The sequence below is a fragment of the Pollicipes pollicipes genome, unplaced genomic scaffold, assembly GCF_011947565.3.
Source record: "Pollicipes pollicipes isolate AB1234 unplaced genomic scaffold, Ppol_2.1 Scaffold_3087;HRSCAF=3621_pilon_pilon_pilon, whole genome shotgun sequence".
Lineage (NCBI taxonomy): Eukaryota > Metazoa > Arthropoda > Thecostraca > Pollicipedomorpha > Pollicipedidae > Pollicipes > Pollicipes pollicipes.
The window spans coordinates 29938592-30079791 of NW_023596225.1; the positions used below are offsets into that span (position 1 = coordinate 29938592).

Below are 141200 nucleotides of genomic sequence, written 5' to 3' on the forward strand. Positions count from 1 at the left end.
GATGGGGGTGCGTATGTGTATGTATGCGGGCGTGCGTGCGTGTATGTGTGCGTACGTACGTGTGTGCGTGCGTGCGTGCGTACGCGCCTACGTATGTACGTGCGCACGTAGTTCTATGTTTGTGTGTGCGCGTTTGCGTGTATGTGTGTGAAGTCGCGCTCGCGCCGGGCCGCGTCGCGCCTGAGCGCGCGGCCGGCCGCGCCGTGCCGCGTTCCAGTGCCACGCTGTGAGCGAGGAGCGATCGCACGCCGGTCACGGCCCGCGCCACATCGGCCGCGCCGCGCCGCGTCGGCCGCGCCGCGCCGCCCTAGCTGCGGTCCGGCGTCAGCCCGGCGTCGTTACCGATGCGGGTGGAGCGGCAGTGACCACCGAGGGCGCGACGCCGCCTGCATCTGCCGCCCACCGGTCTCTGCCTGACCGGAGCGCAACTGAACTCTTGCGTAAACGCAACGCGCTAAATGCCGGTAGAATGTGGTGGCATTTTCTTAAAGATCCGGCGTAAATTGGCTGCCTTTCAAATGATTTCTGTTCGCCAGGGTGTTTAGAAATGATTTATGTGTTGGTTTCGCTACTTATACATGCAGCACCGTCACACACGCAATAGTCCACTTCATAACGTACATGTACGACGCTTTTGAACCGAATTGATTCCAACTCTGACGCACACGAGTGCACCGGGCTGATGCCGATTCTTGCCCCGAACAACGCAGGCGAGTTTAGATTCGCCTGCGATTTCGACTCAAACGGTGCTTTGCACGGAAATCGATTATCCTGGAGGCCATCCCGGGGACCATAGTTCGCGAAACAAGCCGCTCCACGGGCTACAACAAGCCGTCGTTTATCGTATGTCTGCTTTAGCAATAAGGCAGCGAAGCGCCCGGTGTTCCATCTGTGCCTTTCGTGACAGCCGCTGTAATGATATTTGTTGTTACTGATATGTATACTTAAATCAAACCATGAATAACTCCAGCCAATATGGCAACGTATATCCCCGATCCCGACTCACGTACATTTTCAACGAAATATATTTCTCCTGGCCTCATTGCGAATCTCGCTGATGACTGATTCGACCCCGACTCCACACCAACTCAGACAGGATGCCGGGAAACAAGGCGTCGGCTCCCTGACATTGGAGGCATGAGTATCTGGAGCCATGTATTCTCCGTCGGAACTTTACGATCGTACTTTATCATGTTTAAGCACGCGGTCGATATAAAGCTCTTTGGAAAAGAACTAATATCAATGAAGAAGATATATCGATCTATGTTGGGCATATGTAGTCCGTTGAATTGATCCGCTGCCCCATCCGTCGTTAAGCGGCTCGGCTCGGCCCCAGTCCCCGTTGGCGGGTGTGAGCGCGTGCGTCGCGTCTCTCCCTCTGCTCCCGCTCCTGCTCACAATAGGCGGCAGGTGAGGCCGCCGCCGGGCGCCGGTCCAGCACACCCATCACCGGCTCGCCGACAAAGAGCCGTTGGGCCCTGCCGCCCGTACAACACCGGCGGCGGTGGCGGCGGCCGCGGCCACTCACCGCACCCACCACCTGGGGCCGGGGTAATGGGGTAATGCGGGCCGGCCTTCCGGCGACATCGGTCCGCGTCGACGGCGGGGACGGCAGGCCGCCGACGCACGTCAACACCCGAGAGCCGCTCAAGGCGTGGTGTGTGTGTGGGACGGAATAAGGCGGAGAGGGACATGCCGCCCTTTTTTGTCGTGCCCATTTTACGTCAACTTGTGGTGATGCGTGGGAGTGATGGGCTTAAGAAAAAGTTTGCCTCTCCAGGTGTGACGTTAGTCCTTTATTGGACGAGTAACTACGCTACAGCGTAGCCGAACGGTGCTGAAAAGGGCGTCGAAACTGGCGCCACACGTTCTGCAGCGGGATACATGCTTCGCATATCCGAAGGCCGATGTACGCCAGAGCCTGCAATTAGCTCCAGGCCGCCGGCAGCTGATAGCCTGCATCAACATGCTGCTGCACAAACAGAACACTTGCCGGTCAGAGCCCGACTCCACCCGGCGCCGGCGCGCCGCCAGCCGTCCCCGCCCCGCCGGCGCCGGATACCGGTGTCAGCCGGGACACGCGGACTATCGCCGCCGGGGCGAGGGGCGGCGCCGGGCGCTCCCGTCTCCTGTCACGGTAGCGGCCCGGCGGCGGTCCGGTCAGGTGCCCGAGGCGCCGGCGTGCCGGGTCCGGTGGCGTCGCCGACGTGGTGAGCCCCCGCCGCCGCTTCGTTGGCGATCCAGATTGGCGGCAATGTTATGTGCCCACAGGGACGTATGGAGAGTGATGCATGGGGCGCTAGCCCCAGCCTTTTGAATGCTGCACGAGCAGTACACATGGCCTCGGAGAAACATTGCTTGTCTCCTTATATTTTGGAAGGGAGATATGGATTTTGCTGATTCCTGACGTGAAGGAATTATACCACTCCGTTAGAGAAGCCTGTGCTGGCCCCAGTTTATAAAGCGGGGCTGCGCGCCTCCTCCGTTGTGAAACGACTGTCATTGAGCACCTCTGCACGCTCACAGAATGATGCGATCCGGGCGTGCTTCCTCAGCCTCGAGCAGAGCGCCCCGCTTGTAACAGGCTCGCTCGGGGGCTGGACAGCCGGACCTCCTGTGACCAGACTCATCAGCCCTTGTGACGGGCCGCTGGGAGTGGCGTGACACTGCGGCCAGATGTCCGTGCGCCAGGACGTCGACTGCGACTTCGGTTACGGGAACCAGGGATCGATGCTGCCACCAAGTTTCTCGACGGCTTGTCTGACCACTAGCAACAGAGCCGCAGGTGGCATGCCGGCTTACTGTTCCGACGCATCCGCTTCCGTGCCTAATGCGGGGCTTCGACGACGCAGCCAACATTTTGTCGCAGAGAGACAACGATCGGGCACTGTCGTCATTCATTGCCGTCGGGCTTTCGTGCGGCTTCGGGAAGCTGTCGCTCCGCCTTCCGCCGGGCTGCTCAGCGCTGTTTTTCTAGCTACAGCGGCGCGCTCGGGCCGAAGCTAGGATTAGCATGCCGATCGCAGGCTCGCCTCCCTGACTGCCACGTGGCGCGCTGATTACAGCTGACGTCCCGCCCGCGCCGCCGAGGACGCTTCACAGCCTCCGCTAATGGGACGCGATCGGCGGGCGCTCGCGGTGGAACGGCCTATTCGTAGGTCCGGAGAGGAAATAGACGCGTCAGGTGTGGTGCAACTGGTGGTCCAACACCAAGTAGGAGGCGGTCGGGCTCTTTAAGGCACATTCAAGATAAGACGGTAAAGTTTGGCGCTGCGGTGCACAAATGCGTAGGTTGGATGGCGTTCAGGATCGCTGCCGCTTGGGTTTTCTTCAACTGGTGTTTAATCCGCCAAATCTACATGGCTTTGGTTGCGCAAGTCCTGCTGTGAACTGATTTCTCATTTATGTGCATGCTGACCATCGCACGAACGGTGGTCCGCGCCAACTTAGCCCTGATCGGTGGTGGGGGTTGCGGGGTTGGGGGTGGGAGGTGGAGGTGGAGGTGGAGGAGGGGATATCAACATGTCCCGCCCCTGGTTCCTTCGGATTGGAATGGACTAGAGAGACGAGCTAAACAAAGCTAAACGAGACGAGACGAGATGAGACGAGAGACATTCGATATCTCTTCCTAAGCTTAACAAGATTTACTCAGGTCATTTTTATGTCTAATGTCGGAGTCGAGCTCTTATCTGGTGTAATACTAGTTTCCCTGCTTTACCGAGTATTGTTAAAACAGTACCTCTAGCTTATCTGTTTGTGGAGCTGTTTAACTGCTTTGTTACAAGGACTGCATATACGGAACTTGCACCAACCAGGAGTGTTTGTCGCACAATCACATTGCCCATCGGCATCATCGGTTATTTGCTTGGAACGAAGCGTCTGCCCACCCGTTCGGTTCGCTCTTGACGGGCAGCAGCGGCAGATGTTGCCAGAAAATATAGGCGCCCAGTGACCACCGCAGTCGGCGCGCCCGCAAACACCAATAAACAGCAAAGTGTCAAAAGGTACTTGAACACAACCTAAATTTCAACCGCCGCTTAGATCCGTGACCCCTGTTGACTTTTCGGAGGCTACGGCACCACGTCTCCGTAAGTATGTGGCGCTGACCGAATGAGTGCATTGGGCTTGAAGTCAACAGAAAAGAAACAAGTAACCATTAGGCAGATCAGAGTGGTGTAAAGTCAGCGAGGTCACCATCCTGTTATGATCTGTTTAATTTACTGTTACCGCTTAAATCGCTTAAATGTGTGAAATGCCACTGTGGAATGAAAAGGTGAATGGGACCGACAGCTCCCGGCAGTGGTGCACAATGTGTTGATATATTAACTTTCAGGTCAATCTAGTTAGTGATCGACAATAATCTTTGCGATCCAAATTTCACTCGGAGACTTAGAAGCAGCAGTGTGTGATGATAGCCGTTTTCACGGTGGATTAATGCAGGAAAAGCTTTTAAAGGTCTAAATATGTTTGTTTTTCTGGAGTTGTATGTGCTAAACGCTCCGCCAAGGAAGCCATTGCTTTTATGCAGTTCGATTAACATGCAGTACGCAAACACATGTGTGCAAATACGAGTAAGTTTGTTAAGCTAAACGAGAACCTTTACAGCCATTTTCTCCACCCCAGGCCTTAAGTGCAGCCAAACTGTAGGGGAACACTAGGCCTGGCAATCAGCAGTATGCATCGGTGGAGGTTGATGGAAGCCGGCTGCTCCATTGTTTACATCGCTGCTGTGTGGAGCGAGGCGAGATTTGAGGATCATTTCACTCAAGGACGACTCATCTGCGATCATATTAAGGGATGCAATCCCTGCAAGCTCTGTAAGTATTGTAAGCAAACTGTAAATACCGTAAGTGGACTCCGTAAGTGCTGCATATTTAGTAAACGGAAGCTACAAGAATCAAGGATTTTGTTTTGTCGCCTCTGCGCCAGAGGTGCAGCCGAATATTTTTAATAAGCTTCGAAAAGTGTCGGTGGAAAGAGATCTGTCATCAAAGCTGTCCTTTAAGGCATAGTCTTGCTTATAGCCAGCTTGCTGTGGTTCTGTGAAATTGTGCATCTTTCCAGACATGTTCTTAAAAATCTGCGGGACTTTTTTGGCGGTAAATCGTCAAAAAAGGAGTGTGGCTAAAAAATCCGAAGTGTATTTATTTAAAGTCATAAAAGCTTGAGACGTAATCCTTCTTGAAAACGGCTAATAATTCGATAAGCAGACAAATCACGCTACTAAATGAGATGCTCGTGGAGGGAATGTCTCTTTTCTCCCTCCCTCTCCGTCTGTCTGTCTGTCTGTCTGTCTGTCTGTCTGTCTGTCTGTCTGTCTGTCTGCTTCTCTCTCTCCCTCCCTACTCTCTCCTCTCTCTCTCTCCGTCTCTGTCTCTGTCTCTGTCTCTGTCTCTGTCTCTGTCTCTGTCCCTCGCTCTCGCTCTGATTTGTAGACATTTATTTGACGACGCTGAAACATGGGCAAATCACCTGACTAAACCAGTTTGTTCTGTTGACTTGCCCTGAGAAGAATGCCAGACTGCCAGGTTCGCCCGCACGGCGCTGCATTGTCTTCGTTGCGCTCGACTGCGTAACGCCACATCAAAAGTTCGCAATGGAGCCCCGACACATGCGGCGCGTGGCCGACCTGTTTACCAGTCGTCGTTGCGTGGTGAAGCTGTTTACCAGTCGTCGTGTCCAAACCTCCGTTCCGGGGATAAGTCGAGATTTGTCCGATAGGAAGTTAAGCTACCGGCCGGTGGTTCCTCCCGGCAGCCGTCTACCACCCGCGGTGTCCAATTTGGAGGCGTCGAAGCGCAAACGACCTAAACTCGTGGAAGGCGTCACTGGCTTAAAAGCAAGTGCAGGTCTATTCGAAAGAAATTGGACGGAAACTTTAACAGCGTCGCCTCTGGACGCTTTCAAGCTTTTTGTGCACGCCCATCCATATTCGTTCCTTTCGTTCTCAATACTGTTGGACGCCGCGACTGATGCCATTGCTGCCATGACAAAAAGCCCGGCGATGGTTTTGCACGGCCTTTTAAATTTTGTAAAAAGGAAACCGTTAATGGAGGCTATGTGGGCGGCTGACGAGCTGGAAGCCAGAAGTTTAACCAGATGGATTCAATTATATCATATTGTGAGCGCGCTTTTATCGACTCATGGCGGCCCGAGGCTGGCGGTCGAGCGAGCTGGCAGCGTGTCGTCATGACCATGAACAGACCGGGACGTATGCGGGATGGCATGCTGGATCTGGTGACGTCAGTGGTGTGATGTTATCGGGCCAAATATGTGGTGAGCTGACGATAGCGCGGTCCGTGTCCAGTGACCGCACTGTACGGGCATTGTGACTCACGTCGATCATGCGGAGGCTACGACACATGACCATCTGGTTGTTTACTGCAGAGCAGCAAACCAAACAAGATACCATGGTCGTAAAGTTGTTTGAAAATCGAGCTTGGAGCTGCTGTGCTAGCCGAAAAGGTTGCGACGCGCCTCTGGTGGATCCGTGCGAACGTGCGGTTTATGTCATAATCTTCCCTGATTCTAAGCATTCAGAGTTGCCACCACAATGTAACGCCGTAAATGTGTGCCGGTTCGTCGCTTCAGTCGAGAATTAAGTTGCCGTGAGTTTATTTGTGATGTTATGTTTTGAGTACGGTCGTGTTTCCATATCAACTTTCAACCGCCCGTGTGTAACGACTGTCGCCTCGCTTCAGAATCCGATCTCTCAATTTTGTGCGACAACCTGCTTGTGCCGCGTGGGCTTTCGTCACCGAATGCTCACACGTCCCAGACATGTGCACACGATTGACACCAGCTCTGGTGTGAGCCGTGGCATGCCGGTGCGGTGGTGGCGGCGGCGGCGGCGTACGCGGGTTCGGCGCCGGCCGCCGGCCGCGCCCCCTGCCCGGCCGGCCGGCCGGCCGCGCGGCTCCGTCGCCTGGCCGCTCAGTCGGCGTGCGAACGCCGTGTCGGAAGGACTGTCGAGGGGCACGGCTGGTACCGCACGCTCACGCTCCGCCCTCGTGTGCCGCAGGCAGTGCAGAGTGACCGCCGGCTGTCGGCGACATGGCGCCCTCGTCTGGCGCCCGGCGGCGGCGCCTCCGGCTGGCGCCCCTGCTGCTGCCGGCCGCCCTGTGTCTGCTGACGTCCGGTCTGGCCGCCGCCGCCAGCGGCAGGCCGGAGCCACGGTTCAGCTTTACCAGCGCCCTCTACAACGCCTCCATCTACGAGAACAACGTGGGCAAGGAGTACGTGGTGAGCGCCGGCCCGATGGGTGTCCGGCTGCGGCCCGAGCTGGCCGGCGCCGACATCCGCTACAAGATCGTCGGCGGCGACCCGGACGGCTTCTTCAAGGCGCAGCAGCAGACGGTCGGTGACTTCTGCTTCCTGCGCGTGCGCACACGCACCGGGCACGCGGACGTGCTGAACCGCGAGCGGCAGGCCGAGTTTCGCCTGAAGGTGCGCGCGGTGGAGCGCGGCCGACGCCGCTACGGCCGGTCGCCGGCCTTCGCCGAGGTGCGCGTGCGCGTGCTGGACAGGAACGACCTGAACCCGTGGTTCGACGCGGCCGAGTACGACGTGGAGGTGGCCGAGGACCTGCCGGTGCACGGCCTGGTGACGCAGCTGCATGCCGACGACGCCGACGAGGGCATCAACGGCCAGGTGTACTACAGCCTGCTGGAGTCGGAGCCGCACTTCGCCATCGAGCCCAGCTCTGGCCGCGTGACGCTGGCGCGCCGGCTCAGCCACCGGCAACGGCCCGAGTTCCAGCTGACGGCCGTGGCTCGTGACCGCGGCCTCAACGACATGGACGTGCCGGGCCTGGCGCGGCTGCGCGTGCGCGTGCGGCCCGTCAACCTGTTTGACCCGGTGATGCACGTGACGCACCTGGCCGAGGTGGTTGAACACTCCAGCATGGACGTATACGCCATCGTGCACGTCATCGACCGCGACGAGGGCGTGCACGGCCAGGTGGCGGGCGTGCGCATCGTGGACGGCGACCCGGAGCGGCGGTTCCGCGTGCTGTCCGGCACGACCGCCGGCGAGTTCCTGGTGGGCGTGGCCGACCCGCTGGACCGCGAGAGCGCGCCCTACGGCTTCAACCTGACGCTGAACGCCACCGACCGCGGTACGCCACCGCGCTCTTCATTCCTGTCGGTGCGCGTGCGCGTGATGGACTTCAACGACCACGCGCCGGCGTTCACGCGCGAGGTGTACGACGTGACGGTGCGCGAGACGGCGCTGGCGCACACGGCCCTGGTGCGGCTGCGCGCCAGCGACTCTGACCACGGCGTCAACGCCCAGGTGCGCTACGCCATAGCGGCCGGCAACGAGGGCGGCGAGTTCGCCATCAACGCCGCCACCGGCCTGCTGTGGCTGGCGCGGCCGCTGGACGCCGAGACGAAGGCGTTCTACGCGCTGACGGTGTCGGCGCTGGACCAAGGCCACGGCGGCCGGCAGCGCCAGGGCTCAGCCCGTGTCACCGTCACCGTGCTCGATGAGAACGACAACGCGCCGCGCTTCGGCACGCCCAACACGCAGGCAGCCGTGGACGAGAACGAGCCGGCCGAGCACTACGTGACGCGCGTGACGGCCGAGGACGCCGACCAGAGCGAGAACGCCTTCCTCTCGTACTCGATCGCCAACACGGAGCCGGTGCCGTTCGTCATCAACCACTTTGACGGCACCATCACCACTTCGGAGATGCTCGACTACGAGACGCAGCGGCGCCAGTACGTGCTGCGCGTGCGCGTCTCCGATTGGGGCAAGCCGTACCGCTGGCAGACGGAGACGACGGTGACGGTGCGCCTGCGCAACGTCAACGACAACCGGCCGCAGTTCGAAAAGGTCGACTGCCACGGCCGGCTGTCGCGGCGCGCCGCCGTCGGCACCGAGATCATGGTGCTGTCAGCCATCGACTTCGACGAGGGCGCCGTGGTCAGCTACCGGCTGGTGTCGGGCAACGAGGACGGCTGCTTCCGGCTGGACGAGCGGCTGGGCTCGCTGCGGGTCAACTGCGACCTGGCTGACCTGGCCAGCGACGAGCGGCGGCTAGGCGTGATGGCCAACGACGGCCAGCACTTCTCGGACGAGACGCGGTTGCGGCTGCAGCTGGTGGGCAGCGGCGAGCGGCCGCTCGGCGGCGCCAGCGTGCGGCTTGAGTGCAAGGACACGGGCGTGGCCGGCCGCTACCGCCGGCTGCTGGCCACGGCCGAGCAGAACAACCGGCCGCGCGACCCGTTCACGGTGGTGTCGTCCAGCCGGTACGGCACCAACTACCACCGACCGCAGCTGTCTGCCGAGCCGGCCGGCGAGCTGGAGGTGAGCGAGGCGGCGCCGCTCGGCGCCCACCTCACCACCGTCATCGGCCACGACAAGGACCTCGGCTTCAACGGCCTGCTGGTGTTCGCCATCGCCGACGGCGACGACGACTCGGCGTTCAGCATCGACATGGACGGCGGTAACGTAAGCGTGGCCTGCCGGCTGGACCGCGAGCGCACCGCCCTCTACCGGCTGAACGTGACGGCGTGCGACCGCGGCCGGCCGCAGCTCTGCGCCAGCCTCATGCTCGTCGTGCACGTGCTGGATGTGAACGACAACGCGCCGCGCCTTGAGCGCTCGTCGTTCACGTTCTTCTACCCGGAGACGCGGCCGGCCGGCCAGCCGGTGGTGCGCCTGAACGCCTCGGACCCGGACGAGGGAGCCAACGGGCGCGTCTCGTTCAAGCTGTTGACGGACACGGCCGACTTCGCCGTGGACCAGCACACCGGCCTGGTGAGCCAGGTGCGTGCGCTGGACCGCGAGCGCCAGAGCAGCTACCGGCTGCGCGTGGCCGCCCGCGACGGCTCGGCCTCGCGGCCACTCGTCTCGCACGCCGTCGTGCACGTGGACGTGCTGGACGTGAACGACAACGCGCCGCGCTTCTCGCGGCCGCTGTACCAGGTGCGCGCCAGCGAGGACCTGCCGGTGGGCGCCGTGCTGGTGACGCTGGACGCCGTGGACCCGGACCGGCCGGGCGCTGCCGAGCCCGTCTCGTACCAGGTGACGGCCGGCGGCCACGGCCGGTTCGGTGTGGACCGCAGGTCTGGTGCCGTCCGCCTGCTGGAGCCGCTCGACTTCGAGCAGCGCCAGATCTACAACGTGACGGTGGAGGCGCGCGACGACGGCTCGCCGCCGCTATCGGCTGTCGCCTACCTGGTCGTCCAGGTGGTGGATGTCAACGAGAACTACTTTGCGCCGTCGTTCGGCGGCGCCGTGGCGGTGCGCGGCTCTGTGCTGGAGGGCCGGCCGTCGGGCACGTTCGTGCTGGCCGTGCGCGCCACCGACGCCGACCCGGCCGGCCCCAACTCCGACCTGACCTACTCGATCCGCGGCGGCAGCGGCGTCGGACACTTCTCCATCAACGAAACAGGTGAGCGGCGGGCAGCAATGGACACCGCTCTGTGGGCGAAGCATGCCCTGTGTTGGTAAGCAGATCATAGCGGTTCATGGATTATCACTGGCTTCCACTAAGATATGCCAGCGATTGAACGGAGACAAACACCGCAACGGGAAGTGAATTGAAAAGGGAGGCAGTTGAATGGGTTTTCATCAATACCATGACAGATGAATCTGACCAGATTCTTGCTTGGCTCCGGTGTAGTCCATAAATGATGCCGGCTATGTTCTCAGTCATACAGCTCACATGTGTACCGAACGACGTAGTGCTATGCCGCTCTTATCGAAATAAAGGTCCCAATAGGCGTCAGTGAAACCCATAAAACGTGCTATCTTCCAAACTGTCTTAACGGGAGTTGACTCCATCGGGTCTATTCCTAACTCGGCCCGTATTTTGGTGATTTAGATTCGGTGTGGGCTGGAACTTATTGTTCGCAGCCAGAGTCAGAGCTGGAAGGAACGCGCGAGTTGGCGCCCGAATCCACGCTGCTTCTCCTCAATCCTCACGACTTGACGGTCATTGGATACAAGAGATAACTAGATACCCTTTAAACATCCACCATGGAGCGACGCGGAGAGGGGGGGATTGAGTCCGCACTGGCCGACCTCTGAACCTGGTCAGAGGTCGGCCCGGTCAGCGCCGGCGGCTCTGATGGACGGCTGAAATGCGGCCTCAGGCGGCGTGCCGCCGTGAAACGCTACACCTCGTTGTGTTTTTGCCACCTAACTAATCCCCTGTGTCAGCGAATGCGCGGCCCTGCGCAAAAACCCAGCGGGCCTTCGAGCCCGTGTTGCGGCGAATGGCCGCGGGCGGTTTTTCGCTTTCGCAGTGCGTTCTTGCTTCTGTTCTGAACAGCGTTGCCATTTCTTGGTGCAAGCATGACAGGTCTGAATTCCTGCTAAGAATTTGTGTTTGACCGACGCTTCGTATTTTTCAAGGCCGGCTTTTCCAGCTTAGGAACATATCATGTGTCTCTTTTTCTGTTAACTTCGCTTGCGTCGGTGCAGACCTGTGCTTATGTTGCCATCTGTGCAGCACCGCCTTTGAAACGAGTGGCCTGCCTCTGCACCATTCCCTTGGTCTTTTTTTCTGATCGTGATTGTGTCGCAGGTCGTGGCAGGGGGCGTGTCGATCGTCCACACTAGCTGTTCATAACCCCGTTTGGCAGTGCGCTCACCATGTGGGGGGTTCCGCGCCTATGCCTCTATCGCGTCCTGCCGTGAAGCGGCGCCCACTGGCGACCGGTGTGCGGCGCGGCTGCCGCCGGCCGCCGCCGGACCCGAGTGTCAACTGCTACGGCCGGATATGGCCGCTCGTCCCGGGTTCGTCCACACAATATCGCGCCGTCGGCGGCCGCAGCTCACGGCCGGCTGCGGCACGCGGGAGGGCCGTTAGGCAGTCACGCCCAGAAGTGAGCGTGAGGCTGTACAGTTCAAAGCCGTTGGAAAGTTGTCGCCTATAAAATTCAGCATTTCTAACGAAGCATCGGAGCCAGTGATGTTAGATATGTTGATTGCCTTTCACAGAAGGGGGTTCACAGAAGAGTGACACGTAAAGACTTCTGACTTCTGTCACCTTTCGGATTCAGCGATGTCATAATTGCGCCGAAGTTAAAGCAAACATGGAAAAAGGGAATGCTGAATACGTAACGGAAAACATTTACCCGGCTTTTTATTTTGCGTCTCACAAGATCGGTGCTACGGCTTCTGTATTACCTCGTGCCTTCTCCGTGCCTCCCTCCATTTCTATCCCACGGACAAACGACTCCTCTCTTCTGTCTCTGTTCCACCGACAGCGGGCTCCTCTCTCCCATCTTTGTCCCACCGACAACCGGCTCCTATTTCACCGACAACCGACTCTTCTCTCCCGTCTCTGTTCCTTGGACAACCGAGTGCCGCCGCTCACAAAAAAGTCACCAGGCGGCAGAGCCGTTCTGGAGTTGCCAACGAATGGTCGTCAGACATCCGCGCTCCAGAGAAGTGACATCCGGTGCCGTGACCGGTCATTTCTCTGGCAGATGACCTGCCGTGACCTGGCCGAACGGCGTCGATGCCGCTCCGGTCCTCTGACCCGGCGGACGCAGGGTGCCGGGCCGAGACCGACGCCGAGGCCACGCCGCTTGCGCGTCATCTCCCGGTCCCGTGGTCACATAGATCGGTCAATTGTCGGCACGTTTGGAGGCTGTACTGGGCGCCAGGAGATGTCAGCAGGCCTAATGTTTGCGGTCATGGATGTCACTAGCTGATATTAGCAGTTGCCCTCTTGCCTTTCTGGTGACCGTAAGCTGCGTCTCTCCGATGCATTCCCATTCGACAGTCCTTGGCCGTGTTGTGGAGTGGGCCCTGTTTTAGGCGTAAATTTACCCACACAGTTGAATCTTCATCACGTCAGGGATCGTTTTCAGTCGAAGATATTGTCGAATGGCGCCACCTCTTGCTGACCTGACCTGTCGTCACGTCGCCATTAATTACCGGGTGGGACACATCCGGGCCCCTCAAAGATGTGCGTATTGTCAGAGCGACTCGCGTATCTGCATAGGCTTGTGCTCATTGTGGATGAGGGCTGTGCGATCTCTGAGGAGGAGAGCTTTGTGGCAATTGCGCAGGCGTGTTTTGTCTCGTTTAGCGGGCGTTATCCACACGGCTTATGCACCTGAGGGTCATCAACGAAACCATTTTAAGTGGCCTCTGGGTGCGCCCCACGCACCGTACCTGTTCTGACTCCCTTTGCGACATTTGAGTAAATATTGCCGGATCTATCGGCCGTTTCTCTGACGTCTTCGGCCGCGACTCGCGTCGCGTCCGTGCGCCATCGCCCTTCTACCCGATCGGACCGCGGTAACAGCGTCCGGTCCGCCCGGGCCGGTAACAAGACGTCTGCCGTGGCCGCCGGTGCCGGCGCGCCCTGCGTGGTGCCGGCGCCGGCGGGGAGGGCCGCCGCGCGGAGCCGGGCCCGGCGGTGACTCAGCAGCTGAGTGGCTGACTGGCCTGACGGCACCGGACCGGCACCGCCGCTGCCGGCTGGCGCCTCGCGCCTCTGTCCAAGCTAATGGACGGCCACTTTGCGCGCGACGGGGGCATTCATTGCAAGCGTCCTGTTCACTTGGCGCGCTTTTTCCCGTGCCGTGACACGTGCTGGCGGACGCCTCTTCGATCCCCGCTCGCTACCGCTGGCGCGCTTTTTGGCCCGCGAGGCGCGGGCGCCCATCTAGCGGCATAAGTTATTCAGAGCTGTTGTGCGCTGGGGGGCTCGGCGCGCGCGGATGCACCGGGCGAGTTCACGTGTGAGCTGCATCTCGTGCTAATGATGGAGCAAGCGTGGGGCTCGGACTCTAAGCCGTACAGCTCATTTCCCAGAAGAAGTGTCCCGAGGGCGGGCAGCGCTGTTTCTAAGTGTCATCGACACGGCCGCTTCAAAGCTGCACCGGCGAAGCGGAGAGAGCCGGCTGAGACATGCTAGCCGGTGGCCAGGCCGCACGCGTCTGCCGCTTGTCTCCGCTCCAGCGAAGGGCCGGGCGCGGGGGTTGGAGCTGCCGTCTCGGTGGGTGGGGCACGGCCGTTCCTCTGAGCGGTGGTGGTGGCCTAGCCAGTGCGGTGAGGGAGCGTGTGCGGGCCGGCGTGGCCGGCGCGGCCGGCGCGCCGCGGTGACTGGGCGGATCCCGGCGTCTGCACGCGGCCGCTGATGGATCGGGCACGCGTGCGCCGCTGCTGCTGCAGGCGGCCTGGGAGGGCCGCCCGACCGGTGGCGGCCGCGGCAGGGCGGCCCAGCTGGTCCAGCCGTAACGCCGGCCATTGCCGCACATATCGCGTGTTGGAGATTGCGCCCCGTTTTGTGGTGTTGCATTGGAGCCGTTGCCGGTGTTGTGTTGTTGAGGCTAGACAATGTAGTAACGTGCGATGTTGCGTTGTAGGCCGAAGCTGGGCGCATGTGTTGCTGGTGTTAGAGTTGAACATGAAGATGGTGCCGCAGACTAGAGGCTACGACCCGCGTGCAACAGCACGCTGAGCGATCGCAGCGGCGTTTTAGAGGCCTGGGCCGATATCGTGATAAGCCATGGGAGGCCGGAAGTCTTGACAAATGATCGCATGATTGTGAGGCCCCTTTGCGCGCATTGGCCAGTGACTGGGCTCGTAAAATGCGGTTTGTTGACGTTTGGGTGCGGCATGTGTTGATAGTGGCTGAGTCCGGCGAAGGACGCTGCTCCGCTGCACCGGAAAACAGCAGCGTCACGTCTGTTTCTCTCCCGACAGGCATCTACACGAGGGACGTGCTGGACCGGGAGACCCAGTCCAGCTACTGGCTGACCGTGTACGCCAAGGACTCCGGCGCCGTCCCGCTGTCGGCGCGACTGGAGGTGCGTGGACCGTCTGACCTCACGTGCCGTCTGCTCTTACGGACGGCTGCCATTGGGCTTCTGAGGCGGGGGCTGCTCCGCCCGCAGTATCTGTACGGTACTGTAGTGTGTAATGACGTCAAAACCAGCCCATTACCCTGCGGGACTGACATTGTCCCCAGCACCCATCAGAGCCCACGCAATCTCCGACTGGAGATGCGTGGACCGTCCAACCTCATGTGCCGAGTGCTCTTGTGAACGGCTGCCATGGGGCTTCTGAAACAGGGATTGCTCCGCCCGCAGTATCTGTGCGGCACTGTAGTGTGTAATGACGGAAAAACCAGCCCATTACCCTGCGGAGCCCGCATTGTCCCCAGCACCCATCAGAGCCCACGCAATCTCCGTTGTTATCAGCTTGGTGGTTGGTTTAACCGTCTACCTTTGGCCTCTGCCGTCGGCGGTGGCCGGCCGGCGGGCTATTTAACGCGTGAACGCAGTTGGTGGAGATTATAATGGCCGGGTGCGGGTCCGCGTTATGAGAAAAGTTTGTAATGGCGGCCCAGCTCGGGTCGGCGGTCTCCGTGGCTGGGATCTTGTCAACTCCGGCTCCGTTTGACACGGCTGCTCATGACACGGCTGCTCGTACGGGACAGGTCTGCACAGAGGTCAAACGGTGGAAAAGCCCAGCTGGAGCTATAAGCGGCTGCTGTTTTGTGTGCGTGCTTGTCTATCATGGAGGCGCGGTAGAGTTTGGACTGCCTGCCCTGCCAGCGCAAGTCCCATGTCTGCATATGAGTGCACATAGTGGAATGGACTGACAGCTACCTGCCGGCACAAGTGTTCTGTGTTTGTGCAGGTCTACATAGAGGTTGGGGACGGGAACGACAGCTACCTGCTGGCACAAGTGTTTTGTGTTTGTGCATGTCTACATAGAGGTTGAGGGTGAGAACGACAGCTACCTGCTGACTCGAGTGTTTTGTGTTCGTGCAGTTCTATAAAGAGGTTGAGGACGAGAACGACAGCTACCTGCTGGCAGAAGTGTTTTGTATTTGTGCAGGTCTACACGGAGGTTGAGGACGAGAACGACAACTACCTGCTGGCACAAGTGTTCCGTGTTTGTGCAGGTGTGCATAGAGGCTGAGGACGAGAACGACAGCTACCATCTGACTCGAGTGTTCTGTGTTTGTTCAGGTCTACATAGAGGTGGAGGACGAGAACGACAACTACCCGCTGACGTCTGAGCCGGTGTACCGGGCCGAGGTGTTGGAGAACTCCGCCCCGGGCACGCGGGTCACCAGGGTCACGGCCTCAGACCGGGACGGGGCCGGACCACTGCGCTACCGCATAGCCGGCGGTAACCCGCAGAGTCTCTTCAGCATGGACCCGGACACAGGTGAGCACACTGTAGCCGGACCCGGGCACAGGTGAGCACACTGAAGCCCGACCCGGACACAGGTGAGCACACCGCGGCTGGGCCAGGACACAGCTGAGCATACTGAGCCGGACCCTGGCACAGGTGAGCATGCTGCAGCCGGACCCGGACACAGGTGAGCACACTTTAGCTGGGCCAGTACACAGGTGAGCACACCGCAGCTGGACTCTCGTGCAAGTTGAGACGGTGCCACTACAGTGGGCCTGAACGCAAGTGGGTGGTCTACACTGAACCCAGATTCAGCTGAGGGCGCTTCTTGAAGTCTGACGGGGTGGGAACACTACCAGGCTCCGAGAAACGGGAATATTCCAGACAGAAAGCACGTACAGGATTCGTCTGGTTGGGTGTGGGTTGGTTCAGCTCTGTTCTATTTTGGCCAGTAATGACCATTCAGGGCTATGAGATTAAGGAGAGCGGTAAGTGATGGTACAATACCGCGACTGCCGTGGGAGTCCTTCGCCAGCTGGCGTCCTCCGCGCAGGAACCCTGCTCTGGTCTTGTTGACGGTCGGACTCCCGACGGGTCGTCTGTGGGGCCGGTGCTCGATCATATGATTCATGAAGAGCAAGCAATGGGTATTTTTGCAAGCTTGTTTGTGAAAGTGGTGCTGGACGGAGAGTGCCCCGTATACTGGAAGGCACGCTAAAACGAATCATAGCACTGGGAACAAAGCCGAAAACAGCCCTGCCAGAATCGGCTTCAGTCTATTGAATTGGATAAAACGGATCATGAAGGGCCTATTGTGAAAGGCGGCAGTCGAATCGCGCTGGAAATTCCAGTTGAGCTCATACCATCGGCAGCTCGTTGACCGTTACTCGTGCGATGCTGGCGGGCATGCCTGGGCGTTTGAAAGGCGATTGTTGCGACTTTTTCTTGAGCGTTGTGCACAGCGCTATTGAAAGGCTGCTCGTCATGTTCGCTTATGCACGTTGAGCCGAGCAGACCGGGGGCAGATAACACGGCACGCGGTGGATGTGAGGGAGGCCGCCTCACGCGGCAGGCCTACCCACTGCGTGCACGTCGCATTCTGTGGAGGCTCATACGTGCTGGGCGGGGTTGACAGCTGGATTGCTGCATGCGTTGACAGATTGGGACGGACGAGGTTCGAGGCCGATCTGCACCTCAGAGCCCCGCCTGTCACAGCGTCGAAGTCCAGCGGCCGTATCTGCTGCAGCTGGCGCGAATCGTCCGTCTGTGCCGGCGGCTGGCGCGGCGCTGTTCTGTCTCCCCGAGCGCCGGTCGCCTGAGCGCGGACGGTCTGACCCGCGCCCCTCCTGCCCCCAGGTGTGATCACCACCACCGAGCGCGTGCTGGACCGTGAGACCCGCGACGCCTTCACGCTCGAGGTGGGTGCGGCCCGCCTGCTTCGCTGCAGTGACGGGGCGGGTGGTGGTCAGAGCGAGGCGTACGGTTTTCAGAGCGAGGCGTGCGGCGTCCAGAGCGAGATGTGCGGTGTCCAAAGCACGGCGTGTGGTGTTTAGAGCGAGGCATGTGGTGTCCAGAGCGAGTCGTGTTGTATCCAGAGCGAGATGTGCGGTGTCCAGAGCAAGGTGTGTAGTGTCCAGAGCGAGGCGTGTGGTATTCAGAGCGAAGTGTGTGGTGTCCAGAGCGAGGCGTGTAGTGTCCAGAGCGTGCTTACGGTGTCCAGGACGAGATGTGCGGTGTCCAGAGCAAGGCGTGTGGTGTCCAGAGCGAGGAATGTGGTGTTCAGAGCGAGGTGTGTCATGTTCAGAGCGAGGTATGTGGTGTCCAGAGCGAGGCGTGAGGTGCCCGGAGCGAAGCGTGTAGTGTCCAGAGCGAGGCTTGCGGTGTCCAAAGCGTACACCCCCCGGCGCGAGGCCGCTTTGGCCCGCCTGGCTGGTGGGCCAGCCACGTGTGGGCACTGGCCGCCCACCCACCCTCGGCTTGAACCTCGGCGCGCACAGGCCATGTGGTGAATTAAACCCCGGCGGCGACGCGGGTCTGCCGGGCCGATCGGTGGATCCGGTCCCGGCCGGACGCGCGCCGTTTCCCGGCCTCGGTCACGAATTGCTCGGCGCCTCATCGGCCGATCGTCGTTGGCCGGGAGCGGTCGGCGCGCGGCAGTAAGCCGCTGTTGACTCGGTGACGTCAACGGCTGGGGCGCCGGCGTCGGCCGGCGCGGCGCCGCTGACCGTGACCCCGGCCGGCGGCGTCCCCGGGCTGGGGGCGAGAGGCGCGGCCGGACTCTGCGCCCGGCCCCGGCCCCGGCCCTGTCCCCGGCTGCGGTCCGCTCCGCTCCCACGGAGCTATCGCGCTGGCGGGCTGCTGCGTCAGGCTCGGACAGGTCCGGCTATGCAGCCCTGACCTGGAGACGCCGGCTCGGGAGCGCCATTCAACAGTGGCCGTCAGCAGGGGGCTCAGCTGCGCGGAAGAGCTGGGCGGTCGGGTGACTGTAGCTCGCTGATGGTAGATGAGGGCAGGTCTAACCCACAGACAGGTACGCGGACATGGGCGGCACTTTGTCATGGTTTACAGGGATGCAAACCAACCCGTCAAATGGGATGACGGGGAAGGGCAGTGTCAACATGCAGCTGCAACGAAAATGTCTGTTGGCAGCTTATGCTTTGTTCTGGTGGACCAAACGGCTCGATACCGTTACGGATTTGCGTGCGATAGCCAGTTTTGGCAGGACTGGTCTGCCTGGGCTTCACGTATGGGCAGTGCGCGGCCGCGGAGGCCGGAGCTCGAGCCGAGTCGTGATCGTCCCGAGACTACTCCCGGGCGATGGAACCTGTGCGGCGGCGAGAGATTGCCAGGCCGGTGCGGCGGCTCGTGGCTGAGGCAGGCGCTGCCCCAGGTCGATGCGGCGGCTTGTGGCTGAGGCAGGTGCCGCCCCAGGCCGGTGCGGCGGCTCGTGGCTGAGGCAGGCGCTGCCCCAGGTCGATGCGGCGGCTCGTGGCTGAGGCAGGTGCCGCCGCAGGCCGGTGCGACGGCTTGTGGCTGAGGCAGGTGCCGCACCAGGTCGGTGCGGCGGCTCGTGGATGAGACAGGTGCCGCCCCAGGCCGGTGCGGCGGCTTGTGGCAGAGGTAGGTGCCGCCCCAGGCCGGTGCGGCGGCTCATGGCTGAGACAGGTGCCGCCCCAGGGCGGTGCGGCGGCCCGCACACCGGCGACGCGCCGCTGCCGGCGCCGCCCAATCAGGCTCCGTTGCATGGCCGCCGCCACCGTTTTCGGCTCAATGGGCCGCGAAATGGGGAAGGCCCGCCCCAATAGAGCCGCGGTCGACCGTCTGCCGGCGCCGGATGATCACCGGGTGGCGGCTGATGGTGGCGACGCGGTCAGGGGGGCCGGCGGGGCTCGACGGATCGGCGTCATTTATTTGTGATGATTGGATTCACTAGAAGGTAGTCTCTATTTTTTTGTGATTTTATTGATATAATCGCGTTTTTGTGGACTATTGAATCGTCTGATCTGGTGACTTTTTCGCTTAATTTTCAGCAATCGAATGCTCGATTATCGTGGCATGTTTATGAGGCCGACTCAGGTTTTTGTTACCTTCGGAATGCGAGCTGATCAAGAAGGCACTAGCCCACGGCAAAGCCAATACATATATTTTGTTTTTCTACAGTATTTTAGCTTCCGCAGAAAAAGTAACTGATGCCATTTTTATATCATACTAATGCATAAACTGCAGTAGGACAAGTGAACGATTCTATGAAAAAAGCTCATTGGCTCAGTTAATACTATAGAGCGATTTGGTTTTACTATGCCAGTGAAGGACTGCCAGCATGAGAGGCTCAGCTCAGGTCGTCGCCCAAACATTACTGGCGTGAGGGCTATGCCACCCGTCAACGGTGCAGCGGGCCGTCCGTGGTCGATACGACCGTCTCCAGCCGACCGACAGGCCCTGTAGGGCGCACCGTCTCAGGCCCCGCCCGATGGCCACTACTGGGAAGCGCAACAGCCAGTCAGCTGACGCCGCCGGCCGACCGCGGCGGGCACCGCACCTCGCCCCCGATCAAGGCCGTTCACGTGCTGCCGGACCGAACATGTCATCGAGCGCGGCCGGCGCGTTTTATGGTGCCGTCGGTCCGGCCGGCTCACCGTCCCACGTGTGGACGGCTGTCAGGTGCGCTCCATCTGTGTCAGCCCGCTGTCTGGGCGCCTGGTGCTACGGGACAGGTTTATTTCGGCGCAGGGATTTACGGTGCTCGAGAAAGCTATACACCACGCGGAATGTTTCTTTCGCTGTGACGATGGTTTTTTTCTCGACTGTTTGCGTCCGGCGTTGTGGTGGTTGCGTAATGCCCTCAGATTGGCCAGCTTGCTGGCTGTATTCCTACGGATAGAGGTCCTCTCCCAATTTGGCGATGCTGTTCGTACATGTTGTGGGTAACATGCCGGCTCGTTGTGTGGCATGTTTGGAAATTTAAACACACCTTTTCCCTTTCAACCCCGGGATCAAGCGTTTAAAAAAGCGGGTAGTTCGATGCTAATGGAATTGTGGGTACGATTTGCCCCTGTGAATCAGCCGGTGTGGTGGCTTCTGGCTGATCCCAAGCTTTGAAAGGAAACGTTTTACTTCTGCGTTTACAGCGCGGTGTAATGCTGCATCTGTTTCGCGCAGATAAGTCGGATATTAAGAGGGCTTGAGCCCGGATCTTCCACAGTCTTAGTCAACGGGCTTAGATCGTCTAGTGATGTTGTACTTCGGAAAGTATCGCCGGGTTTTAATCAAATGACACGAAACGGCTATTTCATCAGGCTCAATGCGACGCATAGTTGGAATGGATGTAAAATTGACATGTTAACATCAGTAAAGTAGTTTTGGATCTTGCGGCCCGTCCGATGGAAGCTGTTAGAGTGACAATGGGTCAACTCCCAGATAAATGTGAAAGTTGAATGGGACGCAGGGAACTGTGACGCATTTCTCGCTCGCATTTCACTACGTTCCTGGCATACTGGCTCTGAATGACCAAACCTTGGCATACGCGTGCCACCTAGCGATTTGCTCCAACATTCAGAAAAAAATGTGCCACATTATGGCTGCTGTTGATCTGATCAGGACTGGTTTTCCTATTTTGTACGGTTTGTTCCTCAAGCGAGCTGACATGCCTTGGTTTGCTGGCGGCCGCAGCCCGTCTGTGATTTGATCGTGCCTGAACAGTGGACGCAGGGCAGACCGGCGAGACGTCGAACAGTGATGTATTCGCGGCCGGCTGCGTTATCTGATGTGACGGCGGCGACGGCGGCAGCAGCGGCGGCGGCGGCGGCGGCGTCGGCAGCGGCGGCGGCGGCGCGGTCCGACACTATCGGGGCCGGGCGCGGGCCCAGACGTCCCCGGCTGTCAGCAGCCGGACCGCGATGGCCTGGCCGCTGCTGCCGGGTCAGAGGCGAGCCTCCGCTCATGGGCTCGGGCGCCACACGCGCCGGGCTGGCGGTGGCGAAGCAGCAGGTGTCTGAGAGGTTGGGGTGCGGTTCGGGGGGAGGGGGGCGTCATCATCGGACGCCCCGATGCCGTGGTCGGTACGCGCTGGAAAGCTGGACACGCTATCAGGCCATTTGTTCCGCGGTGCCGGTATTTAAATAAGATATCGGAAGACCGCTGCGAGATAAATGTTATGGGGGTGAGGCGGACCGTATCGCTCCACAGCTGGCCAGCTGCAGGGCGTGTGCAGGCAGGCCGGCAACGAGGGATGCTAGATCACGCCGATGCTATCCTGCGGTGTTGGGCGGGCGCTTGCATGGGCTGGCCGGCTGCAAACCCTCTCGCCACGGCGGCTCAAGTCATTAGCTGCGCTCATTCTGTGAGGCTTTGTTCGTCCTCTGTAGGCATTGCCACCGCCGCGGCGCCGGGTACATTCATTCCGCGGCGTCTCGCGGCCCATCCGACCGAAATGGTAAACGGATCCCAAACCAGTGGAGATGAATACGGACCATTCAGCGGAGCTCTCGGCCGGCCCCGGCCGAGGCGGCGCCCGCGCCGGCTAATGCACGACGGCTCGCCTTCATTTCGCCGGATCAGTTAGCGGTAGCCACGTATGTAAATCATGCGGGGTGAAAGTGTGGCGTGGAGGCTGCACCGGCTGCCGGCGCCGCACCGGCCACGGCTGCGGAGGTCCGGTCCCGTTCGCGCGGGGTCGTGTCGCGCGCACAGGGTCTGCATGTGGGCGGAGAGCCGCGTCGTCGGATGATGCATCACGTTGAACGCCGCGGCGCTACCCCGCCAGCCGCGGGTGTGATGTGCTGGCGTCTGTCCTTCGTCTTCGTCATGTTTTGAAGGTGGGAAGGACATGTTTCGAAGGACAGGATCTCGACGCAGGCTAACGCGCGCGATCACAGCCGTCGTGTGTGAGCAGAGCTCCGGACCGCAGCGACCAGCCGCCGCCTGGACACGGCGCTTCCGCACCGCGCCGCGCGTCGGTCGGCGGCCGGTGCGAGCGCCGCCGTCTGCCGGCCGCCGGTGACCCGGAACCCAGCGGCGCCAGCTCATGAGCGCTGATGAAGCCGGTCACGCCAGCTGGCCGCGACGTGCCCTGGCGGCGACATTGCACCCGGGGCCGGCGGTCACGTGCGAGCGGCACATTAGAGGCGGACGGTGTCGGATCCGGGCTGGGCGCTGCTCCTCGTGACGTGTCTCAGTGACACGCTGGTGTGGGGCTGGTCCGGGGATGACACGCCGGTGTGGGGGCTGGTCCGGGGGTGACACGCTGGTGCGGGGGCTGGTCCGGGGATGACACGCTGGTGCGGGGGGCTGGTCCGGGGGTGACACGCCGGTGCGGGGGCCGGCCCGCGGTGACATGCTGGTGCGGGGGCTGGTCCGGGGATGACACGCTGGTGCGGGGGCTGGTCCGGGGGTGACACGCCGGTGCGGGGGCCGGCCCGCGGTGACATGCTGGTGCGGGGGCTGGTCCGGGGGTGACACGCCGGTGCGGGGGCCGGCCCGCGGTGACATGCTGGTGCGGGGGCTGGTCCGGGGATGACACGCTGGTGCCGGGGCTGGTCCGGATGATACGCTGGTGCCGGGGCTGGCCCGGGGATGACACTAGTGCGGGGCTGGTTCGGCGATGACACGCTGGCGCGGGGGCTGGTCTGGGACCGGAAGGCGTTAGTTGGAGCTCGCGCCACATCGGCGCTCAGCAACCCGGCGAGGCATGAGGCACCAGCTGGTGAACCGTCGCTGGTGAATCTGCCTCCTCGCTCCGGCCGGAATCCGGTGTCTTGAGTGCTGGTGTTGGGAGAGCAAAGAATATTTACTCGATATAATTGCGTCTCGGACATTTAAGCGTATCGAGATGTTGGAAGGATTCAGAGGGCATTTCCTGTATCGCATTGTATTCAAGCTCCCTATTAAACCAGGATGAGTTTCAAAACTTACTGAAATGCGCCCTGTACATGTCTTTTATTTCGCGGCACAGTTCCTTGTTGTTCGCTTGTAGAACGCTCATTTTTTATAGATCAGGGATCTGTGAACCGTGAATAATATCCCGTGTCCATGGGCGGTTATGGTGTAATGTTCCCAATCATTTTTTTTTCAGACAGCTTTGAATACAGATAGTCCTTGTCGCGCTGCCATCCATTGTTCTCACCTTATCGTGTTTTATGAGTCAATTACAACACTCATTTTGCTTGTTATTCACCGATATCTAGAGTTGCTTGCGTCATTTGCTTGGATACTAGTCCTTGTCTGATCGCGCGATACTGCATGGTGTTGTCCTTTTTTTTCGCTGAATTATATATTTGCTGGTATTTGCAGTGGCACATACAAGTAGAATACTCAACTTGCCCCGTATTATGGAGAGTTCTTCAAAACATGGGCGCGGAGTTTGGAAACGTTCACCGCGATCCACTCTCTTCGCACATTCGTTTCGTTGCCCAGTCCGCCGGTCTCGGCGGCCGACGCCGCTGGCCGCTGTCGTGACCGAAACTACTGCGATGCTATCAGCTGATGAAGACGTGTCCTCTCCAGTTCTCGTGGAGGCGCGCGGTGAATAATGACGTTGTGATCCTTATAAGCTCTTTCTACGATGGGTGACCTAAGCCAACTGCCATGCTTTATGGTGGTAATTGCGACGGACGCTCCATTTTTCCTGTTGCGCACACTCATGAGGGATGAAGTCACCATTTCCCCACGGTTGGTGGTCGCCAGTCTGTGGTAATCACAACGATAACATGACGGGTGCTCGCTGTCTGGATCTTGTCCTACGTCATGACACATTGGATTTCGGTTGAAATGCGAGTATCCCCAAACACGTGACGCCTGTCTGATGCGGCTAATTATGATGTGGTGCTGGGTGCACGGTGTCTGACTCAGTGACCAGCTGTGTGCATGTGAACGGTGCGTTTGTCACTCTTTAGCAGCGTTCAGAACAGTCAGTCCGTTAGTTTATTTGAGCTTAACAGTGTTCGTCAGTTTAGACAGTATCGGACTGGCGAGTACCGGCCCTGACCTCCACGGCCCGGGTCACGTCCCCTCTGACACTGCCCTCTGGTCCGACAGGTGACGGTGTCGGACTGGGGAGTACCGGCCCTGACCTCCACGGCTCGGGTTATGACCCCTCTGACACTGTCCTCTGGTTCGACAGGTGACGGTGTCGGACTGGGGAGTACCGGCCCTGACCTCCACGGCTCGGGTCATGACCCCTCTGACACTGTCCTCTGGTTCGACAGGTGACGTTGTCGGACTGGGGAGTACCGGCCCTGACCTCCACGGCTCGAGTCATGACCCCTCTGACACTGTCCTCTGGTTCGACAGGTGACGGTGTCGGACTGGGGAGTACCGGCCCTGACCTCCACGGCCCAGGTCATGACCCTCTGACACTGTCCTCTGGTCCGACAGGTAATGGTGTTGACTGGGGAGTACCGACCCTGACCTCCACGGCCCAGGTCATGACCCCTCTGACACTGTCCTCTGGTCCGACAGGTGACGGTGTCGGACTGGGGAGCACCGGCCCTGACCTCCACGGCCCGGGTCATGGTCACCGTGCTAGACGAGAACGACTCACCGCCGGTGTTCTCTGAGCGGCTCTACCGGGTCCAGGTGCCGCTGGGACCGGCGCTCAGTCGACCCAACGCCTCCATCTTCCAGGTCAGGTCTCGCCCATTGATAGGTCAGGGGTGCCGCTGACGGGGGTGTGTGAGTGTGTAAGATGGGGGTGTGTGGTGTGTGAGTGTGAGACGCAGGCTTGGCACTCTACTGGCGGATCGCCGTTGCGATTTTACCGTATCAGTGAGCATTCAGTCATGGAGTGTATCCGGGGTACCGCTCATAACACTAGCGATTGCCGTAGGACCCGAATAACCCTGGACGTCACCTGACCCGGTGTTGCAATACCGCTGGGGTTTCGTGCGTGTTTCACTGTCGCTCTCTCCAGCGCAAGCCACTTGAGTAGGTTTGGTCTCTGAACCGTCGGAAAATGACTGCCAACGTGTCATGGTCAGGTTTTTGGGGCTGTGTCAGTCACCACATGGGAATGTTTTCTCGCTGTGTGATGAAGCCCGCGCACTTTTAGGGGTTTCCAGTCAGACGTTATCCTCTCCAGTGTATTGCCGCTGGAGCTCAATTAATGTATTTTGTCGTGGCTTTAATGCCTCCCTTATTGATCGGTACAAAGTTGGTGCGGAGAAACTTAATCTAGTGCTGCTGCCTCTGGAGACTTTCTAGGACATATTAGCCGTTGTCACGATGGATTAATGCACTGAAAAGTTTTAAAAAGTTTTAAAATGTTTCTGCGAAGTTTTGGTATATACTTAACTCTCTGACGAGGATTTTGATTGAGAAGGACAAGGACTGTTTCATGCAGTTCCAGTAACGTGCAATAAGTAAACCACGTGTCTCCAACTAAGAATAAGGTTGCATATTAAACGAGGCTCTTTATAGACATTTGTTTCAGTCCATGTCTTTAGTTCACCCAAATTCTAGGAAAACACAGGGGTTGGCAAGGAGCAACGTGAAATCGGTCGGGGATGTTGGCTGCTGGCTTCCCCATTAATGTTTGCATCGGTGTTGTGTGGAGCAAGGCGGGGTCTGAGGATCATTTCATTCAAGGATCGTTCATCTTGGATCATGTTAAGGTATGCAAGCCCTGTAAGTTCTGCAAGTACTATAAGCAAGCTATGTAAGCTCTGTAAGTAGCCTCTCATTACTGCATGTCTATGAACAGAGATGATGCGTTTTTTCTGGGCCAACACAAGGACTCCTTTTTTCCCCTCAACGGACCTAGCCACTTGCGAGGGGGAGTTACTTCCGGCTTAAGACCAGACAGGAATTACGTTAAACCTGCTTATGCTGTCGGGTGCAAAGCGAGGGAGAGGATATGTTGAAGTTACGTTTTGTTGATCTGGTTCATTGTTGTCCAGAAAGATCATAGCAAGCTGTAAGGGTTTGGTTTAACGCTTGGAAAAGTTTCAGTGGGAAGATATCTGACATTATAGTTGTCCATAAAAACATGATCTTACTCATAGCCAGCTAACGGCAGTTTTATCAAGTTATGTGTCTTTTCAGACAAGTTTGTACATTTCTGCGGAACATTTATTACCGAATATCGTATGTAAGAGGTGTGTAGTTAGCAAATAAACGCTGTCAAGATTTGGAAAAAGAAGTTTTTAAGGCTCTATATTGCAATGCTTCGTAAAGACGGCTATTGCAATACAATAGTCTTGGAACATGATGAATATGTAAGCTTCCGACTGGCTCTCTTTAAAGGCGAATTTAACCTGATGCGTTTTCTGCTTCCGCTGCATTTGGTTACAGTTTTAGGTACGATTTCGTGACTTCGGCATTTGCCGAGTTATTACGTAACGATTGTTATGGGCTATATCTCAAGTAGCTCCGTCACAGCTCATGCCATTGAATGTGAGCGTTTACAACTTTATTTCCAGTTATGAATGGAAAGTTTCAAAGGCTCGACGATGTCGCAGTACTCTTATTGCGGTGCTAAGTTGCTCCTTTTTGCCGCAGAGTCGCGCACAGTTTTCATTGGTACAAAAGCGTAGCGTCTGTAGCTGCTCTACATGCTCACTCTTCATTCTGGTGGTCTTAAGTTCGCTGATACAACGTAGACCTCCGTTGCGCTTCCTTGTAGCCGTAACATGCAGTTGATGGCAAGTCGCCCATGTCCCGATTTTTAAAGTGATAAACTTTTAAAGAAATGAATTTTGAACAGTATATCCAGCGTGAGTTTCTTTGCGTTGGAGTTGATTTTTGTATTTGGGTGCATCCGTTTTTCAATCGTGAAATTTCCTACAGCCTGCCCACTCAGGGGTATAATCGGTCAATTGTCTCCTTTTCGGCTAGAAACTCATTAGGCGTATGTATGGCAACCGAACGGGAGTCGCACATTTTTCCGGCTTTGTCAGTGTTATGCCATTCCGGACTGACTGGCGATATTTGTATCATTAGTACGTCCGATCGGTGAGACGATGCTGCTCGGTCCTCAGCCTTGTTTCTGCTATACTTGCTGCTTTACACAATCCAAGACGGCCAGGACTAGACACTGCAGATGACGCTAAAGGTGCGGTAAGACGTAAGACGGTAAATGTAAGGATCCAGTTTTTACTTTGTAAAATAGATTAGATTACTTTTCCCCATTCCCCGTTGATGAAGCATTTCCTGTTACCTGCTGCATTTTAGACTATTTGGGTGATATTGAATCATTTTACACCAAATGATTTTTTACTTTAATGTCGTTATTATCCTCAAAACACGCCGGAAATGAAGATAAGCATCACATGGCTTATTTTGCATAATGTGTGCGTTTCCGGCCCTTGACCAAACGAAGCCCTTCATATTCCGCGTAAAGTCAGTCCTTCCTTCCGCCGTTTTACGGCCCGAGTTTTAGTGCGGCCGTTGCGTCACCCACTGCAAACAGACCCCCCCCCCCCCCTCCTGGGGGCTCACTCGGCACGCGAAACGGTGCCAGCGTCAGCACGCAGCCGGAGGCCGGCGGCGTGGTGCAGAGAGCCGCTGTCGGTGACGAGCTGTCGCCGCGGTCCGCAGTCTTATCAGCGGGACACGCACAGCTTGCGGCACCCGGCCAGCACACACACACACCCACGCACAGGTGGTGCGCGTGTGGAGCGCGCTCGGCTGGATCTGGGTCAGCGCTGCCGGCCGCGCGGCTGGTGTTACCGACATGCCCTCGTTTGCCGCGATGAATACCTGTCAGCGCTGTGTCTGGCGCCGGTCATGTTTCAATGTCCGTGTCGCAGAAACCGCTGGCAGGAATGATCCGGGGATCTGTCATTGCAACTCGGGCAAGTCATCACAGCCGCATGTACCTGTGGTCAAAATTGGTATTATTTTGCGACTGTCCTGGTACCCGTCCCTGATCAGCTGCTGTACTGTTCCCGTCCCTGGTCAGCTGCTGTCTTGTTATCCGCTCCTGGTCGGCTGCTATGCTGTTATCAGTCCCTGGTCACCTGTTGTCCTTTTACCCTCCCCGGTCGGCTGCTGTCCTGCTGTCCGTGCCTGGTCGGTTGCTATGCTGTTATCAGTCCCTGGTCACCTGCTGTCCTGTTCCCGTCCCTGGTCAGCTGCTGTCTTGTTATCCGTTCCTGGTCAACTGGTATCCTGTTGCCCGTCGCTGGTCAGCTGCTGACTGTCCTGTTGCATGCTCCCCTCAACATGCCTTAGCAGCCTGCGGACGGCCAATATCCCGTCGCCCGTCATCCCGTCTCCATTGTCGCTGATTGGCTGCCGTGGCCGGCGTGATGTCACTGATCCGCAGCCGGCCGTCCGTCAACAAATGAGTACTGACGGCAATGGTTCTCGGCGGCGGCGGCCGCTGGCCGGCCGCCAGCACGTGCCTCCGCGGCCAGTGCGTGCGGAATATGACCTGCCGAGTTGGGGGGGGGGGGGGGGGGGGGGAGCTGCACCTGTGCGCGTTGGCACTGCCACGAGAGGAGTGACCTGAAATCCACCGACGGCAGTTATGAGAGGGGTGTCTGAAGGCGTGTGCTTAGCGAGTGGTGCCACAGAGCGGGGTGGTGAAGCATGTCGAAAAGATGAAATGTGCGAGGAATACTAGAAATGATGGTGCAGTGTGGAAATGGAACATCAACAATTGTGTGTATGTTGATGGTGAAATTCCTGTACCGCGAGGATGGAACAATTATCTTGGGTGTGTTGCGACTTTTTTAGGAAATGAGCAGCAAGCGCGTAAACGCGTAACGGGCTTTGTCAGTCTATTTTCTGGGTTGAAAGTTTTGCTCGCGCATGATTTGCCTTTCGATTGTCTTCGTTCATGCCACTTTCGTTAGAGATTTGGACTCAAATGGAATAAGACTTGAAGTCAAAGTACGTGAATCATGGCCCGTGGCCCGTGGTTCAGTCCGTCGTGGCTCGTGGTTCGTCGGAACGTGGGACATTCTGAAAATAAGGGTGAAACGTATCACGCAACCCTCCGATATTTGCATGCATGTCCGTAACTGTAGGGTGAAATTGCCTTCATTTAGGCACCCTTGCGTGGTTATTGTAACAAGCTTGTCTCACGACACCTGGGGACTTCGCTATCTGCTGGCTTCGCCCTACATTTAGGTACTAATAATATGGGCCTAAGCACCTTCCTAGGCCTACCGGGCTTTATTGGCTGTGGTATGAGGACCGTGGATGACAGTATTAACCCCTGAAAAGAAACGATGGTCGCGGTTTGACTCGTGACCGGAATTGCGTTACGTGTGACATAGCTAACTCCATGGGCCGCGCAGAGCTGAACTCAACTCTTTGGCGTTGCCGCGCCTCTCCACCAAAAACGACAGCTCCTGTACATTAGGGAAATTCCTGAATGACTGGTGGGAGACATATGCACCGTGTTCTATATATATATATATATATATATATATATATATATATATATATATATATATATATATATATATATATATATGGAAGGAATTCGTCCAATGCTGTCGTAATGCATTTTCATCAACGCTGGATCCGTTGACGAACGGCTTGGCGCAGCTGTTGGTCCCATCGCATCGCATCGCATCGCATACATTGGATCCTGTGGTAGCTCTAGCGTGGAGACAGCTGGGAAAACCAGCGCACCAACCGCGGTGGCCAATGCCCCTAGACTGCCAACGAGGACGAACCGCGAAGTCCGTTGAGCGCCAACCATGGCACGCCGTGGTCCATGAGGCGTCTGTTGCTTCAGTGTGCCGAGTCCTACTTTGACGGATGGCGGGCAGGTCTCGCCTTACCAATACCTGCGATCCCGTAGCGGTATCTTACGTGAAGTCTTTGCACAGGAGCCTGCCGAGGTGGTCCGTCAGTGCCGGTGCGTGCTGTATTGGCGAAGCAAAGCTCGCTTCTCCCCAAATCTGGCGGACTCTCGGCACACATGTCCTCGTTTTCATGCGACAGTGACTCGTCTTTACGTCGAGCCTCGGGCTGGCCAAGGGCTCGAAGTGGCTCGTCTCTGGACTCCGGTGTTGGCGGTGCCGAGGCCGGACTCCAGAGAGCGGGTCCGCGGCCGTTGGGGCAGGTTGCTAGCGGACTGCACTGGAGCTGTTGAGGTGTAGGGCACTGTTAGCGAAGTGAGGTCAAGTATTTATCAAGGTGACTTCAGCGATCTCCACCCATTGCAATCTTTACACCAACCTTCATCTGTGAAGCTCCTGAATGGTGTTCCCACCTATGTGACTCGCGCTTCCCATGCACGGTTGCTTGTATGGGATCACTGACTGACCACAGGTATCGACGTAATCTCCAGCGAAAGCGTCCACACAGCGTCCGCTTGCGCCATTTCTTACCCGCCGCTGCCCTGGCTGGCGTCCCATGCCGGTACCCCGACTATCGTCCGGTTCCCGCTGTCCTGTCGCTGATGTGTCACTCCTGCTGCCCTGGCTGGTTGTCACATGCGGTCACCCTGACTACCGTCCGGTCCCGCTGTCCTGTCGCTGATGCGTCACTCTTGGTGCCCTGGCTGGCGCCACATGTCGTTACCCTGACTACCGTCCGGTCCCGCTGTCCTGTCGCTGATGCGTCACTCTTGGTGCCCTGGCTGGCGTCATATGCCGTTACCCTGACTACCGTCCGGTCCCGCTGTCCTGTCGCTGATGTGTCACTCCTGGTGCCCCGGCTGGCGTCACGTGCGGGTACCCTGACTGTCGTCCGGTCCCGCTGTCCTGTCGCTGATGCGTCACTCTTGGTGCCCTGGCTGGCGTCACATGTCGTTACCCTGACTACCGTCCGGTCCCGCTGTCCTGTCGCTGATGTGTCACTCTTGGTGCCCTGGCTGGCGTCACGTGCGGGTACCCTGACTACCGTCCGGTCCCGGTGTCCTGTCGCTGATGTGTCACTCCTGGTGCCCCGGCTGGCGTCACGTGCGGGTACCCTGACTGTCGTCCGTCCCGCTGTCCTGTCACTGATGTGTCACTCTTGGTGCCCTGGCTGGCGTCATATGCCGTTACCCCTGACTACCGTCCGGTCCCGCTGTCCTGTCGCTGATGTGTCACTCCTGGTGCCCCGGCTGGCGTCACGTGCGGGTACCCTGACTCGTCCGGTCCCGCTGTCCTGTCGCTGATGTGTCACTCTTGGTGTCCTGGCTGGCGTCATATGCCGTTACCCTGACTACCGTCCGGTCCCGCTGTCCTGTCGCTGATGTGTCACTCCTGCTGCCCTGCCGGTGGTCTTATCACCAAGCTCCAGCCGCTGGACTGCTAATGACGTCACACACCTTGTTGCCCCGGTTGGCATCTAAACCTGGTTCTCTTTTACTAAGGTGGCAGTCATTTAGCCTACCGCTGACGTGACTGTTACCCTGCCGCTGACGTGACCGTTCCCCTGCCGCTGATGTGACTGTACCCTGCCGCTGACGTGACTGTTACCCTGCCGCTGACGTGACTGTTACCCTGCCGCTGACGTGACTGTCACCCTGCCGCAGACGTGACCGTTTCCCCTGCCGCTGATGTGACTGTTACCCTGCCGCTGACGTGACTGTTACCCTGCCGCTGACGTGACTGTTACCCTGCCGCTGACGTGACTGTTACCCTGCCGCTGACGTGACCGTTCCCCTGCCGCTGATTGTGACTTTTTACCCTGCCGCTGACGTGACTGTCACCCTGCCGCAGACGTGACCGTTCCCCTGCCGCTGATGTGACTGTTACCCTGCCGCTGACGTGACTGTTACCCTGCCGCTGACGTGACTGTTACCCTGCCGCTGACGTGACCGTTCCCCTGCCGCTGATGTGACTGTTACCCTGCCGCTGACGTGACTGTTACCCTGCCGCTGACGTGACTGCTACCCTGCCGCTGACGTGACTGTTATCCTGTCACTGACGTAGCTGTTACCCCTGCCGCTGACGTAGTTGGTACCCGGGCAGGTGATTGCGCACGACGAGGACGCCGGTGTGAACTCCGAGCTGCGCTACTCGATCGTGTCGACGGACGGCCTGCGTCTGACCATCGAGCCGCGGCTGGGCCAGCTGCGGCTGCCGACGGACGGGGCGCCCATCGCCGCCGGCAAACACCAGCTGACCGTGAGTTATGGACGGCTAGTGGCCGGCACCTGCAGGGGCGTTGCGCTGCGCAGTGTGCGGTTTGATCTACGAGCGGCACCGCGCGAGCATCGACCGCGCGGGCGGCGTCCGGTGAAGCCATATTCAAATATGCGGGCATGACATTTTCGTTGATTGGACAGGTGTTTGCGTCTTGCATGCATTGGTGTCCACAGTAGTTGCGCCATTGCGGGTCCACATAGTTACGGTGTTTGCGAACACCAATACAAAGCAGGATTGGCACTTCAGGCCGGTGAAGCTAGATTCTGCTTCTTTCCGTTTTACTGATTTTTGTTGATTATAACCGTCATCAGCTGGCAAAAACATAGAACCCCACGAGCTAGTTCAAACTACGTGTTTGGTCTGCGCTATTATAGTGTGTTAAGGTTTCATATTCTTACCAAAGGCCAGGTATATTGAGTTCCTTGTGAGAACACGCGCTCTGATGCATGGCTGACTTCCATGGCTGACCCCTGTTTCATGAGGCTGCAACGGATGGATTACATGTCAGTCGTAAGATGCTCAGAATTATGCTTTGTCAGCATATGGGCGTACGCACCCCACTGCAATTGTCAATATTAGATGGCTCAGGGTGTTTTTCAAATTGTTGTGGACAAGAACGAAAACTAAAAGGAAATATTGTGAGCGTTCTAGGGATGCAAATTTAGGAACTCTGTAAAAAAGACCATTTATAACAACTTAACTGATCCTTTCATGACCACATATTTCACGTCGGACGGGAAAAGTGCAACCTAGATGGACACCAGTGCCCCGTCATGGTAGTCATGCATCATGGACGATACAATTCGTTGGCACCGACTTTGAAGTTGTTGATTTTCTTGGAGCCCAGATTTAGCCAGTAGCATCAGTATCATAGTATCAGGAAGACACAACTGCTGGGTTTCTCGTCATCTGGCATGTCAGCTCACTGGATCTTTTTGTACTATTTTGAAAGGCGCAATTTTTCAGGCAATTCCTAATCTCGCTATCATCAATGTAGATTCCATGGTAATTCATGGTAATGACATTCCAACGGTAATGCTCAACATGTAATTTGTTATACTGCTGTGTTGTTCCACGCTTGGCACATGCTTTGCCATGCTTGATTTTTTTTGACAGTTTCTGCCATTTTTTGCCACCAGTAGTTCCTGCGAACTGCTCTGAACTGGCAAAAACCGGCCGGCAGTTTACGTTTCAGTCGGTTACTGCCAGCCCTGGTGCAGTGTGGCCCAACCTGCCTGATCAATAGCTGAGTTGGCTGGGACGCCCTGACTTCATCACTCGGCGCCAACGATCTGTCGTCACATGGCAGCCACGGCATGCCCCTGGCTCAGTTGTGAATTATTTATGCTAGTTAATATCTATACGCTCACAATGTTCCACCGAGCTAACCCGACGCACTTGAAGTGCTCCGAATCACGCTGCGGACTGGCGTTTATGGCCGTCCGGCTGATGGGTCGGGTCCGTGCGGTAGTCGGGTGAGCGACCTCCGTTTTGGACGAATGAATTGGCGGGTTGATAAGGGTGAGGACACCCACAAGACAGTTTGATTGTTTAAGACGGCTGTACTGTTTTTTCTTGTGGATGTGAAAATCATGTGCGATGAACAAACATTCTTGAACTGGAGCGATGACTGTTGTCTTGTGCCCGGTGTTCTTGAAAAGATGCCTGCCTTGTTGGTCGCTGAAATAGCGAATTATCTGCTTTCGGTATGCCCTGGTACATTAAAGGATGGCTCCTTAAAAAAGCTGGTAATGCCGAAACATCGGAAGCTAAAGACCTTCTTCCTTGATATCATGCACATGACGTGTTGAGTTTGCTTTGTCAGGCTTTTCAATGAAATGTTCACATTTGTGTGGTTTTCTGACTGAGTGGCCGGATTGTAGCACACAAATGTCGACGACCATAACGGTATCTAAGCGTAAAATTTTCCAGCTCCTTGGCTTGCATGCAGCTTATTTACCACATTGTTCCACACCGGATGACGTGAGGAGTGTCGCGTGATCACGTCGACGTAGTTCCGCGAAATTAGTAGTGGGCGGGGCTGGGGGGTCAAGCAGTGAAACCAATGGCGAAACGCACCGCCAAAATGAGCCGACGAACGGTTTTATCCCCTGATTTGCCTAACTTCCTTTTTAAAGTGTGGGAGGTGGGTGGCGAGGGGGGACGGGAGCCCCGCAGCTGAACAGAGCTGCGCCGCCGCGTGGTCAGGATTGACAGCGCTGTCGGCTGACGGCCCGGCGGACAACCAAGGCCTATGACCCCGCCAACCGCCGCCACCGGCCGCCGGTTAGCGGGGTGTGGCGCCATGACCTTTACGACGCAACAGTGCATCTTTTCTTTCGCAAAATTGTGATGCTTCCAAACTTCAGCAATTGTTGTCAGACACCGGTGGCGTAATTATGTCCAGCGTACGCAGTGCAATCATCTGCTGTCCTTTTTCTGATAACCGTAGGTGGTGAATGAAACATTCCCACCAAGTACGTTCCCGACTCCACGTGAAGAGTGATGAGCAGCGCTTGGATGGCAAATGAACCGGGACGGACATCGTTCATTGTCAAAATGTAAACGTCTCACTTATTTCCGTGAGAATCACGCGGTCTGCTATGCTTTAGATGTACGGCACCTGGGGTTGAGAAGAGCAAGTGATGCGACTGGTTTGTTGCATCCCTTTTATTTTGATGGACGACGTGTTCAGGTCTCGTCTGTCGCGTTGAACCGACTGTGGTGTTCGCATATGATCGCCATCTCGGCTGTAACGTCGGCAGCGACGTCGGGATTTGGATATGGCTCTGACAAAAGAATTTGGAGTTGAGCAATTGGCGGCACATTGTAGCCGGGCTTGAATCGAACCGGGACGCCAACCCGTCACCAACCCGCCGCAGTAACGAGTGCTTGCCGCCGCGTTGAGGGCGTAACTGTTTCATGCATCTGTCAATGATACACGCCGCCGCTCGTGGGCACGTGGCGATTGAGGCCTCGGCGTTTCAACCTTCGGAGATTGTCCGATATTGACGTGTGAGGCAGGAGGGCCTTGGTGCCGGGGCGCTGTGACGGAAGCAGCGGCAATGTGGTCACCGCACACATCGTAAGTAGGTGTTCCCGCACGACGACTGCCCGCAAGGAACAGGGTTAGAGCATGGCAGTGACAGCACAGGAAAAGTGAGAAGGCAATTGCTGCTGTACGTGTGTGCCTCGAGTGCCGGCATGGGTTGGCTCGCGACAGGTGACCTTTGCCGTAGCGTGCCGTGCCGACCAGACCCGACCTTTCGCCGACTTTTCGTGCACCGTCGCTGGGGAACAAGGAGACGCGCCCAGTGAAGGCCGGTACAGAAAGGCAACCAGCGTGAAGCTCGCCGAGTAGCCAAACTGCTCACGAGACTCTTTGGAGGATATTTATTGCTTGGTGATGGCTGATAAAACATCACGCTGACGAAATGCCCTATAGGGACGATCACTCTAAACATTGAGCAACTATCCGTCATTATCAGCAGAGCAGCACCCTGCACGAGTGCCAGCTCACCGCACTCGGTAATGGGCGCCAGGCGCTGAGGTCGGAGCGGCGCCTGACGCCTCCCTCGCGTAAGCGGGGCCCTGTCCGTGGGTGAAGCGTCCAGACCGTCCTGCGATGTCAGTGGGGCCCTATCCGTGGGTGAAGCGTCCAGACCGTCCTGCCATGTCAGTGGGACCCTATCCGTGGGTGTAGCGTCCAGATCGTCCTGCGATGTCAGCAGGGCTCCTGGCCGTGGGTGTAGCGTCCAGACTGTCCTGCGATGCCAGCGGGGCCCCTGTCCGTGGGTGTAGCGTCCAGACCGTCCTGCGATGTCAGCAGGGCTCCTGGCCGTGGGTGTAGCGTCCAGACTGTCCTGCGATGCCAGCGGGGCCCCTGTCCGTGGGTGTAGCGTTCAGACCGTCCTGCGATGTCAGTGGGGCCCCTGTCTGTGAGTGTAGCGCCCAGGCCGTGCCGTGATGGCGCCGGCTCCCGTCCGTGGGCGCCGCGTCCAGACCGTCTCGTGATGGCGTCGGCTCGGCGCCTCACGTGTCAGCGGGGCCCCCGCCCGTGGGTGTCGCGTCCAGACCGTGTCGTGATGGCGTCGGCTCGGCGCCTCACGTGTCAACGGGGCCCCCGCCCGTGGGTGCCGCGTCCAGACCGTGTCGTGATGGCGTCGGCTCGGCGCCTCACGTGTCAACGGGGCCCCCGCCCGTGGGTGCCGCGTCCAGACCGTCTCGTGATGGCGTCGGCTCGGCGCCTCACGTGTCAGCGGGGCCCCCGCCCGTGGGTGTCGCGTCCAGACCGTGTCGTGATGGCGTCGGCTCCGCGCTGCCGGCTCGATCGCAACCTTTCCAGCGGCTGCAGGCGCGTCGTTAAACCTGAAACGGCCCTGGAATGAGAATTGGTGCCTGAACGGCCGAATTCGTGCATGCCGCGACTGAACTGGCGGCTCCGGCTTCTGCCCGCTGGGCTGCTGCTCACCTTGGACGGCGAATTTGGCGCCAATTTCCATGCAAATGCGGCCCATTGTGGACAGATATGACCTATTTCCCGAGCTGTAATCGTTAGCCAAACGATATCTGCAGAATCTGGGGTACGTCACAGATAGCGAGTGTGACAGAGTGTCGAGTTGGTCACGCTCATTCAACTTGGACCGGAAGACCAACGCAATCTAATGCATAAATGAATGATTAACTCCCACCATCGACGAACGCCAGTGGTGGACCCCGCAAAGCTCAGCAATATGACGTGTGGTGAGAGGTGGCGGCAATGAGCTGCCAGCGAAAACGTTTGTGTGTTGCCAAATGAAGAGCGGCGTAGATAGCGACGGCTCGGTATCTGTATGTACTCCAAGTGCACGCTTCATTTCATATAGTGAATCGTGTGAGGAGCTGAACCCTGATGTGAGCTGTACCCGACGCTTTCTACGTTGACAGGAAGGAATTCGTATTCCAGCCAACGTGCTATTGTTAATTCCCCCACAGAGTATTGCATTGTTTTGGTTACTATGTCCACCGATCTTCCACCATATCCAATAATTTATTTGAATTTACTAAGCTCCAGCGTACTGGCAGTGTGCTTCGCTGGCCAGTTTGCTTACTGCTGGCCCATTCTGCCTTCATCACCGGTTGGATTATGGAGGCTGGCTGACCTGCGCCCGACTGTAATTTCAAGGCATCACGCGAGGAAGCCCCACATAATGCTGCCGGCGGCCTTGCGTGAGCGACGGCGGCGCCCCGCCGTCTCGGGTGTTGCTCGGTTGTCGCGGCCTCGTCCAGGTCCGTCCGTGTGTGTCAGTGGGACGGCACGTTATGGGCAGCTACTGATCTTTCGAATTTCGGTGGAGCGGCCCGGCCGCCGCGGCTGGACGCGGCTGCGCTGTTAAGGAAGGACGCGGTGGTCGAAAGGACGTGCTGGGCCTTGGCAACTCGCAACAGCAATTTACGGATGAAGGTGACTTTACGTTGACTGATGCGTCGTTGTCGAAATGGTCCTGAGTGGAGCAGTTTTTCATTTCGATGCAATGCACGAGACGTGTTTTGGCAACATAATCAAAAAGGAAAACTTTTTCGCATTATGCCTGGTAAACTCGCTTGTTTTCTGAATGCAAGTGAAAGCGAGCACTGAACGAAAACTCCATATATGAACTTCACTTGCTCGGTGAATTGTGGCTGGTCTGCGTTCTGTAGCGGCGAAGAATGTACCTGTCCAGGCCCGACCGACGCTGATGCTCAAAACAGTAATGCGGTCCGTTCATGCGTGATGCGGTGACTGCCATTTTTGGTCTCAACATCTTGTCGCAGGAATGTATAGGAGGCCAATATTATTTGTTTATCCAAACCGTCGTGACAGTGACATTTACTACGAAAGAGGTAAACTTCCCTAGCACGGAGGGTCTGCCTTTCAAGCTTTGTGGATGCGTTTCTTTCTAGAACTTTTCTGTTTTGTAAAAGTACTTTGGGCAGGGGCGAGGCTAGGGGCAGCTAGGGTGGGTCGTGGAAGCAGAGGCCCTGGAGGCTCGTGCGAGGCCAGGGACAGTTGGAACGGGTCGTGGAAGCAGAGCCACTGGAGGTTCGTACGAGGCCAGGGGACAGTTGGGGCGAGTCGTGGGAGCAGAGGCCTTGGAGGCTCGTAAGAAGCAGGGGACAGTTGGGGCAAGTCGTGGAGGCAAAGGCCTGGAGACTCGTGCGCCTCGCGATTGCCTCTCATGGCCTTGACCTTGGCCTGGCTGGGGTTCGGGGTACTCGTCTCGGTGAGCGCTGACCTCCCGACGCGGGGGTGTTGCCCTGGGATGCCGACTCAGCTGTGTTGTACCGGCCCACTGGAATCGGCTCAGTGTTAAAGCTCGTCTGTACTGTTGCTATGCATGGTCTGCTTGCTTAATGGCATGCTGTTTTTCGCTCAGTGTGTGGGCTTTTTCGACTGCAGTGAAGCCACTACGCTGGTTAAGGCGCCTCGTGAGAACGGCGCCGGGCTGCGCGGACGCCACTTCCTCCGCTGGTGTGCCTGGTTATGTTCAGTTTCGCCGACACCCCAACGACCGCCTGTCCCCTTCTGCCTTACTCGGCCTGTGTTAAGGTGCCGTGCCTGGCGGCCGCCATCGTGCCGGACCGTGGTTTTGGCCGCACAAGGGCAGATGCCGCGCAAACAGGGTATATAGGCAGCGCTACAGGTGCGCAGTGCCCCGGACGCGACAACCAGGCCAACGGGGTCCGATCGTGGGGTCCGATCGTGCGCTTGTAGCGGACGCCGCTGTCATGTGTTATGCAGCTGGCGAGCGGACTGATAGGGTAGCAGTGCAGGGCGGCGCTGACGCTGACCGGCGCCACCGACAGAGAGACCACTGACGCCGGTGGGGATGCTGGTCCCGAGCGGACCGGTCCCGTCTCGCGCAGACCGGCGCATGCCGCGGACCGGCGTAGACCGGCGAGGACCGCGCGGACCGAGGGGACCGTGCGAACTGTGTGGACCGGCGCGGACCGGCGCAGACCGGCGCAGACCGGTGTGGACCGGCGCGGACCGTACCCCGCGCTCGCTTGTCATCGGCGATGGCAGCGGCCGCGACCGGCACCCGCCACAGCAATGCCCGGGAAAGGCCGGCCGGCCGGTCGGAGACCCCCTCGTGCGGAGCCTCGCCAACGCGCCGATGTTCTCGGGAGGGCCAGACGGGTGGGGGTAATGGCTCTTCTGTATCGAGTAGCCACCGAGACCGCTGAGCACCCGAAACACTCTGCTAAGTGCTCCTAGTGGGAAGAGCCGCGCAGCTGAGATGCTATCCCGGTCATTTGTCCATATCTCCAGACAAGCACACAGAAAGCCTTTCTCGTGTGGCTCGCCACAGCTTACTATCGAACGAAGGACCCTCTGAGGAATTCGGAGGTTTACTCGCTGTCTGGCAGGTGTCTGGAGACGTCCGCTCCATGAATGCATGCATGAAGAGCGATAACGTCACTCATGTTGGCTTCGTCACGATAAAAATCACTGGCGTCCTGTGTTTTTTTCTTTAATTTGTTGTAGACCAAAGGCGTTCGTCTCAACTGCTGTTGATACGCGCCTGGGCGGCCGGTTAAATGCGCCTCGCTGGGATGGGGGTGGGGTCAACTTGCCCGCTCTAAGATCTCAAAAACCAGGAGCTGGATACGTCATATTCACGGGGCAAGTACGGCTCTATGTGAACTCACTTGTGCCAAACTTTGAAGTTTCTAGGTTGTGACATTCGTGTCAAGCAAGGTCAAACTCTTGATAGGCACCTGAAGTTCCTTTCTATGTCCTTACGTAACCAGCTTTAATCTAGATATCACGTATAAGCAAATGTCATTGATGCTTAAGTCATCGTTCTTGCTTGACCTTACGAAATTGAAATGACAAAACCCCTTCGGGATTGTTTAGATGTTTGAATTTACAATCGGCACCAAATACAACTATAGACGGGATGCTGCTAAAATTTAAAAAGGTTAAGTCCATTTCAGGTCATTGACTCCGTTGACTTTCATGAAGTCAAAATAAGAAATTATTTTGACGTTGTGGTCCAGGAATTCGAAAGGAGCGCCACAAGTACCTCTCAAAGCAAGTTTTCCAGTAACAATGCGGTTTGGTTTTGACCTTGATCTTTGGTTCGGCTGCGCCGCGGCGTTCGGATGTTATTGCAGAAAAAAACCCGGGGGGTGAAGTGTTGACCCCTACCCGAGTGCATGTTAGCAGTGAGGACCTGCTGTCCCAGTTGAAAGTGATAAACGTGTCGGCAGTGAGGTCTCTTGTTGTTTCAATGTGGAGACTACGTCCAGAAGCACTGTTAAACATGTATCTGTTGTCACCGCATGCAACGGTAATTGACAGTGATCGTTCACTCAGCGTCATCCCATTGTTCCCCTGTTTCGGCGACATACGGTGGCCTGGTTACCGCTGAAGCCCCCGCTGTCCGCAAGCAGGGACAGCAGACGGTTGTTGGCACAGTCATAGTGTTTGGCTGCGCTGTTTGCGCGTCAAGGCGACAGACCACAGTCTGGGCAGCACCGAAGCTCGGCCATTGCCCCACCCAGGTCAGGGCAGTGGACAGCTGTGCTGTTACCACCGAGCTCTCCCGTTGTCGCCAGATGACGGCGGCGCATTGTGGCCAGTTGCTCACGCTGAGCGCCACTTCTGTGTCCAGGTGCGGGCGACGGACGGCGGCAAGCCGGTGCGCTCGTCGGTGGCGCGGGTGCTGCTCACCGTGCTGGAGGAGGGGCCGCCGCCGCCCCACCCGCCCCGGGTGGACCTGCCTGAACGGGCCGTCCAGGTGTTCGAGACGGACCCGGTCGGTCACCTCGTCATCCTGGCCACTGCCAACGCCACGCTGCTCTTCAGTATTGCAGGTGAGGGTCAGAACTTTTGGGCCGTGGTCTCCTGCGTGTCTCTCAATACGTCATGCCAGCCACCGCCAACGCCGCGCTGCTCTCCAGTATTGCTCGCGAGGGGGAGGGACCGGACTCCGTGTATACATGCACTTACCTCTTTCCGTGCCGCAATCCGTGTACATGCACGAAGGTTGGACTAAGGCATTGGAGGGATGTGCGTGATGATTCACAATGATGCATGGTATGCAGACACATGCCCTGGAGTGTTGCACCTACGAGCCATTGGCGTGCTTATGGTACGCCGAAGCACGCCGGGCCGGCCTCACGTCCGATGCGAACGGAAAATGGCAGCAAACAAAACTGAGGCCGCATGCCGCCGGAGAATATGTCAGCCGGCGGCGAAGTTCCGAACACTGGACTGAAATATGCAGGACCCGTGGCCATGTCGCGCCCGGCCAGTACCCTGCCGAGGGGCGTATTTGTGCCGCCTGCAAAGGTCAGCCAAATCGTTCGAAGCACCCGGAGTTTATGAGCAGCTGCAAGTGTCTGACCCTCGCGGAATAATTCAAACGATGGCCCTCCAGTCCCCAACCACGCCAAGTTTTCGGTCGATCCGGTGAGTGCGTTCTGACATACGCGCTTCGCTTCGTGGCTTGCCGGACCGGTGTAGCGTTTAGCGTATGTAATTTTTTCTTTTGTGCGGCGAGGTTCCTTATTTCTGCCACCTGCCTTTGACTCGTCACGCACGGTTGCCCCACCCTCCCCCTCTTCCCACCGGTAATCTATCGAGAGTAAAGGCTGTCGCGCCGCGAGTGCCGGCCGTATTAGCCTGATGGCATCTGGACGCGGAGCAGCGCTCGCCCCAGTTGGAGTGAAGTCCGTGCCGGCGCCGGCGAGGGCCATTGCACCGCGCTCCCATCACGCGTTCGGCCGGAGTGCAGCTGTGCCGAAGGGCTGCGGCGGAGCCGATGCTGCCGAGTGGCGCGCTCCCGCTGCTGCGTAATGGATTGGTCTGCTGAGGCGCGGTCCCGTATTGAGATGTGCGCTTCTGGTACACGCGGTATGATCGAGCGGCCAGTGAGTCGTGCAATGGACAGGGTGAGTGGCGTTCAGTTCGAGCCGATTATGTTCATTGCTCACCGAGGCGTGCGCGGGGCAATGCTGACTAAAATACGGCCGCTGTGGATTCAGACTTGCAATCGTCCTGGCTATAGATGGAACTACGTGACTCGAATGCAGAATCGGTGCTCGAGTGCCGTTACAAAACGCAATGCCTGCGGCATTGTGTTTTAGGCACCGCGGTAACCGAGGTGTTCTTTACACGCGATAGCTAAATGTGCCATGGTAATAAGTCCGCCTTGAAATGCGTGTGCCTGTCGATCCATATTAACGGGCGGGTTCGTCTGTATTCCGCCGTGTGTCCGTTCCCGGTCCAAATCGGTCATGATTCCGACAGAAGCATAACAACAGATTTGCGCCCATTCTTAAATCCCCACAAAATGGGTAGAGATGCGATACGAGAAAGTTGTTTTCATATTCTTAAGCAGCCTTTTCTGCATCTCTCGGACGATTTTAAGGACCAGGACTGAAAATGGCCTGCGGTTATAGCTTGCATGACTGACATGCATGGACTATTATAGCATTACCAGTCAAATGGCTGCGGTGTGCACTTCGGCACGTTAGGTCAGTTTTAGAGCATTCGATGTGCATCACGAGCAGGTGGTGGCATTCCCTGTGATTCGGGAATAGGTCCACACATTTATTCTGCCCAGGGACTGGGCATTCTCCGACATGCTGGCAGGAGAGAATAACTGATGACCATTTGTTACGTCTGTATCGGGGAACTGCTCCCATGTTACGGGATTGATCCCAGGCCGGTGATGTACGCCCAATCGCGGTGCATGTGGTATTCCTTTCCCGGTGGGGTTAAAGACATTTCTGCCGCAGGCGCAACACCGGAGGCAGATTCAGCGTCAACAGCCAGGGCGGCATCGTGATCTGTCCCGCCCGCTGGACTGGGAGACAACGCCGAGTACACGATGAACGTCCTCCGCCACGGACGGACACCACGTGGTCTTCACGCCGGAGGGCCGCGGAGGACCACAAGCCCGAACACCTCCGTCGCAGTCTACACCTCTCCGCGCTGCTCCGGGCGCTCCCTCACCACCGCCGCCCCGCATTCACCTCCGTGCAGTCTTACCCGCTCCGCGCTTCTCCGGGCGCTCTCCCTCACCACCGCCGCCAGCTCAGTCCACCTCCGTCGCAGTCTACACCTCTCCGCGCTGCTCCGGGCTCCTCCCCACCACCGCCGCCCGCCAGCGCAGTCCAACCTCGTCCGTATACACCTCTCCCGCGCTGCTCGGGCTCTCCCTCACCACCGCCGCCAGCGCAGTCCACCTCCGTCGCAGTCTACACCTCTCCGCGCTGCTCCGGGCGCTCCCTCACCACCGCCGCCAGCGCAGTCCACCTCCGTCGCAGTCTACACCTCTCCGCGCTGCTCCGGGCTCTCCCTCACCACCGCCGCCAGCGCAGTCCACCTCCGTCGCGGTCTACACCTCTCCGCGCTGCTCCGGGCGCTCCCTCACCACCGCCGCCAGCGCAGTCCACCTCCGTCGCAGTCTACACGTCTCCGCGCTGCTCCGGGCGCTCCCTCACCACCGCCGCCAGAGTGCGGCCGGTACGCCGCGAATGGGTTTCCATCTGAGGGCGCGGGTTGTCCGGGTGCGGGCGGCCGCGAGCCGCCGGCTGTCTCCAGCAGTCGGCCCTCGGCCACCGCCTGCTCAGGTATCGACGCCCGTGCTGGGTCTGGCGACAGCGTGCGACGCGCGTTTTGTGGGCCCTCGGGGAAGGAATAACGCGCCGTTAGAGCCGGCACGGTCGGCGGTGGGCCGTAATGACCGACTGGCGTGGTCATTAATTGCCTTGTCGGAAGTTTGTGTTCGAAGGGTCATCTGCGCCAACATCCGGCGCCGACCAGAGCCTGTTGGCAATGCGGAGGTTGTGGGCGCGTGTGCCACTGTCCTGAAGCCTTCCTCGAAGCGAGCTGCTCCGCCGCGTCCCGTTTGGCGTGCGCTGTCGGCATGGCTGCGGCTGTGTTGGGCTCCTGCTGTTGCCGACGACTGGTGCGACGGTGTTGTTGGTCTGCCCGGTCTTCGTAAACGTTACGCGAGATACATGTTTCCATTGAAGTCACCAGGGCAGTAATCTTTCCCTCCGGTGATCGCAATGCCGTCTGTACAAGACGGCTGACAGGGCGTGTGCTCCTGACGTCACATATTTCCAACGAGCGTCGCGCACCGCCAGCTGTGTCAAGTACTTGTCCACAAAAGTGCACGGGGGGGGGGGGGGAGAGGTAGCTTGGGAGAACAAATTATGAGAACAACTGTCGTCAGTTGATTCAGCCTTGTTGGCGGTGCTCCGCGAGACGGCAGTGGTCTCCGCGCGGGTGCGAACCGCTGGCTGGTGTCCGCATCTGCTGACGGACGGGGGCTCATTTCGCCGCAACACCGGTCGTTCTCAAATGTCGACGCCACAAAGAGGTCTCTTGCCTGCTACAGGGCGTGATGAACGACTGTGTTCGCGTCCCGCGGGGCGGGCGCCGCGGACTCGGGTATTTCTGTCGGGGTGGATTGTTTGCCGGTGCGGCTGACTCCGCGAGATTCCGGAGCTCCCGCCCACTCCGCTCTTAGCAAATGACCCGGTCCCTTGCTGCAGGCCGTCCGGACCAAGGAAGGGCGTATTCGTCTTCTTATTGGTCTTTCTCTGTCGAGCGGCCGGCCGGCGACACGCTGCTTGATCTCTGCCCCCCCCCCCCCCCCATCGGCAAGGGATTATTGCGCACCGCTGCTCAGGCACTCCTATATTGCTCTGAGTTGGCCGGTGTCGAGCCTACCACTGCTGGCGTCACTGGCCCCCTCCCGTGGCATCATGTTAACGATGGACGTTTGGTGATCGCCCAGCCGTGCACTGTGTGCCGTCCCACACTGTGTTAAAATTGACTAAAACTGTAACACGGTTCCATTCAGTATTCTAGGGCCTGTGTTATGCGTCCCGATGTTGTGCACGTCTCACGATGTCTTTGTCATGCCTGCTCGTCCGCCGCCAGCTGCGGATCACAGTCTCAGTGCGTGTCTCACGGTGTGTTCACCATGTCCGCCGCCAGCTGCGGATCACAGTGCTGGACGTGAACGACCGGGATCCGGCGTTCGAGCGCGCCCTGTACGCCGTGAACGTGTCGGAGGCGGCCGAGCCGGGTGACCGGCTATTGACAGTGAGCGCCGCCGACCCGGACGGCGAGGCGCTGCTCTACTACGGACTGGAGGCGGCGCAGAGCGACCGCTCTCTCCGTCTGTTCAGCATCGACCCCATGACCGGCCAGGTCACCGTGGCCGGACGACTGGACAGGTGAGGTGATCGATTGGGTCAGTCAGGTCACCATCGCCTGGAGATTGGGCAGTTAGATTCATCTATTTGGTCAGTTAGGCTGTTAGTTCAGTTGGCTGTTAGGTTCATTTCGGAAGCAGATTGTTTAATGAACATGAGCCGTTAGAAATAGCAGCGCTTTCGTTGTTTGTTGCCTTTCGAGATGTTCTTTCGATCCCTCGGATTAAGTGGATCGAGAAGCCAGCAGGTGCCAGCTTCTCCAGATTGCGGATCGAACTGTTCTCCACAGACGCAGCCCAGAATGTCAGCGCTTGATCCGCGAGATCAAAAGAACATTTCGGAAGATTTATTGATCAGTCTAACGGTTTGCTGCCCGCCCGCGGCGCGCGCGTGTGCGTGCGTGCGTGCGTGCGTGCGTGCGTGCGTGCGTGCGTGCGTGCGTGCGTGCGTGCGTGCGTGCTGTCCACATACTCCGTCGCTCAGTCTCTGTTCCTCTATGATGTGTCGTGCTCAGGTGGTGAGTGCTGACCCCTGACCGATGCCGCCGTTGGCTGGGGTCCAGGGCGCGGGACGAGACCCTGGACGGGGCTTGATTTTGCCTGAGGCCGGCTCTGTCGCGTGCCCGGCCGGTGCCGCCGGTGGCCGAGATCCAGGGCCGCGGGACGAGGCCCTGGGCGGGGCTTGGTGTCGCCCGAGGCAGGCTCTGACGCGGGCTGCTCCATGTGTGTTCTGCAGGCCTCTCGGCCGCACGCGGCCTGATTTCCAAAGTCCCGCCTGGTCGCCGCTGTCACTGTCGCCATGCCAGTTCTCAGCCCACAAGGGAGGGCCTGGCCTTATGACCGGCTGACACTGACGTAGTTGGGCGGGGCTGTGCGCCGTCCGCACCGAATGGCATGTCCGCGCTGCGCATCGCTGCCGTTGTAGCGATGCAGTAACCAGCGGTCCGCGGTGGTGACATTAGCTGAAAACTGGAGTGTACGGTGCAGACTGAGCATTGGCGTTGCATAAACTCAGACGTCGATGTACCCAACCCCACAAAATTAAACCAGCATCGACGTAAAGCCGGCTTGGGGCAGGAGGTGCCGTCGCTCCGTGTACCAAAGCCACAGCGTGAGTGGTGACGGGACGCCTCGGTATCGACCTGGTGCCGGACGTCACCGGCAGAGGCCGTGGCCCCGGTCAATTTGAGTCGGCTATGACAGGGCGGCCCGAGTGGTCGATGCGACTGTGAACGCTAATTATCAGTCTGCTCATCGACACGCAAAAGGCCAGTCGAGGCCGGCGGGCTGGCGCGTGCGCGGCACGACGTGAGCGTCTGGAGCACATGAGAGTGGGCGGCGCGCCGTCTGACCCGCCGTCTGGCCCCCCGCGAGCATCGGCCGCGCCGGCCGGCGCTCGTACCCACACGGGGCTCGGCGAGAGACCGTGACATTAGGCGTGATTGCCCTGGAAGGACGGGTCCCGCCAGATAGGCGGCTATAACAGGCCCGGTCTGTCGATGTGTCGAGGTCGGGGCTTGGCTCGCTTTATCAGCTGACGCGGACTGGCGGCGCCACTCAGCTCACGTGGTCAGGTCGGACGAGGCGCTGTTTTCGTCTCGTTTCCGAGCGTCATTTGGCAATCTGGACAATGTCTCCGTTACTGGCTCGTCTCAGGCTGTGTCTTTGTCATCAGCAGATCTCGTACTGTATTGTTCGTTAATGTTTGACGGCTGTATCGTATATGTCTTCTCTAGTTGTCCGATCTTCCAACGGGACACCCAATTTTCGTATTTGCCCATGATGTGCCACTTTCCATCACCGTTTGCGAACAACTGAACTCCTGGTGGCACATCCGCCTCCTCCTCTGTCCTCTCGCTGCCGGTCGGACAGGACAGCCGGCAACACAGCCGCCTCCTCAGTTCGTCCTCTCGCCGCTCGTCTGCCTAGACAGCGACTAACACGTTCTCCCCCGTTCGGCCGCAGGGAGACGGAGCACGAGCACGTGCTGACGGTGTCGGTGCGGGACCAGGGCACGCCGGCGCGCCGCGACTACGCCCGCCTGCTGGTACACGTGCGGGACGAGAACGACCACCGTCCGCAGTTCCTCAGCGACCTGGTGGTGGGCCAGGTGCACGAGACGGCGCCGGTCGGCTGGCAAGTGGTCACCGTGCTGGCCACCGACCGCGACCATGGCCAGAACGCCCGCATCACCTACTCCATACTGTCAGGTAGGCCACCCCGATGTGACGTCACGTCTGTTGTGGTCATCTACACCATGCTGTCAGGCACGACACCTCCGCACTGTCAGGTATGCCATGGTCACCCACTTCAGACCGTCAAATATGTCCGTTCATGCATTCCATATTGTAAGGTGTACCACCTCTGTAATGTCAGACATATGCCCTGCCCCTGTTTCGTGTTCTGTACCGTCCGATGTAACCGGGCGCTGCGTTATCTGTACGGTGAGACGGGCCGTGTTTATCCTTTTCGCATTGGTTCATACAGTTTGCATGGGAGCTATAGGTGTGCTTTCGAGTTCTCAGGATTGCAAATCTTTTTGGCGAAATCTCTCGTGACTTCATTTCGCACAAAGCCGGGCGCTTGGTCCACGCCGACATTGTTCACGCCCGGTCGACATTGTCACGGCCGTAGTCCCCAGAAGTGCTCTGGCCACTACCGTCCAGGCCGGCTCGCGACGGACCTCGTCCCGGCCAGGTGTGCTCGAGCCGAGCCTCGTGGCGCCGGGTCGGTCCACATCCACTCCGCGTCTCGCTTTGATGGAGCACGTGGCGTGATGAAACGACTGCAACGGTGGCCGGGCGCCGAACACACAGCCCAACAGCACGAGCCCTAGATGAGCTCCAGTCAGGCCCCAGACGGGCCCAACAGCACGAGCCCTAGACGAGCTCCAGACGGGCCCCAGACGAGGTCGCGTCGAGCCGCAGACGAGGCCTGGTCGAGCCCAAGAGGAGCCCCAGATGAGTGCAGACGGTCCTAGACAAGGCCCAAACAAGCCCCAGACGAGCTGCAGATGTGCCACAAACGAGTTCCAGAGGGGCCCAGAGGAGCCCCTGACGGGCCGGGACGTCGACACCTGGCCAGGCAGCGCCGTGCGAGGCCGTTAAACGGCTATCCGATGGCACGAGCAAGGACGAGTCCCTGGCGAGCGAGGACGAGCCGGGAAGAGGGTGGGACGAGCTGCAGACTGACCCGGACGAGCGGCGGCGCCGCCTCGGTCGGGGCCGTTGCGGCGGCGTGACTGGCTCGTTGTGCGGCGGACAGCCGCCGCTCACGCCGCGCTCGCCGCTTTACGGCCGGCTTGGGCTCCGCCGCCGGCCCGGCCGGCCGGCGCCTGCTGCGCTGCTGACGGCCGTGAGCCGGCGGAGAGTGGATGGGGTCCGCCTGGCCGCTGTTCGTCCGGCGCGGCTGATTTGATGAGCGGAGTGGGCAGGTGCGGCGGCGGTGGCGGCCGCTCGTTACGGCCAGCTGTTCGCGGCGACAGGTCGGGCGTGCAGGACGCCGGGCTGACAAAGACCGCTGGTTAAAGCCGCACTCGAGTGGAGTGCGGGTAGGTCACCGGTACATTCGACCTCACCGCCGATGTATCGGGCGCGACTGACGGCGGTCAGTCACTAGTCGCGGGCTTGGGATGCGGGATGCTCATGGGATAGGTCCGCAGGCGGGGTTCATCGGCGCTGTCTCCGTGAGTTTGTGTGCTAGGCAAAGTTTCGACACGCCCGCTGACACTGCAGCGACGTCACATCCGCGACGTGCACTGGCGTTCTGGCTACACTGACCCGGGATAGCGGTGACGGCCAGCAGCGCCGCGTCTGGTCGTGACAGGGCCGCCGGCGGGTCGCCGCTCCGCCCGCTGAGGCCGGTCTGCCCAGCCTCAGCCCGCCGCCCGGCATCGCTGCGGGCTGGCGAAGAACCCGTTCGCCGTTGGCCGGGTGGCGTGCCTCCCCGACGCCGCCCGGAAGCCGTGCGGCCCCTGCGTGAGTCGGCCATCGATCCGCTGGTGTCCGTGGATGGCCCCCGGCGGCACCCGTGGCCTCGAAACAACCCCGAGCCAGCCCCCGGCGGCACTCGTGGCCTCGAGACACCCCTGAGCCAGCTCCCGGCGGCACCCGCGACCACGCAACGCCCCTGAGCCAGCCCCCGGCGGCACTCGTGACCTCGCAACACTCGCGAGCCAGCCCCCGGCGGCACCTGCAACCTCGCAACACCCCTGAGCCTGCCCCCGGCGGCACCCGTGGCCTCGAAACACCCCCGAGCCAGCCCCCGGCTGCACCCGTGGCCTAGAGACACCCCCGAGCCAGCTCCCGGCGGCACCCGTGGCCTCGAAACACCCCCGAGCCAGCCCCCGGCGGCACCCGTGGCCTCGAGACACCCCTGAGCCAGCTCCCGGCGGCACCCGTGGCCTCGAGACACCCCTGAGCCAGCCCCCGGCGGCACCCGTGGCCTCGAGACACCCCTGAGCCAGCTCCCGGCGGCACCCGCGACCACGCAACGCCCCTGAGCCAGCCCCCGGCGGCACTCGTGACCTCGCAACACTCGCGAGCCAGCCCCCGGCGGCACCTGCAACCTCGCAACACCCCTGAGCCAGCCCCCGGCGGCACCCGCGACCACGCAACGCCCCTGAGCCAGCCCCCGGCGGCACCCGTGGCCTCGAAACACCCCCGAGCCAGCCCCCGGCGGCACCCGTGGCCTCGAGACACCCCTGAGCCAGCTCCCAGCGGCACCCACGGCCACGCAACGCCCCTGAGCCAGCCCCCGGCGGCACTCGTGACCTCGCAACACTCGCGAGCCAGCCCCCGGCGGCACCTGCAACCTCGCAACACCCCTGAGCCTGCCCCCGGCGGCACCCGTAACCTTGAAACACCCCCGAGCCAGCCCGCGGCGGCACCCGTGGCCTAGAGACGCCCGCAATTCAGCCCCCGGCGGCACCCGTGGCCTAGAGACACCCCTGAACTAGCCCCCGGTGGCACCCGTGGCCTAGAGACACCCCTGAGCCAGCCCCCGGCGGCACCCGTGACCTCGAAATACCCCCAAGGCAGTTCCTGGACCAGAGGACGGCGGGGCCAGCTCGGGCATGACAACGACGGCCGGGTTTGCGTCGCTGAACGATCCTTTTTTACCCAGCAGCAGTTCGTTTGGCTAATTGTTTTGTTTTCGGCAGCCGGCTGGCTGCTTTACGTGCAGTAACTTCTGCACCAGGGGCCCGTGGGACTTCTGTTTGCGCCGAAAGGAAGGAGACGCAGTATATTGCGCCGCATCGTTGACTGGTCGCTGGCCCGCCCTGGGTTGTTTTTTATGGATGCCGGTCGTTCGACTTCGGTGATTGTTCCCGAGACTTCGTCCATCCTCAGTCGATTGGTATGGTAGGCCTCAAGTTTGAACACTCCCTTGACATGGCACTTTGGCCACCATTTGTTGGCGGGTGATGAGCGCGGATTTCTCTGTCAGGATGGGCGTGTGTGAGACACTAAGGTTGGCTGATGTGATGGATCGACCAGCCTCCAGAACAGTGACGGGTACGGGCTCAGTACTGCAGTGCCGCGTGCAGGGAACAGGGTGCCTTGCTGTCCATTGCTCGGACAGTTGGAGCTCGGTGTTAGCGGCTCACGCCTATTTGGACCCATGTTCTAGCATGTGATCTCTAAAAAACTCCCTGTGGTGATTTTATCGTAGATCGCATTCCATTTGATCGCGTTCCGAGAGCCTGGTGCTGTATCAAAAGAAGTGGGTCAGATAGCCTTGGTCAAGTAGGACCACCTTTGTGTCGATGGGTGGTTCGATTTAAATCATGATACGGAGGATGCCAGCTGACCTTTCCGTGTCATTTGGACCAAACCCTGGGTACGTTCTGTGACTCGCACCCACTGTCGCTCTGTTGGGTAGGTCCCGTTTGCTGGATCGAGCGTGCTTGGCAGGATTCATCGAAGAACATGGCTGTCCATTTGCTCGGATGATAAATCGTGTCATTTTGGTTTGCGCCGGCTCCATGCAATATGGGAATAAGACAATGCGCTGTGCCGCGAACCCCATTGCTATTTCAGCGTCAGCTGTGCCCGGATGACCTCGGGTTTTATGTCTGGCCGTACATCAGTCCTGTTTCGGATGAAGCTGACTGTTGAACTTCCTCTCTCCGCCCAGCACTAAACAAAGTTATGCCCCCTCCCCTAAGCTCAGCTTTGGAGGCCTTGTGGCGCCGGCGGCACCCTACTACACAAAGTCGGCACTGATCCATGGCCGCCGCGTGCGGCTGAGTCGCGCGGTGGCGTGGCGGTGAGCTGGCGGCGGCGGCGGCGGCGGCGGACCGGGCCTGGCCGGGCGGGCCGTCCCCGTCGGGCCGACCCGCGGGACCCACGGTCTGCGGCCTCATCAGGCGGCCGCGGCCGTAAGCCGCCGTGACGCGCCGCCGCCTCATCAAATCGCCGGCGGCACTTCGGCGCCCGGCCATCTGGCATTGACGCGGCGCCGAAACAGAATCCAATCTGGCGCGGCCGCGGCGAGGTCAGGCGGCGCAGCCCTTCAATTTGGAGGGCGGCGGCAAAACACGACCGACGACGCCGGCCCGGCCCGGCCTCGGCCGCACGGCCTCCCCGCCAGGGGCTGTCGCAGCGGACACGAATCAGCTGCTGGCTTGGCAAGAAATGTGGGAAATATTGCAAAGAAAATAAATGCATGGGATGCTTATAATGATAATGCATACGACTTTAACACACACCTACACGCATACACACTGTTAAGCACAAATGGTACTAGCTCTTTTGATCCATAGATGCCGTGGTTGGTACGGCATTTGTTAATGCAGTATGACGTTTGGGGCATGTTATATTTAGTGCATGGTACGGCGTACGGTTGATGACATTGCCATTGTCGCTGCGCGGCCTCAGCCAAGGCCGTTCCCACACGTCCCTGACGTTCCTCATGCCACTGTCGACCGAATCTTGTCTGATGGTAGTAAACCGAATTCCTGACTTAGTTATGACAACCCAAATGTCATCACTTGGTGGTGGGCGGCCTTTAAATGGAGCAGTTGCATAGTGGATGACGGTGCAGACCAGACGGCGACTTCCCGGTCGGGCGCGGCCCCTTGTAAAGCCACGGGGACATCGATTGCCGTGGCGTGTTGTTTGACCCGGATGCCGGCCTTCAGGCGTTTTGTGTCATGACTGGTGGCGTCCTCATGTGGAGTCTGTGCGCGTATGCTGCAGCGTACATGATGTGAAACCCTCCACACTTGCAAGCAGCAAGCTCCAGCAAGCGTCCGTGGCATCCTCAACTGTCTGAATCTCGCCGAGTTGTCCGCTGTGAAGCCCTGCTCCCCCCCCCCTGCTGCTGATTAACACAGCCACCTGACGTCCGCCTCCGCCGCCGCCAGGTAACGTGGACAACGCGTTCGCGGTGGACTCGGTGCTGGGCACCATCTCGGTGGCCATCGGGCTGGACCAGCGGCGCGCCAGCGAGTACATCCTAACGGTGCGCGCCAGCGACGCCGGCCGGCCGCCGCTGCACGGCGACGTCCACGTCAACGTACTCGTCACGCTGCCCGACAACGCGCCGCCCCGCTTCGAGAAGGTCAGTGCTCACCGCCCCGCTTCGGGCAGATCAGTGCGCACCGCCCCGCTTCGAGAAGGTCAGTGCGCGCCGACCCGCTTCGAGAAGGTCAGTGCGCGCCGACCCGCTTCGAGAAAGTCAGTGCGCACTGCCCCGATTCGAGAAGGTCAGTGCGCGCCGCCCCGCTTCGAGAAAGTCAGTGCGCACTGCCGCCGCTGCAACGGAAAGTGTGCTTCACAGGGCTGGGCTCAGCGTGGATCGTTCCGCGGTCCGGTCAGCCGGGGGGGGGGGGGGGGGGGAGGGGAGGGGCAAATGACTGTGCGAACTGAAGCAGCTTTTGACGGTCTTCGGCTTCGTAAAGGGAATGTACTGTCGACGCTTGGCACATGACTGGGAAGTACATCTGTTACATTTGATTGACTGCTTCACCTGCGAGCGGCATAGGTCTTCGGTCCAATTTTTTATCTATCGAATTGATAAGTGCGCTCCCATCACAGCAATGAAAGGTGGCCCGCAGTGGTCGTGACTGACAACGGCATTGATGTGCGCAAGTTATGGAGGAGGATTGGTGAGCCCTGCCTCGCCCATTACGTTCCCGGAAACCATAAAGAGAGTCAATATGCGGCAAACAACACGCACGGCGGGCAGAAAAATACCGAGCCCGTTCTCTTGCGCGCCTGCTTCCTTATAAGAGATGTTTTTCTGCAGCGTGGCTTGATTATTCCATTAGCTGAAGAGTTCGAAACCGTGTCTAAAAGCGTTGCGAAAAGAGTATTTCTAAGGCAAAATGTCACATTTCGCTTTGTTGTGGACTAACGACGAGCTCTTTGAAACATAATAGCCTGTCATAACAGCGGGCTGTACCTGAAAAATTGCCTGTGAGGGCTTCCGGACTTTTGCTCGCAAGAATAGAACGGAAAGCTCTGAGCGACGATATGTGCAGTGATGCATCTGCGCAAAGGGCCGGAGGTATTGTGTTAATGCCGTATTAGCAATGGAAATTGCCTTAACGAGTGGAGGCTAAATCGAAGCGAGAGAACCATTCAGGGATGCGCTTGCTGTGGATGTCTGTACTGTTACCGGCAAAGTGCGGATCTGAGGCGGACCAGGGGACCCCGGGCGCTGACGTGTTGTCCGTGTCCACTGCTGCAGGCAGAGTACGGCGCTGAGGTGGAGGAGGACAGGCCTCCGGGCTCCCACGTGCTGGACGTGGTGGCCCACTGCCGGACTTCAGTGACCTACCGTCTGGTGGGAGGCAATGAGGACGGCTCGTTCCTGCTGAACCCTGGCGCTGGGGTGCTCACCGTCAGCGAGAGACTCGACTACGAGCGCCGCACCTGGTACAACCTGTCCATACAAGCCGTCAGCATGGTGAGAGTTCGCGTGACTACGAGCGCTGCACCTGGTACAACCTGTCCGTACAGACCGTCAGCATGGCGAGAACTTCGTTGGCGGTTTCGGAATTCCAAGTCCCAACGCTCGTTGGCACTAAGCTCCCTGCAAGGATAAGCTGACGGAAGTTCCCAGACGTGCCAACGTTATTGTCAAGTGCGGGGGCTAGTTATGTCGACCGACATCATATATTGATATCCCGATGACTTTTAAATGGCATTTGCTGCCCCATGTGTAGGAACATCATTTCCACACTGACTCAAGTTGTGTTATCTCCACAAACGGGTGAAAAACCCTAATCATGTGCCGGTAAGCAGTGGCCTCCAACGCACATCTCACTTGTGACCATCTCCTCCGCCGGATGAGGTGGCCCACACGAGCGGCATTATAACCAGGTCTGATCCCGTCTGACCTGTGTGCCGTCCCTTCCAGATGGGTGAGGTGGCCCTCAAGAGTGTCATCATGCCCTGACCTCTAACTGACCCCGGCTGACCTGTGTACCGTCCCCTCCACACGAGCGTCATCATACCCTGACCTCTAACTGACCCCGGCTGACCCGTGTGCCGTCCCCTCCACACGAGCGTCATCATACCCTGACCTCCAACTGACCCCGGCTGACCTGTGTACCGTTCCCTCCACACGAGCGTCATCATACCCTGACCTCTAACTGACCCCGGCTGACCTGTGTACCGTCCCCTCCACACGAGCGTCATCATACCCTGACCTCTAACTGACCCCGGCTGACCCGTGTGCCGTCCCCTCCAGGTGGGCGAGGTGGCCCACACGAACGTCATCATACCCTGACCTCTAACTGACCCCGGCTGACCTGTGTGCCGTCCCCTCCAGGTGGGCGAGGTGGCCCACACGAGCGTCATCGTGCACGTGCTGGACGTGAACGACAACCGTCCGCGGCTGGCGCGGCCACGTTACGCCGGCCGGGTGCGCGAGTCGGCGCCGGTCGGCTCGGCCGTGCTGGCCGACGACGGCCGGCCGCTGGTGGTGGCCGCTGTGGACCTGGACGACAACAGCAACGGCCGGCTGCTGTTCAGCATCGTGGAGACGGCCGCCCGCCAGCACCTGCAGATCGACCCCGACTCCGGTGAGAGTGGCCGGAGTGTGCCGGCGGTGCGAGGCAACTGAACACTGTCGCGGCTCATGTGCTGGTTTGGAGTCTGTGTCCGGCCTCGGGCTGTACCGGCGCCGTCCGCTAACGCGTGTGCTGCACAGGTGCTCTGAGGACGGCCGGCGCGCTGGACCACGAGAGCCGGTCCCAGCTGGAGTTCACGGTGGACGTCTGGGACCGCGGTCAGCCTCGTCTGCAGGCGGCCAGGCCGGCCCGCGTCACCGTCGCCGTGCTCGACGTCAACGATGAGCCGCCCCGTTTCGCGCACGCGCAGTACAACTTCACCGTGCTGACGCCCAGCTACGACGGCGTGGAGGTCGGCACCGTGCAGGCCCCCGACCCGGACACGCAGAACATCAGGTAACAATGCAGGCCTCCGACCCGGACACGCAGAACATCAGGTAACAGTGCAGGCCTCCGACCCGGACACGCAGAACACCAGGTAACAGTGCAGGCCTCCGACTCGGACACGCAGAACATCAGGTAACAGTGCAGGCCTCCGACCCGGACACGCAGAACATCAGGTAGCAGTGCAGGCCTCCGACCCGGACACGCAGAACATCAGGTAACAGTGCAGGCCTCCGACCCGGACGCGCAGAGCATCAGGTAACAGCGCAGGCCTCTGGTCCGGACACGCAGAACATCAGGTAACAGTGCAGGCCTCCGACCCGGACACGCAGAACATCAGGTAACAGTGCAGGCCTCTAATCCGGACACGCAGAACATCAGGTAACAGCGTAGGCCTCTGATCCTGGTAATCGGTGCGATCGTGCTCGAGTCTGGGCGCTGAGAACGTTTGCATCGTACACAACCAGACACCGTATTCGTGTTTTCGTTGTTGAACGGGCGAGCACGATTTGGTTTCGTGGCTTCAGCGACTCGCTGATCCTTGGGCGCAAAATGACCACTGCAGTCGACGCGCCCGAAAACACCAATGAACAACAAAATAACGACTCGCTGATCCCGTACGGGACCTGCTGCTGGACAACAAATCGGTCTCCAAAAGCTGTTTTGCACAACGTAATGAATGCGTTGCTGTCACGCACTCTGTCATTGTCTGAGAATCGTTTCTTCAATTTGAGCGACAAGCGGTGGCGTGGTTTCGTAAAATTAGTTGTGGGACTGGTCAGTAAAAACGGACGGCGCCTACCCCAAAAACTACGCCAACGAACGACCGACTTAGCCCATTTTCTTCTCAAAGTTGGGGGTGGGATATCTGGACCCCCTCTCATACTACTGAATAAGAAAGGGCACCACCGGTGAGAAGTGTTCGTGCATCTCCCAGCTCAGGGTGCGGTTAACGCTCTGTCACTCCCTGGCCATTTTTTGGACGCCTCGTCGTGTCCCCAGCTTCCCTCTGCCTGTCAACAGCCAACAGTCCCAGGCACCCACTGGCTCCTCCCTGTTCCCAGCTACTCGCTGGCCCTCTTCCTCGTTCCCAGCTACTCGCTGACCCTCTGTCCCGTCCCCAACTACTCGCTAACTCCTTGCCCTGCCACCAGCTGCTCGCTGACCCTCTGCCCCGTCCCCAGCTACTCGCTGACTCCTTGCCCTGTCACCAGCTGCTCGCTGACCCTCTGCCCCGTCCCCAGCTACTCGCTGACGGGCGCCGACGCGGCGCTGTTCTCGCTGGCCGCCGACACGGGCTCGCTGCGCCTGCTGCGCGGTGAGACGGTGCCGCCGCTGGCCAACGTGACCGTGCACGCGTCGGACGGGCCGCACCGCGCCGCCGCCCTGGTGCTGGTGCGCAGCCGCCAGGTGGCCAGTCGTGGCCTGGTGTTCTCCAGCGACCAGTTCTACGGCACCGTGCGCGAGAACACGACTCGCGTCGACATCGTGGCCTCGCTGTCCGTGCGGGGCAACCAGCTGATGGAGCACCTCGCCTTCCGCATCCTCAACCCCTCCGAGTACTTCGTGAGTGATGGCGCGAGGTGGTGGTGGTCCGAGCATTTGGTATAGCCGACGGCTTTTAGTGGGTGTCGTGTCCAGTGTGTATGTCCAGGGTGGACGCTGCTGGTCCGTATATCTCGCTGGAGGCGATGTCTCCTGGCCTTGCGACACATTGGCAAAACGTGGCTACTAACATCGACCCTGTAGGCTTATGCGGTGCGACGTAGTAGCGCTTGTAAATGCTGTCGACGTTTGTGGGTTCTGGAAGGTGCTTATTGGAATCAAGTTTCTGCTCATCTGAGCATAAAGCCGACAAGCACTGATTAGTCGTTCGTTCCGGGGTAACGAAGTCCTTGTCTATAAGATGCTGGCTCTCTGGCGTTGCCTCTGAACATTATATGATGCCTATTGTCGGGGGCTTTTCGACGCCGGACAACTGGGGTAAATGATCCAAGGGGCGCCGTTTTAAACGTCGCTGATGCCGCAAAACAACTCTTGAAGCGCCCGGTGTGAGGTATGGGTGGTGTTTGGACAGAGCTAACTTGCACATCCGAGCAGATCATTCGCCAAGGTTTTACATTTATGTGAAGCATTACGACGCTGTTCTGCACCGCCACCACACCGGGCTCATAGACTCCTCACTGCACTCTTATGCCCGCACCGTTCAGTGGCCTGCCCTGAGCATGACTTGGTTGGGAACTGTGTGTCGACGTTTTATTATCGTTACGATCCCATTCATCCCATTAGCCTGTGCGGCCTCAGTTTTGCGCTTTGGTTGATAACGGCTTTACAGCCGGCTACTGCAGAATATTAACCAGCTGAATCCTCGAACGCTGAATATGTTTTCGTAGTCGTGACGCGGAATCTGACTGACTCGCCATAGTTACCACTGGCTTTGGCGGGAAAATCTCCCGCGAATTGTACTGGCGGGTTCCATGGCTTCAAGGTCAAATTGTCCGCCGTTCTGGGAGGAGCGTTTCTGATGGGTCGAAGCGCTCCGTGGTCAGTCCATTCTGTGCTATCTGCTTTTCCAATAACGGTGGCTTTCATCTAGTCTGATAGCATATTAACGAGTCAGCTCCGCCTATACAGTTGTATGGACAGCCTTTGAACCAGTCCATCCCACCGTGTAACAAGACGGCGGGCGCTGTTCGGAACCGTCTCTCTGTGAGTGATCCTCTTGTGACGGTGTCCCCCACAGAGCATCAGCGAGACGGCTGGCGTGGTGCGCACCACGGGTGTGGCGCTGGACCGGGAGCAGCAGGAGCAGCACGTGCTGGCCGTAGAGGTGCGCAGCGACAGGGACGGCCGGGTGGCGCACACGCTGCTGCACGTGACCGTCATGGACGACAACGACAACCGGCCCGTGTTCGTCAACCAGCCGTATCACGCCGTCGTGCCTGTCGAGGCCACCGTCGGAGCTCCAGTCACCAAGGTGAGAACACTGAGCAGGAGCTGTCTGGTTACTACTGGTCGGAGCCCCAGTCACCAAGGTGAGAACACGGAGCAGGGGCTGGCTGGTTACTACCGGTCGGAGCTCCGGTCACCAAGGTTAGAACACTGAGTGAGGCTGGCCTGTTATTACTGGTCGAAGCTCCGGTCACCAAGGTGAGAACACTGAGCAGGGGCTGGCTTGTTGCTACTGGTCGAAGATCCGGTCACCAAGAGGAGAACACTGAGCAGGGACTGCCTGGTTCCTACTGGTCGGGGCTCCGGTCATCAATGTGAGAACACTGAGCAGGGACTGGCTGGTTACTACTATTCGGAACTCCGGTCACCAAGGTGAGAACACTGAACAGGGGCTGGTTGGTTACTACTGGTTGGAGTTCCGGTCACCAAGGGGAGAGCAGTGAGCACGGGCTGGCCTGTTCCTACTGGTCAGAACTCCGGCCACCAGCGTGAGAACACTGATGAGGGGCGGGCTTAATGCAATGCAAATGTAATAATGTCACCCGTAAATAGCATGCCGTTACGCGCGATGCCGTGATATGACGCGACATTTGGCGCGTCACTCCCCGCCGTCGTGCGCCACTCTGTGACGCGCCGGGGTCGCAGGTGACGGCGATCGACGCTGACCTGGGCGACAACGGCCGGGTACACTATGACCTGCTGCGGGGCAACGGTGACCTGTTCGCGGTGGACCTGCTGAGCGGGGCTGTGACGCTGCGCCGCTCGCCGCGCGGCCTCGACACCGCCTTCAGGCTGGTCGTCACTGCTTACGATGGAGGTGGGTGGTGACGGGATGGCATCCTTGTTCGGCCGCTGCGCCCGTGGCGGGGTGTGCGGCACAATGGTATGTTGTGGTTGGCTGGCTTAGCTACACGTGCCGTGATATGGGCCATTGTTTTACAATTAGATTCAGTGGCGCCTTCGCCGTCTTACTAGGCTGGGCCAGCAGTCTAGTTCAGCGTTAGAGGCAATAGAGGTTGGTTTAGGTAGGAAGTGAGTCTCAGGTCGAAGCGCAAGCCTGCAAGCTTAGGGTGAATCCCATGTATTATGAGCCTATTTTGATATTTTTTAGTTGATGCTCTTGTTCTTCGTAACATTTGCAATCGTTGCTGAAATACGAATTTTGCGCTCAAAAGAGCGAATCACATGGACATGCTTCAGCACAAATGTGATGTCTTTAGCCGTGCCACTGTGTCGCAGACTGAAGTTGATGGTCGGACCTATTCAATATTCAGCTCGGTCGTCATCTGATTGTGTGCGCCGTTTGCGGCGCTGATTGATTCATGGGGAATCCCAGCTGCCTTGGCTGGAAAGCGCTGCCATTTGTCACTGGATGGGGACTGCATTAGCCGGCTTTGATTTATCGGAGTCGACAAACGCGCCACCCGTATCCCGGCTGCTGTTGAACCACTGACGTGCCCCAATATTTCAGTCTGACTGCTTATCGACCCCCGTGCGCCATTGTAGTCGCCTTGTGCCGACTCAACGTTTGTTTCGAGGGGCTTGTACTCTACGCTTGCGGCGTGTGGTCCGTTTACGCCGGCGGGTTTTACGAGCGGCTGACGCGTATCGAGCAAAGCGTCATATCAGGCGACGCTGTGAGAAATATGATGCAGAGGTGGACATATCATACAGTCCACAGGGTGCTCAATTGTGATCCAAGATGCTTTGCTCGTCGCCATGTCAGGCATGCGTCAAATCGAACTGTACGCTGACATTGTCTGAAATGATAAGACAGGCGAGAAAGCTTCAGTGGTTAGATCACGGCTAAAGAGAGCGTTCCACATTTCTATGAGGCTTTGAACTGAACTAGCTATCCTGAGAGGTCATTAGGTGCATTTCACAGCCCTGCCCTTTTGAAGACCTAAATCTAATCTAAAACCTAGTTTCTGAGCTACACGCCCGCGATTACGGGGGAGAATATTTCAAATGGAAGAAAAGAAAGTGGAGACCTTGAAATACCCTCCACTTTCGGGGAGAGTATTTCGAGGTTACAGGTATCCATGATGTCATAAGAACGTCATTCAAATTATGCCATTCCATATGTCATGTGGTGATCAATGCCAAGAAAGCTATAACGGTCCAGCCATTCATATGTAGCGTTCGGGAGCACGATTTTCAGATATAGCGGCCGTCAATTGGCTCTCAGTCAGTGTTGTGCGAGGTATGATAATGTCATCAAACAATGACGTATCGAGGAACATATTTACTAATCAGAACTTGTGCTGCGGTGAGTAGTCACATCTGTTTAAAAGTGTACCAATAGTTCTAAGTGACCGTGTTGTATCATATCTGATGTTCGTTTCAGTATCTTCAAACATGAAACATACCTTCAAACGTCTACAAATATGATGCAGAGGCTGCGTGCTAAGCATTCAAACATGCAGCCATAGTTCCTAGGGCTCCTCAGCTCAGAAAGAATGCCCAGCATGACCATACGGGGGCTGAACGAAGAAAACCTTTCTCGTGTGCAGCGGCGGTAGCTGTCGACAAGTATGACGCATTCAGCAGATAGGAGCCGTCGACCGATGCGCGGTTACAGCATGGGCCAGTGCGCGTGTCCGACGCCCGTAAAACACATTGAGAACACTGTCGATGTGGCGGATTGTCGTTCGGTGCGTTCTGCTGCGTGGTAGAAGCAGGGCAGATGCCAGGCTGAGCCGCCATGGCCATCCAGAACTCAGCGCTGGGAAGGTTATTCTCTGCTGATTTGATTCAGGTTAGATGGTGTAAATTGAGGCTAAATTGTGCAACCTTTAGCTCGGCTCCACGACTTCTTGATGCGGTATGACATACAGAGCTCCGGTTGTGACGGTGGTTGTTCTTTCGACAAGCTTTCCTCCCCTCTCCTCGGAGGCGGAGGTGCTGGTGACACTGTGTCCGTCTCTGTGACAGGCTCTCCTTCCCTCTCCTCGGAGGTGCCGCTGGTAACGCTGTCCGTCTCTGCGACATGCTCTCCCCCCATCTCCTTGGAGGTACCGCTGGTGACACTGTGTGTCCGTCTCTGTGACAGGCCCCCGTCCCCTCCCCTCTCCTCGGAGATATCGCTGGTGACACTGTGTGTCCGTCTCTGCGACATGCTCTTCTTCCCTCTCCTCGGAGGTACCGCTGATGACACTGTATGTCCATCTCTGTGACAGGTACCACGCCCCTCCCCTCTCCCCATAGGTGCCGCTGTTGACGATGTGTGTCTATCTCTGTGGCAGGCTCTCGTCCTCTCTCCTTGGAGGTACCGCTGGTAACACTGTCCGTCTCTGTGGCAGGCTCCCCTCCCCTCCCCTCGGAGATACCGCTGGTAACACTGTGTGTCCGTCTCTGTGGCAGGCTCCCCTCCCCTCTCCTCGGAGGCGGAGGTACTGGTGACAACCGTGGACGGCAGTCAGCCCCGCTTCTCCCAGCCGCACTACTGGGCCCACGTGGCCGAGTCGGCCGAGCGGCGCACGCCCGTGCTGACGCTGGAGGCGGCCGCCCCGTCGGCCTCCAGCCTGGTGTTCCAGCTCACAGAGCCGGCCGTCGACTCCATGTTCGCCGTAGACTTCACCACCGGTGTGTATCGGACAGGCACATACATGGCCGCCTGAAAAGGCCGGCACACACCGCTGGTGCCTTTTGAAGTACTTTGGGTTAGTTGAGGTGTTGTGACAGAGCGTTTGTCGTAGTTCCGAAACTGTCGAGCCCATCAGGAGGATACGCGTCACCAGTGTCTGGAAAGTCACCACCCGGGGAAGTTGGCCAGACCCGTCCTGGGCAAACTGCAAGAGTATCGACTCATGCGCGATGCCGCAGGCGTTCTGTACGTGGCTGGTGAGCTGGACTACGAGACCCGGCCGCGCTACAAGCTGACGGTGTCGGCCACGGACCGGGTCACGGGGTCAATGACCTCTGTGCCGGTCACGGTGAACGTCACGGACGTCAACGACAACGCGCCTCAGTTCGAGCGGTCGGTTTACAACGTGACGGCCAGCGAGGCGGCCCACCCCGGCCTGAAGCTGCTGCACGTGAAGGTCACGGACCGGGACCAGGGTGAGGACCACTGACCAGGGAAGGGATCACGGACTGCGATAGGGATGAGGACCACTGACCAAGGGAAGGGATCACGGATCGGGACCAGGGTGAGGACCACCGACATAGGGAATGGTCTTGGACCGGGACCAGGGTGAGGACCACCGATTAAGGGAAGGGATCTTGGACTGTGTTAGGGGTGGGGACCAGCAACCAATGGAAGGTTTGCTCACATTGTTTTCGTATCTTTGTCGCATAGATTATTTGCGGGACCGTAGGAAAGCGGACAGGAACTGCTGCGAGACCTGTCAACCCAAATGTTTCATTCAACAGCTCCATTCTTGTAAATGGCTGAGCCGTACAGGCCTGCCATACCAAATATTTGATAAGAATACTCCATTTAAATTAATGACTGAACCTTGCAGGTAGTTTCGAACTCATTACGCTCCCACGTGCTGTTCTTAATCTACATTGCTGAAGCTCAGTAGTCCAATAGGTCGGTCAGAATGTGCTGGTGAATAAGAAGCCTCCGTCGCTGGGCGGGCAATGTAATCAGGGGTTCGGTGTCTGGACACAATCGATCAGTCTCGGGTGGCTGGGCGGCGGCCCGGCCCTGAACGGCGGCTCCGTCCAACGGACAATGTGTCAAACAAGACCGGGCTCCTGCCAAAGGGTGTTTCTGATTGGATGTGAAGCGTTGGCCAAGATGAGTGGTGATGATAAAAGCGTGCCTTTCGTCGTAAGTGTACGTCATTAGCAGGAGCTGTGTTTTATGGTGTTACGTCCGCACCTCTTAACTGTGTCTGGCAACCCGTGTTTCTAAATGCTGAACTCCAGAAAGACACCTCGTGCTGTGTCTTGTGCTGCCCACGCGCGTATATATGTGCTTTGACGATGCCGCGTGTGCTCGCCTGATGGTAACCGCGCCTGTGTTTGTCGTCCAGAGGACGACCAGCCGCTAAGCTTCCGTGTCCAGGAGGCGGACGGCTCGGAGAGCTTCCTGTTCCACATGACGTCCGACGGCTCCCTGGCCGTCACCAGCTACCTGGACTTCGAGCAGCGGCCGCTGCACCAGCTGGTGATGACCGTCTCCGACGACGGCTCGCCGCCGCTCACTGGCACCGCGCTGCTCACCGTCAACGGTGAGAACACGCCGCTCTCCCGACACGGGGTGACGTCACTGGCCGGCGGCGTTCGGTGCTCACCGTCAACGGTGAGAACACGCCGCTCTCCCGACACGGGGTGACGTCACGGGCCGGCAGCGTTCGGTGCGAGCTGTCGTCTTCGCCGCCAGCAGCTGTTAGTGCGGCGCACGGTGGCAGTGCTCTCTGAGCATTGTCTCGCTGTTAACGTCGCGGAACTCCGTACAAGTCTTCATTCTTGGGATGCATCAACCACCTCATTGTTGCAAAACACTGCGTCCACCGTCGTCTTTTTGTAGTAACTGAAGCCAAGGTCGACAGTAACTGTCGAGGGCGCCGAACGCAGCTGCCACCGACCAACTGTTGGTCGGTGGCGCTGCGTTCGTCGTCGACAGTTGGTTTTAAGGCGGTGATCATCATTAGTAGGTTTCGTGGTACTGGTCATTAGAGGTTCATCTTCAACCGGCCGGCGGCGGGTCCCACAGTGCTCATGTCCGAGACATGATAGTTGTAAATTACTTCATCTGAGCGTGAAGCGCGTAAGTCAAGATCAGTTGGATCGAAGTCTTAGCGGTCTGTACACTGTTGTTCCGTGCTGTGCTGTTGGTCTTTAATTGATAGGTTACTGTCGGCTCGACAAAACGGTGGTTAGTCTTGCCCTGGCTACAGGCCGCGTTGAAGATGCCCGTGTAATACGCCGAACAGCGTGCGTCAGAACATTCGCGAGGGCGAGACACTGGATGTGACTGTTGGCCGAAGTGAGCCGGTTGTAGTGGACCTCGTGATCGCGCACGTCCGCGAGATCCGGATGGTTGATGGGCCGTCAGAGTGGACTTCTGCACGGAGGTCCGGCTCGGAGAATGAATCTCCGATGGCCATAGTGGGCTGCTGACTGGTCTGGGACCTAGTTTTGTTCCCGACGCCACTTCACGGAATCAGTCGATAGTCAGAGTAGCCAGAATGACGCGCTGCCGGACCTGTGTCTCGCGACGGCTGACTGACAAAGTTAGACGGCCGGGCTCGGCGAACTTCTCTCGTCGGAGGCAGCAGGCCGGGCTGGACCAGCGGCCGGACAAAAATCCTCCGGCTCAGGTCGGCCCCGGCGGAATAGTGGCACACCTGGTGCCCCTGACCATATTGAATATGTCACGGCGGATGCAATGACGTCCCGAGGCGCGGACCATGCGCAGGTCGTCACACGTGGTTTGTGAGCAGTGGCTTGGGGGTGTGTGCCGGCTAGCCCTTGATAGCTCCATAGCGGTCCCCGTGGCCACCCGCCACCCGCCACCCGCCACGCGCCACGCACCATGCACTATGCACTATGCACTACGCACCACGCGCCACTCGCCACGCACCACACGCCACCCGCCACGCGCCACGCGCCACGCGCCACACGCCACACGCCACATGCCACATGCCACACGCCACACGCCACACGCCACACGCCACATGCCACACGCCACATGCCACACGCCACACGTCACATGCCACCTGCGACAGAGCCGTCGCATTGGCGAAGTCTGCTTGACTTTACCTCTCATCGCGATAGGAGCTATATATTGGGCGCTAGGCGGCCACAATGGGGGCGCTATAATGTCCAAATGCCAGGCCGTTCTGCTTTTGTCTACCAGAGCACCGGTGATCCGCAGCCCATCGCCCGTGCGGGGGTGATAGCGATCTGAGATCGGTCTCATTTGTCCCATGCACACGTTACACAGCCCATTCACGCACTGACCGGCCCCGCTCCGGAACAGACTGTCCACGACCAACGGCGCTGCTAGAAACCGAGAGCACCTGGGGATACGCTGACGCGTGGGTGACCCGCGTGTTTCTTCGGCGTTGAGCATGTCCACCATGCGGCTGTTGCTGGAATCAAATCACACATTCATCGTCCCGCCCGTATTGTTGTTACATGAACTTCAGTGGCTTACCCGGGCGTCCTGGTGTCTGCCTGTTGACAGTGGAGGACGTGAACGACAACGTGCCGGTGTTCGACCGGGCCAGCTACGCGTGCGAGCTGACGGAGCTGCCGTCTCGGGGGCAGTTTGTCACCATGGTGAAGGCGCACGACCCGGACCCCACCGACCAGCTCGTCTACCGCATCGCTGACGGCAACGACCGCCAGCTGTTCTACATCAACAGGCGCACAGGTAAATGGCAGGGGCAGTGCAGTCACGGGCGCGCAGGTAAATGGCAGGGACAGCACAGTCACGGGCGCACAGGTTAGTGGCAGGGACAGTACAGTCACGAGCGCACAGGTGGATGACAGGGACAGTATAGCCACGGGCGCACAGGTAAATGGCAGGGACAGTATAGCCACGGGCGCACAGGTTAGTGGCAGGGACAGTGCAGTCACGAGCGCACTGGTAAATGACAGGGACAGTATAGCCACGGGCGCACAGGTAACTGGCAGGGACAGTACAGTCACGTTCGCACAGGTAAATGGCTGCGACAGTACAGTCACGGGTGCACAGGTAACTGGCAGGGACAGTACAGTGACAGGCGCACAGGTAAATGGCAGGGACAGTACAGTCACGGGCACACTGGTAAATGGCAGGGACAGTACAGTCACGGGCGCACAGGCAGAGGCAGGCTCACTATATGGGCTGCGCTCAGGTAGGCGGCAGACTCACTATATCGACCAGTGTTCAGGAAGGCGTTAGGTTCACAGCACCGGTGGCTGTCCGAGAAGGCGGCAGGTTCACATTACCGGCAGGTACGCAGATAGGCGACAGGTACTCCGTCTCCAAGTCTGGCCCTAGCAAACTCACGGGGTTTAGAGCAAATCCAATGAAGCGATGTCACTCAGGAGGGAATGGAACAGCGCCGGTCGCGGAGAAGCTGGACGTAGCATTCAAAGACGGTAGGCGAGGATCCAAGGCGCGGTCTGCACAGTGTCGGGCCGTGACCGGTCTCATCCCACAATGTGAACGCCCAATGCCGGCTTGTGGCGCAGTACCTTGTATTAGTATTAGGTGTGTCATTCGCTCATATTAGCTGGCGGTGACGGCGGCGATTAATTTAATTATCTTGTTACGAGTCAGCGGTACCTGCACCGCCTGAGATTTCCTCCTTGGCTGGTGCTCTGTCGCGTGCAAGTCCAGAGACTCTAGCTCTCTTCGCATGTCACTGAGTGTCGCTTTCCGTGCGGCCTAGTGAGGTAGACACAAACCCCTGTGGTGTTCAGAGCGGGAGGGGCAGCTCGGTTTCAGAGCTTCAAACGCAGCCGCGTCAATGACAGAATGGTAGAGCGGTTCGTCGTTTGATTAATTGCGCTGAATTCCCCGAGAGCACCTCCATCGAACTCGACACGATGCCGTCCGGTGGAGTAATGGCCGCAGCGGTGTTCTCAGTCCAGTGCGATGGCGCATTGGGTGGCTCCGTGGATGGGTTCACTCATCCGCGTAACTGCTGGAAGTTGATTGACGCATTATCCACGCGCCATGTGACCAGCGTAGTCGGGGCGCCCCAAAGCCCAAATCATCATCATCATCGACGCAGTATCCACGGAGTCAGATGCGAGTAAACGCTGCACCTGTACCTCCCTGGTGCACCCTGGCGCACCCTGCACCTCCGTTGGTGTATTTGCCTGATTGCACGTCGGCCGTCTTATCACAGCCACATGATATTATTCTGTACAAAGCCAGTTACGGTGAGCGGCGGTGATCCGTGCTGGACTCAATCTCTTGAGGCATGCCGATGCCGATACAGCAATACGACCGCTGGACACTGTCGGTCGAAGCTCAGAGCTGTGTGCTAACACGTTCTGAATACGGTACAACACTTTCGGTAAGACAGGTTAAAATACATGGGCGAGGATCCATAAACTTGGACGATGCTTTCTTACGACTTGAAGGAACCGTGTGGCAAAGGGATATTGGGCGAGTTATGAAGCGTGCTGGACCCAGTCTGTACCACCGTGGTGGGGCGGGGAGCAGCGGGCTGGGTTTGGCAATGACTCGAGAGTGCGCTGTTCACGGCTCTCTCAACACTGCCCTGCCTGCTGAGGGTGGCTCGCAGGTCGGGCCTCGGAGGATGTGGGTCGGTGCCGCCGCGGTGCCGACGGTGACTGACGCGTCACGTTTGTCTCGGCGCCGCGGCTGTGACGGCTCCTCCGTATAACGCCCGAGATGAATGCCCGCTTGCCGTAATGCGGACCACAGCTGGCTGATGGCTGCCATCAGCGAGCGGACCGTGACCCTCCTCCGTACCGGTGCCGTGTGAGGGGAACGTGACGCGTCACTCTGTGTCCTGCCATCAGCGTGTAAACCGTGACCCTCCTCCGTACCGGTGCCGTGTGAGGGGAACGTGACGCGTCACTCTGTGTCCTGCCATCAGCGTGCGGACCGTGACCCTCCTCCGTACCGGTGCCGTGTGAGGGGAATGTGACGCGTCACTCCGTGTCTTGCCATCAGCGTGCAGACCGTGACCCTCCTCCGTACCGGTGCCGTGTGAGGGGAACGTGACGCGTCACTCTGTGTCCTGCCATCAGCGTGCGGACCGTGACCCTCCTCCGTACCGGTGCCGTGTGAGGGGAATGTGACGCGTCACTCTGTGCCTCCCGCAGGCGTCATCACGGTGGCCAATATCCGGGCGTTCGATGAGTCGCCCCAGTACCAGCTGAACATAACCGCCGCCGACGGTATTCACCACACCTACGTGCCCCTGACGGTCCGACTGATGCCCGCTAACAAGGTGACTGCCGCTCAGAAGCGCCCCTGCAACAACATTGTATCACACGTGCAATATGATGACAGCGGTGCTGCTGGTTGGCCGAGATAATGTCGCGGGCCGTCAGTTTAGTGTGTGCCGTGGAAGGCCGTGCTTGAAGGGTCTTGCATCAAGTTGTCATCGATTGAACGCGCCGGCGTGTTGTCTCAACATAGACCCGCCACGCACTGGAATGTTCTTCCCTTCCAGCATGCGCCCGCATTCGAAAAGGTCGCCTACGAGGTGGACCTGAGTGAAGACGTGGCCAGCGGCACTCCGGTGACCCAGGTCAAGGCGTATGACCCAGACAGGGGTCCCCTGGGTCAGGTGGTGTACAGCATTCCCTCCGATCGATGGAGAGAAGTATTCAGCATCAACGCTTCAACCGGTGAGTGGCTGTCATCCTTCCGTTAGAAGGTCCTGTCACAGATTTCCGATATCACGTCTGGTCATTTTTAGGGAATGTAGTTCTCAAGAGGAATCGAACACCTTTATTTGCATTGCAATCGTTCCGGATGTTTTCGAAAGCTCTGGGGCATGGCGGAACCCACCCGCTGCTCGGAATGGGGTTAACGGAGAGCACGACCGGAATAAGGAGTAATTGGCTACTTCCATAGGTTGCGAGACAGCCCGGTGCTGAAGCTTCCCGTCTGGACTGGTGCTGTGTTATGTACAGGCGTGATCAGCACCCCTCAGCGGCTTGACCGTGAGATGGAGCCGGTGCTGGAGCTGCCCGTGTGAACTGGTGCTGTGTTGTGTACAGGCGTGATCAGCACCCGTCAGCGGCTGGACCGTGAGACGGAGCCGGTGCTGGAGCTGCCGGTGTAAACTGGTGCTGTGTTGTGTACAGGTGTGATCAGCACCCGCCAGCCACTGGACCGTGAGACAGAGCCGGTGCTGGAGCTGCCCGTGTGAACTGGTGCTGTGTTGCGTACAGGCGTGATCAGCACCCGTCAGCGGCTGGACCGTGAGACGGTGCCGGTGCTGGAGCTGCCCGTGTGGGCCACGGACGGTGGTCACCGGTCTGATCACACCACAGTCAAGGTCCGGCTGTCGGACGTCAACGACAACGCGCCCCGCTTCCAGCTGGCTCAGTACCGGGCCGTCGTGGCGGCCAACCTCACGGCCGGAGACGTCGTCTGCAAGGTGAGCATGAGCCTGCCGCCGGTTGAATGTCAGCTGCCGGTACAAGGTGATCATGAGCCTGTCCCCCGGCTGGACGTGTGTCGGCGCCCAGTGCAAGGTGATCATGAGCCTGTCCCCCGGCTGGACGTGTGTCAGCGGCCGGTACAAGGTGAGCCTGAGCCTGTCCCCGGCTGGACGTGTGTCGGCGCCCAGTGCAAGGTGAGCCTGAGCCTGTCCCCGGCTGGACGTGTGTCAGCGGCCAGTATAAGGTGAGTCTGAGCCTGTCCCCGGCTGGACGTGTGTCGGCGGCGGTGGACCGTGCTGACACTGAGGTGTTGGACCGTTCTGTCACCTGTGGCTCGTGTGTCTAGCGATCGGCCAATGACCTCACGGGTACCATGTCGCTCGCCACCGCCATGGCCAAGAAGTTCACTATGACCATGTATTTTGCGACCGTGGTGGTCGGGTGTGACTTGTTTCTTGTATTTTCATTGGTCGGCGGTCCGCCAGGTGACGGCGTACGACTCGGACGAAGGAGACAACGCCAGGCTCACGTACAGCATCTTCGAGACGGAGGTGTCGGACATCAGGAAGGCCTTGGATATCGATTCGGAGACGGGAGAGATCATTCTGATGCAGCGACCAACTCAGCTGGGTGAGCCGGTTCACCTGCTGGTTGAAGCCGCAGCTAGAGCTTTGGTTGGGAACTGTCTTTTCGTGTTTTACTCAAGAACTGTTGCGGACGTTGTCCATACTCAGCTGAGTGGGTTGGAATGTTGCATGTTTAAGCACGCCTGCGCTGTCTTCGATCAGACAAAAAGCATTTCTCGCTAACCGGTCCTCGTTGCGCGGCGTAGCTGGTGACCGGTGGCGCCTCTGTTGGCAGAGAGTCCGGTGTACCAGTTGTTCGTGCGAGCGACAGATGGCGGCAGTGAGCGGCTGGTGGCCGACGTCCCAGTGGACGTGGTCGTGTTGCCAGACAGCGAGGGCATGCCCGTGTTTGACCCGCTGCTGTCGGGGCCACAGGGCGTGTTTCTCACCGAGAGTGACCCAGTTGGTGAGTAACCGAGACCCCATGCAGACAGCAATACGATGCCTGTGTTTCACCTGTTACTGTCGGGACCACAGGGCGTGCTTCTCACTCGGAGTAACCCGATGGGTGAGTAATGCAAGCCTGCCTGAATACAGCAGACATATTAGACGTGTTTGAATACATGTTTTCTTCTAGGCAAGCCTGCCTTGCTTGAATATTTATCACCCTCTTCAGCTGTGGCTAAAGTAGCAAGTTTGACCTCTGAATGGGGCCCGTGTCGTGACAGTGTACCTGTCCCAGTGATGAATGCCCGGTTTTTCCGCAGGTACCCGCATCACGTCAGTCCGGGTCCGCGGCGGCGGTACGGTGACGTACTCGGTGGCCTCGATCCACGAGATGCCGTCAGCGGACATGTTCGAAGTGGATGCGGACGGACAGCTGGTCCTGGCCAAGAGTCTCGACCGGGAGGCCGTGGACAGGTGGGTCAAGCAGCTGCAGACTTCGGGTCCAGGGAATGGCGTTGTTGCAGCTTTTGTGGCCTCCGCTCTTGCGCATGTTCTCACTGACTTGATAATATATGTTATCACATTTCGGTTCCTTGCTCTGTGCGATATCACCGGCGCATTAAAACAGTACATTGCTCTATTGCCCGCAGTTTCACTCGACTTCGTTTTATGCGAGGCTGTACATAACTGGGACAATATCCATTCACAGTTAAAGTGTGTCACAAACTTCGTCGCCATTGTAGCCTTACGGCGCTTTCATCTGCCCATAGTAAATGGTGTCGCCCGCCTCTCATCCTGTCCTGAAAGGAGGTCACTGCGGGAAAAGAAACCTTCCACCTCTGGTTTCCCAGACGCGCAGTGGTTAACACAGGCGCATTAATCATTACACCATCGGCACTCCCTTATTGTGTGTGTAAACCGCGCTGCATTGCCGTGCCTGATGTTCTGTTCCGTTGCGTCAGGTACAACATCACGATCGCAGCTCAGACCGAGTCTCTGCCACCGCTGGTCGCCTACTCCCACCTGATGTTGTCTGTGATGGACGACAACGACAACGACCCCGTGTTTGACGCAGACGTGTACCGGGGTACCGTCAGAGAGGGTCTGCCGGCCGGTACCAGAGCTCTGCAGGGTACGTCAGAGGTGTACCGCGGTACCGTTAGAGGTAGTCTGCCGGCCGGTACCAGGGCTTTGCAAGGTACATCAGACGTGTACCGCGGTACCGTTAGAGAGGGTCTGGCGGCCGGTACCATAACTCTGCAGGGTACGTCAGAGATGTACGGGGGTATTGTTAGAGAGGGTACCGTCTTTTACCAGGTTTATCAGTTCTGTGTGGGGCTAGCTGTGTGCACCCCTCTCCATTGCATCAGTGTTGTGTGCCCGTGTGTGACCTGGCTGCGCCCGTCCCCAGTGTCGGCGGTCGACCCGGACGTGGGTGCTAACGGCCAGGTGCGCTACCAGCTGCACGCCGACTCTAGCCACCTGCACGCACTGCTGGCGGTGGACGAACGGTCTGGCTGGGTGACCACGCTGCGGCCGCTGGACCGCGAGACGACAGACACCTACCGGCTGACGGTGGTGGCCGCCGACGGAGGTAACTAGGGATACCGCACAATGCGGTCGGAACGCCACAGAGCATGCATGGAACGGGGAGTGCATTGCGGAGGCTGGTGGTGATCGTCAACTATACGATTCACTAGAGGGGGACTTGTGAGGTTGGTTTGAGACCTGTGACCTGAGTGACCTGACCCGGTGTGCCCCGCCAGGGTCGCCTCGTCGCTCGGCCACGGCCAGTCTGGTGATCTCGGTGGCCGACGACAACGACTCGCCGCCCGTGTTCGCTCAGCAGCGGTACGCGGCCGTCGTTAATGAGGACGCCCTGCCGCGCACCTCCATCATGAGCCTGACGACCGATGACGCCGACCTGCTCTCGGCGCCCGTCCACTTCTACATCACCGACGGAGACCCCCACGCCCGCTTCGAGGTCAGAGCGCGCCCGCTCAGCGGTGTCAGTGGTGGTACAGGCGCCCAGTGGCGTGTTGGTGGCGTTACAGACCCCCCTCTGGCGTGTTAGTGGCATTACAGACCCCTCTGGCGTGTTAGTGGTGGTGCATACCCCCCTCCGGCGTGTTAGTGGTGTTACAGACCCTCTCTGGCGTGTTAGTGGCGTTGCAGACTCCCTCTGGCGTGTTAGTGACGCTAGAGACCCGCTGCGGTGTGTTTGCCGCGTTATGGACACCTCACTGGCGTGTGCGCACCCTCTTTAAGCTGTGACTAACAGTGTTCAACAACTCCTCGCGTGGTAGTAAGACCCCGGCAACGTGTGGTCCTTGTGTTCTAATTGTGACGGGCTGCGCCTGGGTGATATGAAGCTCTCCGCTGGTATTGCACAAAGCCCCTAGATTGTGACGAGCGGCGTCACCAGAGATGTGACTCTCCCCCACTGACGAACGTGCACGTGGTCCCCGGACTGTGACGAGCGACGTCACCGGAGGTTTGAAAGATGTGGCTCTCCCCCACTGGCGAACATGTACATGGTCCCCAGATTGTGACGAGCGACGTTACCAGAGGTTTGAAAGATGTGGCCCTCCCTCACTGACGAACGTGCACATGGTCCCCAGATTGTGACGAGCGGCGCCAACAGCGGCGAGCTGTTCGTGTTAAACGCGTTGGACCGTGAGACCGTGCCCAGCTACGACCTGACGGTGACAGCCACCGACGGCTCTCTGGTGGCCACCACCCAGCTACACCTGGATGTGCTCGACGCCAACGGTCAGTCCCCGTCAGCGGTCGGATGTGCTGACAGCGCCTCTAAAGACACTCATCCCCGGGCATAGGCTCCGTAAATATCACTGATCAAGATTGTGTTGGGTGTCCCGCATGGTAAACGTCACAGACCCTGAAGCTCTTTGAGCTTCATGTCTAATTGTGTAACTCAACGTGCGAAGCTGGTGGTTGATGCTTGCTCCGTTGTGTTTTTAACGAAATAGGGATCAAGCTGCAGAACAGTGTGCTGGCTGTGTGGCACCGTTATAAATGCCGTTATCCTAGTCTGGTCATGTCCCGTCCTCATGTAATACAACGTGGCGGCACGTGACCAAGCCGTGCGGTGTTCCAGACAACCCACCCGTGTGTGAGGAGGAGGGGTACGCGGTCACGCTGAGCGAGGCGGCCCCTCCCCACCACGTGCTGACCGTCCGGGCTCATGACCTGGACGACAGCAGGAACGGTCGGCTCCGGTACTACCTGACCGGCGCCGGCGCCGACGACTTCGCCATCGACCCGGCCCTAGGTCAGCTGACGGCCGAGTTGTTTCCGATGACGTCATTTGTACCCGGACTGGTTGAAGGGATGGAGAAGTTGTAACTGTGGCTGTCGCTATGTGCGTTGAAGCGTCTTCTAAGTGCGTCTTGTCGTCGATGCCCTCTCACGCTTGGTTTGTCTCTTCACCATTGATGCTGCCATGCCGGCCATCAGTTAATGTTCACATAAGGTATTATAGTGTGGCCCTACGTTATGACTGTCATCTGGTCTGACTGGCGTGCGTTCTGATGTCGCACCAGGCCGCCCCGACCTGACCTGACCTGACCTGACGCCTTGTGCCGTGGCCAGGTCACGTGCGCGTGTCGGGCTCGCTGGACCGCGAGTCCCGGCCCGTCTACCGCCTGACGGCGCACGTGCAGGACCGCGGCCGCGCCGAGTGGGAGTGCACCAGCGTGCTGACGGTCACACTGGAAGACGTCAACGACTGCGCGCCCAGCTTCGTCCTGCCCGTGCTGTCGCTGACGGTGCCCGAGGACACGGCCGTCGGCACCATCCTGGGACGGCTGGACGTCCGTGATGATGACCTGGGTCAGTACAAACGTAGACCACACCATCCTGGGACGGCTGGACGTCCTTGACGATGACCTGGGGTCAGTACATACACAGACCACACCATCATGGTATGGCTGGACTGTAGTCTCATGTTGTTCTTGTGTGTTTCGGTTCAGGCCGGCCGTACTTGGTTTGATACTAGCCTGTCCCCATGCACTCTGCTTGACTTTAACCAGGCAGACTACCCCGGGTGCTGTTCTCAGGCGTGTGTACCGATCTTGGCCACAGACTGACTGTAGGTACTCGGTGTGCCGTTCTCAGGCGTGTGCACCGATCTTGGCCACAGCCTGACTGTAGAGACTGTGCCGTTCCCAGGCCTGTCGGCCGAACTGGAGTACAGTCTGGTGGAGGAGGACGACGACGATGCCCGGCTGCTGCTGGACCCGAGGACGGGCGTGCTGACTCTGGGACGGCCGCTGGACCGGGAACAGCAGGCCATGTTCAACATCAGCGTGCGAGCCACGGATGGCGGCACACCCCAGCTGTCCAGCACCGCCACAGTCATACTGTTGGTGCAGGGTACGTCTGCCTGTGCTGTGATCAGGGTTACATTCGCTGCACCGCAGCACCGCCACAGCCATACTTCTGGTACAGGGTGCGTCTGCCTGTGTTGTGAGCTGGGTTACATTCGCCGCGGGTGCAGGAAATGTCTTACAGTGTTGTGAGGTGCGACTATTTTCGCATCTTTGTTTTAGCTATTGTTCGATATCAGATGATGTATGTATGTTACTATTTTTAGGCTTTTCGTCAAGGCCGACACTTGTTTGGACTGTTCACAGACGTGAACGACAACGCGCCCGAGTTCACCAAAACGTTGTACCACGCGACAGCATTGGAAAACACCACTGTAGGGACAGAGGTTCTCAAACTTCTGGCCACCTCGAGGGACTCTGGTGTCAACGCCGAGATCAGCTACAGCATCATTGGCGGCAACGAACACAACATGTTCCAGATCAACCCGAAAACAGGTGCGTGCTTGTCAGCATTCTAGGTGCCTGTGTTGTACTTCAAGCGGGTATAGGAGTACATGACGACATCTGTGTGTGCGTTCCGACAGGTATTGTGTCACTGGTGTCCCAGCTGGACTTTGAGCGAGCCGGAGAGTACATGGTGACCCCTGTGTGTGTTCCGACAGGTATTGTGTCGGTGATGTCCGAGCTGGACTTTGAGCGAGCTGGGGAGTACATGGTGACCCCTGTGTGTGTTCCGACAGGTATTGTGTCGGTGAGGTCCCAGCTGGACTTTGAGCGTACCCGGGAGTACCTAGTGACCCCTGTGTGTGTTCCGACAGGTATTGTGTCGGTGAGGTCCCAGCTGGACTTTGAGCGAGCTGGGGAGTACTTGGTGACCCCTGTGTGCGTTCCGACAGGTATTGTGTCACTGATGTCCCAGCTGGACTCTGAGCAAGCTGGGGAGTACATGGTGACCTCTGTGTGTGTTCCGACAGGTATTGTGTCGGTGATGTCCGAGCTGGACTTTGAGCGAGCCGGAGAGTACATGGTGACCCCTGTGTGTGTTCCGACAGGTATTGTGTCGGTGAGGTCCCAGCTGGACTCTGAGCAAGCTGGGGAGTACATGGTGACCCCGGTGTGTGTTCCGACAGGTATTGTGTCGGTGAGGTCCCAGCTGGACTTTGAGCGTACCCGGGAGTACCTAGTGACCCCTGTGTGTGTTCCGACAGGTATTGTGTCGGTGATGTCCGAGCTGGACTTTGAGCGAGCCGGAGAGTACATGGTGACCCCTGTGTGTGTTCCGACAGGTATTGTGTCGGTGATGTCCGAGCTGGACTTTGAGCGAGCCGGAGAGTACCTAGTGACCCCTGTGTGTGTTCCGACAGGTATTGTGTCGGTGATGTCCCAGCTGGACTTTGAGCGAGCCGGGGAGTACATGGTGACCCCTGTGTGTGTTCCGACAGGTATTGTGTCGGTGATGTCCCAGCTGGACTTTGAGCGAGCCGGAGAGTACATGGTGACCGCTGTGTGTGTTCCGACAGGTATTGTGTCGGTGATGTCCCAGCTGGACTTTGAGCGAGCCGGAGAGTACATGGTGACCCCTGTGTGTGTTCCGACAGGTATTGTGTCGGTGATGTCCGAGCTGGACTTTGAGCGAGCCGGAGAGTACATGGTGACCCCTGTGTGTGTTCCGACAGGTATTGTGTCGGTGATGTCCGAGCTGGACTTTGAGCGAGCCGGAGAGTACATGGCGACCCCTGTGTGTGTTCCGACAGGTATTGTGTCGGTGATGTCCGAGCTGGACTTTGAGCGAGCCGGAGAGTACATGGCGACCCCTGTGTGTGTTCCGACAGGTATTGTGTCGGTGATGTCCCAGCTGGACTTTGAGCGAGCCGGAGAGTACATGGTGACCCCTGTGTGTGCTCCGACAGGTACTGTGTCGGTGATGTCCGAGCTGGACTTTGAGCGAGCCGGAGAGTACATGGTGACCCCTGTGTGTGTTCCGACAGGTATTGTGTCGGTGATGTCCGAGCTGGACTCTGAGCAAGCTGGGGAGTACATGGTGACCCCTGTGTGTGTTCCGACAGGTATTTTGTCGGTGATGTCCGAGCTGGACTTTGAGCGAGCTGGGAAGTACATGGTGATCCCTGTGTGTGTTCCGACAGGTATTTTGTCGGTGATGTCCGAGCTGGACTTTGAGCGAGCTGGGGAGTACATGGTGGCCCCGGTGTGTGTTCCGACAGGTATTGTGTCGGTGATGTCCGAGCTAGACTTTGAGCGAGCCGAGCCATGGTAACCCCTGTGTGTGTTCCGACAGGTATTGTGTCGGTGATGTCCCAGCTGGACTTTGAGCGTACCCGGGAGTACCTAGTGACCCCTGTGTGTGTTCCGACAGGTACTGTGTCGGTGATGTCCGAGCTGGACTCTGAGCAAGCTGGGGAGTACATGGTGACCTCTGTGTGTGTTCCGACAGGTATTGTGTCGGTGATGTCCCAGCTGGACTTTGAGCGAGCCGGAGAGTACATGGTGACCCCTGTGTGTGTTCCGACAGGTATTGTGTCGGTGATGTCCGAGCTGGACTTTGAGCGAGCCGGAGAGTACATTGTGACCTCTGTGTGTGTTCCGACAGGTATTGTGTCGGTGATGTCCGAGCTGGACTTTGAGCGAGCCGGGGAGTACATGGTGACCCCTGTGTGCGTTCCTACAGGTATTGTGTCGGTGATGTCCGAGCTGGACTTTGAGCGAGCCGGAGAGTACATGGTGACCCCTGTGTGTGTTCCGACAGGTATTGTGTCGGTGATGTCCGAGCTGGACTTTGAGCGAGCCGGAGAGTACATGGTGACCCCTGTGTGTGTTCCGACAGGTACTGTGTCGGTGATGTCCGAGCTAGACTCTGAGCAAACTGGGGAGTACATGGTGACCTCTGTGTGTGTTCCGACAGGTATTGTGTCGGTGATGTCCGAGCTGGACTTTGAGCGAGCCGGAGAGTACATAGTGACCCCTGTGTGTGTTCCGACAGGTATTGTGTCGGTGATGTCCGAGCTGGACTTTGAGCGAGCCGGGGAGTACATGGTGACCCCTGTGTGTGTCCCGACAGGTATTGTGTCGGTGATGTCCGAGCTGGACTTTGAGCGAGCCGGAGAGTACATGGTGACCCCTGTGTGTGTTCCGACAGGTATTGTGTCGGTAATGTCCGAGCTGGACTTTGAGCGAGCCGGAGAGTACATGGTGACCCCTGTGTGTGTTCCGACAGGTATTGTGTCGGTGATGTCCCAGCTGGACTTTGAGCGAGCCGGGGAGTACCTAGTGACCCCTGTGTGTGTTCCGACAGGTATTGTGTCGGTGATGTCCGAGCTGGACTTTGAGCGAGCCAGAGAGTACATGGTGACGGTGGAGGCCCGGGACGGCGGCATTCCGCCGCTCAGCAACCACGCCACCGTCAACGTCACCGTGCTCGACTGCAACGACAACGCGCCGGTGTTCGGGCAGGAGGTGTACAGCGCCGTTATCCGCGAGGACGTGGCCACAGGAGAGCGCCTCCTGCAGGTATGTGCACTGCTGGTGCCGCTGAAAATCTTGTGACGTCACAGAAATGTTTGCGGCCTGGAGCAGCTGGCTGTGAGGTGTATTAAGCATATGGGAGACGCTTATGTTTATTTGTGTGTTCTGTTGAACGTGTGTTGCTGGATCTTTTTCAGTTCTGCTGGTTAGACATTTGCATGTGACCACCACAGTGTAGACCTGTCCGGAGGTGTTGACGTGGTCTGCCGGTGCAGTATCGTGCCGCGTTACCGTATTCGTGCGCCCTGGCCGCTTGCCGGAGAAAATAGAGTAGCAGCCCCTCCAGACAACCGAGCCCGAAGTCACGTCATGAGCCATATTGTGAGCCTGCGCTTACCAGCCGAGAGCCCATACTGATATCTGCCCGACCTGCCCTGTTGGGACGGGTGGGGGAGCCGCGCTGGGAGAGCACTGTGCTGTGGCCGACACAGCGCAGCACGAGATGCGCCGGCTGTGACCTGACCGGCACGCCGCGTCGCCAGGTGCACGCGGCTGACCTGGACTCGGGCGCCAACGCTCGGGTGCGTTACTCGGTGACCGGCGGTGACCAGCACAGCCAGTTTGCCATGGACACCGACTCGGGCTACCTCTATGTCGCCACGCAGCTCGACAGGGAAATGGTGCGTAGGCTGGTGGTTTGGAGCCAAGGCAGTGAGGCCAATTTGAATTTTAATGTGTCTGAATTCGGCGGGGGCATTAATTGTGTTTGTCAGAATCACGAGACGTGTGTCTACCGTAATCGCAAATGTGCTGTTGCACATCGGCAATTTGCTTTGGCACTGAATCAGATGGTATGTGATGCAAAAACTGCAATGGCCAAGTCGATGACTGCGTCTGCAAAGATAAACCACGTCGCGCGGTGGTTTTGCTAGCTTAGAACGCGCCCTGAATGTGCTCATGGTAACACCTCACTGCCGGCTTACGCCTTATTGTTTGGGCCAGGTGTCCAGCTACAGTCTGGAGGTGACGGCGACGGATGGTGGCGATCCCTCGCTCAGCTCCTCCGCCCAGATCAACGTCCACGTCAGCGACGCCAACGACAACCCGCCAGTCTTCTCCGAGACCGAGTACAGCGCCGTCGTGCAGGTCGGCAACGCTTGGGTCACCCGCCGGCGCATGGCTGGGGAACGAACCAGAGTAGATTACCCCAAGTGGTTCAGGGTCAAAGCGAAAGACATTTGTGCGCAAACTGCTGTGATGTTCCCTGTTGTGCGTCTGGGGTCCCAGCAGCCGGTCATAGGCCCGGCGTGTGTGCCGCGACCGGTCGCGGCTGTGATCCGTCCTCTGTTGTTGACAGATAGTCGGAGCCGTCCGCCTTGCTCCTGTCATCAGTTGAAGCCACCTGGCTGGCTTGGGATGTCATTGGGTTACTTCAGGCTTAACTGCCGGCCACCAGCCACCATCGTTTTCTCAGTTGGTCTTTCCTACACTCTCCGCTGGAGATAAGCCGACCAGCCACGAGCTGCCATATTCCACCAGCTGACATCTTGTCTGAAGAGCTCCTCCCTTTCTCGCCGCAGGAGGACAAGCCTCCCGGCCACCCGCTGCTGCTGTTCTCTGTGACGGATGCTGATGAGGATCCGAACGCCGGTCCGTTCACGTTCGAGGTGGCCGAGGGCAACGGCGGCAACTGGTTTGTGATCACGGCCGGCGGCCAGCTGCGCACGGCCGCCAAGTTTGACCACCGGCTGCGCAACTCGTACAAGCTGCTGGTGCGCGTCTACGACAACGGTGATGACGTGCGCTTCTCCGAGACCTGGGTCGACGTCAAGGTCAGTCAAGGCAACATCAGGATGTTCTAATGCAGTGTTGGGGAGGATCTTTGTTTATGCACTGTTGGGCTTGAAGAATTACGTAGCAGATGTTCGTAACGCATTTGGCCATAGACGCACCATTTCTACAGCCATGTGCAACATCCTGAACCGTTCATGAGCTGGAATGCAAGGGGTTTAGCCATTTTCCGACAAATGGTTGGCTATTCGTGTCATGTACGGCACATTATCGAGGAGCTGGACAGTGGTTTGCCACTGGCCTCATAGGCAACGGAGGGCTGTGACAATCTGCTGACCGTTGACGTGCTGCGTTGCAGATAATCGAGGAGCCGCAGTACCCGCCGGTGCTGATCCCGCTGCACGTGTCGATCCAGTCGTACCAGGACAGCTTCCCGGGCGCCGTGGTGGGTCGCGTGCACGCCTCCGACCAGGACCCGTACGACCGGCTGCAGTTCGGCCTGGTGGCCGGCCAGGCCGGCCTCGAGCGCCTGTTCGAGCTGGACCCGGACGACGGCTCGCTGGTGACGCTGGCCGGCATTGACGCCGGATTGTACCGGCTGAACGTGTCCGTGACGGACGGCAAGTTCACCAGCCACACGGCCGTGACGGTGGATGTGAGCGAAATCACGGACCAGATGGCGCGTCACGCCGTCTCCGTGACGCTGGCCAGCCTCACGCCGCGAGCGTTCGTGCTGAGCTACATGAAGCCGTTCCGGCGCGCGCTGCGCAAGCAGCTGAAGGTGCGCGCTAAGGACGTGCTGATTCTGAGCGTGCAGCCGGCGGCGGCGGGCGGCCGGCGGCGCAGCCGGGCCGCCCGGCCGGCGGACCTGGCCGTGCTGCTGGCCGTGCGGCGCGGCCCGGCCTGGATGGAGGCGGCCGTGGTGCGGCGCCGGCTTCTGGCCGGCCGCGCCGCCGTCAGCCGCCTGCTGGCCGTGCCGCTGCTGGCCGTCGACGAGGACGGCTGCCAGGCGACGCCCTGCCTGCACGGCAACTGCAGCGACGTGGCCGTGTTCGACGACGAGCTGGTGGTGAGCGTGGCCACGGACGTGGTCAGCTTCGTCTCGCCGCAGCACAGCCGCCAGCTCAGCTGCCAGTGCCACGTCGGCTTCGGAGGTCAGTCGGCTTGCTCGCGGCAGCACTGGTGTGCTCGCATGGCCAGCTCTGCTTAGCCGGCTGTGAGCTCAGCAGACGTATTTCGCACACGTTAGTTTCCAATCGCCGTACCGCTAGTTGTAGTGCATTGTGGTGCTGAATTTTTGTGGGAAATGTCGAATGCTGTAGAATATGTGCAGCGGTGTTATGTGTACACGATTAAGACAATGAGCACTCGCCTCTAGTTCGGGGTCGATTAGCTCTCTTGCCTGCCATGATCTTACAGATGACCTGACATTCCTCTCTCTGTGACCTCGGAACCCAGCCGGTGGGCTGTGTTCTGACCTGTGCTCTGGTGGCGGCAGGCGAGCTGTGCTCGGAGCTGGTGAACGAGTGCGGCCGCTCGCCGTGCGCCGAGTACCAGACGTGCGTTCCGGACGCCTCGGCGGCGGGCTTCAGCTGCCGGTGTCCGGAGGGTCGCACGGGCCCCCGCTGTGGCCTGCTCGCCTCCGAGTGCCGCCAGGGCCAGTGCTACACGCCGCGCGCGCCGTTCTCGCTGGATGGCGACGGGTACGCCGAGTACCGGCTGCTGGAGCCGTCCGAGCGGCGCCTCACCCTGGAGCTGAGCCTGCGGACGCGGCAGCCGACCGGCACGCTCGTCTACTCGGCCGGCGGCGTCGAGTACAGCATCCTTGAGGTCAGCGTCTTGTCTGTGCTGATGACAGCTGGAGACACTGCACGAGATAGGGCACAGCACGTCAGGGGTAGCTGGTATAGCATGTTGTGAAGGTTCCGGTAGTGTAGTGGTTAACGCATCTGCGTTAACCGCTACACTACCGCTGCGCGTCAGGAAAACCAGAGGTACGGGGCTCGATTCCCTGCGGTGGCCGCGGTTCCTGCCAGGGTGAGAGGCAGGCGACGCCATATAGCCTCAGCAGCTGAGTGCGTCGTGAAGCCCCAATGACACATACACACACATCGTGTTGTGCAGTCACCGCCGCGTTGTGGCCACGTGGAGAAGCTGACTCAAACATGGCTGAAGCTTTGTCATTTTGGCCGTGACACCCGTCTTGGCTCTGCAGATATTTGATAGTTGTTCACTGTAAACAGCGGAAGTTCCATTGAATATTGTTTGACGTAATGTCGGTGTGATCTCCTTCCATTTGCGTGTTTGCATTTCTGCTGTGCGTTATTTGGGTGCATGATTATGATATCGTGATGGGCCTTTTCGGATTTCAGATTGTGAACGGTCAGCTTCAGTACCGTTTCGACTGCGGCAGCGGCGAGGGGCGCGTCCTGGTACCGGACATGCAGTTCAACGATGACCGGTGGCACAACGTGGTTGTCAAGAGATTCGGCAACAGAGCCGAAGTGCTGGTGGATGGACGCTATGGTGCACAGGTGAGAAGCTCATTATTCCCGGGCTTTGAAAGATGCAGGCGGGCATACAGCGTGTTGTAAACCCGCCTTCTTAAAGACATATCCTGCGGTGTCAATGATGACTATTGGTTGGGGCCGTCACTTCTCGCAGACTTGTGGGCGCTGTATGCTGACATGTAACGTAGCGTTTCCGTTACCCGACACACCAGCGGCGGACTGTTTGTCTGATTGCGTGCCGTGGCTGCAGGGCGCGGCGCCCGGCTTCTACGAGGTGCTGAGCGTGGCCAATGGACTGCTGTTCGTGGGCGCCGTCGTGCGGCCGGCCGGCTCGGACGGCTCGCGCGAGACGCAACGCGGCTTCGCCGGCTGTCTGGACAACCTTCAGCTGGACGGCCACCGGCTGCCGCTGCACGCGCGCGACAGCAGCCGCTCGGCGCGGCTGCAGCAGACGGTGCGTCTGTCGGCCCGCTGCCGGGCCGAGCTGGCCGAGCCGGACGCCTGCGGCCACCAGCCCTGCCTGAACGGCGGCCGCTGCTCGGCGACCGCCGCCGCCGCCGGCGGCTTTAGCTGCGCATGCGCAGTCCGCTTCCTCGGCGACCGGTGCGAACAGGACACGGACCCGTGCGCCTCGTCACCCTGCCTCCACGGCGGCGTGTGTACCAACGTGGCCGGTGACTACCGCTGCGACTGTCCGGTGCGTCTGTCGGGCCGGCGCTGCCAGTACGGCCTGCACTGCAACCCCAACCCGTGCCGCAACGGTGGCGCCTGCGAGGAGGGCGCGTTCGGACCGCTGTGCAAGTGTCGCGGCTTCACGGGGCCCCTGTGCACGGTGGACGTCAACGAGTGCCTGCAGAGTCCGTGCCGCAACGGCGCCACGTGCGTGAACGTGCCGGGCGCGTTCCGCTGCCTGTGCGCGGCCAACTGGACGGGCACGTACTGCGGCCTGACGGCGGCGGCGCCGGCCGCCCGGCTGCCCATCACGCTCGAGCACATCGTCGGCATCGTGGCGTTCGTGCTGGCGCTGTTCCTGGTGGTGCTGCTGGTGGTGTGCTGGCGCCAGTCGCGGCGCAAGCGCAGCCGCACGCCGCGCCACCCGCTGGCCGGCAACCAGGACGCCTCGAACGAGATCCTGCTGCAGAACATCAAGCCAAAAAACCAGCGCGGCGAGTACAAGCGGATGTCCAAGGTGTCCAACTTGGAGGCCAACAGCTCGGTACGTGCGCTGTCACTAGGTGTCGACGAACATCGTTGCTCGATGTGAACACTTACGTGTCGCCGGTTCACAGCCAGGCATGCCATGTGCAGACTACTTTCACGTACCCGTGTTAAACGACCAAGAGACTTCAGGCACGTGAACACAGGAGAGTCAGGTGTCAAGATATTTTCTAGCTCAGAGATGTACATCAGGTGAAATGTACGAAGGTTGCGTTCGTTACATACGCTGTTCAGGCTCGACCCCATGTCCATGTGGGCACCTGTTTTCATGTGTGTCCGGCAGGTGGCAGCGACTCTGCCGGTCCGTCCGGCGTCGTTCACCGGCGGAGCCAACAACCGGGCCTCCGAGCCGCAATACTCGACGCTCAACAACCTGGACACCATCCGCAGCTACGGGTCGGCAGCCGACGACCTGGACGGTCCACCACACAGCGCCTGCCAGTACTTGCAGGTCAGTTACACCTTCCCGGGCCTGGGCGATCCGCTGCACAGTGGCTGCCAGTACTTGCAGGTCAGTTAGACGTTCCCCAGACCTGGACGATCCACCGCACAGCGCCTGCCAATAGTTGCAGGTCACTCACCGCGCATGTCTAGCGTCCTACTGTTGCGGTGAATGTTCCCCTAGTTTGACGCGTGACCTGTGACGACCTTCCTGTTTCTTGCGCACAGAACTTCAACAAGCCCACGGCGAGCGTGGCGCCCTCTATGGCGGCCACAGCCTCGGACATGAGCGCCACCAACACTCTGGAGAAGTCCTACCGGGACATAGACAAAAACATCAAGCCCTCCTACTACGACATGCACAAGATACAGAACGGTACGCATCTCCTGTCCTCCTTGTGTTTTTTTTCGCATTCGGCATTGGCGTCTAGGTTGTAGTTCTCACGTTGTTGTTGCGAGAGCTGTCATTTTCTGCCAGCACGGAAAAGCCAAGCAATGGCAGTGCATTGTGTTTATAGCATTGGTCTGTGTACAGGGTCGTGTGCCCGGTGTGTTTCCACACAGATTTCTTTCGGGTGCCAGAGCTGGGTTGGGCGTGACGCGTGCCCCGCTGTCTGTGCAGACCTGACGGACCCGCAGCTGGCGGCACTGAACAGGATCCAGCTGCCGCCGCTGGACAAGCCGCGCCGTGAGGGCGGCGCCACCGCCGTGCCGACGCCGGAGGTGCCAGGTGGGACGCTCACGCACTCCGGGTGGGACGCTCACGCCCTCTGGGTGGGACGCTCATGCCCTCCCGGTGGACAGTGGGATGCTCACGCCCTCCCGGTGGGACGCCCACGCCTTCTCGGTGAGACGTTCATGCCCTCCTGGTGGACAGTTGGATGCTCACGTCCTCCCGATGGGACGTTCACGCCCTATTGTGGGACGCTCACGTCCTCCCAATGGGACGTTCACGCCTTTCCGGTGGGACGCCCGTTCCCTCCCAGTGGCACGCTCACGCCCCCTCGGTAGGATACTCGCTCCTTCCCGGTGGGACGCTCACGTCCTCCCGGTGGGACGCTGACGCCCTCTCGGTGCTACGCTCACGCCCTCCCGGTGGGACACTCACGCCCTCTTGGTGGGACGCTCGCGCCCTCCTTGTGGGACGCTCGCGCCCTTCCGGTGGACGTTCGTGCTCATTCAGTAATCGCGGGTTAAGGCATAACAAGTGATTGCGATATGAGTACGGTACGCTTCTCGCAATTAAGCACGTTTTTCATGTGTTATAGAAATTATTAGCTGTTCACCATAGCCACGCATTCTCCCACTCGCCAATGTTCGCCAGTGTACGCCGCCGTTCCTTTCAGATTACCACTGGGACTGTTCGGACTGGGCTCGCACCAGTCAGAATCCCCTGCCGAACATCACCGAGGTCACGGGGTCAGAGGTCAAGGACACGTCCAGTTACCATAGTAACGAGAGCAACGAGAGCAACACGGCCGTCCGCGCCCCTGCTGGTGAGTGAGGTCGACTGTTATGGCGTCAGTAGCACAGCTGAGTGTGGCGGCCCTGGTGGCCAGCCGCGCCGTGTGGCCTTTCGAAGCACGGAGGGCTCCTGCTGTCCGCTGGTGTCTGGGGGGGGGGGGAGGGGGATGTGGTTGTGATGTGATCATCACATCATCAGCATCACATCAGCGTCACAAACTGTTTCTGAGCGTGTCGCCAGACTCATTAATATTACTTGTGCGAGAAACGGTTTTAAGCCTTCTGTAGTTATATTTGCTCCATGCGCTAACTGATCATTGTTTTGAGTGGTTTTGTGGTAGCTGTGGTATGCCTGAGTAGCTGCCAACGTTCGGCGTTTGGAATCATACACCCCTTTGTGCCGTAGCTTCTCCCATCCCGCATAATCACCACCAGTTCATGAATTTCCTGACGTAAATAACGATCTGCGGAACAGTCCATTGCTTGTAGCGCATCCTGTAGACATGATCTATAGGTTTGTGACCTCTAGATCCCCTATCTTTCGATATGCCCCCGATTCAAGGTTTGTATGTGGTTTGGATGTGCCAGTCCTTCGTTCCAGGTGCCCGAAGGCGCTATGAGACGAGGGTGTAGGCTGCTGGAGCGTCGCGACAAAACGCCCTCCCTGTTCCTATGCCACGTAGAAGCTCTGCATACTGGTCACTATTTATGTTCCTAAGGGCAACCAGCTCCACACAGTTCCTAATGTCATTGCGGGATTTTGTCATTAAAATAAGCTTGATATAACTGGAAGAAAGTTGCGCTGATGTTCGGAGGTGGCCCCTGCAAACGTCACAGTTACATGCTCCTCGAATTCCCGTGCTTCCTCGTGCAGATACTACCTACTACAGTTGGATGTGCGTGTGGTAGATCAGGGTACGTGTCGCAGATAGCGGATATTGCGCATTTTATTGGAGCTCGATATAACCCAAGACCATAAGCCTTGTATATTGTTGAGATACCCCGCCTGTTGTCCTTCGCCTGTCCTTGGAGCGTGGATGTCAAAGTAAGGCCTCAGCGGGGCTGGGAAAGGCTTTGGCTTTTCTCTGGTTGGCTGCTTCTGGCATTTCATTGTGTTGCTGGCAATGACATATGCTTATTGCTTACTGCAGTCTTGCTTGGTGGGGTTGCACGATCATGACGTCATCACCATGGAAAAACGGACCGGTATTGAAGTTTGGGCTAGAAGTTAAGCACTGGCGGAAACAGCGGAGCAAATACTCCTGAAAGAACACAATGCTGGGCCTTTAACTTGCTATATCCCTGGCAGGTTATCACTGCCTAATTTCTTCTCGCTTTGTGTTTTGCTATGAAGCCTTTTTTAAGTAACAGCAACCAAACATTACCAGGTTCCAGGCGGCTGACAACTGTGGTTAAAGCAGCTGGTTTCTGGTTTGTTTTCCCCTGCTACAAGTGGTCGCCGGTCCCGTGTCATTTCTTCCAGCTACGGGGAGTGACAGCGCGAGGATGACATTGCACTGCACTGCCGGGTTGTTCAGTGTTGTAAAGCACATGCCAAGGACGTTTACTTATCTGGGTGTGGTATGCGGCGGCTGAAAATGCGGCTTTCACTGAATGCCCAGCTATCTGGGCGTGGTACGCGACGGCTGAAAATGAAGCTTTCACTGAAGTCCAGTAAGCCTTTGTATTTCTGAGTTGGAACTGGGCTTGGCCTTGTTATTTCTGAGTTGGAACTGGCTTTGGCTACGTGCGGCGGTGTCGCAGAGCACAGCTAAATTAGATATTTGCGATACGCTTAGCCACGAATTACATCTTTTTGGCTGGATCGCTTGACCAACACCTCTTGATCGGGTTGAATCGCGCCGTGATAACTGTGTACTTCTTGCGGTTTTTCAGTGTCTAATTCCTACCAAACGGGTCAATTATTAAGGCTAACGGAACTTATGTCGCTGGTACGTCATTTGCCATTTGTGCTTTGACTGATATTTGCTAAACCTTCCAGCCTGTCCCGGGCTCGCAGGTCGTAGGAGAGATCCGTTCTCTGTCGTCCGAGCTGGCGGACGACAGAGAACTGATCTGGCTGGTTGGAGAGATCAGCACTATGCCGTCCGGGCTGGCGTGCAGCTTCATGACGGCCTGTGCTGCGCAGGCGTGGCCATGGCGGACGACGACGACGTGCTGGAGACGCTGAACGAGGACCAGACGTCCGACTACGTGGGCGAGGGCGACGGCGACGACATCACCTCGGACCTGGACACGCTGCCCGAGCCGACCGACTTCGACCGCATTCTGTCGGCTCACGGCATCGAGCTGGGCGGCTCGGCGTCCGAGCTGTCGTCGGTGGCCGGCGGCGACCTGGCCTACGGCCTGGCGGCGCACCCCAACCTGTACCTGCCGGCGCACAGCGGCGCCGACACGGACGGCGAGGCGGACGGTCTGCTGCACCGGCTGGACAGGTGAGCCACCCTGTGACGGGCTCACTGGGAACGCCGGCGGCACGTTCAGCTGAGCACCGGGATGAAAGTCAGCGTCGTCTTGGAGCTGAGCAATGACATTGGCAACAGCCGCTATGACGATCCCACTCTTCAAGCAACACAGCGTGACGTGATGTGCTCAGAAGTCCGCTACGGCCCTGACCGCCCGTGTCCCCTGCCGCGCAGGTACCGGTACCCGGCGCGCAACCGTATGCCGCTGCAGCTGGGTACGTACGCCGAGCTGGAGTCGCTGACGGCCGGCAGTCAGAGCGAGGACGGCGGCCAGCTGTGTGACATCGAGTCGGACGACGCCAGCTCGCGCATCTGACGGCGCCCGGCCGGCCGGAGCTGGGCCGCGATCTCAGAGGCCGGGCCGGCCGACCGCCGACGGCGCGCGGTGGGACGGGCGGCGCCGGGCCCGCCGGCCGGCCGGGCCAGCTCGGAGGAGACACTCGCGCGCAGGTCGGCCGGGGTGAGGCTGGCCCGCCGGCCCAGCGGCCGGCACATTCCGACGGCGGCCCTCCTGACGGCGGCCGCCTGAGTGCCACGGACCACGGCGGCGTGGCCTGAGTCTGTGTCGAGCTTGTGAGCCTGTGGACGATTGGCGGCTGTGGAGGCAGCTCTTGACTGCGATCTGTCCTGGTGTCCAGGCCGCCGCACCGCGACCTTTCTCTGGCTGCTTGGCTGACGGAGCCTCTCGCGAGGGCCGCAGCTCCGCGGCATAGCGGCCGTCTGGTGGGAAGTTCAGGGCAGCTCCCCGCAGACGCGGCCTGCCGGTCGCGTTGTGATGATATCGTGCGGCACATCATGGGACGCGTTGCGGACCGCGCCGCGGTCGGGCCGCTGCCGCGTTCGGCACGCGGGCCCGGCTGGCCGGTGCTGTCACCGACTGGCCCTCGTGTGAGCCATGTGAAGCGAGCGGCATCTGGCCCCCGCCCTATGAGTGTGGTGCGCTGACGGTGGCTGCGTGGGGCGCCGTGCGGAACCTGGTCCGTGCCGACTACCGTGTAACGAGCTTTACTTTGACATGACCCTGACCCAGAGTGCACGACCCAGCAGCTAGCAGCCCGATGTCATGCTCGCACGCGCTCCCCATCCCTTGCATGTCCTCCAGTACAATGTGTTTTTTATGATTATTTCGCGACACTCGCTTGGATTTGTACCGAGATCATGTGCCCGTGTTTTGGGCTTTTCACTTCCTTGACTTACTAACCACCGGCTCGGCCGGTGTTGTGTTCGCCGCACTCGGTGCAGGTTTTGTCGCGCGGGCGCGTTTTGAGAGCGCTCGGCGCTCTGCCGGCCCAGCGGCCCCTTGTTTCCGCTGCTCGCTGCGGCCGCTGTGCGGTCGCCGCTCGTCTTCGGCGCCGCTGCCATTCTCCAGATCTCAGACCTCAGTGGTGATGCGCTGGCCCTGCGAGACCGCCGGACGCCGCCGCCTGCCGTGGGCGGGGACTGCAGTGTGGTGGCACCGGTCTCCTGACGCGGGCTTTTCTCCTGGCGATGCGGACTCTCCCCGAATCTTCTGCAGGTCGTCCGCCGTGGGGTCGTCAAGATCCCATCGGACTAGCTGCTGCAGCGCGCTTTACTTGATGTACCGCAATCGCTCCATCGGAATGGTTACCGAGTTGACGTTGCTACCATGTGCCATAGCTGTGATACATACTGTACATAGCACATTGTATACCTGACAATTTTTGTATATAAATATTTTGCATCAAAGCGTCGTTTGTACTCATTTAAAATTGGGATCGGAAGCGTTGGCTAAGGCGCAAGAACAGGAACGGAACAAGTAACAAAGTGTGGCTGAAGGCAGGTCCGGGTATTTTTAAGCGACAACACCCATGTCCGGTTTTCTTTTAAAGACCGTGCTTGGTTCACCTTATAGGCCAGTCCTGTCCACATTCGCGCAACAACAAGACAGGGCGTTCCAGGAAAAGTGGACGGATTCAAGTCGTTCATATTTCAGGCATTTGCTTGCATTGCAGTATGACATAGGCATTAATGTTAACTGCACTAGACAACAGATACTATTTTGTACCTGACCACTGGTTTGCCCACGCGGCTCTCGGCTAGGCCAGCGCAGCACGTGCTCTGCGTGATTTCCCATCTCGCCCAAGGCACTGTGCCCCCCGACTGGTCCTTTGCTGCCGCAATCACAGCTTGGCACGTCTCTGGCTGGATGACCTTATACGCTTTTGTAAGTCCAGGATGGTTGTCAGGCTCTAAAGGTACATCTGTGACTTCCAAGATCCTCCCCCTCCCCACAGAGACATCTGAGGAACTCAAATCGAGGGATGTTCAGACCGGTTGTTTTGCCCCTTCAGTAGAATCACTTTGCGTCCAAATCGCTCTGGGCCAGCATCTGATCTTTGCTGCATGCGTCACCAATCCTGCTGAAACCCCGGCGTAGCATGTCTTCATCACAGACCTTTTTCAGAGGCTCAGAGCTGGTTAAGGACCGCCAAATACTGTTCTGCCGTTTGGGTTGCTGCAGCCCCTTGTTTTCCCGAGACCAGAAGGGGCAATGCCGCCTCGACCTGAGAGGCGTACTTTTCACTGTTCAGTGATACTTCTTGAATCTCATTGTCTACTTCAGCACGACCAAACGACAATTTTGGCTGTTGACTCTACCGTATAAATTAGCGTACGCCTGGTCTCAAAACTAAATTATTGAACATTAGTTATTGGTACATGGGTTAGGTTCGCACGGGCGTGGAAGCCAGACACCAAAACATACGCGCTTTGTAGTTGACTGGTGGGGGCTTCACATATGGTCACTGCTTGGGAACAGATTGAGTTTTTGTCTTGTTTACTTCAACGCAGTGGCCTCGCCGCAGCCTGCTCCTGCCCGGGCCGACGGATGGATTCGTGGAGGCTGCGCAACAAGACCTATCTCGCCTCGCTTTTACAATGTCAGTCTGAGTTCTTTTGGCTACCAGTCAGGGTTGTTTGTAGGGCTGCCATTTGCGATAAACTTCTGCACATGGCAGTGAGACTTCCCTGATGGTGCCTCTGGTTTGACCTGCTGTGTCTTAAAGTGCCGCTTTCCTGTGAATCGTGAAGATGATTGGTGCTTCTGCCATGTCCCACCTTAACAACTCTCGAGAGGCAATAGCGCAGTTACAGTGGACGAAAACATAGTCATGAAACACACTAGCATCGAGATGGCTTCCAAAAAAAGCCGCGTGCATTGTGTCGTTTCCTATGCAGATCGCTATTCCTTAAATAACGTAAGATGAGTAATGCATTAGCGAGGAACATTATTCACATAGATAAGACAGAAGTATTAGCTTTATTCTTCGGAAAAACTAGGAAAATGGAGATATGGTTTGGTTGATATTTCGGCAACATGCCTTTATCGAAACAAAAGCAGAAGTCAGAGGCCCACTTCTAAGAAGTCAAAAGCCCGCTGCTGCTTTCGTTTCAATAAAGACATGCTGCCGAAATATCAACCCAACTATAGATTTCCATTCTTGTGGTTTTTCCGAAGAATAAGGCTGATAAATAAATTCGTCTGTTTTTTTCGGGAGCTCCCGGTAGAAACCAGTGACTGGATGAACTAGACAACAGATTTCACAGGGGTACTCTCGCACTACGACGCCCCACTCGCGACCGAGGCGTCGCAGGCAAAGTACGTCGCCTGGAAACAGCCACCGGACCGCTTTAGGATTTATTTAAGATCAACATTTGTCTTCAGCGCGTGAACTAGATCGTTCTCATACTTAAAAAGCCGAACTCGGCTGGATAATGCTTGGGCGACGCGGAGTTCTCTATCTTTCACCTCAAATTAGACCTTTAACGTCACGTGACACCACAAAATAAACGTCAGGTCTGATGTTCTCGTGCAATGATTGATCACCTGACCCGCTTTCAGCGAAATCGGAACTTGTGGCAAAACAAATCTCTAAATAAATCTTCTCGGACACGCAGACGACAAGCCGCCAGAACAAAATGGAGCCCTACGGCCGCTTGTGCCCCCGGATATCCTGCCCGTCTGCACCCTTAACCCCCCCCCCCCCCCCCCCTCCGCCACCAGTATCCGATCAACCCGGGGACGCAGGCGACCGGGCACGGCGACCCCAATTCAGCAAGGATGAGGAGTGGTAGGAGCGCGGGATGCGAGAATGTAGGCGATGAGGGGGCAGCGGTCGAGACAAGGAGCTGAAGCTCACGCGCGGGCAGGATCGCTAGGGCCTGAGATCAACAGCTTGCGCTTTCCATCCGCCACCGGAGCTGGAATCCAAAGGGCCTTAGTCTTCTACACCGGCCGAAGCAAGTGCCCCTGCGGGGTCCGAACGCTGGGTGGCGATCAACCGGCGACCAGTTTAACACGCGGTCGGGTGGGGGTCAATTTGACCCCCCGAAAGTTTTTCCAAAATGGTTTCGGAACAGCGCGGTGTAGCCGCGCCAAATTTTGCATAGCTGTAGATGATTGAAAAGCAGATCGTTTGGTATCAAAAATTTAGATTTGCCTCACAAGATCGCTGACCTACGGCAAAGTCAGACCTTGGATTTACCGAAAACGATTCCAAGAGAAACAAACGTTCAATGTTATGCAATAGCGAAGTGTTGGACAAAGGCATACATCTCTGAGATAGTTTCTTAGGCAACCAAGTGATTGAATGAACAGAGTTACAAATTTACATATAATTAATGAACAAACTGAATTTAGCTAGAGAAAGGTATGAAGGTCAACTTAAGGCAAAACGAACCTATTTTATTACTCTAGAGCTTGCTGTGTGGACTAGTTTTTTGGTACTTATTTCTAAGATATTGACAATAGGAGCCGCACCATACATCTTCCATAGACTTCTAAAGGGTCAGGATAGGTCACTGACCTTAAATGACCCAGGTCAACATTTCGTTTTTAGAAACATACTGTCAAGCGTAAGTTTGTCGCTTATTCACGTGCAAAACTTGAAGCAGTCTCATATGATTTTGCTTAATATGATCTCTGTTAAGCCAAAAAGGTCACTGACCTTAAATGAGCACCAGTGATCTTTTGCTTAGAACAGGTATACAGGATTTGAGGCACTTTGGAAAGCAGTCTGAAGTTTGCCCTTGTTTGTTCTTATTTGACCTCAAGATCATGGTTTAGGAACCTTAAACTTTGACCTAAGTGAGTTTACGTACAGACCAATACACCCTGTGAATTTAGTGTTTCTAGCTATCTTAGTTTCTGAGATCTCAAGGGGTCAAATTGGCCGTCACACTAGCAAAGGGTGCTCAACCGGCCACCTGGACGCGTGTTTAAGAGCGAAAATGCTACTGAAATACAACGCTGCTGGAAATGCTCCAGAGCTATGCATAGGCGTGAGGCTGGCGAATTCCATGCGAGACGCATAGGCAAATTCACTGGTCAGGATGTAAGCTGAGCTTTAGATTAGGAGAACAATGATTTTGGAAGGAGTTCGTGGAATGGTTCTCTCCCGGCTACGCCAGCCTGACACGGCTTGGGCCACGATACGCCCTGTAGAGTATCTCAGCTACTCACGCCCTGTATGTCTTCGGCTTCAGTATAATCTGATGTCTCCGGTTTTAACATAGGCTGACTTTAAAGTAATTACATATAATTATAATTCGTCCATCCCTCCCCTAAGATGAGTTGCCATTCCTCCCACTGGTTCCTACAAGTTAAGCTCTTGCAATATGCTCCATGCATTCCTTCCCATTCTCACAGTCATTCATGATGCAGTTATCCTTCCTTACCTACTCATACCTACTCAACATTGGCCCCACAATTTCGTCTGTCTAGTTCCCTCCAGTGCACGCAGGGTCGAGGGGGGGGGGGGGAGTAGAATCGTTAAACATTCGGCCAAGTGTCGTATTTCAGGGCACACAGTATTAATAGCCTTGTTCCTTGTAGAACAACTAGATGAAGAATGGAGAAATAGTTCGACTGGTATTCCAGCTACATTCCTTGATCAAAACGAAGATAAATAGCAAATTCAGAATTGCCTGCCGATCCCACTCGATTTTTCAGGGTTTTTTTGAAGCAGCGAGCCACAGGTTTTATGCGTCATCAACACTCATGGGATTAAACAAGGAGCAATTGACGGTCCTTACTACGACACCGTGCATATCTTACCAGAACAATACAAATACTGGAAGAAATAGAAATGATAGAACAGAAATGCGTCAAAAATACGTGCGCATGCAAACGAATTCAAGTCAACAGGCATCAGGCATCACGCATCATTCATACATGCAAACGATGTCAAGTAAACAGGCGCCGCGCATCACGCGTCAGGCATCATCCATACATGTAAACGATTTCGTTCGTTTCGTTTACATGTATGGGTGTGTGTACACAAAGCGCGCACGAAGCAAGTGGTTTTAAGCACGACATGACAGGATGCAGAGAGGGCCTGCTCTGTCAACGAACTCAAAAGTGAAATAGTCGGGATAAAACAGGCTATTTCGTCCGTCCTCTTTTGCTGTCAAGAAAATATCACTAAAATGAAAGCTTCACCGATATATTTCCGATTCCATAACCTCGTCCAGCACTCTTTATATTCCGTCCCATCCAACTTTAAACGGCATGCGTCGAACTCTGCTCACTTTCTCAGTGAACTCAAGTAATATTTCTCTGGATACCCGGACACGCCGATATTCATGGAAGCAATACCGCTGACGAAGAAGTGAGACAAAGTCTTGTGTTACCGGAACAAAATCATCTTCCTTTTCCCGTTTACGATATTCTTGCAGTCATTAATTTACATTTGCGTATCTTCCGAAATCTCATTGGGCTCAATGAGCCCAATATCTTTACCCAATTAAACCCATACTAGCGCTAGCCGACAATCAATCAAGACAATCGCCTTAAGAAAGTGCTGCTCGCCAGACTTCACACCGGTCACACTAAAATCACCCACTGCCACCAGATTCACGTAATGTAATTTCAAAACAGCCTCTCCCTTGTTTTGCACCGGACAGCATAAGCCGGTTGAACATAATTCCTGCCTGTCCTTAAGGCGGAAGTAATTGTCCCCTCTCGGAAGTGACTAGGTCCGCGGAGGAAAAAAGAAGGTATTGCATTGGCCCACAAAAAAGTCCTGGGGACTCCATCTCAAAACTTTCCTGACTGTCACGCGCCATTTTGATTGTCATTCATTATCTGAATCAAATCACCCTTGAATATAACCGCCTTGATCAGGCAGTTCTCTTGAATATTACCGTGTCGTAAGTAACAAACGAAGGAGCCTACGGCAGTCATGAAATTCACGATTAAAGCTCCTTGGGGCAGCTCCTCAGATCAGTCCGACTCATGCACTGAAACCATCCCCAAAGCTAAGCAGTACCAAATCGCTGGCTCGGAAGCCCATGCTGAATCAGCTGCACGGCGAAGAACCCGTACAAATTCATGTCGTTGTATTCACTCAGTGTCTGAAGTCCCATCATTTGCTCGATAGCAAAGTTATCAAAACAATGGAATGGAGACACGCAAATACTGAAGTTGCTCACAGCGCTTACAGGGCAACTAAGTCCTTACCTGTTAAGGGACGGGTTTCCGTGCCGAATACCAACAACATTTGATCTTTTTTTAACTGCCTCGTTAGACATCCTACGAGGGGCCACGTATGCAAATGTATGCAATTAGAACGAGACAGAATCTAAGAGGTTTCAGTGGAACGTCTATCAAAAAAGATTTCATACAAATTTATCATCAACCGTCCTAAACTCATAAGTTTTATGCGCCAGAGATACACATGAAATCATCATCAGCCCAACTGCCAGCAGTTCCTGAAGAATCTACAACGGTGGAATGTAAGTGATTGTCGAACCCTTGCAGAGCTTGAGGGAAAACAAAATAAATAAACTCACTGTCTAACATACGTGACACATTTATTTAAGAGTCAGCCTTTTGACCTCTGTGCGGTGCATTATGTTAAACCACTGATGAATAAGTAATCTCGATGTACGTTTTTTTTTAAATTCGTTCCGAACCCTTTGAATGGATGGATCTCTGGGACCAGCGCCCACGCTAAGCAGTGCTTGTTGTGTAAGCCCTGACCCCCACCATTCGATCGCGCAATTCCAGGCAACGACAGAATTTAGTGGCGAAAGCCTTACGTGCCGCAACGCTCGGCACGGTCCGTCCTGCCCTCTGACGTCAACTGGCCTTTAGCGCGACCGCTGCCACCGGCCGCAGGCCATACCTGCCAAGGGCAAATAGCAAGCGCCCTAAAGCGACTCGAACCCATCCCGCCACGGGTGGGTGGATCGGAATGCAGGCGCTCTAACCAACTGGGCCACCGGGACGGACCAATTACATTTTTATTACAATTATTCGTTCATTTGTATTATATGCTTTTTATGTATTGTATATATTTTATATATTATAATACATATATTTTTATGATATAATATGTAACTTGTATTATATATAACTGCTTTTTTATTCCAATATAGGGACCAATTACAATTATTTGTTCCAAAATTATATTGATAAAGATGTGGGTCGCAAAGAACCATCGTTACGTCTCTTCCTTATGCGCCAATGCAATGCCTACTTTCTCTCGACAGACCTCAAGCCACTTGCGAGGGAGAGGGAATTTACTTCCAGCATAAGGCCAGGCAAGAATTACGTTAAACCAGCTTATGCTGTCCAGTGCAAAGCAAGGGAGAGGGTATTTTGAAGTGATGTTACGTTAACCTGGCTCATTTTTGTCGAGCAAGATCTTAGCAAGTAAAGCAGAACGCAGCCATAGGTATATCTATTTCATCACGACACAACACGCATTTCATACGCCTGAACGCCAAGTGAGCCTCCTCGCCGGTCGTTCCACCAGACTTCTTAAGTGCCGCGAGTCCTGTGTATGGTGTCCGTGATAATGGTGGCCTTGGCTCAGCTGACTTGTCGGCGACCTGTGCGATGGATGGATGCCGGGCCGCCTCATCGCAGCAACGGGGAGAACAGTCCCGGGCTCAGCTGCCCGGCACGACCCTGTAATGCTGTGTGATGTTATTGAACCCTGGAAAGTCTTAACTAAGAAAAACCAGGTCTACTAGCCAGTGGGGGAAAAACTTGCAATCTTTGCCGAATTATGTAGAAAAAAACTTTATTTAAATGAAAATATCGAATCCTGTACTGTGTAAACACTCACAAAGGAGAACGAGCAAATCAGGATAAGAATCACCGAGGAGAAAATGGAGGTTGAATGGAAGACGATTAGCGTTGGCGTAGTTAATGAGCAGTTGTCTTGATCGTTGATATACCAGACACACGAGGAGGAAGTGATTTGTTGTGGATGAGGTGTTGCAACGATGACGTAGTGGAGGGCAAGTGCTCTTGAATCGGTGGCAGTTGGTGATTTAAGCGCGACCGATGTGAAGTCTGGCAAGCAGCACTTTCTCGAGGCGATTGTCTTAATTGATTGTCGGCTAGTACTGTAGTATGGGTTTGATTGGGTGAAGGTATTGAGCGCGTTGATCCCAATCAGGTTTCGGAAAGACACGGAAGTGCAAACTGATGGCTGCAAGAATATCGGAAACGGGAAAAGGAAGATGATTTATTTCCGGTAACACAAGACTTTGTTTTACTTCCTCGTCAGCGGTGTTGCTTCCATGAATATTGGCTTGTTCGGGTATCCAGAGAAATATGACTTAAGTTCATTGAGAAAGGGAGCCGAATTCGACGCATGTCATTTAAAATGGGATGGAACAGAATGTGAAGAGTGCTGGACGAGGTTATGGAATCGGAAATATATCGGTGAAGCTTTCATTTTAATGATATTTTCTTGACAGCAATAGAGGACGAACGAAATAGCTGCTTTATCCCGACTCTGTCACTCTTGAGTTCGTTGACAGAGCAGGCTCTCTCCGATTCTTGTCATGTCGTGCTTAAAACCATTTGCTTCGTGCACGCTTCGTGTACACACACCCATACATGTAAACGAAACGAACGAAATCGTTTACACGTATGGGTGATGCCTGACGCGTGATGCGCGATGCCTGTTTACTTGACATCGTTTGCATGTATGACTGATGCGTGATGCCTGATACCTGTTCAGTTGTATTCTTTTGCATGTACACACATTTTTCACATATTTCTATTCTGGTAGAAATTGGTATTCTGGAAAATATTACGTGAGTTTGTTGCAGAAGGGAGCAGTGTTCGTCGCATGCCGTTTAGAATTGGTTGGTATGAATTATGAAGAGTGATGAGAGCTTGTAACAACGAATGAGAGAATGAGTCCGTGCATATAACTGCCTTTTGTATGTCACCTTACTTGATATGGAGCAGGGCGGCTAGGATTGCTGTTAATTCAGCCGTGTACACAGTGTTGTAAGTTGACAGGCGGTTTGATTTGTCGTAATCATGATGTACGAAGGCAGCTCCTGTGCGGCCATCGCAAAGGCAGCCGTCATTGTAAATAAAGGTGTGCTGGTCATGTTCTCCTTGGAACCCAGCGAACACTGCGTGCACTTCAGTTTCTGATACTTTCTTTTTTGTTCTGAAACAGAAAGATGACGTTAGGAATAGGGCCACCCCAAAACGGCCGGGGACTGGGAGTTGGGCTGCAGGGGATGTCCGGGAGATTAAGCGCTCGTTGCGCCCGAATAACGCGAATGCTGATGGTTGGATGCTTGAGCTCCGCGTTGGTAAGTGTATGGTTTGGGCAGAGATGTGCGAGGGTGTTGTATGTGGGGTTACCAACGAACACTGTGGCGCGTGCGTAAGATCTGAGAAGCTGTGAGTTTTGTTGGTGTGATAAGAAGAGGACAGTCGTGTCCGCGAGCAGATTTAGGACCGGGGAGGTGCGAAGTGCAGCATTCACTGTGTGGAAGGTTGCGTTCTGGATGGTCTCCAGGGTTTCGACTTTTTTGGACGGAATATCATAAAAAAGTAAGCCATATAGTCCAAGATCGAGCGTATCGTGGAGGTTTAGAGGCGGAGTAGAGTGCGTCTGTCGGCGCCCAACCCCCGTCCTGCTATGCATTTCATTATGTTCAGTCGTTTAGCGCAGCGTTGCTGAGTGTCAGCAAAATGAGTACTGAAAGTAAGACGACGATCTCATGTTATTCCAAGGTATTTAAAACTGTGAACTAGAGGGATTATTTCACCCTTAAGATTCAGGCGGTGGGATGCTTAACATTATTTTGGCCAGAGAAGATAATTACAGCTGGCTTCACGGTGAGCATATGCAGTTCCCGCCGTGTACACCACGCAGAATAAGATTTAAAGCTAACTGTATATAATCAGGGCGTGTTCGACATCGGCATGCATATCCCAACAACCAGGTCGTTCGTGTCCAGAGAATTGCGGAAAATGTTGAGAAATATAATGAATGTTATTAAGACATTATTTATCATTACAAGGAAGAAGGTTGGAGATAAGACACTGCCCTGAGGAGGACCGTGATCCTGCGCCGTCGGAGAAGAATAGGCATTTCCGCAACGCACAGAAAACGTCCTATCAGTTGGGAAGTTTTTAATGAAAGCTGCAATTCGGCCGCGAACTCCGATTTTATGCAGTTTAATCAGGAGGGCACTTGTGTTTGCCCTGTCGAAAGCGTCCTTTAAACCCACGAATAGTGTCACCGTATTTGATTTAGCCTGAAATCCGAGCTGAGTGGGATCTGTAATGTGGACCAAGGTGTCCGCCGTGGAGCGGCCGGGACGAAAGCCGTTCTGAAAAGTAAAAGAAGGTAATTTGACTCTAGGAACATCCTGATACGTTCGATGACCATTCCTTCGGATATTTTAGAAGCACAGTTAGTAAATGATAGTAAAGTAAATGATAGGGCGATAGCTCGAAGGGTCAGAGGGAGGCTTAGAATACTTAAGTGTAGGGGCAAGTGTGCTAGAGCGCCAGGAGGGAGGGAAGAATCCGTTAACCCACGCATAATTAAAAGCCAAAAGAAGATTGGTGAGTCCAGACCTAGTGACATTTTTAGAGAAAGCGTAGGCTGACGGGTCTGGACCAACAGAAGCGTTTCCACACTTACTGATTTATTAACAGACGTGAAGTTGAGTGCGAGCAGTGTGCCGTTGAGTGTGTAGTGACCTATTGGGAATACTGTTCGGACGGTGATACAAGGGCGACGCGTGCGGCAAATTTTGTGGCGACTTCGAATGGGATGCTGTAGTGTTGATTGCTGATTACAAGGTGCGCGGTTTTATGATATGGTGTGCGCTTGTTTGTGAAACATTCAATCAGTGACCATAATTTAGATAGCGGGGTGAAGCTGTTGAACGCATTCGAAAATTGCCCCCAAATTTTTCTGTCTTACGCTATAAGGATTATATCGGCTTGATGTTTAGCTACGCGAAACTCCTTTCCATAAGCTATGCAAATGCAACTACGAAAGGCACGCATAGCGCGGCGTCCCAGTGCTACTGCGTGCTGACACTTATCATTCCACCAAGGCGCATGGTTATGCCCAGGTAGACGATGAGTGAGGGGAACGAACTGGTGCGCTGAGGCTAAAATCTTGTTTAGAAATGTAGGGAGGTCTGAAGTTAAGCCTGGGGAGTGTGCCTCGTCTATATGACTTTGGAAAGATACCCAGCCCGCTCTGCAAACAGTCTATCGCGGAAGAGAATTGAGGCCCTTTGCCCTGATAGGACCTCTAAAGTTATGTGGATTGGGTAGTGGTCACTAAAACGCAGGTCCAGTTTAACATTGTGCGTAAAGAGTGGTGTTACGCGTGGTATTGTCAAGGCCAGATCTATAACAGAGTACGTCACTGTGCCCCGGTGGTGATGCGCATGCGTAGGTGTCAGTTCGTTAATACATCTGAGGTCTGAGTGTCCCTGAGTGTGAAAAACTCTACCCCTTGCTTGTGTCGTGTTACGTGTCGAATGACGAAGTCAGTCTTTTCTGTTTCCAGTTCTTCGTAAAGGTCTGATCTCTTAATAAGCTGACCGGTGGTACGGAACGAGTCGCAATGTCAGGGAATTTTTCCACCGCATTGACATAAAAACGTGGTGGAAATCCACCGCAAGTAAGCAGCTACGCATCGAATGAAAAAGTAGATCAATGAGGACTCCAATTTTCCGTAAAGACTCGTGTTAGTACCGAAATGAACCGACCGGTGATCCTGCGCGAGTTGCAATACACGTCAGTTTTGTTTACCAATTCTACATCAAGGACCGCGCACATCGCGGATAAACTGCTACTCTTCCAACTCGCAAGCATGATGTTTTGAACCCTAATTTCAAGTGAAGACTCGCGCAGATTACAAATTAAGCTGATGCGTACCCGGGATTAAATGAGAAGAATACAAACAAGCTTTAAGTTCCGCCTTACTTCTACACCAAGTTATTGCTCCTTTAAAAATAAACATCTCCTCCTAGCTGAATAACGTATATATATATATATATATATATATATATATATATATATATATATATATTCTTCACAATCTAGCAAAATGTCTGTTGTCTTCTCTGTGTTAACAGCTCCTTAACGGACAGACGATTTCTGGCCTGCTCCCCCACGGAAGACTCCTTGATCGTTGATTTGCTGCTTCAGCGATGGTGGGTCGCCGCTGATGAAGCGGTAGACGATCGCGTTGCCGCCTGACGTCCGGTGAGCGGGATCAGTGTCACCCCTCCTCACTTCGATCGCTAAGTTTTCCCTGATCAAGTTGATCACCACTGCTTCGATGTCTTCCGGTCGGTCACTGGTGGAAGGTGGCGGTTCAGCGGCGCCCGGCGACGGCCAGCTGGGGTCTTCTGCCGCCGGCCGATAGGTACCTGCCCACTCCGGTTGAGCCGCTGGCTCTACTCGCAGCCAACCCGGGCTCGCGGGACCGCGGGAGGCTGGGCAGCCGACCCTGGACGAGTCCCTGGCGCCGCCCTCGATCAGTCCTGGCTTGCGGGGACCGCGGGAAGCAGGGTGGCCTACCCTGGACGAGTCCCTGGCGCCGCCCTCGATCAGTCCTGGCTCGCGGGACCGCGGGAGGCTGGGCAGCCTACCCTGGACGAGTCCCTGGCGCCGCCCTCGATCAGTCCTGGCTTGCGGGGACCGCGGGAGGCAGGGTGGCCTACCCTGGACGAGTCCCTGGCGCCGCCCTCGATCAGCCCGGGCGAGTCCCCGTTTGCGAGGGACGGCTGGACCGGAGAACATCAGAGTGTTTCCGATTTCCTATGAAGTATTTTATTTTTGAGCGACTCCATGTCTCCATTTCGTTCTGTGTGTCGTTCCTGCTCTATTATTCTATGATGTCTCCCAAGCTCTGGCTCAGTGAGGAATGTCAGGGTCCCCAATGCTTTTTTCGTCAAGTCTCAGATCCCCGATAACCCCATCTGTGACTTCAGATGGAGAACTCCTCCCAACGCACGTCTCTGAGCTGACGCGGGTCACCTCCGAGAGCGATGACTGGGACTGGGCTGGAGACTGCCCGTCCGAGAGCCGCCGGCGCTTGCCGGCTTCGCTGGAGTTCTCCATCGTCTTGACATGGAGTGACTTGACATGACATGACTTGACTTGACTTGACATCGTCTTGACATGACCTCCATTGACTTGACATCGTCATGACACTTGACAAGCCATACACAGCTGCCTATCGACCTTTGCCGACATCTTTCAGCCCATTTGCTCCAATGCCCTGCCGGGCCGCTTTACTCGCGCAGCAACAATGTGTCATGCACCATGAGGTCAGGTCAAGGTTACACCACTGGGAGCGATAACCGTGCGCAACGGCGGTCGGTCAACAGCTGGATCTCATGGCGCCCCTCGATAAAAATGCGCCCCAATCAAACTTCCTGGATCCGCCCCTGCCGCGAGAGAGATGGAAAATGTATGAGACGCCGACGACCGTATGTTACTTTCGAGCGTAGACGCCGCATGGAGAGCTCGGCAATCGTGAACTTATACAGTCAGATACTGACAGTTGGCCTCGTGTGTCATTGGGGCTTCACAACGCACTCAACTGCTGAGGCTACATGGCGTTGCCTGTATCTCACCGAGGCAGGATTCGCTTTCCCATTATGTTTGAAAAATCTCCCCGCCTCCTTGAAAAGACTCCTTGAGACCCACATAAAAGACAGGAGCGTTAGGAGTGCTCAAAACTGGACAGGGAACGGCTGTCTTGTTTGGACGTGTTTCTCGTTACGTATGAACCTGCATTGAGTGCATCACCTTGAGATGTAGCTCGATTGGATTCGCTTTCGGACATTGGACGACGCAAAAAGTTTAACCTTCGTCGAACTGAATAAATGAGACACCACTCCATACAAAACATTTATGTACAAAAAACCGGTAGGCATAGAATGCAGTATGTACAGAATGTATCACAGTTATGGCACGTGGTCACAAAAGCCCGGCGGACCTGTCCGCTCTCACCGCAGCGGCGCATTTAAACACAAATACCACCAGCAGTCGCTCCGAGCAGCACGCACGGACACATCAGTCAGACACGGCTCTCCTGACGCAGATCGCGGGCGGCCGTCTCCTTCCGGGTCGCAGCCAGACGAGCCTACGCCCGGTGGGTCCAGAAGCAGGCGAGTCGTCCATGCATGATCCGCAGCCGAGCGGCGATCGGCGCGTGACGTCACAGCATGCGCGGCACACGAAAAGAGGCGTGAAGTACGCGTGCGGCTGCTCCGCGGTAACGGCAATGCATGCACTCGCCACCGGGTACAGAACACGGGAGTTGCTGGCGGCACTGGGAGCAAACCCACTCTCGCTGGCGAAATGCCAACGCGGGGCAGAAATTAGTGAACCAAAAGCAGCGAGAGAGCGCTAACAGATTACATGTCGTGAACGCTAAACTAAATGTGGTCTCCCGGAAGCGAGGCCACCAGTCAATAACAAAACACAGAGCTGACGCCCGATCCGACACTGTTCCGAGCAGTCGTTAAGTAAAAATGGGTACAAAGTAGCACCATTCATGCACTTTGTACTGGAATCTCAGCGGAGTTTGGCCAATACTTCACGCAGCAAGCGCCACCCATGCGGACGAAATTAAACTGCTACAATGGCAGTGCATGACTGGGACTGCTCCATCGCATAATCTCGGCTAAGGTCAAATCAAACTAAAGCTCGTTACGCGGCAGCCTGCGCTGACGTGGCTCCAGGCCGGACGCCCGCGCAGCCACCATCGGAAAACGCACAACACACAACAGCGGAGCTGTCTGCAGGCTGCACGGCGTTCTCACGAGGACCCGTCAGCCGCGACCCCGTCCAGCCACAGCCGCGAACGACGGGGTGTGTCGATCACGGCTGAGGATCGGAGCACCACACAGTCGGAAGCCCATCTCACGGCGCCCGACGCATCGCGGTGCAACTCCGAGGACGGTCCTCAGAGGACTGTCTCTCGAGGAGTTACGCTGCCCGGGGACTCCCAACACTCAGGTGGCCGCCGTCAGGAGGGCCGCTGTCGGAATGTGCCGGCCGCTGGGCCGGCGGGCCAGCCTCACCCCGGCCGACCTGAGCGCGAGTGTCTCCTCCGAGCTGGCCCGGCCGGCCGGCGGGCCCGGCGCTGCCCGTCCCACCGCGCGCCGTCGGCCGTTGGCCGGCCCGGCCTCTGAGATCGCGGCCCAGCTCAGGCCGGCCGGGCGCCGTCAGATGCGCGAGCTGGCGTCGTCCGACTCGATGTCACACAGCTGGCCGCCGTCCTCGCTCTGACTGCCGGCCGTCAGCGACTCCAGCTCGGCGTACGTACCCAGCTGCAGCGGCAGACGGTTGCGCGCCGGGTACCGGTACCTGCGCGGCAGGGGTCACGGACGGTCAGGGCCGTAGCGGACTTCTGAGTACATCGTGTCACGCTGTGTTGTTTGAAGTGCGGGAGCGTCATAGCGACTGTTGCCAACGTCATTGCTCAGCTCCAAGATGACGCTGACTTTCATCCCGGTGCTCAGCTGAACGTGCCGCCGGCGTTCCCAGTGAGCCCGTCACAGGGTGGCTCACCTGTCCAGCCGGTGCAGCAGACCGTCCGCCTCGCCGTCCGTGTCGGCGCCGCTGTGCGCCGGCAGGTACAGGTTGGGGTGCGCCGCCAGGCCGTAGGCCAGGTCGCCGCCGGCCACCGACGACAGCTCGGACGCCGAGCCGCCCAGCTCGATGCCGTGAGCCGACAGAATGCGGTCGAAGTCGGTCGGCTCGGGCAGCGTGTCCAGGTCCGAGGTGATGTCGTCGCCGTCGCCCTCGCCCACGTAGTCGGACGTCTGGTCTTCGTTCAGCGTCTCCAGCACGTCGTCGTCGTCCGCCATGGCCACGCCTGCGCAGCACAGGACGTCATGAAGCTGCAGGCGTTGCATGCTCCAGATTGGGGCGAAAGTTGCAGTTTTCAGTTGCGTTTCGTAAATTTCAAAACCAGCGGTTTTTTTAACAGAACTCTAGGTAAAGGTGGTCAAAATTCATGAACGGATATGATGGATTACCAACTCATTGTGGATAATCCTTCTTGGTTGGCATACATAGATGTGATGTAATATAAAATAGGTTCAATTTTGAGCGATGCTTGAACCCAATAGGACTAAACGTATTCACGAAACGTCAATTTGAGATCATGGTACGACATACGCAAACTAGCGAACATTGCAACAATCGGTTATTTTCAGTTGGCTACGATACCGGAGATATTCATCATCGGCAAAATCTCGTTCCTAAGCTGATTACAGGTATACTCTCGTGCAAATTGTAGCGTAAGTGTGGTGCACTGCTATGGAGGTAGTGCTCGAGCATAAGAACGGCATCGGAGGTGGGATCAACAGGCTGTATGAGCCCGTAACCGAAATTGCAACCGAAGACAACAAAATCTGTTCCGTTGGCAAAACAATTCCGACTTAAAGCAGCAAACTGAACGAACGGTCTATCAACTTAATTGGTTTAAGCGGCGTTAGGAATAAGGTGAAAACTGAAGCAAGCCATCGTCTTGATCAACAACCAAATATAATGTGCTCATAGGCTTCGCAGAGGCAGACAAGCTAGCACAAAAAACACCTTACTTGAAAGCCCCAGTCCCGTTTCTATGCACCACTCAGCAGCAGCTGCGGCCTCTCCTCAAACAACCACGCTGTCTGGCCGCTGTTCCACCCAGCTCTCAGTACTTGGGGGGGGGGGGGGGGGGGCACGGACTTATATCTGAGTGTCAGTGAACAAAATCGGACCATAGCAGAAAAAGCTGCCAGTTATGTCGTGTTGCAAGTAAATGTCCGGCCACGTGTTCCCGGACTCGCTGTCTCGTGATCTCGTGATCTGATACATCGAACAATCAGCTGGGAATGTTAGTTGAGACATCAAAGAGGAGCCCAGGACGCTTTGAGCTAGCTGTTGCCGACACACAAACGTCCGACCCAATTTTCTACGCATTGACACTTGCGACCGAAGTAGCCATCAGTAAGGATTGCAGCAGCGCCAAAAAGTGTTGCAGGTAATTCACTAAATTATGTTATAGCCTAGTCTATACTCCTGTTTCGTATCTTCTTCGGACACCTGGAAGGGGGCACAGAACCGTCGAAGAAAAATGCCCACAAAATGTTCACACATGTGAACTAGCCAACATAAGCGCATGAAGTTTCGAACAGATACGTTTCGGACATTCTGCCAGTCACGTCTGTCCTCAAACTCAGACTTCAGCAAGATAGCAGTTTCATTTGAAATTGCCCAATGCACGACGCGGGAGTCTCACCTTACCGTGTATTTGAAGCTGAACGTGAGCACGACTGACTTAATTGCGTTCCCACATGCGAATGTAGCGTATAACGCACTTTTCCCCAGCTTACAAAACGCTTCGTTGAGTTTCCCATCTCTAAAGCACACTCCATTCACAATGTGTATGTATCCAATTCACAAAGCATTTCGAAATGCAAGGCATGTCGCAAACTGAGACGATTTATCTCCATATGAAGACCCAGTCGCAACCATGGCGTCGCAAAAGTCGGTTTTACTCACTGGCAGGGGCGCGAACAGCAGTGTTGCTCTCGTTGCTCTCGTTGCTATGGTAACTGGACGTGTCCTTGACCTCTGACCCCGTGACCTCCGTGATATTTGGCAGGGGATTCTGACTGGTGCGAACCCAGTCCGAACAGTCCCAGTGGTAATCTGAAAGGAACGTTGGCGTACGTTCATCAACATCATTGGGTTGTACATCAAGGAACGTTGGCGTTGTTAGTCTGAAATGACGCCGGGTAGACAGCTGAACCCGACCGGGAACGGAGTATGAAACATGAATCCACACGACCAGCACAACACACGATCAGAAGCCGGCACGAAGGAGCACCCATTCATTGGAAGGGTGCAGATATGATCATAGTCTCAGCGGCGTGAGGAGAGTGTCATTCACAACTTAAAGCTGGCCAGCAACCGACTGACAGGCGCCATGCGGCGGGAGCTGACCTGGTGTTTCCGGGGAGGAGAGAGCGGTGGCGCCGCCCTCACGGCGCGGCTTGTCCAGCGGCGGCAGCTGGATCCTGTTCAGCGCCGCCAGCTGCGGGTCCGTCAGGTCTGCACAGACAGCGGGGGGCGCGCGTCACGCCTAATGCTTGTCACCAGTCCTGAGGTCACCAGGTGGACCACCAACCACCACCATCGCCGCCAGATTAGGTCTTCATAACGTATGATCGATACAAATAATAGATGTCACGGTTTTCCGCGGGCCACCGAATCCAAGCCTATCGGGGTTCATCCAGACACGAACACTGCCTACATATAGACCGGGCCACGCAGACAGCCATGAGACGCGTACCGTTCTGTATCTTGTGCATGTCGTAGTAGGAGGGCTTGATGTTTTTGTCCATGTCCCGGTAGGACTTCTCCAGAGTGTTGGTGGCGCTCATGTCGGAGGCTGTGGCCGCCATAGAGGGCGCCACACTCGCCGTGGGCTTGTTGAAGTTCTGAACACAGAAACGGAGAGGTCGTCAGAGGTCACGCGTCGCACTAGGAGAACATTCACCACAACAGCAGGACGCCAAACAGGCGCTGTGAGTGACCTGCAAGTGCTGGCAGGCGCTGTGCGGCGGACCGTCCAGGTCCGGGGAAGGTCTAACTGACCTGCAAGTATTGACAGGCACTGTGCAGCGGATCGCCCAGGTCCGGGAAGGTCTAACTGACCTGCAAGTACTGGCAGGCGCTGTGCGGCGGACCGTCCAGGTCTGGGAAGGTGTAACTGACCTGCAAGTACTGGCAGGCGCTGTGTGGTGGACCGTCCAGGTCGTCGGCTGCCGACCCGTAGCTGCGGATGGTGTCCAGGTTGTTGAGCGTCGAGTATTGCGGCTCGGAGGCCCGGTTGTTGGCTCCGCCGGTGAACGATGCCGGACGGACCGGCAGAGTCGCTGCCACCTGCCGAACACGCATGAAAGCAGGCGCCCACATGGACATGGGGTCGAGCCTGAACAGCGTATGTAACGAACGCAACCTTCGTACATTTCACCTGATGTGCATCTCTGAGCTAGAAAATATCTTGACACCTGACTCTCCTCTGTGTTCACGTGCCTGAAGCCTCTTGGTCCTTTAACCCGGGTACGTGAAACCAGTCTGCACATGGCATGCCTGGCTGTGAACCAGCGACACGTAAGTGTTCACATCGAGCAACGATGTTCGTCGACACCTAGTGACAGCGCACGTACCGAGCTGTTGGCCTCCAAGTTGGACACCTTGGACATCCGCTTGTACTCGCCGCGCTGGTTTTTTGGCTTGATGTTCTGCAGCAGGATCTCGTTCGAGGCGTCCTGGTTGCCGGCCAGCGGGTGGCGCGGCGTGCGGCTGCGCTTGCGCCGCGACTGGCGCCAGCACACCACCAGCAGCACCACCAGGAACAGCGCCAGCACGAACGCCACGATGCCGACGATGTGCTCGAGCGTGATGGGCAGCCGGGCGGCCGGCGCCGCCGCCGTCAGGCCGCAGTACGTGCCCGTCCAGTTGGCCGCGCACAGGCAGCGGAACGCGCCCGGCACGTTCACGCACGTGGCGCCGTTGCGGCACGGACTCTGCAGGCACTCGTTGACGTCCACCGTGCACAGGGGCCCCGTGAAGCCGCGACACTTGCACAGCGGTCCGAACGCGCCCTCCTCGCAGGCGCCACCGTTGCGGCACGGGTTGGGGTTGCAGTGCAGGCCGTACTGGCAGCGCCGGCCCGACAGACGCACCGGACAGTCGCAGCGGTAGTCACCGGCCACGTTGGTACACACGCCGCCGTGGAGGCAGGGTGACGAGGCGCACGGGTCCGTGTCCTGTTCGCACCGCTCGCCGAGGAAGCGGACTGCGCATGCGCAGCTAAAGCCGCCGGCGGCGGCGGCGGTCGCCGAGCAGCGGCCGCCGTTCAGGCAGGGCTGGTGGCCGCAGGCGTCCGGCTCGGCCAGCTCGGCCCGGCAGCGGGCCGACAGACGCACCGTCTGCTGCAGCCGCGCCGAGCGGCTGCTGTCGCGCGCGTGCAGCGGCAGCCGGTGGCCGTCCAGCTGAAGGTTGTCCAGACAGCCGGCGAAGCCGCGCTGCGTCTCGCGCGAGCCGTCCGAGCCGGCCGGCCGCACGACAGCACCCACGAACATCAGTCCATTGGCCACGCTCAGCACCTCGTAGAAGCCGGGCGCCGCGCCCTGCAGCCACGCCACGCAATCAGACAAACAGTCCGCCGCTGGTGTGTCGGGTAACGGAAACGCTGCGTTACATGTCAAGACACAGTGCCCGCAAGTCTGGCAGAAATGACGGCCCCAATCAATAGTTAGCATTGACACCGCAGGGTATGTCATTAAGCAGGTGGGTTTACAACACGCTGTATGCCCACCTGCATGCTTCAGTTATGAGCCCGGGAATAATGAGGTTCTCACCTGTGCACCATAGCGTCCATCCACCAGCACCTCGGCTCTGTTGCCGAACCTCTTGACGAGCACGTTGTGCCACCGGTCATCGTTGAACTGCATGTCCGGTACCAGAACGCGCCCCTCACCGCTGCCGCAGTCGAAACGGTACTGGAGCTGACCGTTCACGATCTGAAATCCGAGTAAGGCCCATCACGATATCATAATCATGCACCCAAATAACGCACAGCAGAAATGCAAACACGCAAATGGAAGGATATCAAACCGACAATACGTCAACCAGTATGCAATGAAGCCTACGCTGTTTACAAAGGATGAGAACCATCAAACATTTTCAGAGCCAAGACGGGTGTCAGGGTCAAAATGACAAAGCTTCAGCCATATTTGAGTCAGCTTCTCCACGTGGCCACAAAGCAGCGGTGACTGCACAACAAGCTATGCCAGCTACCTCTGACGTGCTATACCCTCTCTCGTCCAGTGTCCCCAGCTGCCATCAGCAAAGACAAGACGCTGACCTCAAGGATGCTGTACTCGACGCCGCCGGCCGAGTAGACGAGCGTGCCGGTCGGCTGCCGCGTCCGCAGGCTCAGCTCCAGGGTGAGGCGCCGCTCGGACGGCTCCAGCAGCCGGTACTCGGCGTACCCGTCGCCGTCCAGCGAGAACGGCGCGCGCGGCGTGTAGCACTGGCCCTGGCGGCACTCGGAGGCGAGCAGGCCACAGCGGGGGCCCGTGCGACCCTCCGGACATCGGCAGCTGAAGCCCGCCGCTGAGGCGTCCGGTATGCACGTCTGGTACTCGGCGCACGGCGAGCGGCCGCACTCGTTCACCAGCTCCGAGCACAGCTCGCCTGCCGCCACCAGAGCACAGGTCAGAGCACAGCCCACCCGCTCGGTTCCGAGGTCACCGTCAGAGCGATGTCAGGTCATCTGCGAGACCATGGCAAGCAAGAGAGCTAACCGACCTCTGCAGCTAGAGGCGAGCGCTCACTGCCCTGATCGTGTACACATAACACCGCTGCACATATTCTACAATATTTGACATTTCCAACTAAAATTCAGCACCACAATGCACGACAACTAGCAGTGCGGCGATTGGAAACTAACGTGTGCGAAATACGTCTGCTGAGCCCACAGCCGAATACGCAGAGCTGGCCATGCGAGCGTACCAGTGCTGCCGCGAGCAAGCCGACTGACCTCCGAAGCCGACGTGGCACTGGCAGCTGAGCTGGCGGCTGTGCTGCGGCGAGACGAAGCTGACCACGTCCGTGGCCACGCTCACCACCAGCTCGTCGTCGAACACGGCCACGTCGCTGCAGTTGCCGTGCAGGCAGGGCGTCGCCTGACAGCCGTCCTCATCGACAGCCAGCAGCGGCACGGCCAGCAGGCGGCTGACGGCGGCGCGGCCGGCCAGCAGCCGGCGCCGCACCACGGCCGCCTCCATCCAGGCCGGGCCGCGCCGCACGGCCAGCAGCACGGCCAGGTCCGCCGGCCGGGCGGCCCGGCTGCGCCGCCGACCGCCGCCCGCCGCCGCCGGCTGCACGCTCAGGATCAGCACGTCCTTGGCGCGCACCTTCAGCTGCTTGCGCAGCGCACGCCGGAACGGCTTCATGTAGCTCAGCACGAACGCCCGCGGCGTGAGGCTGGCCAGCGTCACGGAGACGGCGTGACGCGCCATTTGGTCCGTGATTTCGCTCACGTCCACCGTAACGGCCGTGTGGCTGGTGAACTTGCCGTCCGTCACGGACACGTTCAGCCGGTACAGTCCGGCGTCAATGCCGGCCAGCGTCACCAGCGAGCCGTCGTCCGGGTCCAGCTCGAACAGGCGCTCGAGGCCGGCCTGGCCGGCCACCAGGCCGAACTGCAGCCGGTCGTACGGGTCCTGGTCGGAGGCGTGCACGCGACCCACCACGGCGCCCGGGAAGCTGTCCTGGTACGACTGGATCGACACGTGCAGCGGGATCAGCACCGGCGGGTACTGCGGCTCCTCGATTATCTGCAACGCAGCACGTCAACGGTCAGCAGATTGTCACAGCCCTCCGTTGCCTATGAAGCGAATGGCAAACCACTGTCCAGCTCTTCGATAATGTGCCGTATGTGACACGAATATTCAACCATTTGTCGAAAATGGCCAAAGCCCCGACATTCCAGCTTACGAATCGTTCGGAACGTTGTACGGCTGTGGGAATGTTGCGTCTATGACCAAATGCCGTTACGAATATTTTACACATAGTTCTTCAAGCCGGACCGTGCAAAAACAAAGGTGTCCTCTATCACTGCATTAGAAAATCCCAACGTCCCTTTGACTGACCTTGACGTCGACCCAGGTCTCGGAGAAGCGCACGTCATCACCGTTGTCGTAGACGCGCACCAGCAGCTTGTACGAGTTGCGCAGCCGGTGGTCAAACTTGGCGGCCGTGCGCAACTGTCCGCCGGCCGTGATCACAAACCAGTTGCCGCCATTGCCCTCGGCCACCTCGAACGTGAACGGGCCGGCGTTCGGATCCTCGTCAGCATCCGTCACAGAGAACAGCAGCATCGGGTGGCCGGGAGGCTTATCCTCCTGCGGCCAGAGAGGGAGGAACTCTTCAGACAACATATCAACTGGGGAGAGCAGCAGCAGCGCGTGGCCGGGAGGCTTATCCTCCTGCGGCCAGAGAGGGAGGAGCTCTTCAGGCAACATATCAACTGGGGGGACAGCAGCATCGGATGGCCGTGAGGCTTGTCCTCCTGCGGCGAGAGAGAGAGAGAGAGAGAGGGGGGGGGGGAAAGGAACTCTTCAGACCACATATCAACTGGGGGGAACAGCAGCAGCTGGTAGTCGGGGGCCTATCCTACTGCGGCGAGGGAGGGAGGGAAGAGCCCTCCAGACCACATATCAACTGGAGGAACAGCAGCAGCTTAAAGCAGGAGGCTTATCCTCCTGAGGCGAGAGAGGAAGGAACTCTCCAGACAACATGTCAACTGGTTGGACAGCAGAAGATGATGGTTGGAATAGTTGAGACAAGGTGTCAATCTTTCCAGAAGAAAACAAGGGCGTTCGTTTCAGGGAAAGTTGCCGAGGCTGCCCAGGTATGCAAAGATCGATGAGGCTTATAGGACGATTAGCAACTAATAGAATCTGCTGAGTTTTCCTCCCAACCCGCTTGTTTAGCCTCCCGGTAACACCAAAGTAATACGAACATGTACGTAAAACATGAGAGGATTGGTTTTGTCGAAGTGCCGCCAGCGGGAAAATGATGCAGGGCACACATACACTGTATCGTATTGCCACACTGCTTCTTCATCAGACCTCACCTGAATAATGGCGCTGTAGCGAGACTGAGAGAAGACTGGCGGGTTGTCGTTGGCGTCGCTGACGTGGACGTTGATCTGGGCGGAGGAGCTGAGCGAGGGATCGCCGCCATCCGTCGCCGTCACATCCAGACTGTAGCTGGACACCTGCCCCAAACAATAAGGCGTAACGCGACAGCAACGTGTGGAAATGAGCACGTTCAAGACATAATTGAAACTGCTCACAACCCTTGACGAAATTCAAGTGTAGAACGTCATCGACCACTATTGCAGTACAATCCTTGGATAAAACGTGTGTCAGGTACTGTACAGCCTCTGCACAGCCCGGCGCAACCCCTGTCTGTTGCAACCAGAGCACGTGTCGGCCCCAGCTGCTTTGATCAATTCGCCTGACACCCCCGGACATACCGGCACCGTGGAGCCGAGGGGCGAGAAGCGAGCCGCAAAGCACCGAGGCGTGAACCTCAAATGCATGTCGAGCCCTACCACAGGTGAGCGTCAGCTGAGGCGTGAGCCTCAAATGCATGTCGAGCCCTACCACTGGTGAGCGTCAGCTGAGGCGTGAATGTCAAATGCATGCCGAGCCCTACCACTGGTGAGCGTCAGCTGAGGCGTGAACCTCAAATGCACGTTAAACCCTTCCACTGGTGAGCGTCAGCTGAGGCGTAAACCTCAAATGCATGTTAAACCCTACCACTGGTGAGCGTCAGCTGAGGCGTGAATGTCAAATGCATGCCGAGCCCTACCACTGGCGGGCGTCAGCTGAGGCGTGAACCTCAAATGCACGTTAAACCCTACCACTGGTGAGCGTCAGCTGAGGCGTGAACCTCAAATGCACGTTAAACCCTTCCACTGGTGAGCGTCAGCTGAGGCGTGAACCTCAAATGCACGTTAAACCCTTCCACTGGTGAGCGTCAGCTGAGGCGTAAACCTCAAATGCACGTTAAACCCTACCACTGGTGAGCGTCAGCTGAAGCGTGAACCTCAAATGCATGTCGAGCCCTTCCACTGGTGAGCGTCAGCTGTCAGTTCGGGTCCGATATGTGCCGCTCGGTTGCGCGCCCTAACGTATTGTAGGAAGCATTTCACGATATGCACTCGGTTATAGTATAACTTGTCAATCCCGGTGGCTCAGTTGGTTGGAGCGTCTGCCTTCCGATGCATCTGCCCTTGGTAGTGGGCTTCAGTGGCTTGGGCGCTCAACTTTTGCCCGAGAATATGATGGAACAGGCAGCAGCGGCCATTCCAAAGGTTAGGTAACGTTGGAGGGTAGAGCGCCCGTGCTCGTCATTAAGGCACGTACAACATGAGCGCCAAATAAAAAATGTAGTCGCCGCGCCCTGTAGCCCAAGTCATCATCATCAAGGCACGTGCAGCTTTCGCTACAAGATCCCACAATCGGATGGTGGAGTCAGGGCGGCTCATTAAACAGCCAGCGCTTAGCGTGGGCACTGGCCGCAGAAATCCATCCAATCAAAAGATTCGGACTAAGTCCAAACAAAACCCGTCCGACTGTCACATTTCCATTGTCACATCATACAACCGGGTCGACTTACCCGCAACATATGATGAGACAATAGAAAATGTCGTCATGTTCATGCGTCAGTTGCCCACTGCAGCTAAACATATTTTATCAGAACTGGCCTCGCTACTTTGGCTCCGTATCACCAGCCTACGCACCATTTCTCTGTCGAGCTGCGTGGCGACATAGAGGTAGCCCGAGTCGGCGTCCATGGCAAACTGGCTGTGCTGGTCACCGCCGGTCACCGAGTAACGCACCCGAGCGTTGGCGCCCGAGTCCAGGTCAGCCGCGTGCACCTGGCGACGCGGCGTGCCGGTCAGGCCACATCCGGCGCACCTGGTGCTGCGCTGTGTCGGCCACAGCACAGTGCACTCCCAGCGCGGCTCCCCCACCCGGCTCAACAGGGCAGGCCGGACAGATATCAGTATGGGCTGTCGGCTGGTGAGCGCAGGCTCACAATATGGCTCATGACGTGACTTCGGGCTAGGTTGCCTGAAGGGGCTGCTGCTTTCTTTTCTCCGGCAAGCGGACAGGGAGCGCGAATATGGTAACCCGGCACGACACTGCGCAGGCAAACCACATCAACACTGCTGGACTGGCCTACACTGTGGTGGTCACATGCAAATGTCTAACCAGCGGAATTGAAAAAGATCCAGCAACACACGTTCAACACAACACACAGATAAACACAAACGTCTCCCGCGTCCTTAGTCAAGCTAACGATCAACTGCTTCAGACGACACACATTTCTGTGACGTCACAAGATTTTCCGTGGCACCAGCAGTGGACATACCTGCAGAAGGCGCTCTCCTGTGGCCACATCCTCGCGGATAACAGCGCTGTACACCTCCTGCCCGAACACCGGCGCGTTGTCGTTGCAGTCGAGCACGGTGATGTTGACGGTGGCGTGGTTGCTGAGCGGCGGAATGCCGCCGTCCCGGGCCTCCACCGTCACCATGTACTCTCTGGCTCGCTCAAAGTCCAGCTCGGACATCACCGACACAATACCTGTCGGAACACACACAGGGGTCACCACGTACTCCCCAGCTCGCTCAAAGTCCAGCTCGAACATCACCGACACAATACCTGTCGGAACACACACAGGGGTCACCAAGTACTCCCCAGCTCGCTCAAAGTCAGCTGGGACCTCACCAACACAATACCTGTCGGAACACACACACCGGGGCCACAATGTACTCCCGGGTACGCTCAAAGTCTAGCCGGGACCTCACCGACACAATACCTGTCGGAGCACACGCCTGGGTCACTAGGTACTCCCGGGTACGCTCAAAGTCCAGCTGGGACCTCACCGACACAATACCTGTCGGAGCACACGCAGGGGTCACTAGGTACTCCCGGGTACGCTCAAAGTCCAGGTGGGACCTCACCGACACAATACCTGTTAGAAAACGCACATGTGTCGCCATGTGCTCCTATACCCGCCTTAAAGTACAACACAGGCGACTAAAATGCTGATAAGCACGTGCCTGTTTTAGGGTTGATCTGGAACATGTTGTGTTCGTTGCCGCCAATGATGCTGTAGCTGATCTCGGCATTGACACCAGAGTCCCTCGAGGTGGCCAGAAGTTTGAGAACCTCTGTCCCAACAGTGGTGTTTTCCAATGCCGTCGCGTGGTACAACTTCTTGGTAAACTCGGGCGCGTTGTCGTTCACGTCTGTGAGCATTTCAAACAAATGTCAGCCTTGACGAAGAGCCGATAAATTACCACCACACACATCACCCGATATCGAAAAAATGCTAAAACAAAGATGCGAAAATAGCCTTATCTGACAACACTGTAAGACGCACCCTGCGTAAGAAGCATGACAGTAACCCTTTTCACAACACAAGCAGGCGTACCCTGCACCAGCAGTATGACTGTAACCCTGCTCACAGCACAGGCAGACGTACCCTGCACCAGCAATATGGCTGTAATCTTTCTCACAGCGCAGACAAACGTACCCTGCACTAGCAGTATGACTGTGGCGGTGCTGGACAGCTGGGGTGTGCCGCCATCCGTGGCTCGCACGCTGATGTTGAACATGGCCTGCTGTTCCCGGTCCAGCGGCCGTCCCAGAGTCAGCACGCCCGTCCTCGGGTCCAGCAGCAGCCGGGCATCGTCGTCGTCCTCCTCCACCAGACTGTACTCCAGTTCGGCCGACAGGCCTGGGAACGGCACAGTCTCTACAGTCAGGCTGTGGCCAAGATCGGTGCACACGCCTGAGAACGGCACACTGAGTACCTACAGTCAGTCTGTGGCCAAGATCGGTACACACGCCTGAGAACAGCACCCGGGGTAGTCTGCCTGACTTAAGCCAAACAGAGTGCATGGGGACAGGCTAGTATCAAACCAAGTACGGCCGGCCTGAACCGAAGCGCACAAGAACAACATAAGACTACAGTCCAGCCATACCATGATGGTGTGGTCCGTGTATGTACTGACCCCAGGTCATCGTCACGGACGTCCAGCCGTCCCAGGATAGTGTGGTCCGTGTCTGTACTGCCCCATGTTATCGTCACGGACATCCAGCCGTTCCAGAATGTTGTGGTCTGTGTCTGTACTGACCCAGGTCATCATCACGGACGTCCAGCCGTCCCAGGATGGTGCCGACGGCCGTGTCCTCGGGCACCGTCAGCGACAGCACGGGCGGGGCGAAGCTGGGCGCGCAGTCGTTGACGTCCTCCAGTGTGACAGTCAGCACGCTGGTGCACTCCCACTCGGCGCGGCCGCGGTCCTGCACGTGCGCCGTCAGGCGGTAGACGGGCCGGGACTCGCGGTCCAGCGAGCCCGACACGCGCACGTGACCTGGCCATGGCACAAGGCGTCAGGTCAGGTCAGGTCAGGGCGGCCTGGTGCGACATCAGAACGCACGCCAAGCAGACCAGATGACGGTCATAACGTAGGGCCACACAATAATACCTTATGTGAACATGAACTGATGGCCAGCATGGCAGCATCAATGGTGAAGAGACAAACCAAGCGTGAGAGGGCATCGACGACAAGACGCACTTAGAAGACGCTTCAACGCACATAGCGACTGCCTCAGCGACAGCTTCGCCATTCCTTCAACCAGTCCGGGTACAAATGACGTCACCGGAAACAACTCGGCCGTCAGCTGACCTAGAGCCGGGTCGATGGCGAAGTCGTCGGCGCCGCCGCCGGTCAGGTAGTACCGGAGCCGACCGTTCCTGCTGTCGTCCAGGTCATGAGCCCGGACGGTCAGCACGTGGTGGGGAGGGGCCGCCTCGCTGAGCGTGACCGCGTACTCCTCCTCCTCACACACGGGTGGGTTGTCTGGAACACCGCACGGCGTGGTCACGTGCCGCCACGTTGTATCACATGAGGACGGGACATGACCAGACTAGGATAACGGCATTCATAACGGTGCCACACAGCCAGCACAATGTTCTGCAGCTTGATCCCTATTTTGTTAAAAACACAACGGAGCAAGAATCAACCACCAGCTTCGCACGTTGAGTTACACAATTAGACATGAAGCTCAAAGAGCTTCCATGCCAAAAACCCAACACAATCTCAATCGGTGATATTTACCCAGCCTATGCCCAGGGATAAGTGTCTTTAGAGGCGTTGTCAGCACATCCGAGTGCTGGCGGAGGAGACTGACCGTTGGCGTCGAGCACATCCAGGTGTAGCCGGGTGGTGGCCACCAGAGAGCCGTCGGTGGCTGTCACCGTCAGGTCGTAGCTGGGCACGGTCTCACGGTCCAAGGCGTTTAGCACGAACAGCTCGCCGCTGTTGGCGCCGCTCGTCACAATCTGGGGACCACGTGCATGTTCGTTAGTGGGGGAGAGTCACGTCTTTCAAACCTCTGGTGTCGTCGCTCGTCACAAGCTGGAGATCATGTGCACGTTCGTCAGTGGGGGAGTCATATCTTTTAAGCCTCTGGTGACGCCGCTCGTCACCATCTAGGGATCATATGCACGTTTTTCAGTGGGAGGAGAGTCACATCTGTCAAAACTCGGGTGACGCCACCCGTTAAAAACTGGGAACTTTACGCAAATGCCAGTGGAGAGCTTCAGATCACCCATGCACTGGCGCGGCCTGTCACAATTAGAACACAATGAGCACACATGATCTGTGACCTAAGTATCACGCAAACAGTTTTTCAAACAATGCTCGTCAGAGCTTGAGGACGGCGCATACACGCCAGAGGGGGTCTGTAACGCCATTGACACGCCAGAGGGGGTCTGTGTGCCACTAACACGCCGCAACGGGTCTCTAGCGCCACTAACACGCCACTGGGCGCCTGTATCACCACTGACACCGCTGAACGGGCATGCTCTGACCTCGAAGCGGGCGTGCGGGTCTCCGTCGGTGATGTAGAAGTGGACGGGCGCCGAGAGCAAGTCGGCGTCATCGGTCGTCAGGCTCATGATGGAGGTGCGCGGCAGGGCGTCCTCATTAACGACGGCCGCGTACCGCTGCTGAGCGAACACGGGCGGCGAGTCGTTGTAGTCGGCCACCGAGATCACCAGACTGGCCGTGGACGAGCGACGAGGCGACCCTGGCGGGGCACACCGGGTCAGGTCACTCAGGTCACAGGTCTCAAACCAACCTCACAAGTCCCCCCTCTAGTGAAACGTGTAGTTGACGATCACCACCAGCCTCCGCAACGTACTCCCTATTCCATGCATGCTCTGTGGCGTTCCGACTGCGTTGTGGGGTATCCCTAGTTACCTCCGTCGGCGGCCACCACCATCAGCCGGTAGGTGTCTGTCGTCTCGCGGTCCAGCGGCCGCAGCGTGGTCACCCAGCCAGACCGTTCGTCCACCGCCAGCAGTGCGTGCAGGTGGCTAGAGTCGGCGTGCAGCTGGTAGCGCACCTGGCCGTTGGCACCCACGTCCGGGTCGACCGCCGACACTGGGGACGGGCGCAGCCAGGTCACACACGAACACACAGCACTGATGCAATGGAAAGGGGTGCACACAGCTGGCCCCACACAGAACTGATATACCTGGTAAAAGACGATACCCTCTCTGACAATACCCTCGCACATCTCTGACGTACCCTGTAGAGCCCTGGTACCGGCCGGCAGATTACCTCTAAGGGTACCTGGTACACTTCCGATTTACCCTGCAGAACCCTGGTACCGGCCGGCAGACCCTCTCTGACGGTACCTGGTACACCTCTGACGTACCCTGTAGAGCTCTGGTACCGGCCGGCAGACTACCTCTAACGGTACCTGTCACACCTCTGACGTACCCTGCAGAGCCCTGGTACCGGCCGGCAGACCCTCTCTGACGGTACCGCGGTACACGTCTGCGTCAAACACGGGATCGTTGTCGTTGTCGTCCATCACAGACAACATCAGGTGGGAGTAGGCGACCAGCGGCGGTAGAGAATCGGTCTGAGCTGCGATCGTGATGTTGTACCTGACGCAACGGAACAGAGCGTCAGGGAACGCATTAGAAGCGTCCAACGCACGACGCATCGTGGCCAATGCCTGCAACCCAACGTCCAGTGCGCGGGCACTGGAGTGCAGGCGCGAGGTATCGCGAAGGTAAGCGATGTGTCAAATGTGAATGCTATCGCATTCGCCGCGAACATGCTTGCCTCGAATAGCATGACAAAATAATTGAGGAAATTAGCTAAGTGTGCCCATTTTTTAAAGCTCATGAATGACGTCCAACAACCCAAAATAACCACCGATGATGCTAAATCTTACCAATCTTACCAAGCCTGAAAGTGGAAGCATGCACTGCTCGCAAATAGTTCCATTAACATCATACTCCGGACCCGAAGTCTATAGCTGTTTGACCCACCTGTCCACGGCCTCCCGGTCGAGACTCTTGGCCAGGACCAGCTGTCCGTCCGCGTCCACTTCAAACATGTCCGCTGACGGCATCTCGTGGATCGAGGCCACCGAGTACGTCACCGTACCGCCGCCGCGGACCCGGACTGACGTGATGCGGGTACCTGCGGAATAACCGGACATACGTCACTGGGACAGGCACACTGTCACGACACGGGCCCCATTCAGAGGTCAAACCTGCTACTTAAGCCACAGCTGCAGAGGGTGATAAATATTCAACCAAGAGAGGCTTACCTGGAAGAAAGAACTGTGCAAACATGCCTAATATGCTTCACCTTGTTCACACTGCCATGCATCACTTACCAACTGGGTCACTCTCGGTGAGAAACACGCCCTGTGGCCCCGACAGCAGCGGGTCAAACACGGGCATGCCCTCGCTGTCTGGCAACACGACCACGTCCACCGGGACGTCGGCCACCAGCCGCTCACTGCCGCCATCTGTCGCCCGCACGAACAACTGGTATACCGGACTCTCTGCCAACAGAGGCGCCACCGGTCACCAGTTGCGCCGCGCATCGAGGACCGGTTTGCGAGAAACGCTTTTTCTGATCGAAAACAGCGCAGGCGTGCTTGAACATGCAACATTACAACCCACTCAGCTGTGAGTATGGACAACGTCTGTGACAGCTCTTGAGCATAATACCCAACTCATTTTAGATGGACAATTATCCGAGAAGCAACGGACCATCTTAAATGTTCTCAAGGAACATACACCGACAAATTTGATTACCCATACGTCGAGACAACTTAAGTTCCCAATCGAGCTCTAGTCACTGCTACAGCCGGCGGGTGGAACTGCTCACCAAGCTGGTTTGGTTGCTGCATCAGAATGATCTCTCCCGTCTCCGAGTCGATATCCAAGGCCTTCCTGATGTCCGACACCTCCGTCTCGAAGATGCTGTACGCGATTCTGGCGTTGTCTCCTTCGTCCGAGTCGTACGCCGTCACCTGGCGGACCGCCGACCAATGAGAATACAAGAAACAAGCCACACCCGACCACCACAGATGCCAACCACAAGGCGTAATCATTGCGAGCTCACGTCGGTCAATCACTAGAATAGCGAACCACAATGGCAGGTAAGCGAATGGTTCAGCACCTCAGCGTCAATGCGGTCCACTGGCCGCCGCCACACGTCGCGCCGGCGGACAGGCTCAGGCTCGCCTTGCACTGGCCGCTGACACTCATCCAGCCGGGGGACAAGCTTATGCTCAACTTGCACTGGCCGCTGACACCGGTCCAGCCGGGGACGGACTCAGGCTCACCTTGCACTGGCCGCTGACACCCGTCCATCCGGGGACAGGCTCAGGCTCACCTTGCAGACGACGTCTCCGGCCGTGAGGTTGGCCGCCACGACGGCCCGGTACTGAGCCAGCTGGAAGCGGGGCGCGTTGTCGTTGACGTCCGACAGCCGGACCTTGACTGTGGTGTGATCCGACCGGTGACCACCGTCCGTGGCCCACACGGGCAGCTCCAGCACCGGCTCCGTCTCACGGTCCAGTCGCTGACGGGTGCTGATCACGCCTGTACGCAACACAGCACCAGTTCACACGGGAAGCTTCAGCACCGGCTCCGTCTCACGGTCCAGCCGCTGACCGGTGCTGATCACACCTGTACACAACACAGCATCAGTTCCCACGGGCAGCTTCAGCACCGGCTCCGTCTCACGGTCCAACCGCTGACGGGTGCTGATCACGCCTGTACACAACGCAGCACCAGTTCACACGGGCAGCCCAGCACCGGCTCCATCTCACGATTCAACCGCTGAGGGTTGCTGATCACGCCTGTACACAACACAGCACCGGTCCAGACGGGAAGGCTTAGCACCGGGCTGTCTCGTAACCTATGGAAGTAGCCAATCACTCCCTGTTCCGGTCATGCTCCCCGTTAACTCCATTCCAAGCAAGGGGTGGGTTCCGCCATGCCCCAGAGCCTTCGAAAACATCCGGAACGATTGCGATGCAGATAAAGGCGTCCGATTTCTCTTGAGATCTACATTCCCTAAAAATGACCGGACGCGATGTCAGAAATCTGTGACAGGACTTCTAACGGAAGGATGACAGCCACCCACCGGTTGAAGCGTTGATGCTGAATACTTCTCTCCATCGATCGGAGGGAATGCTGTACACCACCTGACCCAGGGGACCCCTGTCTGGGTCATACGCCTTGACCTGGGCCACCGGAGTGCCACTGGCCACGTCTTCACTCAGGTCCACCTCGTAGGCGACCTTTTCAAATGCGGGCGCATGCTGGAAGGGAAGAGCATTCCAGTGCGTGGCGGGTCTATGTTGAGAAAACACACCAGCGCGTTCAATCGATGACAACTTGATGCAAGACCCTTCAAGCCCGGCCTTCCACGGCACACACTAAACTGACGGCCCGCGACATTATCTCGGCCAGCCAGCAGCACCGCTGTCATCATATTGCACGTGTGATACACTGTTGCTGCAGGGGCGCTTCTGAGCGGCAGTCACCTTGTTAGCGGGCATCAGTCGGACCGTCAGGGGCACGTAGGTGTGGTGAATACCGTCGGCGGCGGTTATGTTCAGCTGGTACTGGGGCGACTCGTCGAACGCCCGGATATTGGCCACCGTGATGACGCCTGCGGGAGACACGGAGGGACACGTCACGTTCCCCTCACACGGCACCGGTACGGAGGAGGGTCACGGTCTGCTCGCTGGCGGCAGGACACGGAGTGACGTGTCACGTTCACCTTCACACAGTTCACGTTCACACAGCACCGGTACGGAGGAGGGTCACGGTCTGCTCGCTGACGGCAAGACACAGAGTGACGCGTCACATTCCCCTCACACGGCACCGGTACAGAGGAGAGTCACGGTTTACACGCTGATGGCAGCCATCAGCCAGCTGTGCTCCACATTACGGCGAGCGGGCATTCATCTCGGGCGTTATACAGAGGAGCCGTCACAGCTGCGGCGCCGAGACAAACGTGACGCCTCAGTCACCGTCGGCACCGCGGGGCACCGACCCACATTCTCCGAGGCCAGACCTACGAGCCCCCTCAGCAGGCAGGGCAGTGCTGAAAGAGCCGTGAACAGCACACTCTCGAGTTACAGTCAGACCCAGCCCCTGCTCCCCGCCCCACCACGGTGGCCCAGACTGGGTCTAGCACGCTCCACAACTCGCCCGCTATCCCTTTACCACGTGGTTCCATCAAGCCCTAGGGAAGCGCTGTCCAAGTGTATGTGTCCTCACCCATGCCTTTTATTACGTCTTATGCAAAGCACGGTATTCAGGTGCTAGCACACAGTTCTGAACCCCGATCAACAGGTTCAGGTGTTCGTGTTGTATCTCTCAGCGTTGTGCACGAGTCGCGGCCGGGCAAGCGGCGCCGGCAAGATACCGAGCCCACCGGCCTCGTGGTGACCCTGTCCACAGCTCCACAAACGGCAAATCCCCATCCAGAGCGCGCGACGGCGGCCGCTTCAGAAGAGGGAGCCCCCCCCCCCCCCCTCACGGGAAACCACCGCAGGCTGCTCACTGCGCGCGTCGTTACGGTGAGACGCCTGACCCCGATGAAGACCCAGACAATGATCCAGACAACTTCCAACGGTTACCTGGCCAAATAAAGCCTTCCTCGGAGCGGCCCAATGTTCCAGTCCACTGAACTGAGAACACCGCTCAGCACATTAGTCCATTGGACGGCAGCGCGTCGAATTGGTTGGTGGGGCTCCCCGGGATTTAAGCGACAATTCATCTCGCGGTGAATCGCTCTGCTGCTCTGCCACTGACACGGCTGCATCTCCAAGTATGAAAACGAATTATACGCAGCAAGCGTCATCAGTTCGCGCGAATGACGCACCTAATAATAAAACAAGGAACTGGATCACAAGCCGGTATTGGGCGTTCACATTGTGGCATGACAACGGCCACGGCCCGACACCGTGCAGACCGCGCATTGGATGCTCGCCTACCGTCTTTGAATGCTGCGCCCAGCTTCTGCGCGACCGGCACTGCTCCATTCCCTTCTGAGTGACATCACTTCATTGGATTTGCTCTAAACCCCGTGGGTTTGGTAAGGACATACTTGGAGACGAAGTACCTGCTGCCTATCTGCGTACCTGCCGGTAATGTGAACCTGCCGCCTTCCTGAGCACTCGTCGATATAGTTAGTCTGCCGCCTACCTGAGCGCAGCCCATATAGTGAGCCTGCCTCTGCCTGTGCGCCCGTGACTGTACTGTCCCTGCCATTTACCTGTGTGTCCGTGATTGTACTGTCCCTGCCATTTACCTGTGTGCCCGTGACTGTACTGTCCCTGCCATTTACCTGTGTGTCCGTGACTGTACTGTCCCTGCCATTTACCTGTGTGCCCGTGACTGTACTGTCCCTGCCATTTACCCGTGTGCCCGTGACTGTACTGTCCCTGCCATTTACCTCTGTGCCCGTGACTGTACTGTCCCTGCCATTTACCTGTGTGTCCGTGACTTACTGTCGCTGCCATTTACCTGCGTGCCCGTGACTGTACTGTCGCTGCCATTTACCTGTGTGTCCGTGACTGTACTATCGCTGCCATTTACCTGTGTGCCCGTGACTGTACTGTCGCTGCCATTTACCTGTGTGTCCGTGACTGTACTGTCCCTGCCATTTGCCTGTGCGCCCGTGACTGTACTATCGCTGCCATTTACCTGTGCGCCTGTTGATGTAGAACAGCTGGCGGTCGTTGCCGTCAGCGATGCGGTAGACGAGCTGGTCGGTGGGGTCCGGGTCGTGCGCCTTCACCATGGTGACAAACTGTCCTCGCGACGGCAGCTCCGTCAGCTCGCACGCGTAGCTGGCTCGGTCGAACACCGGCACGTTGTCGTTCACGTCCTCCACTGTGAACAGGCAAAGACCACAACTATGAACGAATGATAAAAACAGGCGCCGACTCCTACATACCCCAACTTTATGATTTTTTTATCGTAGACCCGCGATGGAAAGAGGATGAGCTTAAACCGTAGGTTACGTCCAGATCAGGATAGGCGTTTCAGTGGAGGCTCTGACGGCCGTTAGTTAAGGTCTCCACCCTGTTTCCGTTTGCATGCATTGACGGATAAAGCTGAAATTGTCAGCTGACATTTTACCATTATTCCGTACATCTTTTTCTGTGACAAGTTGCTGTATAAAGGTCTGGAAAAGATGTTAGGTGCATTAAGGTTATGTTATCTTTCAGATCTATCTAAAACGGGTTTACCACGCTAACCCTGGACCTCCGGATCATCTATTTTGGATGTATAAGCCTTACAGCACACAAAGCGCAAGGGTATGAGCTAAAATATATCAAAACTGTGCAAACCTTGCGACAGCGTTCTGAACACAAGCACCAATCGATGCCCAGAGGAAGAACGACACTTAACCCTTCCACAGGTTGCAATTCGCTACCTGAACGGAAACTGTAAACCAAAGATCCGAGAACAACATGGAAGCGCGCTAGCCAGAACAGCCACTTCTTTCAAAGGCGCGTGTTAATTTAAAGTTCCACGAGCGTTCGCGTTCATTAAGACGAACTAAACTTGTGCGAAACTCATTTCACACTGGAACGTCTCCGTCGCAGACAGCAAGCCGTTCCATCGAGAGATGGCCGGTTCAGCCTGACAAGAATACTCCCTGACACCGACAAGTCTGACTGACAGCCGACCTCTTCAGCCCACACGCCCCCACATGGGGAGGTCAGTGCTCCGTTGTGGCGGCGGGCCGCCGTCAGCCCTCGCCCATCGACAGGCTGTTTCAGCGGACAGTCGTAGCCCGTCCTGTGGACGACTTTGACAAAACTTTCGGGCCGCGCGGTCCGCACGACGTCCACGGGTCACCGCGGACCACTGGCGCACGCAGTTTCAAACGCACGTGAAGTTCTTCAATCAGCGCCAAGCGTGTCCTGACAACTTCGAATGCTTCGGAATACTTTGACGCGTGAAGCGTCCTGAGTTTTGCGCGAGTTCTGCGAAAATTTTAGATCATCCCGTGTCTGTCATATGTCTACGGTTTGCAGTGAATTTTGCGCCGCTGCAGAAGCTGTTCTCTTGTGTACGGGGCCACACAAGCTGCTAGCCCGTTTAGAGCAAAGCCCGGAGTGCCTTCAGTATTTTTAAGGATTACTCCTACCACATCCACAACACTCCACAAAGATACTGTCTGAATGTCGTTTTTTGAGAATGCCCGGGCAACCTACTTTACAAATTTGAGGGATGCCCGAAATGCGTTTTGCTGCGTCGTCTTTAGAAGTTGGTTTATTGAGCATGCCCAAGTATGAATAACATTTCACGCGTTTCCGGCGATGAAATGCGTGGTGAAAAACATGAATGAACAGTTAACATTTAATACCGTGTCATGAATGGTTGACGGCGGGTGGAGCAGCATCAACCGTCAGCGATACGCAGCGTCACCCAAGTATTTTTCAGTGGCGTGTTCTAACCGTTGACGGTGAGTACCGAACGCCGCCGGCCAGTGACGTCACCCCGTGTCGGGAGAGCGGCGTGTTCTCACCGTTGACGGTGAGCAGCGCGGTGCCGGTGAGCGGCGGCGAGCCGTCGTCGGAGACGGTCATCACCAGCTGGTGCAGCGGCCGCTGCTCGAAGTCCAGGTAGCTGGTGACGGCCAGGGAGCCGTCGGACGTCATGTGGAACAGGAAGCTCTCCGAGCCGTCCGCCTCCTGGACACGGAAGCTTAGCGGCTGGTCGTCCTCTGGACGACAAACACAGGCGCGGTTACCATCAGGCAAGCACACGCGATGCGTTTGATTCTTAGGCCATCTCAATCTAGGCTTACTTAACTAAATTGTAACAAGCGCAGGCTTAACACTGCATATAACGCGTGTCTTACATAGCTACGAAAGAATGAACTCAAAAATCCACGCTGAAATTACTCTTTTATTATTACAGCGATAATTTCACTCCAATTACGAACTCCATTCTTCAAGTTTCCGACAGGTGCTTGATGCGTCCCTCGCTGATGGATCTGTTCAGAACTGGGCCACAGCCCAGACGCCTGGAAACAACCCCTGGGACTAGAAGCCGGAGCTCTGATTACTTTCGTCTGTTCGGCCGGGACTCAAATTATCTGCGGGCACAACATGGCGCCTGCTTGGCCTCAACTGACAATCAGGAGTCAGCAAAGAAAACCGTGTTCCCAACACTGATACCGGTCTGAGATCTCCCTAAGTCTGTGGTCCCCAGCCTGGTGCCCGTTTATTATCCCTTCCCTTGGTCGGTGATCCTCGCCATGGTTCCGGTCCGTGATCCCTTGCGTTGGTTGTTGATCCTCACCATGGTCCCGGTCTGTAATCCCTTCCCTTGGTCGGTGGTCCTTACGCTGGTCCCGGTCCGTGATCCCTTCCCCCGGTCGGTGGTCCTTACGCTGGTCCCGTTCCGTGATCCCTTCCCTTGGTCGGTGGTCCTTACGCTGGTCCCGGTCCGTGATCCATTCCCTCGGTTGGTGGTTCCTACCCTCGTTCCGGACCGCGACCACTTCCTTCGTCGGTGGTCCTCACCCTGGTCCCGGTCCGTGACCTTCACGTGCAGCAGCTTCAGGCCGGGGTGGGCCGCCTCGCTGGCCGTCACGTTGTAAACCGACCGCTCGAACTGAGGCGCGTTGTCGTTGACGTCCGTGACGTTCACCGTGACCGGCACAGAGGTCACTGACCCCGTGACCCGGTCCGTGGCCGACACCATCAGCTCGTAGCGCGGCCGGGTCTCGTAGTCCAGCTCACCAGCCACGTACAGAACGCCTGGGACATCGCGCATGAGTCGATACTCTTGCAGTTTGCCCAGGACGGGTCTGGCCAACTTCCCCGGGTGGTGACTTTCCAGACACTGGCGACGCGTATCCTCCTGATGGGCTTGACAGTTTCAAACTACGACAAACGCTTTGTCAAAACACCTCAACTAACCCAAAGTACTTCAAAAGGCACCAGCCGGTGTGTGCCGGCCTTTTCAGGTGGCCATGTCATGTGCCTGCCCGATACACACCGGTGGTGAAGTCTACGGCGAACATGGAGTCGACGGCCGGCTCTGTGAGCTGGAACACCAGGCTGGAGGCGGACGGGGCGTCCGCCTCCAGCGTCAGCACGGGCGTGCGCCGCTCGGCCGACTCGGCCACGCGGGCCCAGTAGTGTGGCTGGGAGAAGCGGGGCTGACTGCCGTCCACGGTTGTCACCAATACCTCCGCCTCCGAGGAGAGGGGAGGCGAGCCTGTCATAGAGACGGACAGCGTCACCAACGGTACCTCCGAGGAGAAGGGAGGAGATCCTGTCGCAGAGACGGACAGCGTCACCAGCGGTACCTCCGAGGAGAGGGGAGAAGGGGGCCTGTCACAGAGACGGACATCTGTGATGGAGAGGGCACGCGGTGTCACCAGCTGCACTTCCGACACGGAGACGGTGGACACGGGAGGGGCGTCGGTTATAGAAACTCGGGCATTGTCACCATCGGTACATATAACAAGTCGAACCACCACTCAACCGTTCGCAGCGATTCAACTGCCCAGGCTAAGGGCACTGACAATGTTCACGTAAAAAAGAACAGATAGAAGATGGGTTCCTAACGAGTTAGAACAACACAAAAAACCACAACACAAACAGGCCATATGCTGATTGTCATTGATAATCCGTTAATGAGAATGCTATTGCAAATCTGAGACTTGTCTCACCATCAAGTGGTGTGCTAAGCTCTACAGAGCGACAGCGCATTGAGCCCTGTCATGTGAGCATGAATTTCGGCATTGAGCAAATGTGAGTAAAGAAGAAAGCTCAAGCAGATTTGCAACTCAATTTCTGCGAGGCAAGAAAGGCAGAAGGACCTCATTAATAGTGTTGTGCTTTCAAGTTCCAGTTTATCTAACCTCGAAATATTCAACCACTCCTCCAGCCAGAGACAGTTCCAGAAGGGCGTTCAGAAAGTTCCGTCAGGTTGATGGATATTCTTTTTTTTGTCAAAGCTAAACGTGTTTGGCATTCAGACTGCCTAATGGTGAAGCAATATGTGATCACATGCTGTTGTTGCAAGGCTGCTATCGACGCCACAACACTAACATTCGAGTGCTGGCTGCGTTGTGTGGTAAGAGAATGGACTTAAAAATGAATGAAAACGACGATCCCAGCAATGGCATATCCCTAAAAACATGCAGGCAAAATAAACGCATTTTCAGCGGGGAAAAACACACTTTACATTGCCACATTCCAAACAGCACAGCGGAACTGCCGCACACGTTGGTGACCTGCCTACCTCCGTCGTAGGCAGTGACGACCAGCCTGAAGGCGGTGTCGAGGCCGCGCGGCGAGCGGCGCAGCGTCACAGCCCCGCTCAGCAGGTCCACCGCGAACAGGTCACCGTTGCCCCGCAGCAGGTCATAGTGCACCCGGCCGTTGTCGCCCAGGTCAGCGTCGATCGCCGTCACCTGCGACCCCAGCGCGTCACAGAGTGGCGCATGACGGCGGGGAGTGACGCGCCAAATGCCGCGTCATATCACGGCATTACGCGTCGTGGCATGGCCTCTCACATTATGATGTTATGCCAGACTATATCATGTCGCATCACCAACGTTCTTTCTAACGTCCTGTCACAAAACACGATATTATGTCATGATTAAGACGGCTTTACGTCCATCACTAGTGCGAATCGTAGCCTATTGGAAGTGCTTTGCATGGGACAAACCCTTCACGGTAGCCAGACGTCTCCAAAATGATCTTCGAGTGGAAATGACCAGTCCGCCCCTGCTCAGTGTTCTCACCAGTCAGCCCCTGCTCAGTGTTCTCACCAGTCAGCCCCTGCTCAGTGTTCTCACCTTGGTGACTGGAGCTTCGACCAGTAGCAACCAGCCAGCCCCTGCTCAGTGTTCTCACCTTGGTGACAGGAGCTCCGACGGTGGCCTCGACGGGCACGACGGCGTGATACGGCTGGTTGACGAACACGGGCCGGTTGTCGTTGTCGTCCATGACGGTCACGTGCAGCAGCGTGTGCGCCACCCGGCCGTCCCTGTCGCTGCGCACCTCTACGGCCAGCACGTGCTGCTCCTGCTGCTCCCGGTCCAGCGCCACACCCGTGGTGCGCACCACGCCAGCCGTCTCGCTGATGCTCTGTGGGGGACACCGTCACAAGAGGATCACTCACAGAGAGACAGTTCCGAACAGCGCCCGCCGTCTTGTTGCACGGTGGGATGGACTGACTCAAAGGCTGTCCATACAACTGTATAGGCGGGGCTGACTCGTTAATATGCTGTCAGACCAGATGAAAGCCACCGTTATTGGAACAGCAGATGGCACAGAATGGACTGACCACGGAGCGCTTCGACCTTTCAGAAACGCTCCTCCCAGAACGGTGGGCAATTCGGCCTTGAAGCCATGGAACCCGCCAGTACAATTCGCGGGGGATTTTCCCGCCAAAGCCAGTGGTAACTATGGCGAGTCAGTCAGATCCCGCGTCACGACTACGAAAACATATTCAGAGTTCGAGGATTCAACTGGTTAATATTCTGCAGTAGTCGGCTGTAAAGCCGTTATCAACCAAAGCGCAAAACTGAGGCCGCACAAGCTAGTGGGATGAATGGGATCGTAACGTTAATAAAACGTCAACGCACACTTCCGAACCAAGTCATGTTCAGGGCAGGCCTCTGAACGGTGCGGTCATAACAGTGCAGCGAGTAGTCCATGAACCTGGTGTGGTGGCGGTGCAGAACAGCGTCGTAATGCTTCACATAAATGTAAAACCTTGGCGAGTGATCTGCTCCGATATGCGAGTTAGCTCTGCCCCAACACCATACATACGTCACACCGGGGGCTTCAAAAGCTTTTTTGCGGCATCAGCGACGTTTAAAACGACGCCCCTTGGATCATTTACCCCAGTTGTCGGCCGTTGAAACGCCCCCAACAATAGGCGTCATATAACGTTCAGAACCGACGCTAGAGAGCCAGCATCTTATAAACAAGGAATTCGGTGCCTTGGAACTAGCGACTGATCAGTGCTTGTCGGCTCTGTGCTCAGATGAGCAGAAAATCGCGATTCCAAATAGCACCTTTCAGGACCCACAAACGTCGGTAGCATTTACAAGCACTACTACGTCGCACCGCATAAGCCTACGGAGTCCATGTTAGAAGCCACATTTTGACAATGTGTCGCAAAATCAGGAATTATTGCCTCTCAGCGAGATATACGGACCAGCACCGTCCACCCTGGACATACACACTGGACACAACACCCACTAAAAGCCGTCGGTGATGCCAAATGCTCGGACGACCACCACCTCGCGCCATCACTTACGAAGTACTCGGAGGGGTTGAGGATGCGGAAGGCGAGGTGCTCCATCAGCTGGTTGCCCCGCACGGACAGCGAGGCCACGATGTCGACGCGAGTCGTGTTCTCGCGCACGGTGCCGTAGAACTGGTCGCTGGAGAACACCAGGCCACGACTGGCCACCTGGCGGCTGCGCACCAGCACCAGGGCGGCGGCGCGGTGCGGCCCGTCCGACGCGTGCACGGTCACGTTGGCCAGCGGCGGCACCGTCTCACCGCGCAGCAGGCGCAGCGAGCCCGTGTCGGCGGCCAGCGAGAACAGCGCCGCGTCGGCGCCCGTCAGCGAGTAGCTGGGGACGGGGCAGACGGTCAGCGAGCAGCTGGTGACAGGGCAAGGAGTCAGCGAGTAGCTGGGGACGGGGCAGAGGGTCAGCGAGCAGCTGGTGGCAGGGCAAGGAGTTAGCGAGTAGTTGGGGACGGGACAGAGGGTCAGTGAGTAACTGCGAACGGGACAGGGGGTCAGCGGGTAGCTGGGGACATGACAGAGGGTACAACGCAAACGTTCTTCGCGTCGCAGATACAACGCAAACGTTCTTCGCGGTATGACCCAAGCAATATCACATGAATTGCCTGGTATTCCGCGTGTCTGGGTTGGAGGCCTGCACTGTTACCTGGTGTTCTGTGTGCCCGGGTCAGAGGCCTGCGCTGTTACCTGATCTTCTGCGCGTCCAGGTAGGAGACTTGCACTGCTACCTGGTGTTCTGCGTGTCTGGGTCGGAGGCCTGCACTGTTACCTGATATTCTGCATGTCCGGGCCGGAGGCCTGTATTGTTACCTGATGTTCTGCGTGTCCGGGTCGGAGGCCTGCACGGTGCCGACCTCCACGCCGTCGTAGCTGGGCGTCAGCACGGTGAAGTTGTACTGCGCGTGCGCGAAGCGGGGCGGCTCATCGTTGACGTCGAGCACGGCGACGGTGACGCGGGCCGGCCTGGCCGCCTGCAGACGGGGCTGACCGCGGTCCCAGACGTCCACCGTGAACTCCAGCTGGGACCGGCTCTCGTGGTCCAGCGCGCCGGCCGTCCTCAGAGCACCTGTGCAGCACACGCGTTAGCGGACGGAGCCGGTACAGCCCGAGGCCGGACACAGACTCCAAACCAGCACATGAGCCGCGACAGTGTTCAGTTGCCTCGCACCGCCGGCACGCTCCGGCCACTCTCACCGGAGTCGGGGTCGATCTGCAGGAACTGGCGGGCGGCCGTCTCCACGATGCTGAACAGCAGCCGGCCGTTGCTGTTGTCGTCCAGGTCAACAGCGGCCACCACCAGCGGCCGGCCGTCGTCGGCCAGCACGGCCGAGCCGACCGGCGCCGACTCGCGCACCCGGCCGGCGTAACGTGGCCGCGCCAGCCGCGGACGGTTGTCGTTTACGTCCAGCACGTGCACGATGACGCTCGTGTGGGCCACCTCGCCCACCTGGAGGGGACGGCACACAGGTCAGCCGGGGTCAGTTAGAGGTCAGGGTTTGATGACGTTCGCGTGGGCCACCTCACCAACCTGGAGGGGACGGCACACAGGTCAGCCGGGGTCAGTAGGGGTCAGGGTATGATGACGCTCGTGTGGAGGGAACGGCACGCAGGTCAGCCGGGGTCAGTAGGGGTCAGGGTATGATGACGCTCGTGTGGAGGGGACGGTACGCAGGTCAGCCGGGGTCAGTTAGAGGTCAGGGTATAATGACGCTCGTGTGGAGGGGACGGTACACAGGTCAGCCGGGGTCAGTCAGAGGTCAGGGTATGATGACGTTCGTGTGGGCCACCTCGCCCACCTGGAGGGGACGGCACACAGGTCAGCCGGGGTCAGTAGGGGTCAGGGTATAATGACGCTCGTGTGGAGGGGACGGTACACAGGTCAGCCGGGGTCAGTTAGAGGTCAGGGTATGATGACGTTCATGTGGGCCACCTCGCCCACCTGGAGGGGACGGCACACAGGTCAGACGGGATCAGACCTCTGGTTATAATGCCGCTCGTGTGGGCCACCTCATCCGACAGAGGAGATGGTCACAAGTGAGATGTGCGTTGGAGGCCACTGCGTAACGGCACACGATTAGGGTTCTTCACCCGCTTGTGGAAATAGCACAACTTGAGACAGTGTGGAGATCATGCTCCTACAAATGGGGCAGCAAATGCCATTTAAAAGTCATCAGGATATCAATGTATGGTGTCGGTCACCAAAGCTAACCCACGCACTTGACAGCATCATTGGCACGTCTGGTAAGTTCCGCCCGCCTATCCGTCCAGTGAACTGAGCGCCAACGAGCGTTGGGACTTGGAATTCCAAAACCGCCAACGAAGTTCTCACCATGCTGACGGCCTGTACGGACAGGTTGTACCAGGTGCGGCGCTCGTAGTCACGCGAACTCTCACCATGCTGACGGCTTGTATGGACAGGTTGTACCAGGTGCGGCGCTCGTAGTCGAGTCTCTCGCTGACGGTGAGCACCCCGGCGCCAGGGTTCAGCAGGAACGAGCCGTCCTCATTGCCTCCCACCAGACGGTAGGTCACTGAAGTCCGGCAGTGGGCCACCACGTCCAGCACGTGGGAGCCCTGGGGCCTGTCCTCCTCCACCTCAGCGCCGTACTCTGCCTGCAGCAGTGGACACGGACAACACGTCAGCGCCCCCGGAGTTCTGCAGTCCTCCACCTCAGCACCGCACTCGGCCGGCTACGGTCCATAACGTGAGAAGGCATTTCAGATACGCTAGTGGCCGACGCAGCTATCTGAGCCGTGCACACAAAGCCAATGAGCTCTGCAGATGACGTCCAATGTAGCCTGCAGGGGCTTTCGTCTGGAGGATCTTTTTCCATCCTCGCCATCCTTTCATCCCACTCTCCTTGGCCAGAGCTCCTTTCATCCTATAGTCAGCGCCGTGGACGCCGACGCATTGTTCCCCATAGCTGAAAACAGCCTCTGCCAATGCGGCATCAGATGGCCTATTGATCTTGCGAACGGAAACAGGGAAGTCTTCGAGCTGAAAAACTTCCCCTTGAAGATTAGATTTACAAACGAAGTTTCTGATAACTTCCTGGCCTGTCAGAAGGCCCGTCGCCCGGCACCGGCGGATAAAAATGTCAGCCGCAGAAGACGAACAGATCGCGGACCATTCAGCTCGCTGCGATTACGGCGCTCTGTCTCCCGACGGCCAACTCGGCGCAGCAGGCGGCAGACTGCGGACGTGGCTTTAAAACTGACTTCGGAAGCCGTCCGCGGCGTCCATACTATGCGCGTGCGTACGGTTTCCATTGTATTTTTCACCGGGAATACCAGTGGATTCGAAAGCCATCTGGTCAGAATATTCCTTACATAATTTAACACGTCAGAAATTAGCCATGTTCAGTGACGACAGGTCAACAGCGTACCACCATTCATTTAAGTTTATCGAAGTTTATAGGGGTTGTTCCCAGGGAGCCAGCCAATAAAGAAAAGAGGACATGCTCGGGAGCAGCGCGTTACTCTTTAACGTTTCACGTCGAAATTGTTCTGCATTTCTTCGCTGCATTACTCCATGTTGATCATTCGCAGTGGATAGGGTTGGACTGAAAGCTCAAACCAGTTGAGCTTCCGTCGCTCCCATATTCACATCACAGTCAAATAGTTCCCAAATATGCACAAGCTCCGCCGCGCGCGTCTGAGCAACAGCTGCGGCATCTGTACGGTGGTGAATATTCTCCGCCGCAAGCGACGTGGGCCGTAAAGAAATAACGATAGCAACTCTGGAGTAGCTACTTGCAAGCAAGCTCTGGTCTCTGCCCATCGCCGACTATTTCAAGAGTCTTGCTAAGATAGACTCCCCTTACGCATTTTGGTATGGCCTCGCGAATGCTGAAATATCCGTCAGGGGAAATCGCACACGACGGCTGGTTCGGTCACGGCCACGGACAAGCCGATTTCGATTAGTATGACCGACAGCCAGGCGATTAGTCTATTCAGCGCAACATATCATGCCTTTATCCGTTCTCAAAGTGACAGATTTCCATGGAAAAAGCTGAAAGCATATCCTTCCACTCGAAGCGCGATCCAGTACCACGTGAGCCCGTTGTTTGAGCCCAACAGGGGAAGAACACTGCAACTCTCCAAGGGACCACTTGCGCTGTCAAAGAGTACACTGCACGCGCTGGCTCTCACTTGGTCCTCGCGACGGAATACGATAAAAAAAACACTGTTCCTGATCCACACTCGTCCCTTGCCGCCACCACGACCGCGCAAAAGCAGCCCCGGGTGAGAGGGTGCCGACTAGCGGGGATGGGCGCGGCGCCTCTCACAGCCACCGACGACCGCGCAGAGTCACCCCGGGTGAGAGGGGGCCGACAGGCGGGGATGGGCCACGGCACCTCTCATCGCCGCCGACAGCCACACGGAGTCACCCCCGGGTGAGAGGGGACGACTCGCGGGGATGGGCCGCGGCGCCTCTCACCGCCGTCGACAGCCGCGCGGAGTCACCCCGGGTGAGAGGGGGCCGACTGGCGGGGATGGGCGCGGCGCAGCTCGCGGCTCCTGACAGACCTTGAGAGGCCAGTAATGCGGCAATTTGAGCATCGATTAACAATCGGCCTGACCGTCGGCCGCACTTGGCTCGTAAAAGGCTTCTCATGCCCGGCGACGACGTTCATTGTTCGTTTCACGTTCGGCCAGCGAGAAACCGTTAATCAGCCCGAGAAAAGTGCGGAGCTCGCTAGGAGCTAGCTGGTTGAGAACGCCAGAACGTTCAACAAAAGGATGTTTGCGGTAGCATTTGCGTCAACTAGAAATCGAGATAGCATTCCATAGCGTATGTAATTAGGCAAAACGAACTCATGCATAATTTGTTCGGTGACACATCACTTCACTGAAATAAACAGCATCTTAAGAAAAGGTTTGCAGACCTTGACCGTGCGATTTTTAACTCTAGTATTTTGTAAGCCTTCATATTGCTGTACCTAAACGATTTTTTTTGCAGACCTTTGCCACACAAGTGAAAATTCCAATCTGTGGTAAGCCTGCAGCCTAGATCGAATTCGAGGGAATTTAACAGCAACTAATCACAAAAACGACCACAAGTTATCACAGCTGTAATGAAATCCTTAGTTAACTCGGTCACGAAATCTGATAAAATGCACAATCATCAGCCTTTGCCAGCTCTGATGACATGTAATATTAATCAATTACCGGCTACTAAAGCTAGGGCAAACTCAAAACACCTCCTCAAGCATGACATCTCACTGACCACAAAACCGCGGTCTACCCTTAACTGCTGTCCGCCGTAGTGCCATGCGGTGCGCACAGACCTTCTCAAAGCCGGGCGGTGCGCAGTGCTTCTCGAAGCGGGGCGGTGCGCACTGACCTGCTCGAAGCGGGGCGGTGCGCACTGACCTTCTCGAAGCGGGGCGGTGCGCACAGACCTTCTCGAAGCGGGTCGGTGCGCACTGACCTTCTCGAAGTGGGGCGGTGCGCACTGGCCTTCTCGAAGCGGGGCGGTGCGCACTGACCTCGAAGCGGAGCGATGCGCACTGACCTTCTCGAAGCGGGGTGGTACGCATGGCCCCCTCGAAGCGGGGCGGTGAGCGCTGACCTGCTCGAAGCGGGGCGATGCGCACTGACCTTCTCGAAGCGGGGCGGCGCGTTGTCGGGCAGCGTGACGAGCACGTTGACGTGGACGTCGCCGTGCAGCGGCGGCCGGCCGGCGTCGCTGGCGCGCACCGTTAGGATGTACTCGCTGGCGCGCCGCTGGTCCAGCCCGGTGGCCACCGAGATGGTGCCCAGCACCGGGTCCACCGCGAACGCGTTGTCCACGTTACCTGGCGGCGGCGGACGTAGACGTCAGGTGTTAGCGGAGTGCACCATACCACACGGAGACCAGGACGGAGGCGGGCAGGGATGCACAACCTGGCACGGCGATAGGATAACACACGCATAATGTACGCGCAGAAACCGAAATGGGTTAAGTATGGAGCTTACATAAGCAGGGACAGGCAAGGCTGGCGGCATTGTAGGACGATGTCTCTAAGCCGAACCGCAAGACCGACAGTGAAAACACGGGGAACAGCTACAAAAGATCGCTTAATTGCTCCGGTATGCAATCAAGTTGTATTTTTGTTTTTCTTTTCTTTTGTTACCGTTGAGCAAATGTATTGGAACCAATCATAGTAAACGCCTGTTGGCCAGACGAGTAAGACGCTTTCACTGCAGCCTTGAACTACAGCAATGTCAGAGTTCCACAGGTCAATTATCTGCCTCTAATGAACTATCAACAGGACCGCTTCATCTTCATCACAGCTCTGTAGATGAGCATCGGCCGTGATGGGAATTGATGAGCCGCGGTATTTGTTCGACAGATCCACTTTACTGATGCACATTGGGGGCGGGTGGCTGAACGCGACGCCGTTAAAAACAAGAGAACGACAGGATTGATGCATCGCATTAAAACAGCACCGAGGCGGCAGCAAGCTAAATTTCGCAGGCGGCGGAAAATTTACGGGCGCCAATAAACCAAAGAAACAGCGAGCCAAATTTCCGCAATGAAGAGAAACAAAGTTGGTTTCACCTCTGCAGTAACATGCTGTTGACAACCACACCCACTAAGTGAGGTAAATCAGAAAAATAATGAAATGGGGTGGTTCACTTAACTGCTGCACTTCTTAGCTGTTGACAACATACGTTACTTGGCAAAGATGCGAGGAAAATGTGAGGAAAGCGTAAAAGGTATGAGCGATAGCACTGGCGTCAACATTGGAACATTTGTCCGTTGTCTTTCCTCTAACCTTCGCTTATGCTAAAAATAATTCACTAATGAACTATCAATATAAAGCTTCCGACGAGCGCTGCGGCTGGAACGCAGCAGTATCAGCCCCAATTCTTGATCGGCCGGAAGACAGCAGTACCGGCCCCATCTCGAGATCCGCTGGAAGACAGCAGTACCAGCCCCATCTCGAGATCCGCTGGAAGACAGCAGTACCGGCCCCATCTCGAGATCGGCCGGAAGACAACAGTACCGGCCCCATCTCGAGATCGGCCGGAAGACAACAGTACCGGCCCCATCTCGAGATCGGCCGGAAGACAACAGTACCGGCCCCATCTCGAGATCGGCCGGAAGACAACAGTACCGGCCCCATCTCGAGATCGGGCGGAAGACAACAGTACCGGCCCCATCTCGAGATCGGCCGGAAGGCAACAGTACCGGCCCCATCTCGAGATCGGCCGGAAGACAACAGTACCAGCCCCACCTCGTGATCGTTGGGAAGGCAGCAGTAACGGCCCCATCTCGAGATCGGCCGGAAGACAACAGTACCGGCCCCATCTCGAGATCGGCCGGAAGACAACAGTACCGGCCCCATCTCGAGATCGGCCGGAGACAACAGTACCGGCCCCATCTCGAGATCAGCCGGAAGACAACAGTACCAGCCCCACCTCGTGATCGTTGGGAAGGCAGCAGTAACGGTCCCATCTCGAGATCGGCTGGAAGGCAGCAGTACCGGCCCCATCTCGGGATCGGCTGGCAGACAGCAGTACCGGCCCCATCCCGAGATCGGCTGGAAGGCAGCAGTACCAGCCCCTTCCTGAGACAAGCTGGAAGGCAGCAGTACCGGTCCCATTCCGTGATCGGCATTCAGGCACGTGCCATGCTTCCAGCACCCATGGACTGCCTCAAACCTTGCTACCGGCGACTGACAGAAGAGGTTCCCGAGATAACGCCTTCGGCCCAGGCAGAGCAGAAGAGCCAGCGGCCCCCTTGCACGGCGCCGGTAGACGCCAGCCCGCCACACTGGCGGGCTATCATGTCTGCTTCCCTGAAGTACCACCTATCGCGCGGATACGCCACGGGTTTATACGGAAGAGATTAGGGTAGACGAACGCGTTAATACTTTCGGATTGGATTGGACGGGTACGCTACCCGTCAGAGATCAGGTGCGAGGAAAATGTGCCCGTGTGGGTGTGCATGCGTGGGTGTGCGTGCACGCGTGTGGGTGTGCGTGCGTAGATGTCAATGTGCGCATACGCGTGTGCGTGCGCGCGAGTGTTCACTGTTCTCCGGTTAATCATGCGTTTGTGATCAAAACTCCGGATGCGAAAGAACCAAGAGCTATACCACTCATGCATGAGCTGTACGTATGACGGTGGTGATGATGGTGACGGTGCTTACCACACTAGAACCTCCCACCTACGCCAACCATTTCATACCAGCACCAAGTCTCACGGGTTCATCTCGCTGTCCAATCCCAGTGGTTGATCCCGCCAACCAGCCTCACCAGTTCATGTGATCGTAGTCTCACCCGGTGATCCTACCACTCATTCCCACTAGGGCAACACGCCCATGCATACCTTAACAGTTCGGCGCCCACTTCCGCCAGTACATCTAAACAGACAGTCCTACGAGCTTCTCCCATCAGCCAACACCAACACCGTGTTCCACCCATCACGGATTCACTAGTCCAGTCCAGCCCTCGATGCTCCTTGGTTTACCACTTCGCCGGACCTGTCCGGTTGGCGGTGTCCGCAATGGTTTGCTCTCGCCGTCCTACAAAGCGGAGAGCACCCCAACCGCGAGCGCAGCTTCAGCCAGACTAGTCTCCATGTCCTGCGTGTCCATCCCGCGTCACTCCA

At 57.4% G+C, this 141200-nt stretch overlaps 3 protein-coding genes across 3 annotated transcripts in view; 1 reads left to right on the top strand and 2 right to left on the bottom strand.

Moving 5' to 3' along the window:
• The first annotated feature begins 6961 nt into the window (after positions 1-6961).
• On the top strand, positions 6962-77546 carry LOC119090019 (protocadherin Fat 3). The gene is made up of 39 exons (XM_037212816.1): positions 6962-10399; positions 14677-14780; positions 15951-16152; positions 17476-17537; positions 25075-25239; positions 32475-32630; positions 41291-41492; positions 42059-42090; positions 45637-45699; positions 45772-45878; positions 47822-48066; positions 53226-53422; positions 54554-54772; positions 55640-55718; positions 56021-56276; positions 57668-57830; positions 59008-59241; positions 59862-60033; positions 62580-62693; positions 63042-63278; positions 64202-64399; positions 66361-66549; positions 68967-69094; positions 69320-69497; positions 70047-70255; positions 70347-70403; positions 70745-70889; positions 71121-71291; positions 71593-71746; positions 72235-72404; positions 72684-72866; positions 73039-73256; positions 73894-74044; positions 74391-74564; positions 74885-75124; positions 75464-75667; positions 75928-76116; positions 76674-76735; positions 77532-77546. Exons 1-39 carry the CDS (start codon positions 7054-7056, stop codon positions 77544-77546), a joined length of 9390 nt encoding a protein of 3129 aa, XP_037068711.1. The 5' UTR covers positions 6962-7053.
• A 27964-nt stretch (positions 77547-105510) lies between these two features.
• On the bottom strand, positions 105511-110811 carry LOC119089380 (fat-like cadherin-related tumor suppressor homolog). Its single transcript, XM_037212049.1, has 8 exons — positions 110714-110811; positions 109517-110482; positions 109062-109229; positions 108637-108784; positions 108288-108395; positions 107844-107993; positions 105861-106167; positions 105511-105656 (listed from the first exon to the last, which is right to left on the bottom strand). Exons 1-8 carry the CDS (start codon positions 110804-110806, stop codon positions 105515-105517), a joined length of 2082 nt encoding a protein of 693 aa, XP_037067944.1. The 5' UTR covers positions 110807-110811; the 3' UTR covers positions 105511-105514.
• Positions 110812-112251: 1440 nt separating this feature from the next.
• The window catches only part of LOC119090020 (protocadherin Fat 1), a 62302-nt gene continuing 33353 nt past the window's right edge, over positions 112252-141200 (bottom strand). The window contains exons 10-40 of the mRNA XM_037212817.1: positions 138201-138397; positions 134991-135209; positions 133791-134043; positions 133407-133662; positions 132600-132921; positions 131186-131419; positions 130569-130740; positions 129315-129536; positions 128837-129073; positions 127834-128031; positions 125997-126185; positions 123824-123951; positions 123421-123598; positions 122665-122873; positions 122155-122299; positions 121655-121825; positions 121302-121455; positions 120742-120911; positions 120217-120399; positions 119826-120043; positions 119144-119294; positions 118639-118812; positions 118084-118323; positions 117480-117683; positions 117004-117192; positions 116310-116524; positions 115675-115812; positions 113998-114141; positions 113012-113263; positions 112299-112696; positions 112252-112261 (exon numbers count right to left, since the gene is read on the bottom strand). Coding sequence (XP_037068712.1) covers positions 112252-112261; positions 112299-112696; positions 113012-113263; positions 113998-114141; positions 115675-115812; positions 116310-116524; positions 117004-117192; positions 117480-117683; positions 118084-118323; positions 118639-118812; positions 119144-119294; positions 119826-120043; positions 120217-120399; positions 120742-120911; positions 121302-121455; positions 121655-121825; positions 122155-122299; positions 122665-122873; positions 123421-123598; positions 123824-123951; positions 125997-126185; positions 127834-128031; positions 128837-129073; positions 129315-129536; positions 130569-130740; positions 131186-131419; positions 132600-132921; positions 133407-133662; positions 133791-134043; positions 134991-135209; positions 138201-138397 — 6170 coding nt within the window. The remainder of the gene's footprint in view (positions 112262-112298; positions 112697-113011; positions 113264-113997; positions 114142-115674; positions 115813-116309; positions 116525-117003; positions 117193-117479; positions 117684-118083; positions 118324-118638; positions 118813-119143; positions 119295-119825; positions 120044-120216; positions 120400-120741; positions 120912-121301; positions 121456-121654; positions 121826-122154; positions 122300-122664; positions 122874-123420; positions 123599-123823; positions 123952-125996; positions 126186-127833; positions 128032-128836; positions 129074-129314; positions 129537-130568; positions 130741-131185; positions 131420-132599; positions 132922-133406; positions 133663-133790; positions 134044-134990; positions 135210-138200; positions 138398-141200) is intronic.

What these genes read in the sequence shown, in the direction of transcription:
- LOC119090019 (XM_037212816.1), top strand. Translation starts at nt 7,054, where the DNA reads ATGGCGCCCTCGTCTGGCGCCCGGCGGCGGCGCCTCCGGCTGGCGCCC. An exon ending in CCGGAGACGTCGTCTGCAAG is followed by an intron (nt 70,256 to 70,346) that starts GTGAGCATGAGC and finishes GTCGGCGCCCAG; the next exon opens with TGCAAGGTGATCATGAGCCT. An exon ending in GACCGGGAGGCCGTGGACAG is followed by an intron (nt 71,747 to 72,234) that starts GTGGGTCAAGCA and finishes CCGTTGCGTCAG; the next exon opens with GTACAACATCACGATCGCAG.
- LOC119089380 (XM_037212049.1), bottom strand. Translation starts at nt 110,806, where the DNA reads ATGCAGTTCAACGATGACCGGTGGCACAACGTGCTCGTCAAGAGGTTC. An exon ending in GCGCCTGCCAGTACTTGCAG is followed by an intron (nt 108,785 to 109,061) that starts GTCAGTTACACC and finishes TTCTGTGTTCAG; the next exon opens with AACTTCAACAAGCCCACGGC. An exon ending in TGCTGTTCGCGCCCCTGCCA is followed by an intron (nt 106,168 to 107,843) that starts GTGAGTAAAACC and finishes TGTGCTGCGCAG; the next exon opens with GCGTGGCCATGGCGGACGAC.